We start from the raw sequence: 143,714 nt of genomic DNA, 5'->3' as shown, positions 1-143,714 counted from the left end.
AACATCGTGCTGTCTAAAGATCCTTTGTAGTTTTTCAGACAGTCGAGACACATAAGGAATGGAGACACCGTTCCTTCTCAGTTCAGTTACACTTTTGTCCTGTTTTTTGGCTCTTTTAACTTTGTTGAGAGCCCAAGTAGGATAACCACAGGCTGAGAGTGCATTCTGGACATGCCTTTCCTCTTTCTTCTTACCCTCTGAGCCTGTGGGCACTTCTTTGGCTCTGTGCTGTAGTGTCCGGATTACACCCAGCTTGTGCTGTAGTGGATGGTGTGAGTCAAAGAGCAGGTATTGATCCGTATGTGTTGGTTTCCTGTACACTTCTATCTGGAGCTTTCCGTCCTCTCCTCTGAGAGTAGAACAATCAAGAAAGGCCAAGCGGTTCTCTTTTGCATCCTCACGCGTGAACTTGATATACGTGGACCCCAACATCAAGTTCACGCGTGAGGATGCAAAAGAGAACCGCTCAGGCAGATTCCTTCCTGAGGGCAGGGCTTATGTAACTCAGAGTAGTTTAAATTTCCAGTTCCCGTCCAATTTTTTCACAATTGAGAATGACTTCCGGATGGGAGCCAAAACGTCTTGATTCTGAAAACAGTGTCCAGATGACTACGACTGAAACCTTTTCTACGATTTCTGAGGTGATAAAAACATGATTGGACAAGCTTAGTGATATGTTGCTCAAAACAAATTGCTATCAAACAGGACACCAAGATTTCTTGCAACAGGCTTGATATGTTGTGACAGGTAGCCAGTAGATGGCAGTATTTGTTTAGTGATATGTTGGGGCCCAATAACAAGGATTTCAGTTTTACTTGAGTTGAGCGGAAGAAAATGTATTGACATCCAATTTTTTATGTCAGACAGGCAGTCCTGCAGAGAACTCAGCGTACTAAGGTCAGTGGGCTTGACTGGGAGGTACAGCTGAGTGTCATCCGCATAACAATGAAATGAAATACCATGTCTGCGGATGACAACACCCAAGGGGAGCATGTATAAGGAGAACAGTAATGGTCCCCGAATTGAACCTTGAGGCACACCGTAGTTGATATGGGAAAAGGATGACCTGTAGTTATTAATGATGACACAGAATTTCCTATTGGACAAATATGATGATAACCAGTCTAGTGCAGTGCCAGATATGCCCACCCAGTGCCTCAGTCTATCTAAAAGAATGCCATGATCAATAGTGTCAAAGGCAGCACTTAAGTCCAGCAGCACAAGAGTTGAACACATGCCTGCGTCTGCATTCATTAAAAGGTCATTGGTGACTTTGAGAAAGGCTGTCTCAGTGCTGTGGGGCTGACGAAATCCAGATTGGAACTTTTCAAAGGTATTATTGTTTTCCACAGCAGCGAGAAGCTGCTTAGATACAAGTTTTTCGAGAATCTTGGAAATAAAAGGCAGTTTGGAGATTGGGCGATAGTTATCCACGAGGGTAGGATCTAGCCCAGGTTTTTTTAGGACTTGCTGGACACAGGCTGTTTTAAAGTAATTTGGGACGCAGCCAGTAGACCGCGAGCTGTTAAAAATGAGCAAATAGGGTGCAATACAATCCATAACTTCCAATAAAAACCTAGTTGGGATTTTGTCCAGAGGGCTAGAGGATATTCTCATAAAAGACGTCATGTCTGTTAGTTCAGGCAGATAACAGCAGAAAAATTGCTCAAAGAATCCCTGAGCGGGTGATCCACATCTAAAAAGGCAGGATTGGGGGTGATATCAGATCTTATTAACTCCACCTTCCCAGCAAAGTGCAAAAGAAACTTTTCACAATCAGCATCACAATCAGCAGTGGCACAAGCAGAGGCTGGGTTAACTAACTGATCCACAGTCTTAAATAGGAATCTGGGATTGTGCTGATGGGCAGAAATAAGTGCAGAGAAATGACATGTTCTTGCATCCTTCACCATCCTATTATAAGGGAGTAATAACTCTTTCATAGCCACGAAGTGGACTGGTGACCAGATTTCTTCCATCTGCGTTCTGCTATTCTACATTTCCTTTTACAGCTTCGAATACTGTTATTTAACCAAGGCTGTTTTCTAATCTTTGGGTTTGGTCTATTTTTCAGAGGAGCTATGAGATCTAAGGTTGCAGAACACAGGTAGTTAAAAGAATCAACCAAGTAGTTGATGTGGGAGGAATCGGGAAACACATTGCCAGGAGAATTGAACAGTGTACAGAATTTTGAGACACTATGCTCATGAAGGGCACATGTGTACTCAGTAATTCAGTACTAGCAGCCTGTAATTCACAGTTAAAAACAATGCATAGATGATGAAGATGGTATTCTCAGACCCAGAATAAAGACTAGGTCTAAGGTGTGGCCACGGGAATGAGTTTGGCTAGACACATGTTGAAAGTTAAAAGTGATATTTTAAAAATCAGCAGCAAGGGCATTAGAAGAGTCATCAACATGAATATTAAAATCACCACAAGGAACAATTCTGTCATAATTTAAAACTGGATAAAAATTCAGGGAGTTCCAACAAGAAGGGAACAGCTGGTTTAGGGGGGCGATAAAAAATAGTTATGTCACCCCTGGGCCGGGGGACAGTGTAGGAGAGCCGGCAACCCAAATCACTCTTCCGACCTCCATGAGTGGGCAGTCACGTCGGCAGTGTCCGGGCTGCCCACACCTCCAGCACTCCTGCCCCAGCATTCGAGGAGCCCCCTGCAGGTCGTGAGCAGCGCCTGTAGCAGCTGGACCCTGGGAGGGAGAGAGAGAAGAGAGAGGGTTAGAGCGTGGTATGGGGCTGGGACGTGCAGGTGGCACTTGCAGCGGCCCAATGCCCCTTCTCCGCGGTGCTGCTGTTGGCCAGGCAGCCTCCAGGGGGCGGTCCTGCGGTGTTTGGCTTCGGGGGTGTACCACAAGGTAATCCTCCGCCTGTGTGACCGGTAGGGAGCCCCTCTGCGAATTGCTCCCTAATGATTGCGTCCATCAGCCGCCCCTCCTCAGAGGATTCTCCCAGCTGCAGCCACCTTGTCACCGCATCCCTCAGTTGCTGTGCGTGGATGAAAGGGCAATCAGCGGGCCCCAGCCTCATGCTCCGGAACCGCCGGCGGTGATCTTCACTGGAAAATCCCAGCCGATCCAGCACGGCCCTCCTCACGTCAGGGAAGTTCCGACGCGCGGCGGCCGGGAGTCCGAGCGGCGCTGTCTGCACTTCCCCAGAGAGCAGTGGCAGCAGCTGCTGCTGGCCATCTACATGCCACTGCCGTCGCCTCGAACATTTCAAGGAATGACTGGGGATCATCTGCCGCCAACATCTTGTGGAGGGTGACGCCGGAGAGGGAGAGTGGTGGGGATGGCGGTAGTGCGGCACCCGGCCGGGACACCAGGCTTGCTAGCAGCTGGGTCTGCTTATCTGCCTGTTGCTGCATCCTTTCCAGCTGCTGCCTATTCACCGCCGTCTGCTTCTGGTGCATCACTGCGATTTCGCCCAGCATCTGGGCCAGTATCGCCACCAGCTGCATCTGCTGCGGATCCATCATCCGTCTACCCCAGAAGCCAAGTTACGTTGGGCGCCAGTTGTAGCCGAATCGTGCTACCGTGAGTTCCCTTGGCCCTGAGACACATGCTTAGACCACGTTTTCAGTTTATTCTTGCTTTATTTCTTTTCTCCACACAATCTTTCCCTCTGCATCCGCCGTTCCACCGACTGCCTCTGCTTCTTCCTCCCTTGTGTCTTAACGAGAGCATAATTAGTTAACCCGGTTCAGCTGTGCCAATTATCTCTCCTTGATGCTGCTCTCCTGAGCAACTCCACCACCTCTACTCTGCAGCTGACAGCTACCCATACCTACCTCCACAACTGCCTAAAGGACGCATATATAAGGTGAATAGAATTGGATTCATCGTTAACATGTACAAACTGAGATCGATCTGATAGATAGGATTTAAACCAGCTTAGTGCAGTTCCTTTAATGCCAATTAAATGTTTCAGTCTCTGTAATAGGATGTGATCGACAATGGTGTTGAATGCAGCACTAAGATCTAACGAGACAAGTACAGAGACAAGTCCATTGTCTGATGTCATTAGAAGGTTATTTGTAATTTTCACCAGTGCTGTCTCTGTGCTGTGATGCACTCTAAGCCCTGACTGAAAATCCTCAATTAAACTATTGTTATTTAGAAAGTCACACAACTGATTGGCGACTGCTTTCTCAAGGATCTTAGAGAGAAAGATAAGGTTAGATATAGGTCTATAGTTGACTAAAACCCCTGGATCAAGAGTGGGCTTTTTAAAAAGAGGTTTAATTACAGCTACTTTAAAAGACTGTTGGACATGGCCTGTTAATAAAGACAGATCGATCATATCTAGCAATGAAGTGCCATGGGTAAAACTTCTTTAAACAGCCTAGTTGGGATGGGGTCTAAGAGACAAGTTGATGGCTTAGAAATCATTGAAGTTAGTTGAAGGTCGATGGGAGAAAGCAGTCTAAATATATATCAGGTTTTACAGTTGTTTCTAAGGTTCCTCTCTTTAAGGATAAATTGTTGCCAGTTGAGGGTAGGACGTGATGAATTTTGTCTCCAATAATTTATAATTAAAAATAAATAATTAAAATTTTATCATTAAAGAAGCTCATGAAGTCAATACTACTGAGGGCTGTAGGAATACATGGCTCAACAGAGCTGTGACTCTCTGTCAGCCTGGCTTAATGATGGCGTCTCCCCAAGGGCAACCCAAAGGTGCCCCTGAAATAACTAACTGTAGTGGCGCTGTGTGTCACAGTCTGTCTTGTTCTTTCCCCGTCACTCTGCACTCCCTCACCTGATTATTAATTCCCAGCACCTGTCACCCATAGCACACCTGCACATAATCAGCCACTCTACTCCCTATATAACACAGCTCCTCACCTCAGTCAGTGTCCGGTCTCGTTCATGGTGAAGGACAGAACGTTAGTTCCCCTGTAGCCTAAGAACAATTTGGACTCACCTCGCCTAAACCTAACTATTCCTTGCAACCGCTCTTCAGTACCTCTTCCCTGGCTCCATCGTGTTCCTGTCTTCCTTGTGGTTCACTCCAGCTCCAGTCTCCGTGTTTCTTCAGTCTCCCGTGAGTGTTCACACCAGCTCCAGTCTCCGTGTATCTCCAGTCTCCCGTGAGACTTCCACTCCATCCCCTGGGTTCGTGTGTCTCTCGTCTTCTGTGGGAGTTACGTCAGTCTCCTGGCTCGAGTCGAGCTTCTCGTCTGGACTTCCCACTCCGCTCCAGATCTCCGTCTACTCCAGACTTAAGAACAGTAGCTTTTCCACCATACCCAATCCATGTTGTTTGTGTATAAATAAAGCACTCACGATTCTCCTTGTGTCTCCGGCCTGATCTGTCCGTAACACTGTGGGGGTTAGAAACGCACACCACAGTCTTCTTTTTTCTCAAACTTACTGACCAACCACTGACAAACTTAGTACAATTTCATGCAAAGCCCATGTATAAATCAAAACTCAAGTTAGACCTCATGTCGCTCACGTTACCTTTTTTACTTTAAACTTATTAATTTATATAATATTGATTTGAGCATCCACTCAGAGGTTTGTATGACACATTCGTTCTGAGTAATGCTCTCAGAGGGATCAGCCAGGATATTGTCCCCAGACACTGAACCCTGACCTTATTCAGGCCTTAAATGCTTTCAGCCGAATTGGAGAAATTAGTTTTTTATGATCTCATCAAACACAAACATTGTAAGGCAAAATAAAAGAAATGTTGCATTTACCAGTTGTTTTATTTAGATCCTGTTTCTGATGCCATGAAGCTCAGTCTTAAGCAGAAGTATTTACTGAAGCTGGGCTGAGGAGAATGGCAAAAGCAATACATAGTGAGGACATAATGTAGTGACGCATGTGGCAGGGCATCCAGGCCATCAGCAACTACAAACCTAGAAACTCCACCCCTGTAGCCATAGATGTCTCCTTCCTGAGAGACAATAAGGAAACTGCCACCAAGCTCACACCCTCAGCTGACCACTCGACCATCACACTCACCTCCACAGATGTCTACACTGCACTGAGCCAGATCAACGTGCACAAAACTGCTGGACCAGATGGCATCCCCGGTCACGTACTCAAGGCATGTGCAAAGCAGTTCACTGGGGTCTTTACGGATATGTTTAACCTGTCCCTCACCCAAGCAGCTGTGCCAGCATGCTTTAAATCCACCACCATTGTGCCAGTGCCGAAACACTCTAGTCCCACGTGCCTGAACGACTACCGCCCTGTAGCACTCACACCCATTGTTATGAAGTGCTATGAGTGGCTGGGCCTGGCACACCTAAAGGACTTCCTATGATAATTTGATAAGTCCCTCCCAGATTGATCATCTTATTGATGATGCTGCAGGCTCACTGCAAAAGTCGCCCAACTCTATTGCTCAGGCACAATGCAAAACCCTCCAATGTGGCTGAATTACAACAATTCTGCAAAGATGAGTGGGCCAAAATTCCTCCACAGTGCTGTAAAAGACTCATTGCAGGTTATCGCAAAAGCTTGATTGCAGTTGTTGCTGCTAAGGGTGGCCCAACCACTTATTAGGTTAAGGGGCAATCACTTTTTCCACACAGGGCCATGTTGGTTTGGATTTTGTTTTCCCTTAGTAATAACAACCTTCATTTAAAAACTGCATTTTGTGTTTACTTGTGTTATCTTTGACTAATATTTAAATTTGTTTGATCTGAAACATTTAGGTGTGACAAACATGCAAAAAAAATAAGAAATCAGGAAGGGGGCAAACACTTTTGCACACCACTGTAGTTGCTCTAGTTGACATGCTGACGTGCTGCGGCAAGCGTATTGTGTCATTTCTGGTCACCGGTGTTTGTGTTTTACTACTAGAGTATTTCTGCTGCTCTAGCACATCACAGTTAATTTTGTTCAATAATAATTGTTCATTATAGTGATTAACTATCCGCTATAATCTTGCATTGGTTCTGCTCAAGCACTGCTAGCTCTCTCCTTCTTTTAATGACTTTCTCGCTAATCCCACAGTTTACACACTATTCAGTTTTGCTAGCTACCGTTTTTTAGCTTATGAGCTAGCAATAGCTTCTCTCTCTCCCTCTCCCTCTCCTGCTCGGTGTGTCATATGTTTAGCTATTCCTCTGCCTCCTTTAGGGATAATGGTACATGTAATAAATGTAGTTTATTTGTAGCATTGGAGGCGAGGCTTAGTGAATTGGAAACGCGGTTCCACAACATGGGAACTCAGTCATTAGCTGCTGTAGTTAGCAAGCCCCCAGTAGCCGGTGCGGACCAACCAGAGGTAGCTCCTGTTCCCGAGCAGCCGGGAAACCAGGGAGGCTGGGTGACTGTCTGAAGGAAGCATAGCCCTAAGCAGAAGCCCACGGTTCACCACCAACCTGTTTACGTTCCTAACAAGTTCTCCCCACCCAGCGACACACCCGCTGAGAAACCAACTCTGATTATTGGCAGCTCCATTTTGAGTTTTACAATAAGATTGTTATTCACATCGGCGGTAATGACTCCCGATTACGCCAATCGGAGGTCACTAAATTTAATGTTGAGTGTGTACATATGCAAAGACAATGTCGGACTCCATAGTTTTCTCTGGGCCCCTGCCAAACCTGACCAGTGATGACATGTTTAGCCGCATGTCTACATTCTACATTCCGCCACTGGCTGTCAAGGTGGTGTCCAGCAAACGATATAGGCTTTGTAGATAATTGGCAGACTTTTTGGGGAAGACCTGGTCTGATTAGTAGAGACGGCATTCATCCCACTTTGGATGGAGCAGCTCTCATATCCAGAAATCTGCCCGAGTTTATTAGTAGACCAAAACCATGACAACTCAGAGTTGAGACCAGGAGGCAGAATTGCAGTCCTACACGCGTCTCTGCGCTTCCAGAGCAGTTACCCAACCAAAACTCCTTAGTGAGGGTGTCTGCCCCCCGACCACTTAAATTAATAAAATCTAAAGTTAACAGAAGAGGAGTTATACATAAAAACCTAAACAAAAACCCTGAAATAGCACAACAAAATAGGAGAATTAAATGTGGACTCTTAAACATCAGATCTCTGTCATCTAAAGCTGTACTAGTGAACGATTTAATATCAGAGTATCATCGTAGAAAAGGTTTCAGTCGTAGTCATCTGGACACTGTTTTCAGAATCAAGACGTTTCGGCTCCCATCCGGAAGTCATTCTCAATTGTGAAAAAATTGGACGGGAACTGGAAATTTAAGCTAATCTGAGTTACATAAGCCCTGCCCTCAGGAGGGAATCTGCCTGAGTATCTGTTAATAGCTAGTTTCACCTGAAACTGACCTAATAGTTTCAAGATGGCCCAGTAATCAGTAATCAGGCCTATTGTTCTCTGGCTGCATCTACTTCATCACTGTTAAGTGCCTGATTAGCATGTGATTGGCGTGACCAAGGTGATAATACACTCTGATAGACTTTGGGCAGATTAAATCTCAGACCACCATTTCTGTTCAAAGAGGGTTCTCTTTCTTCACAAAAATGGCTTCCTTGACGCCCGTTCAAACCAACTCTTCTCTCTACTAAGAATCTTCACCTCGCTGTCTTCAAATGTGTGGTTTGTAGCTTTTAAATGCAAATGCACGCGCTCTGTAATCCTGAGTTAGCGTGTCGTCTGTGCTGATAAAGTCTTTTGTGAAGTGGCTGTTTGGTTTCGCCTATGTACCGTTCTTTGCAGTTTTCCTCACTGCACTGAATGGAGTAGACAACATTGCTCTGTTTCTGTGTGGGTAACTTGTCCTTAGGGTGAACGAGTTTCTGTCTTAAAGTGTTGCCTGGTTTAAAGAAGACAGGAACATCGTGCTGTCTAAAGATCCTTTGTAGTTTTTCAGACAGTCCAGATACATAAGGAATGGAGACACCGTTCCTTCTCAGTTCAGTTACACTTTTGTCCTGTTTTTTGGCTCTTTTAACTTTGTTGAGAGCCCAAGTAGGATAACCACAGGCTGAGAGTGCATTCTGGACATGCCTTTCCTCTTTCTTCTTACCCTCTGAGCCTGTGGGCACTTCTTTGGCTCTGTGCTGTAGTGTCCGGATTACACCCAGCTTGTGCTGTAGTGGATGGTGTGAGTCAAAGAGCAGGTATTGATCCGTATGTGTTGGTTTCCTGTACACTTCTATCTGGAGCTTTCCGTCCTCTCCTCTGAGAGTAGAACAATCAAGAAAGGCCAAGCGGTTCTCTTTTGCATCCTCACGCGTGAACTTGATGTTGGGGTCCACCGTATTGATATGCTCTGAGAACGCTTCCAAGTCTTGTTTCTTGATTTTCACAAAGGTGTCATCCACGTAACGGTACCAATGACTTGGTGGTGTGCCCGGAAACGAGGATAATGCCTTCTTCTCAAACTGTTCCATGTACAGGTTGGCCACAATGGGAGAGACCGGAGAGCCCATAGCACAGCCGTGAATCTGTCTGTAGAAGTGTCCCCGGAATTGGAAGTAGGTTGTGTTGAGACAGATGTCTAATAGTTTACATATGTGTTCAGGTGTAAGCTTGGTCCTTTGCTGCAAGGTGGAGTCCTCCTGCAGTCTTCTCATCACCGCTATCACTGCTTCTGAGGTTGGGATGCAAGTGAACAAGGACACTACATCATAAGAAACCATAACGTCATCTGGGTCCAACTGGAGATGTTTCACTTTGTCCACAAATTTCTGTGTTTTTTCCACATGATGTACTGTGTTCCCCACCAACGGAGCCAAGATTGTAGTCAAATGTTTGGCTATGTTGTATGTGATGGAATCTTTGCTGCACACGATGGGTCTGAGTGGAACATTCTCTTTGTGAATTTTGGGAAGGCCATAGATGCAGGGAATGGCTTCCCCAGGGTATAGTCTGTAGTACAGAGGCCTGTCTATCACCTCCTCCTTCTCAAGCTTCTGTAGACAGTCTATAACCTTCTTCTTTTAGCCATTGAGAGTATCATATTGACTTATTTTGTCTTACTGAAACCTGGCTGGGTCATGAAGAATATGTTAGCCTAAATGAATCCACTGCGCCCAGTCATATTAAAACTCATATTCCTCGAGGTACTGGCCGTTTTTTATCTGAATTCTCAGAGTTTTTATCAAGTTTAGTCCTTAAAACAGATAAAGTAGTTATTGTAGGTGATTTCAATATTCATGTTGTTGCCTTAGTACTGCGTTTATCTCATTATTAGATTCAATTGGCTTTTGTCAGAGTGTACATGAAGCCACTCACTGTTTTAACCACACCCTGGACCTTGTTCTGGTATATGGCATTGAAATTGAACATTTAATAGTCTTTACACAGAATGCTTATTTATCAGACCATTATTTAATAACTTTTGAACTGCTGGACTACACGCCATTAGGCAAAAATTCTTACTCTAGATGTCTTTCTGATTTTGCTGTGGCTAGATTCAAGGAAGCGATCCCATATGCATTTAATTCAATGTTATATCTCAATATAACAGAGGACTCCTATATTGATTTCAGCCCCTCCCAAATTGACCATCTAGTTGATAGTGCTGCAGGTTCACTGCAAATTGATTCTTGATTCTATCGCTCCTCTAAAAAAGAAGATAATAAAACAAAGAAGGTTAGCTCCGTGGTATAACCCCCAAACCCGCAAATTAAAGCAAACATCACGTAAACTTGAAAGGAAATGGCGTTCCAACAATCTGGAAGAATCCCGTGTAGGCTGGCAAGATAGTCTTAAAACATATAGGAAGGCCCTCCGTAATGCCAGAGCAGCTTACTACTCATCATTAATAGAGGAAAATAAGAACAACCCCAGGTTTCTTTTCAGCACTGTAGCCAGGCTGACAGAGAGTCACAGCTCTATTGAACCATGTATTCCTATAGCTCTCAGTAGCAACGACTTCATGAGCTTCTTTAATGATAAAATTTTAACTATTAGTGAAAAAATTCATCAAGTCCTGCTTTCAACCGGTGCCGTCTTCAAACACAGGAGCCTTGGAAATAGCTAGAGCCTGATGTGTGTTTTGGCTGCTTTGCTCCTGTCAACCTTCTTCAGCTGACTTTGACGATTAATTTATCTAAGCCATCAACCTGTCTCTTAGACCCCATTCCAACTAGGCTGCTTCAAGATGTTTTACCCTTAATTAGCACTTCTTTACTGGATATGATCAATCTGTCTTTATTAACAGGCTATGTACCACAATCCTTTTAAAGTAGCTGTTTTAGCCAACTATAGACCTATATCTAACCTTCCCTTTCTTTCTAAGATCCTTGAGAAAGCAGTCGCCAATCAGTTGTGTGACTTTGTAAATAACAATAGTTTATTTGAGGATTTTCAGTCAGGGTTTAGAGTGCATCATAGCACAGAGACAGCACTGGTGAAAATTGCAAATTACCTTTTAATTTCATTAGACAATGGACTTGTCTCTGTACTTGTCTTGTTAGATCTTAGTGCAACTTTCTGATGTTAAACTCTGACAAAACTGAAGTTATTGTATTGTACTTGGTCCCAAACACCTCCGAGACAAATTATCTAAAGATATAGTTACTCTAGATGGCATTGCCCTGGCCTCCAGCAGCACCGTAAGGAACCTCAGAGTTATCTCTGATCAGGATTTATCCTTTAATTCCCACATGAAACAAACTTCAAGGACTGCCTTCTTTCACCTACACAACATTGCAAAATCAGGTACATCCTGTCTCAAAATGATGCCGAAAAATTAGTGCATGCATTTGTTACTTCTAGGCTGGACTACTGAAATTCCTTATTGTCCAACTGCTCGAATAAGTCCCTTAAGACTCTCCAGTTGATCCAGAATGCTGCGGCACGTGTACTGACAAGAACTAGGAAAAGAGATCGTATCTCTCCAATATTAGCTTCTCTGCACTTGCTCCCTGTAAAATTTTGAATAGAATTTAAAATCCTTCTCCTCACCTACAAAACTCTTATTGGTCAGGCACCATCATATCTTAAAGATCTCATAATACCATATTATCTGACTAGAACACTGCGCTCCCAGAATGCAGGGTTATTTGTGGTTCCTAGAGTCTCCAAAATAGAATGGTAGCCAGAGCCTTCAGTTATCAAGCTCCTCTCCTGTGGAATCAGATCCCAGTTTGGGTTCGGGAGGCAGACACCATCTCCACATTTAAGAGTAGGCTTAAGACTTTCCTCTTTGATAAAGCTTATAGTTAGGGCTGGCTTGGGTGAGCCCTGAACCATCCCTTAGTTGTGCTGCTATAGGCCTAGACTGCCAGGAGACTTCCCATGATGCACCTCTTTCCTCTCTCCTTCTCCATCTGTATGCATTTTTATCCCATTACTGGTATGTTACTAACTCGACATCTTCACTCTCCTGTAGTTCTGTGCTTTCTCGTTTCTCTCCTCTCTCCTTCTGTCGCTTTCAGCAGGTATTTCTGCCTTCGGAGCTGCAGAGTCTGGATCTGTGGTTGTGGGCCACCTGCTGCCGCCGTGTTCCTGCTCAACAACTGCCTACTACAGTTGTTGTTATTGGCTATTGGTTACTGATCCTGACATTATTATTCCTTTAGCTGTCATTCCTATTATTTCTAATTTATTATTATTAACACTATAATTACTATTCTACTATAAAAAAAAATAATTCTACGTGGTCTTTGCATTGTGCCCCCCCCCCCTCAAAACCTCTCTTTCTCTGGCACGAGAAAGAGAGGTGGGCAGCCATCTTCACGGCAGTGGCGGACAGCTGCCCATCATTGAGTCTGGTTCTGTCCAAGGTTTCTGCCTGTTAAAAGGAAGTTTTTTCTTGTCACTGTCGCCAAATGCTTGCTCATGGTGGGATTTGTTGGGTCTCTGTAATTAATATTAAGGAGTACGGTCTAGACCTGCTCTATAGGAAAAGCGCAATCAGATAACTTCTGTATTGAATTGTTATGATGTTTGGCCTCGCTGGGATAATATACTCCAGACTTTTGATTTGGACTTGGTCCAATTTGGTCTAGATGTGAAAAAAGCTGTGAAATCATCCTTTCTTCATTTTCCAAAATGCAATAAAGGTTTTCCAAATTTGAAAGTGGGTTTCAGACAGTGTTAAGGCTTTACCTAAAATGTCTAACACGCTTTCACAACAGTACGAGGTGCAAAAAAACAGAGGATCGGTTGCTCAGCATTGTAAGTTAAGTTTCCCTTAAGTTTCCCCTTAATTGTTGAATTGGAAGCTGCGAATCAGAAGCTAACTTCATGAGAGTCATCATCTCTCCTCCCCGCTAAATTTTTGCATCTGTCTTCTCACCCAGGTTCAGTGTTTGTAGACACCTTCATATATTCATATATTAGGCTGCATATTATCACAGTTTTAAGTTCTGAGGCACTTTGTCCAAACTGAAACATTGTTTTCTTTTCCCAGCGTCCACCTGTCTGATGAGGAATCAATTACTGTAAATCCTATAATGGCGGGCCAGCCTCTTTCCCTCAACTACAAGCATGAGGAACAATTACCGTAATTCTATAATGGCGGCCAGGTTTGTGCAACGTGCAGTTTGAGGTACTTTGAAATGCAGTGGAGGAGAGGCACTAAGTAGTATAAGATAGAAATACTCAAGCAGAAAGGAACATTGTATTTTACTCACTGCATTTATTTGTTAGAAACCGGTAGGCTACTAGTTATTCAGATTAATAATACAAATGTTATCAACAAATAAAACATGAGGTATAATTAATATAATATAATAATAGATTGCCGGCAGTATATGGGGTGGGCTCCACCTTTACCTGCGACAACATTGAAGTGATGAGCACATTAATGCATCAATAGTTCTAATCTATATATCATCCTGAAATGGACATTTTGTATGACGAGTGCTTTAATTTTTGGTACTTTTGATGCCGCATTGGGGCTGGTCTTCATTTGAGACCCAGCTTCTATTTTATACCGGCTTTATTTTTAGAAATGGGTAGTCAAGACACGCCTAGAGCCCTAGGTATCTCACTCGAGTCCTCCCACGGAAGGGTTCCTCCCAGCTATCAGTGTCATAACAAAGTGCTCTCCTCTGCTGGAAACATCATAAATCAGTCATCAACCAGTCAAGGTCATTACAGACCTCATCATGCTAGTCACGGTCATTGACCTCATTCAGCAGTCTGATCATTGCTGACCTCATCACTAAACATCACAAATCACAAACAACAGTTGCAACAGTTGGCATAACTTTCTCTATGATGAGCTGGTGGATTCTTCTGACACAAGTTCTCAAAAATGCATCCTTCCGTAGCTTTTGGGGGGGCACTACGGCCATTTTTTCCTAGTCACTACAATCCATCCTCAAGCATCTGAATGTGATGGTGCTGGCACTGTAATGTGACTTGCACAGATTCTCTGATACATAATGCATATAACTGGTGGCGGTGTCTTGGTTACATGGCTTTTCATCACGGTATCTATTCAGATCATCGCCGGCAATATTACACGATTCTGGTTATGACAGGCCTATGCCCCAGAAAAAAGCCCCTATGTGATGCTGACCGACTGATGCTGAAACCTGATGTTTACTGTATAAGACAGCTGAAACAGTTTCATCTATCAATCAGTTTGACCACAGGAAGAAGAAAACCATGCCATAACAAAATGGATGCAGTAGCACAAGGTCAGTCCCCTGTATGATTCTGTGGCTTACGAAGTGTCATCAGACTACGCCTAAAGGCAACAGTTTTCATTGCAATCATTTCAAGTTTATTAACACTATCATACAAAGTTATGAGCTTGCACTTTTTCTCTCCAACTGTCTCCTGTAGAAGAATTGTAATGGTGAATTTCTTGAGCAGCCAATTTCAGCTCTGAGTTGAAAATGAAAGGAACTCCAGAATTTCACTTTATTAATGCGTGGTTTCATTGACAGAGTTGCACATACATGTAAAATATGAAGAGATATAAAAGAGGTAGGAAACCAATTTCAGAGTTCATTGCCATAAAATCAAGAGGTGGATGTGGAACTGAAGAGACCAAATACCACAAAAATGAAGCCAGTTTGATGGTGTCTCCAACTCCATCAACACCCATAATCATCAACTACAACTATATTTAGTGAGTATCATTGGTTACATTTAGACAAAAACAATAAAAATTACATGCAATAAGATACCTTCTGTTATGAATTGGCACTATATAAATAAAATTGAATTGAATATTCAACCTAGTGTGAACCACAGTTCATCTCACCATTGCTACATGTAAGAAACATCAGATCTAGGACACAAAGGTTAAAAAAAACAAAAAACCCACAGACCTTATTTTGCTGTTCATGTGACAATCTACCCAGACACAAAGATTGAGGAGAAAAGAGACCAAAGTCACATTTACATTGAGAGATGAAAAGGCACTCACTGTGTTTTTATGTGAACTGCTGACAAGAAAGCAGTCCAGAACTTGTTTGTCCCAGTTTAAGGTGTGACTCAAAAAAATCCAGTTGTGATTTTGTGATATATGGCTGGGACACAGGTATCAAAGGCTCTGAAAGGATAATGAGTGATATGTTTTTTGCTGTAATAGTAAGGAGGCTTCAGGTCACCCTGAAAGGCAGTCAAAGTGGTTCTTCTGGTAGCATTCTTATGGTTTAGTTCGCATTTACAACAATCAGAATTCCGACCAAATCCAGGTCATTTGAATGGAATTATCACTATCAGAAGATTCGGGGGGGTGGCGAGTTCAATTTGACATTGACACACAAATTCATACCATCGACCAATACAAACTGTCTCGACGGTCCTATGAAGAGGCATAGATTCCAAAAATGAGGTAGCTATTGTTTTAGCAATTCTGTTTCATACAGGTCTTCTCATAACAAAATATGTCATGATTAGAGTTCTGCTGATACCCGGGCTGTACCTGACTCTTTAAGACCTGACCCAGCTGAACCCAACTTAACCAAGTTTGAGACCCCAACCTGACTCCAGACCCAGGGGATTACGAACCGCGCAAAGCGGGAAACCTCAGGGGCACCAGAAGTTAGATTGAAGTTGTCAGTTGGATTGTGATTTGTCAGTAGTGACTATGCACCACTGAAGCACAACATCACCTGACATACTAAGGACCTTAAGGTGGGTCCTGTGTTATCTGGGGCCTGTACTTGTACAGGTGCCAAAATAGAGTCGTATAAAAAGGTTTTAAAGACATTTGTGTCTGTGAAGATTCTCAGTCATCCAGGTCAAGGTATATCTAGAAGCACTAAGTCAAAGGCAAATGGACAGCAAACCTGGGGTCTAGTAGTAGCCTATTCTAGGATTGTTGTCTGGGGCCCCAGGCAAAATATAATTAAGATGTCATGTGTATTCGACAGTGTGCTTTTTGTACAGTATAGCACAGAGAGTGGTCAGCAGGGGCCCTCAGCTCATTTTTGCCCCTGGGCCCCATCACAGATTGATCCGTCTGTGCCCGGGTCTATATTTTCCCAACAACAAAAATCCACTCACTTGACTCATACTCTTTCACTGTAGCTAGTGGTTGATTGGATGGTACAGAGCTTGACAATTTGTCTGTCTATCACAGGCTATGAACGTCAAACATGTTCAAGGTGATATTGTGCAGTATGTCAGAAGATCAATCTCTACACTGCACATGGTCTGTGGGATTTTTTAGTTGTTGTCACAACAAGGTCATAATGTTTCCAGGATGTAGAGGCCTATCCCAATTCACTGGAGATTATAAGAAGCTTACCAGCAATTCAAAGCATTAGCTATAAAGAAATTTGTTACTAAATTACATCATAAAATAAGCAAACCTGACATACAGCAACATGACAGCAAGGACCCGGGATTGTGGGTAGCAGAACTCTCGTCATGATACAGGAGTGAGTGAATGGTGTTACTGTGTGTTCTTTGTGTTGCGTGTGCTTCTGGTAGTGCCTATAATTGCAATGACCACTTTCTGGTGAGACCAGGCCCCGAAGGTGTGTTAGCTCAAGTAGAAAGAGTTTCAGCTAAATATTCTGATGTATCACAAAGCTCTATAACTCCACTTCAGGAATTTATGGAGACAACAAGAGAAAAAAATAAGAGGTAGCGGTAGATAATGGCTGGAGCTGCTGCTAAATTTGAAATCACTCTTACACACATATACACAGTCAGTGTCGGCTGTTAGCTAGCTACAAACTTCTGTCAGGTCCATTGGCTGTTTATATACAGGCTGCAAAAAAAAAACAAAAAAAACACTTTACCGGTCAAATTGGTTGCAATAAATGAGACAAACATTTCTCATCAAAAACGTCTGTTAACTGTGGCTGGCGCTCTGGTTTGTTTCCTTTCGTTGCTCCTAGACTCTGACTTTTGAGTAAGTAAGTCCTTTTTCTCGATTCCTTGATTTTCCTGCCACATTACATCAGAAGTCAGCACTCACTAATCAAAATTAGAAAAAAGGAATCAAAGAAAAAGACACAAACAGGGCTGGAGTCAATGAAAATGTAGATAGAAACCACAATTATATGCTAACAATATCTCTTCAACTTTTGGTAAACTGAACCCAGCCCTGTTTTTAAGATTTACTCATCGGATGTTGATATTACTTTTCTAACACTTCAAGAAAACACCTCCTTTCTTTGTCTCATCACCTCTAGAAATTTAATCCTCAAATAACTGACTCCTACATGCTGACTGCAAAAACACAGCTGGCTGAGCCAGTAGATTTTATACCGGAGATAAAGATTGCTCATTTAGCCTGATAACACATTATTGTCAGTCAGATAGGGGATTAAATACTGATCAAGGCAAGGAACCAAAGAACAGAATCTACTGTCCAAATGCAGTTCATTGCTTCCACCTGCGCCACTATGCATTCCTGATTTGAATGCTTTGAGAGAGGAATGCAACATGGTCACAGAGGGGCACTGTAACATCAAAGTGAGGAAGGACTGGGAGTGAGCTTTTTCAGGAGTCAGCATCCCTACAGGAAGTTGGTGGAGTTTTTCGCTCCGTTGATATGGAACTGGTAGGCACCATCAGAGGAGCTGAGAACGTTGCTGGAGGAGGGGGACACAGGAGCCACAGGAGAGGATGCAGCTTCAGCCTGGGAGGTGAAAATAGAACAGCATTTTTATTAGATAAGTCACAGTAGAGATAGAGACAGAAAATGGTGAGGGAGAGAGAGAGGGCCATGCAACAAAGGTCCCTAAGTGGAATTGAACCAGGGACTTCACAGTATATGGTATGCATATTAAGCACTAGACCACCAGATGCCCCTCTTTTTTGCTCTTTAATCAAAGACTAAGCTAGAATGTTCCTGCCCTGAAGCCATTTTTCTGGAAGCTCTCTCCAGAAAGAATTTCAAACACATGCATTGTGCTGAGCCAATGAGGAAAACAGTTAGTTCCTTCACATAGGCAGCACAACAATTTCAGTTAGCCTTTATGAACTGTGATCATCTGACAGCAGAAATAGAATTGATATACTGTATATTAGCGACAGTTAACTAAGTTCTCTGCATCATTCTGACACTCCATGATTGCTTATTTAGTGTTTCACAATGGAAGACTCTGTCAGAGAGCTAATCTGCTAGCATGTTTACTGCCAGCTTACCACTGCGCTGGGCAAGTTGTTATTACAATGTTATTTGATTGACCACAGCGACTGTGGGTTTGACTGTGTTGTTTTATGAGTAGGAATTGATTTTTGAAAATGCCGTTTATTGTATTTTTACCATAGAGACATTGAGCTGTGCCCTCTTCATTATCTGATATTTCTCTAGACATTGCGAATAGAATTGGAGGTCTTTTGCTGGGCGACAGACCCCCCCACCCTGAAAGAAGTTAAAATTTTACAATAATAAAACTGTAATCAGAAATTTTTAGAGCTTCCCCCTAAATGTAAATGCTGATGATTCGAATCATCAGTTGAGAAGGCCCCAAGATTGATCTCACTTTGTAAGTCAAATCACTGCACTTTTTTAAAATCTGCGTCACTGTACACAGCAACGAAGGATAACAACATGACAGGCTGTAAACTTATGACAGGTATGAAGGGGCGAGCCCATTTAGAATTTTGTAAGTCATCAGAAGCTCCTTAAAGCCTGATCTGACAAGGATAGGGAGCCAGTGAAGGGAAGCTAAAATTGGTGTGACGTGATCAAATTTTCTGTTTTTTGTTAAAACTCTAGCTGCAGTATTCTGAACCATTTGAAGACTTTTAGCACTGGCACATGGCCTGACAACAAAGCGTTGCAATAATCAAGTCTGGATGAAACAAAGGCATGAATTAGGATCTCTGCATTAGTCAAGGACAGAAGACCTATTTTAGATGAATGTTGCGTAGGTGGAAAAAGGCGATCTTGGTGATTTCTTTAATGTGCTGATCAAACATAACACCAAGATTCTTGGCTGTCAAACTCTAAGAAATCATGCAGTTGTTGAGAGTTACTGTTATTTGATCAAAATGTCGAGCAGGGCCAATGACCAGCATCTCAGTTTTATCAGAATTTAGGAGCAGGAAATTACGTGACATCCAGGCCTCCAGCAGGCCTCTAATTTAGTAATTTGGGAATGATCATCTGCCTTTACAGGCTCATACAGCTGAGTATCATCAGCGTAGCAGTGGAAATCAATTCCATGACTGAGTATAATTTGGCCAAGAGGTAAAATATAAATAGAGGAAAGCAGAGGGCCAAATACTCAACATGATTAAGTTGCTTAGGTACAGGTACAATCACATGTGAATGTGAATGTGCACTCAGAAAACTGGTGCCACAGTTTGTGTCTGTGTGTTGAAATGCCCCTAGCACACCACACGCTCGATCCTTTTTCACTGACACACATACATGCGCAAGCTTGTGATTCTTCAAACATAACATGCAAATGCATGCATGCACGTGTAACTGAAAATTTCAAATTAGTAGGTTAGTGGTCTGTTTCCTACACAGGGTGTCATGGTTTGGGGTTTTTTGTTAGTTATTTCCTGTTATATTTTGTAACAGTTCTTCCTCATGTGTCTGATATAACTTCACATCCTGCCTTTGTGTGTTTTCCCTCCTGTTTTGATTGTTTGCCCCACCCTGATTAGTTTCACCAGTTATCTCCTCTCACTAGAGTGTTTAGTTCGTGGGTTTCCCAGTGTGACTGGTGTATTTTATTTGTATTTGTGTGGATTCTGGGACAGATTTTGTTTTGGTTTTCTGTTTGCACTGTTTCCTGCATTTGGGTCCACCTGCTCCGCTCTTCCTAACACAGGATGTTTATTACTAATTTATTCTAAAAGCTGTCTGATTTCAGATCAAGATATCTTTCACAAACTACTGCATTGGTAGCTAACTCTTTTCACCCCCCATAGTGTAAGTGTACGTCTACCTGTGGTGTGGCAGTCAGCTGGGGGTCAGCAGGTGAGGAAACCATATTCTCCATCTTGACAGGTTCACTGGCGGCTACTGGTGGAGGACAGCTATACATGACTGGCGCTGGAGCATAGCCCTACACACACACACACACACACACACACACACACACACACACACACACACTTTTTATTTCATGAAGACAAAGCTCTAGGAATGACATGATGTGTTTACAGTGTACTGGCTGGTTACCTGCTGAATGACTTTATGTAGCTGTGCACAAGAGCAAAACACATTTGTATGTGACCTGACTTCATCTCTCAGATTTTTCTTGATCACATGTTCCACCATTTATCATGTAGTAACAGAGCCTGCCAGCTCATTTCAACACAAAGCTGCATTACGTATTTATAAATCTGATTCTATACAAGTGGAAAAAACTGAGCATGAGGACTGGGTTTTTGCTGCATCACATCTGGCTGACATTGTCCCCTTGGTTTACTTCCTGCCTCCTGCTGTGGAAAGAAGGCCTGAATCCTTTAACAAAATTCTCAAGGGAACAATGAGGGGATGCAAATTAGTCAAAATTAAAGATTGTGAATATTGCCACAAAATGACTGTTAAAATCTGAAGCTCATTTTGAAAGACACCAGTATGCAGCCACATAATCATTACAAAACAGTAATATTGATCAGAAAAAAAGGTGTCTGACATAATTAGCTTTTTGGCGCAACACTGATGCAGCACTGCAGATCAAGTTGAAAATAATAGATTCACTTATGTCATTCAATATTACATTACATACATTACAATTACTAAAGTCAATTTGTGCACACTGTCAACATTTATGGTCCATTACTTAATAAAAGGCTAGAGTATGTTTCAGAAATTGAGGTTTGTAAATTCCTACAGTTAAGAGTCAGAACAATAGTTTCTTCTGTCAGTACTATGTGGGTCAGTCAGCTCTTTGTCAGGGAACGCAGACAGTTTTCAAAGCTTTAAGTCTTCCCCTGACCTGAAGCAGCTGAAAAGTCAAAGGTCAAATACTGAAATGACTAGTTTCCCTTGGGATTAATAATGCCGATAAATAAAGTTTTATCTTATATTATCTTCCTTTCAGGAATTCCTGTCAGTTAAAGAGATGGATTGTACCATTGGAGCTACAGGTCCTGGGGGGTACTGGCCTGGTGGTGGACCGTTCCATTGTGGAGGCTGGGCAGAAGCTGGACCAGAAGGAGGGTAGGCAAGGTTATGGGGTGGATAGGCTGGGTTAAAACCCTGCAGAGGGAGACAATCAGGAGTAAGATCAGTAAACAATGAGGGAGGAAGCAGGAAAACAGGAAACCTGCAAAGTCAAGGAAAACACAAAGTAGGTTACTAGCTAAAAAAAAAATCAGCCTTGAATGAAAACTGACTCCAACTAACATCTTTGGATCCAGTGTTGTAAGAGCATGTTAGTCTGAGTTAATCAAGTTTATCCATATTTAAAAAAGCAGGCTTGTAGTGTGATACTAACTGGGGAGGGTGGAGGGCCATTCCACTGTCCTGGGCCAGTGGTCGAAGGGGGAGGATGGACTGTAGGACCCTATACAGGAACACACATACACACACAGACATGTACACAAGAAAAAACACTTGTCTTAGATTAGCATTACACAATCCATTCACCAATAATTCTCCATGCATTAAAAAAATCCAGTGAATACATGTGATAAATTGCATAATGATCGTGTAAATGTGTGTTATGTAATGTCTTATGTACCATGCTAGGGTCGAGGCCATGGTAGTACACCTGCAATCACAGAAAAACAGTTACATTCTTTAATTTAGTAAGTAAACATCAAATTAATACCAGATTCACTTTGAGACATTAATATTAACACTCATACTGTCAGTTATATAAAGACATGTTTGTGAAGTAAGAACAACCATGAATACATAAAAAGTGATCAGTATTAGTATAATCTCACTGCTCCTGGTTGTCCAGGAGTGTTGTAGGTAGGACAAGGTCCAACAGGACCACTGTGAGGATGATGGACTGCATCTGGGGTAGTCTGGAGAGAGAGAGAGAGAGAGGCAGATGATGAGGCAATTCACTGTTTTGGGGCTGCAACTAATAATTATTTTCATTATTAATTATCTGTTGATTATTTATAGAAGTCTACAGCTGCTGGCTGACTGTGTACACCTATGTTTCACAGTGAAATATGGTATGGTATTTGTCCATTTTACCATAATTTAGTGCTTGGTGGAATTATGGTTAATACCTATATTGTTTTGGGGGTAAAGTAATTAATTTAGTACACAGATGCCAAACAAGCAAGAAAACGTGTTTATAAGGGCTGACATTTCAGTCACCTAACACATGTAAAATGATTATTATGTGAATGTAGATTATATACAGTGTTGATATTTGGTGTCTAGGCTCTGACCTCATCACTACCCACAACAAAGAACCAAGCTCAGCAAAGCAGGGAGTGCAGATAATAACTTCCTCCCTAGGGGAAGATAGACTCAGAGCCTACAGGCAGGGCTGGGCCGGATTATTCATATATGGCATCGGGCGGCAGCCTATTTGCTGTGCTGGGGGGGCACCAAATGAATGATTAAGCCAAGACTATTAAAATATTTGTCATATTTTCTATATATGTTATTTACTGGAAGACATCAGTATGTCGTTTAGATTGGAGGCAGTCAACCAGGATAGCTTAGAGCATATATCTACGCATAACATAAAATCATTAGCATCAAAGCAACACTGTCATGTAACATAATCTATCAATATTATCTAGCAAAGCTTAACATCATGAACCACATTGTCACGGATATGCCAGGCTCCACCGTCTGTTAATCAACGGAATTCCTGAATTCCTAGCAACGGCGTCCTGTGGCTCTATCCATTGGCGCTAGACAAGCAGCCCACAGGGCCAAATCCATACCAGGGCACCCGTCTGGCTCGAGGTGGTCCACGCAGTCACCAGATTGCACTCCGGTCTGCCAATCATCAGCCTACACCCCGACCTGCCAGTCTTCAGCCTACTAACCAGCTACTCGCTTGCACCACTGCCCAACTGTTCGCCTGCACCGCTACCCAGCTGCTCGCCTATACTGCCGCCCAGCAGCTTGCCTGCACCGCCACCCAGCAGCTCACCCGCTCCATCGCCCAGCGAGTTCCAGTTCCTGCATCGTGGAGGCCTCCAGTTCCAGTGCCGTGGTGGGCTCCAGTTCCAGCGCCGCAGCAGCCATCGCTCCCTGCTGGATCGCAGCAGCCATCGCTCCCTGCTGAACCGCAGCAGCTCTCCGTTCCCGGACTCCCTACCGGACAGCCACAGCACTCCATTACCGGACTCCCTGCTGGACCGCAGCAGCTCTCCATTCCCGGACTCCCTGCCGGACTGCAGCAGTACCCTGCTCCCGGACTCCCTGCTGGATCGCAGCAGCACCAATCCCTAGCTGCCACTGGATCGCAACCACCTCCCTTTCTGGTTGCATCCATCCGAGGCTCCCAACTCCACACCTGTCCAGACCCTGGGTCGTCCGTCCGAGGCTCCCAACTCCACACCTGTCCAGGCCCTGGGTCATCCGCCCGGATCAACCTGCTCCCCGTGGAGGAGGACAACCACCACGTCAGCGGGGGTTTTCGGCCGTGGAGGGGGGGGGCCCAGTCTTCCCTCCAACGGACTTCCCCATCTCCATACCTGCACACCTGTCTTTTCTGGCTGTAACCAAATAAATACCCATCTGTCTCCACATCAGTGTCTCCTGCCTGTCTGTCCGTAACACACATGGCCCTCAGTTTCAGCCACAGAGAGTGGAGCAGCGGCAGGTCCCTCATCATCTCCAAATGTTACTGAGGACAAGAGGAAGGTGAGCTCACATAGTGGCAACTAAAAGCTATTCCAAGGATGGATCAAGAGAGGAAGGGGGCCATAGAGACTGCTTATGTATAGGGCCCAGAATTTTGTGCTACACTTGTGCCTACAGGTGGATGCTGGGTGGAGAAGCGCCTTTTCAAATGCTAAATGAACATTTTTCAGGACATGCCATAAAACCGCAACATTGCCGATTTGACTCCAGCCAGCAACTTTTGTTGCATGTCATGCCCCCCCACCCCCCCTTCCTGTCTGCCTCTTCACCTCACTCTGTCCAATAAAGGTGAAAAAATGCCCCAAAAATATATTTAAAAAAACCCAAAACAAATCCATTTAAATCATGTTTTATATTTACATTTACAGCTTCAGTTTGTACCTTTACACTTTTACCAAAAACCCATGGAACATTCACTGGGAAATGTGACATCACTGTGAAAATAACATTTACATTATTAATGCAACAAGTTTATGAAAAAATAATGTAAAAAAAAAAATTCTTCAGATGTCAGTTAATACAAGATGGCGCTCCCGTCCTGCCGTCTCCGGTTAAACTGCGCTCTGCTCTTGTTTTCTTTGCACTACTCACTGACTTTTTTGCATCAACATCAACTCAGTGCTGGCTTACAGGAACATGGAGGAGTACAAGAAAGCGTCCTATGACCTGCAGAGAGCGGTGAAGGAGGCTAAGAGGCGATATAGGAACAAAGTGGAGTCCCAATTCAAACAATCGGATGCCAGAAGCATGTGACAGGGACTAAGGACATTAACAAACTACAAAGGGAAACCCCCCTCAAGGTGAGCGCTGATGCTTCGAGGCTAACGACGCTAGCGCTAGCCTACAGGCCCATGCAACAGAAGTGAGTGCCCCAGACATAGAGGATAGAGTGGTCACAGTCTCGGAGCACGACGTGAATAGGGCTTTCAAGAGGAACACCCGGAAGGCAGCAGGACCGGACAGCAGGACCGGACAGCAGGGCCGGACGCGTACTCAAGGCCTGCACATTGTCCCTGTGCCTAAAATCGCTCGACCAGCCTGCCTGAATGACTACCGTCCAGTGGTGCTCACCTCTGTGGTCATGAAATCATTCGAGCGGCCAAATCACCGAGGACCTGACATGGTCTGTCCATATAAACATCCTGGTCAAAAAGGCACAGCAACGCCTTTATCACCTCTGACTGCTGCAGAAATTCAGGATGCCCCCACAGACACTTAAGATATTCTACACCTGTACCGTGGAGAGTATATTGCCAGGTAACATCACCGCCTGGTATGGCAGCAGCACCTAGCAGGACCGCAAGGCCCTGCAGACAGTGGTACAGACAGCTGAACGTACGACGGGGGGTGCACTCCCCAGCCTACAAGACATTTACACCAGGCGGTGCAGGACCAAGGCTGTAAGAATCATAAAGGATTCGAGCCATCCAAACAAGGGAAGTGCTACTGTAGTCACAGTGCCAAAACTCAAGAGGAGCTACTTCCCTCAAGCCACCTGAATCCTGAACAAGGACACTGCCATGGCTCCTGATAGACTACACCTTTGATGTTCCCTTTTGACAATACCTCCACCCTTCCCCTGCATCCCTTTAATATTTGCACCATATTTGTACATTCTGCACAAATGTATCTATCTATTTATCGATCTATCTTTTGTTTTTACACAATTTTATTAATCTATCTTTTGTTGTATATATTACATTTTGTCTATCTACTGTTGAATATATTGCATTTTTGATATTTTTCTGTTATATATATTGCATTTGTGCTATTTTGTTATTTATGTCGAGCACAATACCAGATGGGGCAACAAAGCATTTTGCAGCACAAGGTAGAGATATGTTGAGTATGTGACAATGAAACTTGAAACTTGAGATGGAGTCGTACTTTTCTGTGCCTGTTAGTACCTGTAGCGTTGCTGCAGTGGTGGCTTTCTTCTTGAAAATCTTCTTCCGACAGCAGCAGCAAATCCCAGCAGGGATTCCCAGCAGTAAGAGCAGAGCCATGAGAGGATTTCCTTCTGAATATTCATGATAGTCTGCAGTGGAAAAAAGAGGGACAAAAAGGGAGAAAAAACAGAATCGCCATTAAAATAATGATTCTGTCAAGTGTGATTAGGATTGTACCTGTGACATTGCAGTTATAGGATATTCTTGTAACCCATAAGCCAAAATTAGTAGACAATATCAATAATGTTCCATGTTTTAGCCTATTGACTATAAACTGTGCATTAGAAGGTATCACAAGTCCAGAAATTTCTAGTAACCTGAAAATTACCCATGACTATCTTACCTGAACCAGATATGTGAAAACACACTCACAAGCCGAAACTGACTAGGTACAGTGGGTTTTTATTCTCATATTTCTTTTGTAATTTACGTTCTGTACGGTCTCTGTCCACTTTGGACAGAGCCGCTCTCATTTCTAGGAATCTGACCAAGTTTATTAGTGGACCATGACAACCTAGAGTTGAGACCAAGAGTCAGAGTTGCAGTCCTACACGCTTCTCTGTGCTTCCAGAGCAGTTACCCACCAAAAACTCCTTAGTGACGGTGTCTGCCCTCCGACCACTTAAATTAATAAAATCAAAAATTAACAGAAGAGGAGTTATACATAAAAACCTACAATTTTTTTACCACAGCTGAAATAGCACAACAAAACAGGAGAATTAAATGTGGACTCTTAAACATCAGATCTCTGTCATCTAAGGCGGCAATCAGACAGAGCACGCTTTTTGCAGTGAGATACGTCCAATTGTTTTCTATAGGCAGTAAGTGTTTTGCACACTGCTATGCACCTTGGGCGCTTTGCGTTTTTATTGGAGCGCTCTGAACATAAAGCTGTACTAGTGAACAAATTCATATCAAAGTATCATATTGACTTATAATAACAATAATAATAATACAACTTTATTTATAGAGCACTTATCAAAACAAAGTACAAAGTGCTTCACACACTTTATTTTGTCTTACTGAAACCTGGCTGGGTGATGATGAATATGTTTAAAGTTTATAGTCTAAATTAATCCACTCCGCTAGTCATATTGATACTCACATTCCATTCCCACTATAATTACATTATTACTATTTTAAAAATTTTAGGTAGCATTTGCATTGTGCCTCCCTCCAAAACCTCTCTCTCTCTCTCTCTCTAAACCTCTCTCTCTAAACCTCTTGCTCTCCATCTCTCTCTCTCGCTCGAAACCTCTCCCTCTCTCTCTCTCTTTCTAAACCTCTCCCTCTCTCTCTCCATCTCTTGCTCTCTATCTCTCCCTCCATCTGTCTCTCTCTCTCTCTAGGAAAAGGGCAATGAGATAACTTCTGTTATGAATTGGCGCTATGTAAATAAAATTGAATTAAATTGAATTGAAATTCTTCAAGGCACCGGCCGAGGAGGTGGAGTTGCAGCCATCTTCGACTCAAGCCTATTAATCAACCCTAAACCTAAACTAAATTATAACTCATTCGAAAGCCTTGTTCTTAGTCTTTCACACCCAAACTGGAAAACACTACAGCTAATTCTATTTGTTATTGTGTACCATGCTCCTGGTCCTTATTCTGAATTTTTATCTGAATTATCAGAGATTTTATCAAGTTTAGTCCTTAAAAAAGATAAAGTAATTACAGTTTTTCTCAATTGCTAAAATACAATTTCTGAAACCTTGCTCCATTTTCTGAAACCATTAAACACAAAACCTCATCTTCAAGCACTATTTACAAAACTTCTGACTCCTCTCGCAAAATGAAACTTTCGCCTCAAAACAGTTTTACCTGTGTTCAAAATCAAGCACTGCTCGCAAATCATAAACAAAGTGATCAAAATGATTTACACTATCTGTCACAGCCTCTCATGTCCTCACCAGCCCATAATCACCAACACCTGCTCCTAATTACACTCCTGCCCTTAATCAGCCCCAATCACACCCAGGATAAAATCACTCCACTCTCCACACTCAGGGTCCAACCTCGTTTGTGGATAGGACTCCATGCACCATACCGTTCCCCGTGTGTCTCTCCAGTCCTCCGTGTCATCGCCAGTCCTCAGTTGCTTCTCCATTCCTCCTTGGTCTCTCCGGTCTCCTGTGGCTTCCCTCCGGTAACTTCCCCAGATTCACTCTACCTATCTCCACACTCTCCACTGCTGGCTGTCATCATCAATAAAGACATTCCCTTCCATCTCGGTGTCCTCTGCCTCTCGGTGGCTCAGCCTTCGCCGTCCGTCTCCAGCCCGGAGGTCCATCAGCCAGAGTCCCCAGGCTCAGCCCCGGCCTCCAGCCCGGAGGTCCGCCAGTCGCCTGAATCCCCAGGCTCAGCCCCGGCCTCCAGCCCGGAGGTCCGCCAGTCGCCTGAATCCCCAGGCTCAGCCCCGGCTCCCAGCCCGGAGGTCCGCCAGTCGCCTGAATCCCCAGGCTCAGCCCCGGCTCCCAGCCCGGAGGTCCGCCAGTCGCCTGAATCCCCAGGCTCAGCCCCGGCTCCCAGCCCGGAGGTCCGCCAGTCGCCTGAATCCCCAGGCTCAGCCCCGGCTCCCAGCCCGGAGGTCAGCAGTCAGCCAGTCTCCGCTCCGGCTTCCAGCCCGGAGGTCAGCAGTCAGCCAGTCTCCGCTCCGCCAGAGTCTGCGACGATCTCCCCCCGTCTCCAAGCTCTGGGTCGTCCACCCGGCGAGACCGGACTCCGGTCAGCGTGCTCCCTGGGTTACGGGCCACCGCGTCGGGGGGGTTTCGGCCCTCGGGAGCTGGCCGTGGAGGGGGGGGTACTGTCACAGCACTGCTCGCAAATCATAAACAAAGTGATCAAAATGATTTACACTATCTGTCACAGCCTGTCATGTCCTCACCAGCCCATAATCACCCACACCTGCTCCTAATTACACTCCTGCCCTTAATCAGCCCCAATCACACCCAGGATAAAATCACTCCACTCTCCACACTCAGGGTCCAACCTCGTTTGTGGATAGGACTCCATGCACCATACCGTTCCTGTGTCTCTCCAGTTCCCCGTGTGTTCTCCAGTCCTCAGTGGCTTCTCCATTCCTCCTTGGTCTCTCCGGTCTCCTGTGGCTTCCCTCCGGTAACTTCCCCAGATTCACTCTACCTATCTCCACACTCTCCACTGCTGGCTGTCATCATCAATAAAGACATTCCCTTCCATCTCGGTGTCCTCTGCCTGTTAGTGTCACGCACTATCAAGCAGTCAGTAAACAATACACCAAAAAACCGAAAACACATTGTTCAAAACATAGTTCTCAGGGAGAAGTACATTTTTAATCTCAAAACAAATGTAATATTTCTCCATCATTGTCTTTTGATGAACGAAAACATGTTCTATCATAGTAGCTCAAAATTGATCAGAAATTACTACTCTGCTTTGCTCTTTGCAATTTTTTTTTGTTCTTCCTCCTCCTCTTCCTCCTCGTCGCCCACCTCGCACACACACACTCGTCCTGTCACATTGTTTCTTCTATCCATTCTCAGACTTTCTCCTTCCCACCTTCAACAACCAGTTTGCTCTCTGAACTGGCTTATATTGGCTGTGTCACATCATTTGAAACAGGTTACGACAATTTTGAGTGGTTGTGTTCAATCAGTGACATGTGTTCTCTATTTGAATTTCATTGTTGCCACTTGTGTTTACCAGTATGGATGACATGTGCATTAGAGTGCAGAATGTGTTTAGAGTTTTGCTGAAAAGTCTAAATGAGATCTGCAAATTGTGTTTTACCATGTGAAATGGTTTAAGGTATTGACAACAGACTGCACGATCAGCTAAATGAGGTCAGGCAACTGAGAACTTTGTTCAGCCAATGGGTTTGTGTTTTAGCAATTGAGAAACTGTATTGTAGGTAATTTCAATATCCATGTGGACGTTGAAAATGATAGCCTTAGTACTGCATTTATCTCATTAATAGATTTGATTGGCTTCTCTAAGAGTGTACATAAACCCATTCACTGTTTTAACCACCCCCTCGACCTTGTTTTGGCATATGGCATTGAAAATGAACAATTTATAGTTTTTCTACAGAATCCTTCTTTATCGGTCTTACAGTACATGTAATGTGTCAACAGAGGACTCCTATGATAATGTAAGTCCCTCCCAGATTGATCATCTAGTTGATAGTGCTGCAGGCTCACTGCAAATGACACTCAACTCTATTGCCCCTCTAAAAAAGAGGTTAGCTCCATGGTATAACCCCCAAACCTGCAAATTAAAGCAAGCATTACAAAAACTTGAAAGAAAATGGCGTTCCACCAATCTGGAAGAATCTCATTTAGTCTGGCAATATAGTCTTAAAACATACAGGAAGGCCCTCCGTAATGCCAGAGCAGCTTACTACTCATCATTAATAGATGAAAATAAAAACAACCCCAGGTTTCTTTTCAGCACTGTTGCCAGGCTGACAGAATCGCAGCTCCATTGAGCCATGTATTCCTATAGCCCTCAGTAGTAACGACTTCATGAGCTTTTTTAATGATAAACTTTTAATTATTAGAGACAAAATTCATCACGTCCTGCCTTCAACTGGTACCAATTTATCTTCAAACACAGGAACCTTAAAAACAGCTGTAAAACCTGATATATATTTAGACTGCTTTTCTCCTATCAGCGTTCTCCAACTAACTTCAATGATTAATTCATCTAAGCCATCAACTTGTCTCCCCATCCCAACTAGGCTGCTTATAGAAGTTTTACCCTTAGTTAGCACTTCTTTACTAGAAATGATCAATCTGCTTTATTAACAGGCTATGTACCACAGTCTTTTAAAGTAGCTGTAATTAAACCTATTCTTAAAAAGCCCACTCTACACTCTCCAGGGGTTTTAGCCAACTATAGACCTATATATAACGTTCCCTTTCTCTCTAAGATCCTTGAGAAAGCAGTCGCCAATCAGTTGAGTGACTTTCTACATAACAATAGTTTATTTGAGGATTTTCAGTCAGATTTAGAGTGCATCATAGCACAGAGACAGCACTGGTGAAAATTGCAAATGACCTTCTAATTGCATCAGACTGGAAGATTTAATTGGCATTAAAGGAACCGCACTAAGCTGGTTTAAATCCTATCTATCAGATCGATCTCAGTTTGTACATGTTAACGGTGAGTCCTCCATGCACACCAAAGTTAGTCACGGAGTTTTGCAAGGTTCTGTGCTTGGACCAATTCTATTCACCTTATATATGCTTCCATTAGGCAATATTATTAGGAAACACTCCATAAACGTTCACTGTTATGCAGATGATACCCAATTATATCTATCAATCAAGCCAGATGAAACTAAGTTAGCTAAACAAAAACCTGGATGAACTGTAATTTTCTGATGTTAAACTCTGACAAAACTGAAGTTATTGTACTTGGCCCCAAACACCTCCGAGACACATTATCTAAAGATATAGGTACTCTAGATGGCATTGCCCTGGCCTCCAGCAGCACTGTAAGGAACCTCAGAGTTATCTTTGATCAGGATATGTGATTTAACTCCCACATAAAACAAATTTCAAGGACCGCCTTTTTTCACTCCCAAGTCTCAAGTTTGTGATGTTGTCCTAAGTTTTAATCTGTTTGCTAAGGCCACCAGGCACTAAGTGCAGCTTTTCTCTTGCTGCTTTGGGACCTATTAAAAGAAGCTCATTTCCTCATTTAGCTTTAAAAAGTTTTTTACCCACCCATGTGTTAATGTCAGTGAGACAGGCAATGAGACCATGCAGTGTACTGGGGCCATTTGGCATGACAGAGATGTACAATTGTGTATTATCAGCATAAAAATGGTAGTTGGCATGATGATGGTTAATTATGTTTCCAAGTGGGAGCTTATATAATGAAAACAAAATTGGGCCGAGAATGCTTCCTCAAGGAATACCATATTCAATTCCACAAGTCTCTGATATATAAGCACCCAGGCTGAAAAAAAGACTGTCTACCAGTTAAATAAGACTGAAACCAAGCTAATTTCCCAATTCTGTCAATTAAAATTTTGTGGTTGATTGTGTCGAATGCTGCACTGAGGCCTAAGAGAAGAAGGACAGACACATTGTTTGCATCCACAATTCTCAGATCATTTACAACTTTCAGTAGGGCAGTCTCTCTGCTATAGTTTGCTCAATAACCAGATTGGAGTTTTTCTAAAATGCCATTGTTGTTTAGATGAACAAGATTTTCTTTATGTTTACCAAGGAAAGGTAGATTATAAATTGGTCTGTAAGCCACCGTGGGGAACCATCAAGCAGCCAAATCCACAGCTGTTCAGTTACAATCTCATCGCCCCAATCGAGTAAGAGTGGCCACTTGTAAAGGAGAATTGTGCATCTCCTATTTCTTCCTGAACTTCCACTTGTTCACCCGTTAGTTCCCAAAGCAGGAGAGTTCACAACAGCGGAGCTCAACTAAATTACATGCCTCATTCAGAGCTGTCATCCCTGGTCCCATGCACAGGTACCCAAATTATATCATCTCATCAAAATCTCCAAACGGACAGTGGTCAGCCTCCAGAGAGCTTTGAGTTTCTATCACTGCTGATACATATAAAAAAAACAATTATCTGATCTTCTCACCATTTCCTGTAGATCACAATCACTTATCCAAAATCAAACCACAAACCTCAACCTGTGCATGACGTTACGTATTTGGCCATTCTCCCCTCATTCAATACCAGCAATGGGCTGCCAGTTAACCCATTTAATTATTCTCTTCTCATTTGGCAACCTCATGCTGTTTCCATTACCAGCACTAGGTTTCCAGTTGGCATATGGCTATTCTCCCCCCACTTCAGAAACGTCCTTCTTTTTCCGTTAACTGCACCAGGTGGCTGATTACTTATTCAGATATTTTTGCCTCACTTCAGTAACGTTCTACCGTTACTTACACTAGGTTGGCAGTTACTCATTTGGCTATTCTTCCCTCACCTCAGTAACTTCCTGCCGTTTTCACTAGTGATACTGGTTGCCATTCGGCTGTTCTCAATCAACTCCTATACCCCAATATCCTCCGGCCACCCACGTCGCAATGCCTATCCCTAGTTCCGTTGCTCCCCTTACCTCCCACCAACTTCCCAGTCAGTCTTAGAGCCCCAGAATCCCAGCCTAAATGCAGCCAGTTTTGGGGGTTTATAAGGCAGAAAATGGCTCCTTTGGTATCCATCTCACCATCACCATACCTTATTAAGAGTGCCTTGTTTTCTTGCAAAACAAGCAAGTAAACCAGATCAGCAATCTACTTTGCTTCAAACTGAACTCACATGCAACCCTTACAAGCTTTCGGCATATTTCATACAATTCAAAATTCGCAAGGTGCCTCCCCTTCTGACCCTCTGATCGGGACACAGTCCGACCGCACGGACACCAATTCTACCACGGCGACCTGTCAATCAGGATAGAGGCATAGCAATGCAAATCCATGGCACTTCAGTACATTTAAACAGCCGTCAAGTTGTTTTGGTTGTTGTCGTGTTTTCATCTTAGAACTTTGACCCTTTTACAGTGTGTTTTCAGTTCATAAAAATTTCTTGTTCAGCGTTTGGTTTCAAGATGTTTTGGCTTCACTTTTGGGGAGCTGCCATGTCATCCATCTTTATATATAGTCTATGTATGAAATGGTATACACTTCCTGTCTCCTAAGTGGGTGTGGTCGCCTCTCCTCAGTTAAATAATAACAATAATAGTATTATTAAGAAAAGAAACACAAGTTTTATTTCAGGTTTAACTTTTAATTCATGGTTTCACATATAAGTCCCTTTTAAATGTCTGTTTATCCGGTTGGAAGGCGACATCAGCAGCACTGCAGTGAAACCAGACCAGAGTGTGTTGCTGAGACAGAGACGGGTCTTGATCAAAGTCAATTTTCTCCTGATTTGTCTATCTGAAAAATGACATTTTAGTGTCAGAACATTTGGAAGATATGTGGCTTGTGAAAAATAGGTTCAATATTTACTTTGATGACTATGAGGCGAAAGAATCGGTCATATTCTGTGTTTACGTTCACTCCCATTGGAATGAATAGACTCAGGACCTGCAGCTAAACCGTCTCTGGCGTTAGCGTTTAGCAGACACTTGGTATAGCCAATCGGAGGCAGAAAAGGGGAGGGTCTACAGATGACTCTTCTTCCAGTACAGACTGTAGTTCCGTCAGCTCATGTGAGAGAATCTTGCCACCTGCTGGTGTAGCTTCTAAATGCACCTCACATTGCAGATTCCTTTTTACAGATCTTCTGCGGTACGAATTGGACAAAATTCCACAAAGAAATAGGAATGAAGTTAAAAATGTCACGTGGCCCACCTGACAGGAAGCAATCTAAAAATGTGAAAAACCCACTTCACATGCAAAAATGGATCCACAAATGCGTAAATATCACTTTACATGTATTTGTTGTGGTGAAACTATTTACATATATAATTTTTATGTGAAATTAAAATATATTTTTACAGAGTAAGTTACGTGTATTTGTAAATCGCTCTGTATTTTTGTGGATATGACTTTACACAACACAAATAAAACAATACATGTTTGTGAATAGTGAAATATTTGTGTCCAATAAAAACTTCCATATTTGTGGAAGCTAATGGGATTCCACATAAAGAATAAATAAAGATATCTATATGGGGACCCACCTATCAGGTCCATTCTGGTAACAGACACCACTCGGTCCCTGTGGTCTCTCAGGGTGTAATGTCCCTCATCACTGTAGTTGACATTCCTGATCTCGATGTTCAAGGAGTGGGTCTGAACCCGGTTCCAGTAATCCGGAAGGTCCTGGGACACCAGAGCACCATCACGCACCTGAGGGAGACAAACTGCTGTCAGACAGTCAGGATCACCAGCTGCACTTCCATCTGAATCACAGGGAATTTGTTACAAAGTTTTAAAATGTTACAAAAAAACTAAATGGCATCCATGAGGTGTCCAACAACTATAAAACTTTCAAGAAGTAATTATTGTTCTGGAAATTATTATTCCAGAGGGTCAGCTAACGCACCTCAACAATTACCTTTGACACACACAACCACAACGGATGACTCAGCATCATAATTTATTAAACAAATGCATTTCCATTTTGGTTTGGCACTTGATTTCGTTAGTGATCAAAAAATAAATTCCACTTCCTGCAGGCAAGCAAAAATCCCCATCCCACTCAGCTGTTCTACTTAGATTTATACAAATACCTAAATACTAACATTTGTGATTCCAGTACACAGAAATACTGAAAGATGAAAACTGAAACAAATTTAACCCCCTACTTCTGCACCTTTAACAATCACAAATACTGAATCCCTCTATCCCTCTTATTTTTATCCAAACCATCCTTCCATCTATCATCTATTCACACATCTTCCATCCACCTGTTGATCCACCCATCATCTATTCCCCCATCTATTCATCAATCTATCCATCTCACCAGTGTAACGTTGGCAGCCTCCCCAGAGAAGGAGAGGACAGTGTCGGCCAGGTCAATGCCCTCCAATAAGATGTAAAGACTCTCTCCTGCTACACACTTCACATAGTTATGTCTGGCTGGAAGAGAGAGGAGAAGAAGAAGAAAGCAACTGAGAGATGGAGAAAGAAAGTCACATTGTATAGAGTTTTATTTGTGCCTCTATCCTGAGCGCGCAATGGGATATTTTGAGCACAGAAAAAGCGTTTTTCAAGCACATAAATTATATTCTGTAGAGATTATTACCACACAAAGAATAATTCACTTTGAGCAAACAAATCTATTCTGTGCTCAATGATAGTGTGTTTCCACACAAGTGCACAATAATAACCTCACTCACTCAATTTTACTCATATGACCTCAAACTCTCTGCTCTGTTCACTCTCAGGTTTGCCTGATGCTCAGCCTGACAGAGTGTTAATTCAGTTTAATTCAGTTTAATTTATATAGTGCCAGTTCATAACAGAAGTTATCTCATTGCACTTTTCCTATAGAGCAGGTCTAGACCGCACTCTTTATAATATTATTTACAGAGACCCAACAAATCCCACCATGTTGTTTCATGATTTGAGTTAGCCTAATAATCATATCAGCAACAGTTGTTAAGTGAATATAGAAATTGAAATATAGAAATTGGTTTAGCAAGAAAATCAAACAAAAGAACCAAAAGTTATTAGCAACCATGGCTAATACAACCCTCTGCTAACTCACGTGTGACGGCCACTTTGACAGTGGAGATCTCTTTATTCCAGAAGTCTCTCTGGATGTACGTCCCCTGGTCCTCATAAGTCACCTGACAAAAACACACAGACCACATAAATATACTGTGAAGATCTAGAATATCTGGCCACACTATGACCAGGTGTTTTGCTGAACTCCAAAGCACCACCACTGCCTTAATCCAACAATTAATTGTATTTCCAGAAAATTATGACTTTAAACAAGTGACTTGGTTACCTTGTCGATATACCAGCGTCGGTCGCTGCCTGTGCCAGACACCCTGCCTTTGGTCATCCTGTAGAAAACAAAACAATAGCCACATTGAAATACATCAACTGCAACAACTCTGGAAGCAACTCACAGCTTCCCTCCATGACTGTCCTGTCCACAACCAGAACATTGGATGTCCCTGAGTGTTTCTGACCTGAGTCTGCCCTTCTCCCAGTACAGAAAGGTCTTGCTGGGATCATCAGCTGGAGTGAACTCCAGCTTCTCCGTACTCTTGGGCAGGAAGATCTTTAGCTGACGACCATGGGTCAAACGCTCATGGAGGTCATGGACCGCATAGGACTCTGAGACAAAGGCAGGAGGAGAAGGAAAATGAGGCAGAATGTCCACTACTAACATCATTTTAAATACAATTGGGGAAAAATTAGGAAAACGTTCCATTCCAATTGTGGTATGCATATAGTTTGTCCTCCAGGTTTGTACTTCATAATTATGAGATGCCACGATGTGCATCTATCAAATAGTTTATAGAAAAATTAGACAATCCTGGTGAAAACTGACTTTTCTTATTCTACCAGTGGTCAAACACTACATAGTGACTTTAATAGACCTTTTTCATGACAGACATTTTTGACTTGTCATAGCAAGAGAAGCACAGGTGTAATTAATAATGAAGGCACCATTCAATTTAAACATAGTAACATAATATCACCCTATCACCATAAACAATGAGCTGAAACTCACTATAAAGCTCCATAAAGCAGAGGGGCTACAGATTCAGCTGATAATTCATTGTAGGTTTAGTCACTATGAGCATCCCCTTTCACATTGTTTTTGCATTGTCATTCGATACATTGTTATTGCAAATTCTCATAGCTCCTCACATTTCTACTTCCATCACTGACTCTTCCTGGTGTCAAACTTTTTTCTCGCTTTCTACAACATCTGCACATGGCAACTACAGTATGTTTAAAGTTAGGGAAATATTGTGGTTATGGCAAATAAACTATGGTTATGGTATGGTTAGGGTTAGGCAACTGAAACACTTGGTTAAGGTTAGGGAAAGGTCATGGTTACAGTTAATAAAAAGATGAATTTGAACTGTAATGGGACCTGAAATGCGGCCTCCTGCATGAAAGTCAGACTCGCTACATGCCCATCCACAACCCCAACATAAACACCCTTACATCTGCCTCACTACATATAGGGCACACTGCTTCCTGCATTAGCACTGAAAGTTGGCATTGGACATAAATCATGGGCTGCCGAATCGTCCAAAATGGACGTAATTCCTAGGATACTGGCCTGATTTGAGAATACACCAATAGGTCTCTGTGAGAGTATGGGCAGGAACTCACAATGATGAATGAAAAAGGTCTTTAATCTGATAAAACAGTTTGTGGTATCTGCATTTGGCAGATGCTTTTGTCCAAAGCGACATACAAATGAGGTTTAATCCAAACCGGAGTAGATCAAGGAGAAGCCTTCGACAATAAGTTCCTCAACACTCAATTTCATGTTCCACCTGACAAGGCTTGCAGGTGCACGAAAGTGCCTGTTTTGTATTTTTGGAAAAAGAGCTAGAGAAGGATAGAGAGACAGAGACAGAGAGAAAGAGCATATTAGGTGAGTAAGTACTCACAGAAGAGGTAGGTCTTCAAGCGAATTTTGAAGCTAGAATGCAAGAGTTGTTAGGATACAATGTTGTTGAATTTGTTATTATTATTGTTTTGTAACATTTCGGGATGCAATTTCTTATATGTGTTGGGACTTTGTCTTAAATTCTAGCAGATATCTCAAGTCAGTGCCTCACACTTTCTCAGTGTAACAGCCAACCAGAAGGGTTCAAAGAAGGAAAAAAAAGTCCATTAAATCATAGTAGAAGCAATGGATAACTTGTAATGTGTAAAGAATGCAAATGAACCTGTTTGGTTTTATTCTGATTATGTAACTTTGCAAAACTAACAATCTGGCAGCCACTTGTGTATAGGTCTAAAACTGGGCAGAACTCCCAAGTATGCCACAAATTCGTATAACTACATTCCGCACATTCCTACCATCACTGTCCATGTTCATAAGTGCGGTTCAGTAGCTGAGTCTGACCTTTGACTTTCCTGTGTACCTTCATTTAATCTAGGTCACCTTAAAGTACAGTAATGTTTGTTGCTCCTGTCTAGAACACAAGTGCTAAACAGATGTTAGAGATCACACTTTTCATAGACAGCCTATAGGGTGTGGAAGTGTTGGAGAAATGAGAATGAAATACTCACCCACACTAAGAGAAGCACCCAGCAGGATCACAACACTCCACATCATCTGCACACAAGATACAGAAGAGATTTCATTCAAAAAGTGCTGAGATGGTGTAAAGTGCTTTACATCACATCCACTCTGCCTCCGAAGCCGCAGCAGGCCAATGAGGACACGTGCTAGGGCACACTTGACAATGAAATTTACTGCGGCATCCTATAGTAGTAAATACCTCAACTTTGTCTACGTATCATGTTCTCGCTTACTTTTTAGGTTTTTAGCATAACCATTTTCTATTTATCTCTGAGTCCGGAAAAGAGGCTACTCGATTCTTTTATCATCAGCACTTCCGCCATGTACTCTCCTTGTCCAGTACTCTGGTCACTCCTTCAGAATCTCCCGCAATGGCATCCCCTCAATACAAATCATGTGGTCATCGGTCCTCTCAAGCATATCACTGCTACATTCGTTCAGATCTCAAAGATCTCAAGTAACTGGAGGCCTTTGGGGCTCCGTCGTACCCGGGTGCTACGGCGGAATCCCCACCAAAGCTTCCCCACAATGCAGCAACAGAACGAAGAAGTACAAGATTTCAAGCTTCGCTCATAATCTTTCATTTTCATTAATAAATCATTTAAACGCATCTGTTGATGGCGTGGTCCTTGCTAGTGCACCTGCTTTTAAAAGTGTTCAGTGTAGAGGCCCTACTTATAGATGGGCTCAAGACAGTGGAAACAAATTCATCATGGCCAAAATCAATATGTCCCTACCAGAGATGGTAGGGACATAAAAAAGGCTATTGATGATATCAATATATTTCATAAGGCAGCTATTAAATCTAACCGTATAAAACAAATATAGAAGCCTGTTAAGAAGCAAAACACAGACAAAAGGTTTGTTCAAGAATGCAAGACCATCAGAAAAGACTTGCAAATGAAAAAATTCGCCAACCAAACAACCCAGCCATATGCATTAGGTAAAATGAAATTTTACACAAATTAGGAACAAAAAACTAAATTATATGCACAAGAAACTTGAAGATATTGAAAATACCATTAATTAAACTTAATTATGGGATATGTGGAACAACTTCAACACAAAGCAACAACAAGCACTACCCATCCAAAATGGTGACATATGGAGAGCACATTTTGAAAATCTGTACAAAGACATACTAATAAATCTAATTAGTTCAGATCAATCTGTTATAAAAGAAAACATTACAAGAAACAACTAAAAAGACAACCAAAACCCCCTTGATTTCCCAATTACTTGGGAAGAATTGATCACAAAGACAAAGTCTCTCCAGCCAAGAGAAGCTTGTGGTCCAGACAGCATTAAAAACAAAATGCTCAAATGCAGCACCCCAGAGATGCAGGAAGCAGTGTTGAAGTTGTTCAATATCGTACTACAGTCAGGATGTTTTCCCGACATCTGGTGCAAAGGGCTCATTTCCCCCATTCATAAGAGTGGGGACAAATCAGACCCTGATAACCACCGTGGCATCTGTGTCAGTAGTTGTCTAGATAAACTATTCTGTAGTATTCTAAATAAAAGAATACTAGATTTCCTTGAAGAACACTCCATCTTGAGTAAAAATCAATTTGGCCTCCTTCTTAAAACACAGCACCACCGACCATGTATACACCCTTCACACTTTAATTAACAAACATGTACACCAACCAAAAAACGGTAAGATATTCGCTTGTTTTATTGACTTCAAGAAAGCTTCTGACTCTATTTGGCACGATGGGCTCTATTACAGACTTTTACATTGTGGTACAGGGGGCAAAATATATGATCCGGTTAAATCAATGTATTTGGAAAATAGATGTGCTGTAAAAATTGGAGACAAACAAACTAAATCCTTCACCCAGAGAAGAGGTGTTCATCAGGGCTGCAACTTAAGCCCGACTTTATTTAATGTGTATATTAATGAACTTGGAGTTGTCATAGTTTTGGGGTTTTGTCCTGTTTCCTGTTAAATTTTGTAGTCTTCTCCTCTCCTCATGTGTCTTGTGGTTTTACTTCCTGTCTGTTTGCTTTCCCTCCAGTTTAGATTGTTGGCCCCGCCTTGATTAATTGCATCTCGTTGTGTCTCGTTGTCTCCCCTACTTAAGTGTATTTAGTCCGGGTTTTTCCTTTGTTCAGTGTCAGTTCGTTGTCTTAATCATTTTGCATCAGCAGTGGTATGTGGTTTAAATGCCAGGTGTCCCAGCCTTGTATCCTGTGCTTCTCCTAAGTCTCTTGGATTTATTTCTGCGTTTGCTTGGACCTCACCTGGACATTTGGATTTTGTTTATTGCCTGCTCCTTGTCTGATTTGTTTGCTTGTCTTGGACTGCCTTCCTGATTTGGACCTCTGCCTGCCTGACTACCCATGTAAGCCTTTCCTGCAATAAATTAATGAACTGCATCTGCTCTGCCTCTAGTCTGCATTTGGGTCCTATTCCTTGTGTTCCCTGCTCACTTCCGTAACATCCACTATGACAGCTATACAGTTGGATCAGTGTGCTGCTCATGGCCTCTCCCTCCTAGATAGAGGTGATGCCTCTGTTTTACACTGTTATAACCTTGTTCTACTGTCTCCTACTGAACAAGGACTACAGCAATAACTACACACAGTAGAAAACTTCATATTTACTGCCAGAACTGGGCCCTGGCAGTAAATATGAAGAAAACTAATGTCATGATTTTTCAAAAATGCCCCAGATGCCAGGAGAACAAATGCTAGTTTACCGTTAATAATCATATCATTGAACACAGTATGAGTTATACCTCCCTTGGTATAAACATAACAGCATCAGGGAGTTTCAACATGGCAGTGAATTATAATTTTCAAATTCCAATTAAAATTTGGCTTAAAATATTTGATAGTGTCATCCAGCCCATTGCGCTATATGGTAGTGAAGTCTGGGGTCCACTCAGTCCTCATAGCTATACCTGTTGGGACAAACATCCAACAGAATCTTTACATGCAGAATTCTGCAGATACATTTTACACGTAAAAACACCAACAAAAGCATGTAGAGCAGAATTAGGCCCCCCAAGACCCCCTCCATCCCAAAGCCCTCCAAACCCAAGAGCTGAGCCCAGAAAAGAGTCTCCTATGTCAGTTGGTGCTGAGACTAACTGCCCCCCCTCAGACACACTCTGACCAGTCTCACAACAGCACTGCTTTTCAAACACCAAACAGAGTAAACCGAATTATAACGGAATATAAAGAAACCTATTTGGAACATTGGAAAGAAGAAACTAAAAGCCAAAGTAGATTAGAATGTTATCTGGCCCTAAAAAGAGATTATGAATTGGCAGAATATCTCTCTACTGTCAGAGATAGAAATTAGAGATAGATCCTGACCAAGTACAGGCTCAGTAACCACAAACTGGCATTCGAAAAGGAAGACACAAAAAATCCTGGCAACAAAAGAAAGCAGAATATGTGGTCACTGTTTGAAAGGTGATGTTGAGACAGAGATGCACTTCCTCCTACAATGTACAACATTCAGTGAAATGAGGAACATTTACTTTAACAAGTTCAACTCTGTAATCTCAGATTTCAAAGAGCTAAATGAGCTCTCAAAATTAAAAATACTCCTAGGAGAAGACGGTGTAGTCCCTCCTACACCTACACCTAGTCCTAGGTGTAGTCCTAGGAGAAGTGGACAGGGCATATCTTGCTGCCCAATACATATCAACATGCCACAACCTGAGGCACAGTGAATAGCCCATATTATATAGTTTACTTATTTTGTATTTGTAATCATCATCTAACTGCAATTCTACATTTATTACTATTTTATTATTATCTTACTAATCTGTATATATTAGCACATTTCTTCTGAAATGAATTGAGAGAAGGAGGGTGGGGGAGAGGGAAGCACCGGCAGTCTAGGCATAGCAGCATAATTAAGCGATGGTTCTGGACTCACCCAAGCCAGCCCTAATTTTAAGCTTTGTCAAAGAGGAAAATCTACTCTTAAATGTGGAGATGTTGTCTCCCAAACCCAAATTGGGACCTGATTCCACAGGAAAGGAGCTTGATACCTGAAGGCTCTGGCTCCCATTCTACTTTTGGACATTCTAGGAACCACAAGTAACCCAACATTCTGGGAGCACAGTGTTCTAATGGCGTAATAATGTATTATGAGCTCTTTAAGATATGATGGTGCCTGACCATTAAGAGCTTTGCAGGTGAGGAGAAGGATTTTAAATTCTATTCTGGATTTTACAGGGAGTCAGTGCAAAGAAGCTAATATTGGAGAAATATTATCTCTTTTCCTAGTTCTTGTCAGTACATGTGCCGCAGCATTCTGGATCAACTGGAGAGTCATAAGAGACTTATTCGGGCAGCCTGATAATAAGGAATTGCAATAGTCCAGCCTAGAAGTAACAAATGCATGCACTAGTTTTTCTGCATCATTTTGGGACGGGATGTGCCTGATTTTTGCAATGTTACGTAGGTGAAAGAAGGCCGTCCTTGAAGTTTGTTTCATGTGGGAGTTAAAGGATATATCTTGATCAAAGATAACTCTGAGGTTCCTTATAGTGGTGCTGGAGGCCAGGGCAATGCCATCTAAAGTAACTATATCTTTAGATTCTTCAAATTAAGACGGTGTAGTCCCTCATTCGTCCAGGAGTGTTTTGATTCTGAAAACAGTGTCCAGATGACTACGACTGAAACCTTTTCTACGATATATCTTTAGATAATGCGTTCTGGAGAAGTTTGGGACCAAGTACAATAACTTCAGTTTTGTCAGAGTTTAACATCAGAAAACTGCAGGTCATCCAGGTTTTTATGTGCTTAAGGCATGCTTGAATTTTAGCTAACTGGTTAGTTTAATCTGGCCTGAATGATAGATATAATTGGGTATCATCCGCATAACAATGAAAGTTTATGGAGTGCTTTCTAATAATATTGGCTAAAGGAAGCATATACAGTATGAGGTGAACAGAACTGGTCCAAGCACAGAACCTTGTGGAACTCCGTGACTAACTTTGGCGTGCACGAAGAACTCACCGTTAACATGTACAAACTGAGATTGATCTGATAGATAGGATTTAAACCAGCTTAGTGCAGTTCCTTTAATACCAACTGAATGTTCCAGTCTCTATAATAGAATGTGATTGTCAATGGTGTCAAATGCAGCACTAAGATCTAACAAGACAAGTACAGAGTCCAATGTCTGATGCAATTAAAAGGTCAATTGTAATTTTCACCAGTGATGTCTCTGTGCTATGATGCACTCTAAATCCTGACTGAAAATCCTCAAATAAACTATTGTTATTTAGAAAGTCACACAACTGATTGGCGACTGCTTACTCGAGGATCTTAGAGAGAAAGGGAAGGTTAGATGTAGTTCTATAGTTGGCTAAAACCCCTGGATCAAGAGAGGGCAGAAGATATTTAATTACAGCTACTTTAAAGGACTGTGGCACATAGCCTTTTAATAAAGACAGATTGATCATATCCAGTAGCAAAGTGCTAACTAAGGGTAAAACATCTTTAAGCAGCCTAGTTGGAATGGAGTCTAAGAGACAGGTTGATGGCTTACATGAATTAATCACTGAAGTTAGTTGAAGAAGGTTGATAGGAGAAAAGCAGTTAAGCAGTTAAGATGGGGATAATGTACAGTTTTGAATCATCTGCATAATTATGGTAATTTAGTTTGTGTTTCTGTAAAACATGTACAAGTGGGAGTTTCTGTTTATATGCAGATCATACACAACTTTTATAAGTGCTATTTCTGTGGTATGATGAGATCAAAAACCAGATTGATAAATGTCTAAAAGGCTGTTTGATGTTAGATAGTTATTAAACTAAAAATAAACTGTTTTTTCAAGTAGTTTGCTGAGGAATGGGGAAAGTTGGAAATGGGCCTATAGTTAGCAATAACTGTTGCATCAAGGTTGCTCTTCTTCAGGAGAGGTTTAATGACATCTGTTTTAAGTGCTGCAGGAATTATACCTGACTGAAGAGAGCAGTTAATAATTTCTAATACCTCATGCGCTAAGCAGTTAAAAACAGTTTTAAAAATGTGGTGGGGAGAGGATCCAAGCAGCAGGTGGAGGAGCTGAGCTGCCCAATAATATTGTCTAGGCAAGGTGGGACATAGCACCAGTAATATTCTTGGAGATCTGGAGGGTAGCTTCATTTCAAGAGCTTGAGGCACTAAAGTTCTGTCTGACGGCTATAAAATGGACAGCACCTCTGATGGGGTTGTAGATGGTGGATTAATAAGTTGATCAACAGTAGAGAAGAACACTTTGTACACAGTATCATCTATATACTGTGTATCAGCACTGCTGTTATAAAGAGATGACACACAATTGTATTGTATTTGTGTATTCACAAAATGTCTGACTCCTCCTTTGAAGCTGCATGAAACAATATTTGGCCACTAGGGGGCAGAACAACTCCACCACAAGTTGACAGACACACAGCCCTGACATTTTCTCACCTTATGAATGCTTATGAGACAGCTACTGTGCAAACAATTGCTTATTCACGCATAACAGACACAGAGCAACATTTTCAACACGTCCTCACACCTAAACGACAGAATGGGTCAATTAACTCCCAAAACGACATACGACCGTACCCCAAAACTGCAACAGATGTGACGTTAAACATGTGGTTGGTGACGTGATGTAAGTGACGTGACATAAGTCACGCAATTTTGGTTTCACATGGGATACGAACTCCTTTCTCCTGGGTGAAAGTCCAGTGTTTGTTTGACCAATCCATCCACCCCAACCACCTCCATATGCAGTCTGCACTAGTCATAATTACTACGGCCACTATAGGACACCGCCTAATAATAAATGTAAATATGGGTCATAATAAGCTACTTGCACAGATGACCTATACGGCCATTTTCAGGTGAGGACGAGCTGAACATTTCATGACATGGTGTTTCTGTCCACCTGCTGAATGTAAAGGTGTGTTCAGACAGAACACAAAGTGAATTTAAGAAGCGGGGTGACTGCAAGGAAAGTCTATACAAAGACGCGGGTGGAGGTGAACAGTTTTCCCAAAGTTCTCCCGAGGCAGTGTGAATTGAGGACGCCTTCACTTCAGTTGAAAAAAATGTATCTCAGTTTTATGGCTCCAATTCATGAACATACATAGACAATTGGAAAAAGAGAGCCTTAAGGCAAATAACTGAAAGAGCTGTGGTTCCTGGTGAGTTCACAATCCACACACAGTTGGTGCATAGGGAGGGCTATCTATGTTTCCAGGATCCTATGGTCCCCAGCTCAATATCTTCTTAATATGACACATTAAGAAGACCTTTCAAAGGGTTTTATGTTTTTCCCTGGGTCAAGTGTTCATTGTGTATATCCCTGGGTCAATATGTTGAAATCGCCCACCTACAGATGTTATACTCCTACGCCCTCAAATTTGCGGGCAAGACAAAAAAACAAATGTCAACCTTATGATGGCAGTACAGGAAAATCAGAAATACAGAATCAGAAATACTTTATTGATCCCCGAAGGGAAACTCTTTGTTACAGCTGCTCGCCTTTACGTCAGTGCACACAGTATAATACAGGTCAGAAAATAAATTAAGTACCAGGTGGGTATAAATATAAAATAAAATAAGTGTGAAGTACCAAGTGGGTTTACCGGTTGATGATGATAATACGGTATAATAATACAATGTAATAATATAAGAAATAAGTAGTAGTGCATGTACTGTCGAGTTAAGTGTAGCTTATTGAGATTATTATGAGACGGTGGATATTGCACAGCAGTAACGGAGGTATGAATAATACCAATATCAATAAATAGGAAAAACTAAATATTGCACAGGAGTATTAAACAGAATATTGCACAATTATTCCAAGTATGGCAGAGATGTAATGATCAATGACCAGTTTAGTGACTTAAGGTCATACACACTAACACTTAGAGGGAGGAGTTAAAGAGTTTGATGGCCACAGGCAGGAATCACTTCCTGTGGCGCTCTGTGGTGCTTTTTGGGGGGGATGAGTCTTGACCAGCGCGTCATGGAGTGGGTGGGAGACACTGTCCAAGATGGCATGTAGTTTGGCCAGCATCCTCCTGTCTGACACCACCGCCAGAGAGTCCAGCTCCACCCCCACAATGTCACTGGCCTTACGGATCAGTTTGTTGAGTCTGTTGGCGTCCGCTACCCTCAACCTGCTGCCCCAGCATGCAACAGCATACAGGATAGCACTGGCCACCACAGACTCATAAAACATATGATGTTAAACACATAGATGTTGAAGGACCTCACCCTCCTCAGAAGATAGAGGCGGCTCTGGCCCTTCCTGTAAACAGCTTGAGTGTTCTTAGCCCAGTCCAGTTTATTGTCCATGTGTACTCCAAGGTACTTGTACTCCTCAACAATGTCCACACTTACCCCCTGGATGGAAACCGGGGTCACTGGTTCCTTGGCCCTTTGTAGGTCTACCACCAGCTCCTTAGACTTTGTCGCATTGAGCTGCAGATGGTTCTGCTCACACCATCAGACAAAGTTCCCCACCACAGCCCTGTACTCAGACTCATCACCAGCGCTGATACTTCCCACCCCAGTAGAGTCATCAGAAAACTTCTGAGTCCTTGCAGGACTCTGTGTGGTAACTGAAGTCCGTGGTGTAGATGGTGAAGAGGAAGGGAGAGAGGACAGTCCCCTGAGGGGCCCCAGTGTTGCTGACCACGCTGTCTGACACACAGTGCTGCAGGCGCACGTGCTGTGGTCTGCCAGTCAGGTAGTCCACAATCCAGGACCCAAGGGGGGCATCCACCTGCATCGCTGCCAGCTTCTCCCCCAGCAGGGCAGGCCAGATAGTGTTGAAAGCACTGGAGAAGTCAAAAAACATGATCCTCACCGTGCTTGCCGGCTTGTCCAGGGGGGTGTGGATGCGGTTAAGCAGGAAGATGATGGCATCCTCAACTTCCAGCCGGGACTGGTAGGCGAACTGAAGGGGGTCTAGGAGGGGTCTGACCATGGGCCGCAGCTGTTCCAGCACTAGTCTCTCCGGGGTCTTCATTATGTGGGAGGTCAGTGCCACCGGTCTGTAGTCCTTAGAGCCACTGGGACGCGGCGTATTCGGCACAGGAACGAGGCAAGATGTCTTCCACAGAACAGGGACCCTTTGAAGACTCAGGCTCAGCTTAGGTCACTTTTGTCTGCACCCCTCTCTCTTCCCTCGCCGCTTCATTCCACCTCTGCATCCTCGGTGTGTCCTCCTCCAGATCTCAGTGGGGACATCGGTTGTCCTGGACGCCATGCCGCTCGGCTTTAGCGCGATCAGCTGTTCCCTGGTGTAAACAATGCGGCCAAACAGCTGATCTGCAGCGGTGCCCTGACCTAGGAGCAGAAGAAGAAGTTCCACGGCGAAAAAAAGTACCAAAACACTTTCTACTCGCATTTTCGTAAAGAGCGTAGTTTAAACTATACTTACACACAAGTTACTCAAGTTTGGAAGAAAAAGGAAAGCTAAAAGTTGGAAAAAGTAAGACAAAAAGTCAGGGGATCACCAAAGTCATGAGGATACATCCTCTGGGAAAAATGAATGTCTGTATAACATTTCATGGCAATCCATCCAATAGTTGTTAAGATATTTTATTCTGTACCAAAGTGGTGGACTGACTGACAGACCGTCATTGCCCCACCGCTAGCATGGCTAAAAAGTACAAATTAATGGGGCTTTAAAGTTATACTCCACCTAAATTCTACTGTATCTTTTGAACAACCCTGTAGATTTAAAATGTACTGTAGCTTGGAAATATTGGTAGTTTTGCCCTTCATAGCATACCTGCCAACAGTCCCATTTTTCCCGGGTTCCTCCCATATTTCAAGGCCACTGTTGTAGTTTGTCAAGCAGGGGAACCAGGAAACAGGAATATGACCCAAAATGCAGACACCGAGGCAGAGCATGTGCAGTTAAAATGATTTTATGAAAACACAAAAAGGCTTACACAGATTTCAGGAAGGCAGAGGTCGAAATCAGGGAAGCAGTCCAAAAAAGGCAAACAAATCCGACAGGGAGCAGGCAAAGAACAAAATCCAAAATCCTGGCAAGGTTCCAGAGAAACAGAAGACAAATCCAACAGAACACACAGGTAACAATGGCCAGGATGCTTGACATAAGAATGACGAACTGACACAGAACAAAGGAAGCACACACACTTAAATACACTCAGGTGAAGGGAGACAACGAGACACAGGTGAAAACGATCAGGGCGGCGCAAACAATCAAAACTGGCTGGAAAGACAAGCTAAGACAGGAAGCAAAACTACAAGACACATGAGAGAAGGAGAATATTTCTAAATAAAACAGGAAACTGTGGTGGAAACTCATAGTTAATAGTTAATACTTTTTATGTTTTATGTTCACAATATTATCATTATAATATCAACTTTGTTCATGTGCAATGATATTCTTGGTTTTGTGTGATACAGCATATGATGACCTTGCACCTTGAAAAAAAGAGCACTGTGTCTTAGAGGCTTGGTTGGTGAAGTTAAGCAAGCCATGAGGCTGACATTCCGAAGTTTGGACTCATCAAGCAAGCCTTGGGGATAACATTGCGAAGTCTAGACAAAAAGACAGTGTTTGTGCTCTTAGTTTGAATGTGACACACAGAACAAGGCTGGCCACGCCATGACATCAAAAAAGATAATCAGAAGATCAAGAGGTATGCGTTCAGGATCTGCTGTAATTGGTGCATGCAGTTATAACCCTCTATGACAAGATGCAAATACTGAATTGTATGCTTGTGTGATTTCAGTAGCTTCGCAAATCAATTCAGGTCGTTAATGATTTCAATAAATGTCTTGAACTCTGATGACTTTGCCTCTGAACTTTTGATTTCAACCACAAAACAAATATAAACCATGACAGGCATCTCCTGGTGCCCTCCCGTGTTGTTATATATCCCGGGAAACTCCCATAATTTGCACAGACCTCAGACGTTATTATAAATACACACATCCAAGTTTTGGATGTTTGTCTGACATCACCTAAGTTGCCAGATCGTCTATGAAACACAATCTACACACACAATCCACACACTACATACACTGCAACCTGCAACCCACATCCCGATCCAAGGGGTGTGTGTTAGCTATTGTCAAAATGTCAGGACAGGACAGAGTGAGCAGATCGTGCTCTATACTCATTTTTGCTGAATATTTGCATATACTGACTTCTAACGCTGTGTTTAGACATACTCTGGTATATTCAGTACCTCAGGTCAGGCAGTGAGGTCCTTACATGAGTCCATGTTTCAGATATGAGGGGGGGGTTACTTACCAAAGTTATCCAGATAACTCCACCCTCGAGACGCACATTGTCAGCTCAGTATCTCAGTATGCTGTTAGTTCTGTCAGTACCTTATTATGTGGTGTACTAAACATGCAGCCTCAAGGGGCTGTCCCATTTCAATACTACATACAAACTAGTTTTTAGATGTTTTCCAAGATCTCTCTGATGCTGTTTCAGGAAGAAGCTGTTGTTTTATGTTTTGCAGCTGTGAGCAGCTCCTCCATTTTTTATGTGCATTGTTACATTGTGGGACAAGTGTCCATCAACTGCACACTCAAAAATCAAGATTTTTTAGTGTGTATACTGACAGTTTTGAATATACTTAATTTTGTCACTTTTCCACACATTATATAGTCAAAACCTACAATTAGAATGTTGTCTGGAATTAGGACAAAGTATTAATCATCATGAAAACAAACTGTACATACTTGTTTTTCACATTGTATTCTGTGTTTTTTTCATACTGCTACTAGTGAGAAAGTCAGTGAAACCTCCTTATCACACTGCAAACCACTCAAACTCCACCTCTTCTCTGACAGGTCACCGATAAACTACTGTGTTCAAACATTCACACGCGACACTCAGAGAAGTGATAAGAGAACCTGTGTGAATTGCTGTGGAAAAAAAGCTTCAGGAGACACTGTCTGCTCATCTACTCTTTTCACTATTGTGATTCATGTAGCTATTTGGACTGGCAGACCACGGCACGTGCGCCTGCAGCACTGTGTGTCGGACAGCGTGGTCAGCAACACTGGGGCCCCTCAGGGGACTGTCCTCTCTCCCTTCCTCTTCACCATCTACACCACGGACTTCAGCTACCACACAGAGTCCCGCCACCTTCAGAAGTTTTCTGATGACTCTACTGGGGTGGGAAGTATCAGCGGTGGTGATGAGTCTGAGTACAGGGCTGTGGTGGGGAAGTTTGTCTCATGGTGTGAGCAGAACCATCTGCAGCTCAATGCGACAAAGTCTAAGGAGCTGGTTGTAGACCAGGCACCAGTGACCCCGGTTTCCATCCAGGGGGTCAGTGTGGACATTGTAGAGGAGTACAAGTACCTTGGAGTACACATGGACAATAAACTGGACTGGGCTAAGAACACTCAAGCTGTTTACAGGAAGGGCCAGAGCCGCCTCTATCTTCTGAGGAGGGTGAGGTCCTTCAACATCTGCCGGACAATGCTGAAGATGTTTTATGAGTCTGTGGTGGCCAGTGCTATCCTGTATGCCGTTGCATGCTGGGGCAGCAGGTTGAGGGTAGCGGATGCTAACAGACTCAACAAACTGATACGTAAGGCCAGTGACATTGTGGGGGTGGAGCTGGACTCTCTGGCGGTGGTGTCAGAGAGGAGGATGCTGGGTAAACTACATGCCATCTTGGACAGTGTCTTCCACCCGCTCCATGACGCGCTGGTCAAACAAAGGAGTACCTTCAGCGGAAGACTCATCCCCCCACAATGCACCACAGAGCGCTAAGCACTAAGTGTTAGTGTGTATGACCTTAAGTCACTAAACTGGACACTGATCATTACATCTCTGCCATGCTTGACATAATTGTGCATTATTCTCTGTTTAATACTCCGTTGCAATATACTGTTTTCAGTTTCATTTATTGATATTTATTCATACCTCTATTACTGCTGTGCAATATCCACCATCTCATAATCATCTTAATAAGTTACACTTAACTTGACAGTACATGCACTATTACTTATATTTACATTGTATTATTATACCGTACATACTTATCATCAACCGGTAAATCCACTTTGTACTTAATTTATCTTGCCTGTATTATAGTGTATTATATTTTGATTTGCTTAGTGCTTCTATTCCTGTGTGCACTGACGTGACAGTGAGCAGCTGTAACAAAAGAGTTTCCCCTCGGGGATCAATAAAGCATTTCTGATTTCTGATTGATCGTAACGGCTGTTGACTTGCAGATTGGTGTAAGTCAATTGTTTAATTCATCCAGTGCAGTAAGTCAAGTACATATAATGACTCTCTTCCTCTGCAATCACTCTAGATAACTGAGGAAGCTATAGTATAGTGTACGTCTGTTTTAAATATGATCTAAAGACAAGTTACTAAACCAAACACAGTAGCACTTTGTTAAAAGCCTGGTAGTTTCAAACACAGATACATAAAGACCAGGCTGAGTATTGTTTGTCATTTTCTGATACCGCTGCCATTGTGACATTTGACTTTCAGTACCAATACCAAAACTCCACACCTTCATTCCGCTACCCTCCTTTAATAACTCATTACAAAAGATAGTTTCTGATCACTGCACCTGCTTTTGAAATTGCTTCTCTGGAAGGTTACCTTCATTCACAGCAGACCATTGATGTTTTTAATGTCAAAGCAATACCTGGCCTCATTTTACCTCAAATAAAAATGATTCCAATAAGTCCCACTACATCAGGAATACAGACTTTAAATGTGTAAAAAAGAAAGCAATGAAGCTCTAGCAAAAGTTCAGTTAGGAAGACTAGACTTCGGCATGCTTAGGCTGTAGTTATTTCGCATACCATCCTGCCATTCACTCCTCCCATGCTGTCATTATCAGCTGGTCACATCTATCCAATAGCACAGCGACACACCTTTATTGTTAACCTGTCATTCAATTCAATTTTCAATTGTATTTATATAGCGCCAGTCATTGCACTTTTTCTACAGAGCAGGTCTAGACCGAACTCTTTATGATATTATTTACAGAGACCCAACAAATCCCACCATGAGCAAGCATTTGGTGACAGCGGCAAGGAAAAACTTCCTTTAAGAGGCAGAAACCTGGACAGAACCAGACTCTGGGGGGGCGGCCATCCACGCTGCTGTGTTAGGTTTTGGGGGGGGGGGGGAGTGAGAGAGAGAGAGAGAGAGAGAGAGAGGTTTTGGGGGAGGGGTGCTCAGTGGGCAGTCAGGCTTTAAATATCATTTGATACATATTGTGCTGTATTATTATTTGCAACCTCTAAATGAAGTTGACATTATGAATAAAAGCAAACGTTATGAAAGGCTATGAATTACAGACAGACTTCTATCAGTAAACGTTTGGACAGATGTAATGACATATTATCTAAGTGGTGAATATCTGGGACTACCCTGCATCACCTGCTGAGAGGCAATTACGGCTTAATGCGTCTCTAACAAATGTAATGTTAATGAGCGAGCCGACCGGAGCAGCGAGCAGCACTTTCAGCGTCTGGTCGAATCCGAAAACACACTGCTAATCTATTAGAAACTATATACATTGAGATCATATATGATATAAATAAATAAAATGCCATGCTTGCCTCTCTGCCCCCTCTCCCTCCTGTTCTCCTGGGGTGATCTCCCCACAGGCCTGTGTGTTTCGGGAGTGTTTTTAAATAGACCCTTTCAGACGCAACGCGACCACGGCACCGCTGCGCCCTGAAACCCACTCCAGTGGCTTCCGCCGCGACACGAGGCTTTTCGCTGCGCCGAGCAAAGCGCTCCACGCCGCACAGCGTGCCGCGGCGAGCGCAGCGCAAATCGAGTTGTGTGGCCTTTTCCTGCCTACCATGTAGCGCGCGCTCGGCGGGAGAACTTCATAGGTTTGGGTTATGGTTTAGGTTATGGAGGGATGTGAGATATTAGATTGTTTTATCGGTGCGCGCGGCCACACCTCCAGGTCACATCGTCACAGAAGCACCTTAAAGCGCTCTACACGGTTGGCTGTACCTGAATGCCTCGCTCCTTTGTTTGAGTGTTTATCTGACATACCATCGGGTCTCACAGGGAGGGGACACCGCAGCCCCCCTCTCAGGGCTGGGCCCCGTGAGGCTTTCAATGCTGTCGAAAATATCAGCAGTAAGGGGAAACCAGCCCCCGAGGACAGGCAGACAGACAGACAGACATGCAGGACGGCGTCTCCGCACAGTGTACATGCGGCTCAACAAACATCACCATACCGAGAAAAATATCGGAGTCTCTACATTGTCTCCGATGCTGTTCAGCTTGTTTTATGAATGCTGTGAATCGTGTGGTATTTCTGATCCCGCTGGAGTAATTCGCTTCTATATTCTTTGTTAGGAGTCCTCCCAGTCACATGTGCACTAGTAGCCATTGGAATGCACCAGCAGAGCTGCTGGTTTAAAACGAAATAAGCACATATGTCCGAATGTGAGTCCAACCGACGTTTCGGAACATAATGTGTGTCTGTCGAATTCAGCGTGCAGCGAAACGAGGGGGGGCCGGCGTTCACTAACCTGACCGCAGCCTCCGGCCTGACTCACGGCCCTTCGAGTGCAGATAGTCCGTCTCTTCAGAGGTCAGCCCGCCTGCGTCCAGCCGAGCCTCGCAGATGGAGTGGAGATGGGTGGAGGGTGGTGCTGCCTTCAGGATACTGTCGGAAATCTCACCCAAGTACAAGAAGGAAAATCACACCGTAAAACTCATTGATGTGATAGAACCTGCAGGCTTAACACTAAGAGAGCATCGCTTTCACAATACTGTCATCACCTATTGATTTAGATTTCTTATTATTGCAAAAATGGCACTTTGTAAGATAAGATCATCTTTATTGATCCCACACCGGGGAAATTCACTAGTTACATCAGCTCAGAGTCCAAAGTAGAGGAAAGGAGTGTTTGAGTGATACATAAAAATATAAATAAGATAAAAATAATACAGTATATGACCATGACTGGATAATTGCACACATAATTGTAATACACATGGTGTGTAGCATTATACTATAAATATTGCCCTGTAAATTAGATAATTTGAGAGATTGGATTGCACCCTAAAGGTCACGGTGAGAAGTTTTGCAGGACTACTCTTGCATTCCCTCGCAATGTTTTGTTACCTCGCAATACTTTTCTTCTTCCATTCCTTCAGAGCCATGTGTCTATTTCTGCTCAGCTGCTCCCAGCGCAGCGCCCCAGTATATCAGCTCAATGAATTTTACTTTGAACCAGGCATTAAGTATGCTGATATATATAAACTTAAACGACTTCTTAGATTGAGAGGTCTCTCCAGAAGAAAGCAGTACAATGATCTGCAGGATGCTGTCGGTTTCATTCGTGAACAGTTACTGTACAAGTAACAAGTCCAGAGGGCAGTCCAGGACAGAGCTAGCCCTCTTAACCAGTTTATTGAGTCTTTTTCTGTCCCTCTCCTTACGTCCACCTCCCCAGCAGGCCACTATGTAGAAGATTGCAGATGCCTTCAATCTGCCTCTATCTAGGCATGGGATGATATGAAAATTTCATGTCACGGGTATCCTGGCCAAAATCATGATAATATCCCGATAATCATCAAAATATGCTCAAAACTCTTAAAATGGCACTATCCTTTTTAGTGAAAATCAAACAAGCTTAAATAAGGTCATCGTAAATCATAAGGTCCCCCTGCATCAATAAAGGATAAATAAATAAAAACTAGCAACATTGTGTGAGTCTGTTCTTTCTTACATGATCATTCCAGCGTTCAGGCTTTGTTTTTCACTTCTCTATCATGATGTCAAATGGTACACACAACAGTTTCATCAGTTGCATCAGTATATGTAATTTACCCCTGGCTTAAGAAATGCAGGAATTATCCTTTAACAAAAGTAAAGTCCAACTGGCATTGGGCTTTTTAAGTCATTTGTGAGGATATTCACAATTATTCCCATAATGGAAATTTACCGCGATCAACTAATCTTGAGTGTTTTTCATCCCAATCGTGATAAAATCGTATATCGTCCCATCCCTAGCTCACACCATTCAACAAAGTCCTTGATGACCTCCCTGTATTCCTGTTCATTCCCTTCTGATACACATCCAACGATGGCTGTATCATCAGAAAACCTCTAGAGGTGACAGCTGCCATGTTTTATCTGAGGGCCGATGTGTACAGGGTGAACAGAAAAGGAGAGAGCACCGCACCCTGTGGGGCCCTCGTGCTGCAAACCACAAGCATCAGTCATGAAGCCTCACATACTGTGGTCTGTTGGTGAGGTAGTCTGTGGTCCACGCAGCCAGGTGGCAGGCTACTCCTGCTCCTTTAGCTTCCCCCTGAGCAGTTATGGCTGTATTGTATTGAAGGCACTAGAAAAGTCAAAAAACATGACTCTCACTGAAAAAGACTGTAAACTCGAAACATGTAATAAATAAATAAAACTTTATTTATAGAGCACTTATCAAAACAAAGTACAAAGTGCTTCACAACAAGAGAAATAAAATACCACAGTGAATGACGAGATATAAAGAAATAAAATACACAAAAGCAATAAAATAAACAGCCAGTTCAGGTAAAATCAGGATCTGCTTTCAGATAAAAATGTGTTTTGAGACGAGACTTAAATAAAGACACTGACTCAGACAACCTCATTTTTTCAGGCAAGTTGTTCCAGAGCCTCGGGGCCCTGATGGCAAAAGCTCTGTCCCCCTTAGTTTTCATCCTGGACTCAGGAACAGACAGGAGACCCCTGCCCGAAGATCTCAGACTACGTGAAGGTTCATAAGGGATTACAAGGTCTAAAATATAGTCTGGGGCCATGAAGAGCCTTAAAAATAATCAACAAGATCTTAAAATCAGTCCTGAAACAAACAGGGAACCGATGTAAAGAGGCTGAACCAGGTGTGATGTGGTCGAACCTCTTGGTCCTGGTTAACAGCCGAGCAGCTGAGTCCTGTACAGTCTGCAGTTGTGTCAACGTTATTTGATTAAGACAAGTGAACAGGCTGTTACAATAATCAAGGCATGAGGAGATAAAAGCATGTACAACAGTTTCTGCATCACTAAGATTTAAAATAGATCGTATTTTTGCAATATTTCTGAGGTGATAGAAACATGATTGGACAAGCTTAGTGATATGTTGCTCAAAACATAAATTGCTATCAAACAGGACACCAAGATTTATTGCAACAGGCTTGATATGTTGTGACAGGTTACCAGTAGATGGCAGTATTTGTTTAGTGATGTGTTGGGGCCCAGTAACAAGGATTTCAGTTTTATTTGAGTTGAGCGGAAGAAAATGTATCGACATCCAGTTTTTTATGTCAGACAGGCAGTCCTGCAGAGAACTGAGGTCAGTGGGAAACATGTGGTGTATATTAGATCATTATTGCCTGATTAGGTAAGATAACTGGACCATAGAGCCTATAAATGGTGTGGGGGATCTTTGCAGTACCGTAGGTCGATGACTGCATCATCCACCCCAATGCCTGGTTGGTAAGCAAATTGCAGGGGGGTCCAGCTTTGAGCTCACCAGGGGTCGGAGGTGGTTGAGTATGATCCTCTCCGTGGTCTTCATCAGGTGAGAAGTTAAGGTTACCACACGAATGTTGTCACACGAATTCCAGTGTGATACATGTGGAACAGGTGTTGCATCATAAAATGATGTCCACCATCATTTTAACAGGTCAGTAGTGATACCAGCAGCTGCAGTAGTAAAATATATCCAGAGGCAGGTGTAGGGGTTCAGGTGAGGTTTTATGGTACATTTTGGCTGGAATATCATGATGTTGCCTGTGCCAAGCGTAATAATGGTTATAGATACATTCAGTTTTAAATAGGTGACCACCAGGGCCAGATTAACACAGTGTGGTGCCCTGGGGTGACCACACCTGAAGTGCCCCCTCCTCCCACTTTACACATAAAAAAGTGAATGAGTAGAAAGACCATAGATTTACATGAACTTATAGCTAAAGTACAGGCTCAACACCAAAACACCTTACACAATAGATAGACATGAGCCTACGAATGCCATACTAGCCCTTACACTAATGCTCACATCTGAATGCAACTTACATCCCAACACTTCATGCTAAATAGTTATTTCCATCATAAATGGCCTGTATGAGGTCTACAAAACCATTACACAGTTTGTCTAAAAAAATCCTCACACCCATATACCAAATAAGGCAAGCCCAATAATGACACAAGCAACCATTTCAACAGCTGAATGATCATAGAGGGCCAGGTGAGGTGATGTGAAAGTATAGGGCATAGCACATTGAGACAATGTTTATTGCAATGTTTAGGCTTTTAGAAATTATGGTTGTTTTGTTGTTCTGTTGTTTTCAGAAGCAGAAATTAAAGGAATGAAAACAGAATAGTGATTTGATTTTCATTTCAAAATCCACAAACGGATGGCCTTTTTTTGTTAACCTGGTCAGAAACAGCAGATACATCATTTATGTCCGAAAGAACTTGATTTTCCTTTTCACCTTTGTAAAACAGAAAATAAAATACTTAACTAATGTAGGCTATGAACCATAGCACTCAGGAATAGGAAGGTGTACTTATTCCATACAGGAGGGTGGATTAGTAAAATGGTCTTTGAACATATTTTCTATGCCTCACTCCAGGTCTTTCAGCACCAAGGATGCTGTGACATCAGCGGTTACCCCGCTGTTTCTCATTTGTTGATTTCTTTTTCTGAGAAGAAAATAGAATGACCAAATCATACAGACTTTAAAAGCATCACTAACCAACCAGTTAAAAGAGAAACTTCCACAAATATCAAATCGACCACAGAGTCACATATTTACCCAGAAATAATGGTAAATAAGCCTGCCCGTAATTAAACCCTCAAAGTCCATTCCCTTGACTAGTTCGGATTCAATGGCCAGCAGGGAGAGCTGCTGACTGCTCCCTCGCTCCTGCACCTGATTCCCACCTTGGCTCACATTAGCTACTGCATCTGCCTGAGTCGTATTGGTTTTCTTTATACAAATATATTGTATCAGTGGGTTCATTTTGTACCTGTTCGCATCTCTTCCAGTAATTAATATATATAGAAAATATGACAAATATTTTCTAAGTCTAGTCGTTGTTTTAATAACTTGGTGGATATGGATAATCTGGGTGCCACACCAAATGAAAACCATCCCCAGTGCATCCACTGGCTGCCAGCAGGAAACCCTACAGAGGGACATTAGTATTATTTTAAAAAAAATTTAAAACCACACAAAATTAGCATTAAAACCTAGTGGATAATAATCTGCACTTGACTGGAATTAATACATCAATGTAAAAGAATTTCAATTTTATATGCTCTCTGGCTTACTCACATATTTCTCAATAAATACCAGAAGTCCAGACAACCCAGGCATCCATAGGATTGTGTGTCCTCTAGGAACAGCTCAGGGCTCGTCACTATACAAACAAAAACAGCAATCAGTCAACCAGTATTTAGTATAAACAATCTTTCAATCAACTTCGCCAGGATTCTCAGCTACTCTGTTCAGTTTAGGCAGTTTCACTTATCTGAGAAGATAATTTTTCTCAGCTTTCCTAGAAATACCAGCAGTAGTCAATAAAATGACTTTTTGCAGAATCAAAAATTAGACCTCAAAACTATAACTTACGGCACTTTAAATGACCACAACTGTATATTTGGGGACTGTGTTAAATCAGCTTTCCTAAGAGAAATAAAAAAGATGTAAATTCACTATCTCACATATCACATATGTGACTTTAAAACAACATTCCCCTTATGATGTATCTCTGTGTGTGACTGATACAAAGAGGCCTGTTAGCACCAGATTAACAGGAACATTTTCTCAAAAAACACATTACTGTTGAAGTAATTGGTCAATGCCACAAATGTAGGATTCCCGGAGAGGGAAGCACAATGCAAATATCACCTAGAATTTTAAAATAGTAATAATATAATGGTAGTGGTAATATTAATAATAATAAATTAATAATAATAGGAATGACAGTCATAGGAATAATAATGACAACAATAGTAACAGAGCCAATAACAACTGTATTAGCCGAGCAGGAACACAGGGGCAGCAGGTGGCCCACAACCTACAAAGCTTAATGGTCAGGCACCATTGTATCTTAAAGAGCTCATAATACCATATTATCTGACTAGAACACTGCGCTCCCAGGATGCAGGGTTACTTGTGATTCCTAGAGTCTCCAAAAGTAGACCGGGAGCCAGAGCCTTCAGGTATCAAGCTCCTCTCCTGTGGAACTAGGTCCCAGTTTGGGTTTGGGAGGCAGACACCATCTCTACATTTAAGAGTAGGCTTAAGACTTTCCTCTTTGACAAAGCTTATAATTAGGGCTGGCTTGGGTGAGACCTGAACCATCCCTTGCTTATGCTGCTATAGGCCTAGACTGCTGGGAAACTTCCCATGATGCACCTCTTTCCTCTCTCCTCCTCTCCCTCTCCATCTGTATGTATTTTTATCCCATTACTGCATGTTACTAACTCGACATCTTCTCTCCTGTAGTTCTGTGCTTTCTCGTTTCTCTCTTCTCTCCTTCTGTCGCTTTCAGCAGGTATTTCTGCCTCCGGAGCTGCAGAGTCTGGATCTGTGGTTGTGGGCCACTTGCTGCCCCCGTGTTCCTGCTCAACAACTGCTACTACAGTAGTTACTGATGCTGACATTATTCTTCCTATAGCTGTCATTCCTATTTTTACTAATTTATTAATATTAACACTATAATTACTATTCTACTATAAAAAAAAATAATAATTCTACGTGGTCTTTGCATTGTGCCTCCCAACCCCCACTCTCTCTCTCTTTCTCTCTCTCAAAACCTAACATGGCAGCGGCAGATGGCCATCCATCATTGAGTCTGGTTCTGTCCAAGGTTTCTGCCTGTTAAAAAGAAGGTTTTCCTTGCCACTGTCGACAAATGCTTGCTCATGGTGGGATTTGTTGGGTCTCTGTAATTAATATTATAAAGAGTTCGGTCTAGACCTGCTCTATAGGAAAAGCGCAATGAGATAACTTCTGTTATGAATTGGCGCTATATAAATAAAATTTAATTGAATTGAACTTGAATTGAATTGATTGATACTGTGAGACCTTGGTGACTTTGGATTATTTAGATGCTCTGGGAGGCCATCTATTCATATTTTCATCTGAGACAACATTGAAGTGTCCTCTTACATGCCCACAAGAGTCGAGATACTTAGTTAATTGATGTATAATTCGCTCCTCTAAACTGTCAATTAAAATGAAATCTGTACAATTAAAAATGATCAAACCTGGAGTTATATCTATAGATATTAATTTACCAGTGTAATAAATAGGACAAGTAATTAAAGACAACCTAGATAGCAGAAGTTGTTAATTCAACATTGAGTTATGGTCAGAAAGGTTGGTATATGGTTGAGGTTTAAAAATCTACTTTAAATAAACATTTTTACAGCAGTCACAGTTAAATGTTGAAAAAATTTGATTGAATCAACATTGTATTTGAGTCTTGTTTTCAACACTGAAATACTAACATTTAATCAATATTGTCTCAATGTGCCTACTGCCAACTTTCCCACTAAAATATTTTAAACTAAACGGACTTCTTTACTTCTTCAACTTGGTTTTAGATGACAAAGAAAACTAAATCATCTTAATGTCGTGTTTGTTGGGTCTCTGTAAATAATATTATAAAGAGTACAGTCTAGACCTGCTCTTTAGGAAAAGTGCAATGAGATAACTTCTGTTATGAATTGGCGCTATATAAATAAAACTTAATCGCACTTGGCGATAGTGGCAAGGAAAAAATTTTAACAGACAGAAACCTTGGGCAGAACCAGACGCAATGGTGGGCGGCCATCCACCGTTGCCATGTTGGGTTAAGAGAGAGAGAGAGAAAGAGAGAGGAAGATGCAGAGAGAGAGAGAAGGGGGGTGGGGGAGAGGGAAGCACAATGCAAATTGCACATAGAATTTTAAAATAGTAATAATGTAATGGTAGTGGTAATATTAATATAAATAAAGTAATAATGTAGAGAAGGTTTCAGTCGTAGTCATCTGGACACTGTTCTCAGAATCAAGATGTTTTCGGCTCCCATCCGACAACCACAATTGAGAATGACTTCCGAAAAGGAGCCGAAACATCTTGATTCTGAGAACAGTGTCCAGATGACTACGACTGAAACCTTCTCTACGATAGAACATTATTACACTCATAAAGTAATAATAATAGGAATGATAGTCATAGGAATAATAATGATAATAAGAGTAACAAAGGCAATAACAACAACTGTAGTAGCAGTTGTCGAGCAGGAACACAGGGGCAGCAAGTGGCCCACAATCACAGATCCAGACCCTGCAGCTCCGGAGGCAGAAATACCTGCTGAAAGTGACAGAAGGAGAGAGGAGAGAAACTAGAAAGCACAGAACGACAGGAGAGAAGATGTCGAGTTAGTAACATGTAGTAATGGAATAAAAATGTATACAGATGGAGAGGAGGAGAGAGGAAAGAGGCGCATCATGGGAAGTCTCCCAGCAGTCTAGGCCTATAGCAGCATAACTAAGGGATGGTTCAAGGTTCACCCAAGCCAGCCCTAACTATAAGCTTTATCAAAGAGGAAAGTCTTAAGCCTACTCTTAAATGTGGAGATGGTGTTTGCCTCCCGCGCCCAAACTGGGATCTGATTCCACAGGAGAGGAGCTTGATAACTGAAGGCTCTGGCTCCCATTCTACTTTTGGAGACTCTAGGAACCACAAGTAACCCTGCAACCTGGGAGCGCAGTGTTCTAGTCGGATAATATGGTATTATGAGATCTTTAACATACGATCGTGCCAGACCATTAAGAGCTTTGCAGGTGAGGAGAAGGATTTTAAATTCTATTCTGGATTTTACAGGGAGCCAGTGCAGAGAAGCTAATATATACGTGCTGCAGCATTCTGGATCAACTGGAGAGTCTGATAAGCAATGCTACGTAGGTGAACGAAGACAGTCCTTGAAGTTTGTTTCATGTGGGAGTTAAAGGATAAATCCTGATCAAAGATAATTCTGAGATTTCTTACAGTGGTGCTGGAGGCCAGGGCAATGCCATCTAGAGCAACTATACCTTTAGATAATATGTCTCGGAGGTGTTTGGGGCAAAGTACAATAACATTAATAAGTTTTGTCAGAAAATTGCAGGTCATCCAGGTTTTTATGTCCTTAAGGCATTCTTGAAGTTTAGCTAACTGGTTAGTTTCATCTGGCTTGATCGATAGATATAATTGGGTATCATCCGTATAACAATGAAAGTTTATGGAGTGTTTCCTAATTGCCTAAAGGAAGCATATATAAGGTGAATAGAATCGGTCCAAGCACAGAACCTTTTGGAACTCTGTGACTAACTTTGGTGTGCATGGAGGACTCACTGTTAACATGTAAAAACTGAGATCAATCTGATAGATAGGATTTAAACAAGCTTAGTGTGGTTTCTTTAATGCCAATTGAATGTTCCAGTCTCTATAACAGGATGTGGTGGTCCATGGTGTCGAATGCAGCACTAAGATCTAACAAGACAAGTACAAAGACAAGTCCATTGTCTGATGCAATTAGGTAATTTGTAATTTTCACCAGTGCTGTCTCTGTGCTATGATGCACTCTAAACCCTGACTGAAAATCCTCAAATAAACTATTATTTAGAAAGTCACACAACTGATTGGCGACTGCTTTCTCAAGGATCTTAGAGAGAAAGGGGAAGGTTAGATATAGGTCTATAGTTGGCTAAAACCCGTGGATCTAGAGTGGGCTTTTCAAGTTACTTTAAAGGATTGTGGTACATAACCTGTTAATAGAGACAGATTGATCAAAGACACTGACTCAGACAACCTAATGTCTTTGGGCAAGTTGTTCCAGAGCCTCGGAGCCCTGATGGCAAAAGCTCTGTCCCCCTTAGTTTTCATCCTGGACTCAGGAACAGACAGGAGACCCCTGCCTAAAGATCTCAAACTACGTGAAGGTTCATAAGGGATTACAAGATCTAAAATATAGTCTGGAGCCAGACCATGAAGAGCCTTAAAAGTAATCAATAAAATCTTAAAATCCAAACAAACAGGGAGCCAATTAAAGAGGCTAAACAGGTGTGATGTGATGGTACCTCTTGGTCCTGGGTAAATACCTGGCAGCTGAGTTCTGTACAGTATGCAGTTGTTTCAAAGTTTTTTGATTAAGACAAGTGAACAGACTGTTACAATAATCAAGGCGTGAGGAGATAAAAGCATGCACAACAGTTTTTGTATCACTAAGATTTAAAATAGGTTGGATTTTTGCAATGTTTCTGTGGTGATAAAAACATGATTGGACAAGCTTAGTGATATGTTGCTCAAAACATAAATTGCTACCAAACAGGACACCAAGATTTCTTGCAACAGGCTTAATATGTTGTGACAGGTAGCCAGTAGATGGCAGTATTTGTTTAGTGGGATGTTGGGGCCCAATAACAAGGATTTCAGTTTGACTTGAGTTGAGCTGAAGAAAATTTATCAACATCCAATTTTTTATGTCAGACAGGCAGTCCTGCAGAGAACTCAGCGTACTAAGGTCAGTGGGCTTGATAGGGAGGTACAACTGTGTGTCATCCGCATAACAATGAAATGAAATACCATGTCTGCGGATGACATCACCCAAGGGGAGCATGTATAAGGAGAACAGTATTAGTCCCTGAATTGAACCTTGAGGCACACCGTAGTTGATATGGGAATAGTATGACATGTAGTTATTAATGGTGACACAGAATTTCCTATTGGACAAATGTGATGATAACCAGTCTAGTGCAGTGCCAGATATGCCCACTCAGTGCCTCAGTCTATCTAAAAGAATGCCATGATCAATAGTGTCAAAGGCAGCACTTAAGTCCAGCAGCACAAGAACTGAGCACATGCCTGCGTCTGAATTCATTAAAAGGTCATTAGTGACTTTGAGAAGGGTTGTCTCAGTGCTGTGGTGCTGACGAAAGCCAGATTGGAACTTTTCAAAGGTATTATTGTTTTCCACAGCAGCGAGAAGCTGTTTAGATACAAGTTTTTCGAGAATCTTGGAAATAAAAAAGCAGTTTGGAGATTGGACGATAGTGGTCCAGGAGGGTGGGATCAGGCCCAGGTTTATTTAGGACTGGCTGGACACAAGCAGTTTTAAAGTAATCTGGGACACAGCCACTAGACAGTTTAAAAAATAATAATTAGCAAATGAGATGAAATACAATCCATAACTTCCAATAAAAACCTAGTTGGGATTTTGTCCAGAGGGCTGGAAGATATTCTCGTAAGAGACATGATTTCTGTTAGTTCAGGCAAAGAAACAGCAGAAATATTGCTCAAAGAATCCCTCAGTGGGTGATCCACATCTAAAAAGGCAGGATTGGGGGTGATACCAGATCTTATTAACTCCACCTTTCCAGCAAAGTGCAAAAGAAACTTTTCACAATCAGCATCACAATCAGCAGGGGCACAAGGAGAGGCTGGGTTAACTAACTGATCCACAGTCTTAAATAGAAATCTGGGGTTGAGCTGATGGGCACAAATAAGTGCAGAGAAATGACATCCTAACCTGTATGCTGTTGCATGCTGGGGCAGCAGGTTGAGGGTAGCGGACGCTAACAGGCTCAACAAACTGATCCGTAAGGCCAGTGACATTGTGGGGGTGGAGTTGGACTCTCTGGCGGTGGTGTCAGACAGGAGGATGCTGGCCAAACTACATGCCATCTTGGACAGTGTCTCCCACCCACTCCATGACGTGCTGGTCAAACAAAGGAGTAACTTCAGTGAAAGACTCATCGCCACAAAAAGCACCACAGAGCGCCACAGGAAGTCATTCCTGTCTGTGGCCATCAAACTCTTTAACTCCTCCCTCTAAGTGTCAGTCTATATGGCCTTAAGTTGATAAGCTGGACATTGGATCATTAACATCACTGTAATATTTGAAATAATTGTGCATTATTCTCTGTTTAATATTCCGGTGCAATATACTCTGTTTTCAGTTTAATTTATTGATATTTATTCATACCTCCATTACTGCTGTGCAATATCCACCGTCTCATAATAATCATAATAAGCTACACTTCACAGTACATGCACTACTACTTATTACTTATATTATTACATTGTATTATTATACCGTACATACTTATCATCAACCGGTAAGCCACTTTGTACTTTACACTTATTTTAATTTTATACTTATACCCACTTGGTACTTAATTTATCTTACCTGTATTATAGTGTATGAGATTTTTTGCTCAGTACTTTTATTCCTGGGTGCACTGACGTGATAGTGAGCAGCTGTAACAAAAGAGTTTCCCCTCTGGGATCAATAAAGTATTTCTGATTCTGATGTTCTTGCATCCTTCACCCTCCTATTATAAAGTAATAGCTCTTTCATAGGAGACCAGATTTCTTCCATCTGCGTTCTGCTATTCTACATTTCCTTTTACAGCTTTGAATACTGTCATTTAATCATGGCTGTTTTCTAGTCTTTGGGTTTGGTCTATTTTTCAGAGGAGCTATGAGATCTAAAGTTGAAGAACGCAGGTAGTTAAAAGAATCAACCAAGTTGTTGGTGTTGGAGGAATCAGGAAACACATTGACAGGAGAATTGAACAGTGTACAGAATTTTGAGGCACTATGCTGATTAAGGGCACGTGTGTAATCAGAGTGGGATAAGACAGTACAAGCAGCCTGTAATTCACAGTTAAAAACAATACATAGGTGATCAGAAACAAACATGTCCCTGATTTCCACAGATGGTATTCTCAGACTAGGTCTAAAGTGTGGCCACGGGAATGAGTTTGGCCACACCCATGTTGTTGAAAGTTAAGAGTTAGTGATGTTTAAAAAATCAGCAGCAAGGGCATTAGAAGAGTCATCAACATGAATATTAAAATCACCACAAAGGACAGGAGTGGACCACCAAGTTTAAACATGAGCACTTCAAAGGCAGAAAAATCATTGCAAGCTATGAGGTTACATTGTAAATGCTTCCTATAGACAGTAACAAGGCCACCACGACAACAATCCCTAGGACGGCTAAAGCAGTCATAATCTGGAGGGCACAATTCAGCAGACTGAGTGTTATCACCAGGACGTAGCCAGGATTCTATTAAAAACATGAAATCAAAATCAGTAGAAGAGATAAAATCATTTTAAATAAACGTTTTGTTATAGATGGATCTTACATTGAGAAGAGCCAGAAGTCCGGGGAGCTTTTTGAGGATGTCGGGGGTCGTAGGTCTGGGAAAGCAGTGTGTGACCGCATTAACGAAACGGATATTCCTTACTATGGGGCGGTGTAGTCCCTCATTCCTTACTATGGAATCTCCAACAATCAGCGTAGTTGGGGGGATGAGAGGAGGCAGAGTCGATGATTGTGGAGACCGCCGAGTTCCATCAGCTGTCCCTGGGATAGCCGGGGACTGATGCGGTGAGGGGGCGGCGTCCTTCTTAGCAGAGGTGTTCTCTGCTGTCTCTGGACGAATGAGACCTCCATAGCTTCTCCTGATCACGGCCTCTTTCAGTAACTTGTGGTGAGACGAGGAGGAAGCCTTGACGGCTGGAAAATACGAGCATCCCTCCAGTGGAGGAAAGTCCTGCGTATGCAGGATGTCAAACCTGTTGACCAGCGGGAGGTCCCGATGTGAAGGAGGAGGAGGTTTGCACGCTTTGCACCCTGTCTGTCCTTGCAGGCTACAGCCCAGTGCTCCGGGTGACGTGGAGTCGAACTCACCAGAGCCTTCTCACCACCCCCGCCGACGTATGACTGTGCATCCACTGGGGCTCGGCAAGGAGTAGAAATGGCCATTGCTTTGGGCTTTGCACCCATGAGGATCCACAGATCCTCAGGCTTGGCTGAAACAGCTTCATGCTTCAGGGCACCAGTGATGATGTAGCCAAGCCACGGAAGAGTGGAATCATTGTCCAGTGCTGGAGTGGAGCAGTCAGGGGAGTGAGATGGGATGGTCACATTGCAGTTGCCGCAGCCAGAGGAGCTGAGGACAGCGAGGTGTTTTGCCTGTGCTGAAGTAACAGTGGAGAACTCCAAGATGAGCTTGTCTTTTTCTCCAGACAAGCGATACTTTTCTTCAGCTTTGAGACGGTAAGGTGACAAGATCCACGCTCAGCCATCACGCTTGCATTTAGTCTGTAAAAGTGCTTAAAATCCACAATATAGTCCATAAAAGTGCTAAAAGCTTAAAATCCTTAATAAAAGCAACCTGCTAGCCTAGCCGCCAGGCTAAAAACAAACCTAGCTGAGCTAACAGCAGTGGAGGCAGTCCTGTAAACCACGTCGAGTTGACAGCCAGTTTAAATCACTTAAGATCCATACATCTGATGACTGAAAACCTTTACCAAGTTTAAAACATATAGGTAAAACAGTGTAGCGTAGAAACTTGGCTTAAAAACTCGATAAAATGTCAATTTATGATGGTTTGAGATGAAGCCTCTGGCAGGCACACAAAACTCCAACGCATGCGCACAAATGACTGCAGAGAATTCTACCTACTGGATTGTAACAGCTTCACAGTGTAAACTATTCACAGTGTCCACCCAAAGTGATCCCATGCCATGGTCCATTCTATAACCCAGACCCAATTGACTGAGTTGGTGCAACTCCTTCCCTCAATGTAACATCTAGATCCTCTCCAGATATGTCCACAACATTCAAGAACCTTCTTGCAACGTCCAGCACCATATTAATCCTTTCCCACTTCCCCTTTATTTCAGCCACACAATTTATAACCATAGCAAAAAATGCCAGAAATAGTTTCTTGTCCATACTGATACAGATCGGCGCTGCAGAGTCTGGATCTGTGGTTGTGGGCCACTTGCTGCCCCTGTGTTCCTGCTCGACAACTGCTACTACAGTTGTTGTTATTGGCTCTGTTACTAATACTGACCTTATTTTTCCTATAGCTGTCATTGCTGTCATTACTAATTTATTAATATTAACACTACAATTACTATTCTACTATTTAAAAAAATAATAATAATTCTACGCGGCATTTGCATTGTGCTTCCCTCTCTCTCTCTCTCTCTCTCTCTCTCTCTCAAAACCTAACATGGCAGTGGCGGATGGCCAAGGTTTCAGCCTTTTAAAGGAAGTTTTTTCTTGCCACTGTCGACAAATGCTTGCTCATGGTGGGATTTGTAGGGTCTCTGTAATTAGTGCTATAAAGAGTACGGTCTAGACCTGCTCTATAGGAAAAGTGCAATGAGATAACTTCTGTTATGAATTGGCGCTATATAAAAAAAAATTAATTTAATGGAACTGAAACAATGTTAGCTGGAAGCTGGGTCCATGGAGGCAGTTCACACCTACATGTGAATACCTGGAGGATTGTGGGAGACTGAGTTCAATGGCTGTCCTTTCTTTGTTTACAGAACATGCAGAGCATGCAGTCTCCTAATAAAAGTTCAGTTAAAGTCCCACAAATGAATGAATTCAAATGGTGGAGTGCAGTGGTCCCAACAAGGGCTTCTCCTACATATGGCCATCTTTGGTGAATCATAAAGTTCTATTGTGAGATTCAGTGTTTGGTGGGTGGTCAGGGTTTGTAATCTAACACAGTATGGTCTAGTGAAGTACAGTAACAAGAATGCAACAAATACAATATTTTCTCTATTCACATAACTTGATTGGCTGCTATCTGATTAGTTCAAACTAGATCTATTTTCAGAAAAAAAGAGTTGATTTGCACCATAATAAGCTAGTAATATCAATAATAAGACACAGACTGATCCACAATGGAATCAAGTCAGCTCTACTGTTTCAGGTATTTTCAGCCTCTCCTCCATCTTGGAAATCAATGATGATGTAACCTCGACAAGATCTCCATAGCTATCGCTCAAAGGCTGGGACTTTCCATGGATGGACCACCCCAGCTAAGAAACTTTAAGGTGGAGAAACAAAGTGCAATTTTCTACAATATTTAGAGAGTTAGAATGTTTTAATCTTCCTCAGTTTCAGACTAAGCACTCTTTAGTACCCTGCGATATTGACTGACATGGATCAGCTGACTCCTCAGACTGTGCGTGTTCTTTGACACCTGGGAATGCAAGACAAAGTCAAGGACCAGGAATAGAGATGAAGACAAGGGCAAGGAACAGGAACAGGAACAGGAACATAGACATAGACAAGGGCAAGCACCAGGACCAGGACATAGAAGAGGAACAAAGACCATGTAAAGGTAACATGAAAAGAAACAGAAACAAGGGCAAGAACAAGAGCAGCAACAAAGACAAGGGCAGGAACAGCAACAGAAACAAGGACAGGAGCAAAGACAAAGACATGAACAAAAACCATGGATAGAAATGTGGACAAAAACAAGAATAGGGACAGAAACAGGGTCAGAAATAAAGACAGGAACAAAGAGAAGTACAGAATAAGGATAAGGACAAGGACAGGACCAGCAACTTCTGAAATATTAAATGAAAACACAAAATAGAAAAACAAAATCCTCATATACTGTATATATATATCGTATTTTGTGTTTATACAGTCTTTACACACCTCTCTTAATTCTCTGGCCAGTCGTTCACTTCACTTCACTTTCTTCACAACCAGCTACCTGGAGAGCTGACGGGGCAGGACTTGGAACAGTCAGTGGCTAAATCAGAGGAGGAAACAATATTCTCTGGGTAACAGAGAAGAAGGCTCTGAGAGGAAGTTTAGAGGAATGAGAAGAGAACAAAATGAGGACAAGCAAGGGAGAAGTGACAAAACGTGAATGGCGAGGGCAAGGAAGAGAGTGGCTAAAATGTACTTTAATCAGCATTATGAAGTGATTAGTTTAGTTTTTTTATTTGCACACATATACAACAGAATAAAACTGATAATAGAAATAAAACAGATGTAATAGGTGAGGCCAAGAAGCCACAGGCTTATACAACGGACTTCCCCTCAACGTAAGACGAAAAAAAAACTAAACTAGGAAATCCAACATGATTTAGCAAAATACAAAGAAGATACATGTGTAAGAAACACACACAATTAACAGAAGAATTCACCAAATCAACAGATAATAATCATGTGACTGTTTTCTGCATAGACGACACATGATTAAAGACTTGTTGTTGTGTTGCACTTAATGTTCTACATGTCAGTTTTACGCAACAGGTTGAATCCATGACAAGTTGTGTGGTTATTGAAAAACAACGTATGACACATTGGCCTTATTCAGTGGATTCACCTATATCATAGCAACTTACAAGTGATTTAAATATAACTATTGTATATTCATATGTTGGGACACAAATGTAAATGTTGGGTTGTCTTTACCCTAGTCAACTTTGGAATAAACAATACTAAAGAAGCTTTTAGACTGTGTAACAACAATGATAGTGTTATTGCATATCACACTCTGAGAGACGGTCTAATAAAATCTTGGTTGCAATCTGTGTCATATCAATTTAAGGTGTGTCAGGCTGTGCAATGAATGAGTGATGAACCGCAAGAAATAAAGTAGTCTGGGTTAGCTCTATAAATGCTTGCCTACTAGCTGCTGTTGCTAACTGGAATATGTGTCATCAGAATCAGAAATACTTTATTGATCCCCGAGGGGAAACTCTTTTGCTACAGCAGCTCACTATCATGTCAGTGCACACAGGAATAGAAGTACTAAATATATATATATATAAAAACTTTGTCCTTCACCCTCCGCGGGTGGTCTCATCCTTCGAGCTCGGGTCCTCTACCAGAGGCCTGGGAGCTTGAGGGTTCTGTTCAGTATCTTTGCTGTTCCCAGTACTGCACTCTTCTGGACTGAGATGTCTGGTGTTCTTCCAGGGATCTGCTGTAGCCACTCCTCCAGTTTGGGGGTCACTGCCCCGAGTGCTCCGATGACCACGGGCACCACTGTTGCCTTCACCTTCCAGGCCTTCTCCAGCTCTTCTTTGAGCCCTTGGTACTTCTCTAGTTTCTCATGTTCCTTTTTCCTGATGTTGCCATCACTTGGTATCGCCACGTCAACCACAACGGCTTTCCTCCTATATATATATATATATATATATATATATATATATATATATATATATATATATATATATATATATAATACACTATAATAGTACCAAAGTACCAAATGGGTATAAGTATAAAGTAAAATGAGTGTGAAGTACAAAGTGGGTTTACCGGTTGATGATAATACAGTATAAAGTAATAGTGCATGAACTGCCAAGTTAAGTGTAGCTTATTTATAATGAGACGGAGGATATTGCACAGCAGTCATGTACTGTAAGCTAGCCAGAGCTAACAGATGTCTATCAAAGTGTGACTTGTGGATAAAAAAAAGTTTTGTAAAAGCATGGATGAGTGCCATATACAAGTATTTTTACTGGTTTCCAAGAAGTGGCTTTATTTTCAAATACTGAAAATGTCCATGTATAAACTATCAATGAGTTTGTAAATGGGAAACACTTCTATTTACAATGCTGTTATCCAGCTAACTGATTAGTTCTGGTTTTCCAGACAGGCTACAGGTTATCCTGTCAAAAAGTTAGGTTTTTGACAATACAAAGGTATATCTTCCACAAAGTTTAATTTAAAATTTTTAAGAAATATCTTGGCCCCCGGCCTCTCATTTGTTCCAGTTCATCACAGCGCTTTTCGACAAGTCGTATTATATTATATATGTATATTACCGTATATTGTAGTATAAACCTGGATTAGGTTTGGCTCATATCTGGTGGACAACAGTAAAACAAAAGTAGTTTTTTTAAGTGGCCATGATCTGGCAAGTCAGTTTAAACTGCCTGTAGACTACAACCGAATGACAAGGCTTTTAGACAGATGCAGCCCAAAGATTCTTGCTATCTGCGCTGTGTATTGTTGTACCTTTAACTTCTGTTCATTCAAATGATAAGGAGTTATATAAAAGATGATCTGGAAAGAGTGAATGTTTACCATCAAGTTACCATTAAATAATCATGTCACTATCTGTATTTTGAGGAAAATGCAATTATAAATTAGTTCATTACAATAATCAGTCAAAATAGCATAATGACAGTTTTATTGAAATTTGACTCAAACATGTACTGATTACATCTTTTCATATGCCTGCTTTTTTTCTATCGCACAACATGGTAAATACTTTAGAATTTTCTAGCATGCTGAAAATACTGTTACTGCATAAAAATAACGCTTTATTTTTGTAATACCATCCCCATTCAAAAAGCTTTATTTAAATACATCAAGTAATAAGACATTATTACTAAATTATATTTTTTGTTACTCTTTGTCCAGTTCTATTTGCATGTTATAGACTAATAGTAAAACCTAAAGGCTATGTGCAGCGTTGTAGCTGGCCGTGGGAGGGGTGAGGGGGGAGAGAGGTTTATTGTACTGACTGTTGTCCTAATCCGTTCTTAGAGGATAGAGGCTTAGTGGGACCTCAGGTTAGGTTGACCACAAATATTGCTTCAGAGAGGGACATCCGCACAACCAAGACCTTCTCTTCATGTACAGTTTAGATTCATTCCTTACTCTAACTCGCCTTCATGTTTGTGGATCTTTCTCAGGCTCTGAAAACTCTTTTCCAGTCAAATCTTCTGGATTAATTGAAGGAGCTAATCGTTTCCACTGGGCTAATTTGGAAGCCATTTTAATAGCTGTTGTAGGCTAGAGAAAGCATTGTTGTTGTCTTTTTTAGCTATCTATCTATTTTTTTATTCAAATTTCTATTTGAACCACAAACTTCTGAAGATGAAGGACCGACTGGCGCAGCTGAAGGAGGTAGGCAGTATTCTGTTAGTTGAGTAAGTTATTTGTCATATTTACCCTGTGGAGCACCTGCTGTTGGCACAGGCCCTAATGTCTGCTACTAGCCTGCAATATGAATTTACTTATTTCACATATGGGTGCAGGCTACTTCACCCATATGTGAAAATATGTGAGGAGGCACTGTTGCTCAGTCTGGATAAGTTGAATGTTTCTAATGACAGTTAAAGATCAGCTTGCTACCATTCCACATTTATGCCATTTATATCACCAAACAATAGCATATTTCAGTGAATATGAAAACTACACTCAAACTTTCTTATTAATATAATTTATTTGTAAATATTTTATAAGAAGTAGGCCTATACAGGGGCATATGACTGGGGGGTCAAGGGTATTAAGTATGGGGGGCCCTCATGTGAGGAGGGCCCACAAAGGTACTAGAATGAACAACCGTGGATGCAGGGAGGGGCCCATAGAGAATGCCTATGTACAGGGTCCAGAATTTTGTGTTACGCCCCTAGGCCTATAGTCCTAAAGCCTGCGTCATCCATAATGTTCAGTAAAAGCTTGTTATATTATGTAAGGCTAAGCAGTTCGATTAGATGAATTCACTGTTTAGTTTCAGGCATGCAGAGGGAAGGCAGTCGCACGTGTGCAAGCAACGCATTCATTTAACCTGCAGTTGGTCTCACATGACAGCGGCAGGCACACATAGCTTTTGGTGGAAATTTGGGGGGAAAACAGCAATTCATTATGAAGAGGTGAACATGTCTTACATTATCCCAAAGATATAAAGTGTTCAAAGCTTGGAACCAGAATATAGCTTCAGGGCTCCTTTTTTAAAATAAAATGTTGTTTTTTGCTGCATTTTGTATATTTTAAATATATTGGAAGTACTGGAGTATATTAAAAGTTGTGTAGTTACTCTGGCTTGCTCTTCGTCTTCAGCTTCAGTATCGACCCCCTTTTGAATTTGTTTGTGTGTGTGTTTAACAGAAAAGTGATGCCGGAGGCGATGACATTGAGGTTCCTGTGGAGAACGAGGCTTTTATGGATGATTTCTTTGCTCAGGTATTCTATTTGTGTCTGTCTGTCTATTCCTCACATTTATAAATGAAAATGTATTTCTTGCTTATTGACCTGTGTGTGTGTGTGTGTGTGTATGTGTGTGTCTTTCAGATTGAAGATATCCGCATCAGCATTGACAAGATTGACGAGAGCGTCACAGAAATAAAAAAACTCTACTCCACCATTTTGTCGGCCCCCACATCTGACCAGAGTAACTGCCTCTGACACAAACACACACACACTTACTCAATATTTCTAATAGTCTTTCTGTTGCTTCTGGCTGTTTATAATCTCCTTCTGCTCTCACTCTCTCTTTCAGAAACACAAGATGACGTTGAAGCCCTCACCAATGAGATCAAGAAGTCGGCCAACAACGCAAGAAACAAACTTAAGAGTCAGTATTGGTTCTTTTTACTTTCCTTTCAGGCTCAGGTTTGTTTGTTTTTGTCCAATGACAGAAACTATTTCCCAATTAAAACAGGATAAAGTGGGTACAAACAATGGATGGAAGAGTTTTTCGAGTGTTATTGAAGTCTGAGTAGTCCACAAAGGAAATTTCCCTCAGCTCCTTTACATTGTGGTGGTGGCAGGGGTTTCAGAGACAGATATCTGAAACCCCCTGCAGGGTGAGGTACCACTTGGGCTTGATACTTCATGCTGACAAACATGTCTTATATGAGAAGCATTTTGAAACTCACTTTAGCTCAACTCTTCCCACTGTGGCCAAGTGCTTGCTCATGGTGGGATTTGTTGGGTCTCTGTAAATAATATTATAAAGAGTTCGGTCTAGACTCTGCTCTGTAGGAAAAGTGCAGTGAGATAACTTCTGTTATGAACTGGCGCTGTATAAATAAAACTGAATTAAACTGAATTGAACTGCTCCCATGTTTGAGTAGATATATAGACCGTAATTATACTCCAGTGTTGTTTCAAAAAAGGTCAGATTTCTGTTATGTTGTGTTTACATGTGCACAGTAACAACAGCTGTGGCTTAGTGGCAGAGTGGGTCGTCCACCAATCGGAAGGTCGGTGGTTCGATCCCGGCTCAGTCCACATGTCCAAGTGTGTCCCTCGGGCTGTATATCACACTGTATACACATAATGTATACGTAGTGTGTGAAGCTTTGAGTGGTCAGAAGTGACAGAAGTACAGTCCATTTACCCGTGTGTGTGTGTGTGCATCAGGTATTGAGCGCCAGCTTGAGTCAAACACAGATGAGAGGGCCTCAGCCGACCTCAGGATACGCAAATCGCAGGTCAGACAACATTAAATTAAGTTTGCTTGACCCACCTTGTATACAGTATACAGCTTCTCAACCCTTCTACTCTCTGATGCCCCCTGAATGCCCCCTGAATAATTAATGTAGTAAACTACATTAAACTAAATAAAATGTTAGTCCGTCTGGGACACACCAGACGGACTGAGGTCAGAGGTCAGTGGTCAGTGCAAAATGTTTGTCCATGTGAGGACTTGACCTAAACTGGGAATTTTGTTTGTGAATTACACAAAAGAACAAATGATTTATTGATTATGATGTTTCATTGTTTCACTTTCTCAAGTCAGTTAACAGCACCTGCGTTTTCATTTCCCCCAGCATGCTATCCTGGCCAAGAAGTTTGTTGAGGTGATGACAAAATACAATGAGGCTCAAGTTGACTTCAGAGATAAGAGCAAAGGACGAATCGCCCGGCAGCTGGAGATCAGTGAGTTGATTGTCAAAAGGATATGATCACTTACAGCAAACCTTGATATGGACACATTTTGTGGTGTCGAGTTGAGTGGAAATACTTTATCATTTTGGACATGGCATTAGGAGCCATCTGAGGCTTCATCATCACTTTTCAAATTGCATGAACACATTTAGATTTTCCAACTACTTTCCACATGTCACAGTCATACAGTGTCACGTGTGCTGCTATAACTCCTTCAGACGTCTTCTGATTACACATTATGACACATTTCATTTTTGTTGTTGTCAAGTGTAATGCTATTATATCACCACTGCAGTTTGTTAACATGACAATGGCACCCACTACCCACTTTCGACAGCTCATAGTTTGGAACAAGAGCCTTAACCACTTTTGACATGTCATAGTATGTAGTTGTCAGGTATGATAAAACCAATTCTCACCTGTTTTCAAGTGATAAACACACTTTTGATGAATCATCTGGGGATTTACGTCAGGCTGAAGTACCTTTAAGATACAGCTCATTAGGGCTTAACATGGTACTGGCAGCTACATGAGTCTACTGATCACTTTTCAATCATAGTCTATTGAAAGTGAGTGTTAGATGGGTGTTACAGACACTAAAGGCACCCTGCCTTTTCATTGTAAACAGACAGTTTCGTTTAACCTGCAGTCAGTGTACAGCGTGTCAGTTCCTGACATTTTCTCATCATGACTGCAAGATGCCAAAAAAGATGTCAGTCTGCCTCTACCACCTGTATTTATTTTAGACACTTGTGTAACCGTCCTTTCTGTTCATCACAGCGGGGAAAGCAACGACTGACGAGGAACTGGAAGAGATGCTGGAGGGAGGCAACTCAGCCGTCTTCACTGCCGGGGTAAGGCTGGCAGTGTGTGGGTCTGTATATGTAAATGCATGCACACGAAAATAACACAACGCACCTGAAAAGATGAGTCAACTAATCAAAATGAATGGGCAACTTTTGATAATCACTTAATCATTTTAGTCATTTTCAAGCAAAAAGACCATCATTTAATGGTTACAGCTTCACCAGGGGGTTTTCTTTTCCTTGTCTTGCATGACATTAAACTGAATAAGTGTTGCTCAGATAAAACAAGACATTTGAAGATGTCCCCCCAACTCTGAGAAATTGTGATGGACATTTCTCACTATTTTCTGACAATTTATAGACCAAACGATTAGTTAAGAATATAATAGGCAGATTATTTGACAATAAACACAACTACAAAATAATGCAATCCTATGCGCTATTGGTGCAATAAATACCACCCATAATAAGACGGTGTAGTCCCTCATTCGTCCAGCAGTGTTCCATCGTAGAAAAGGTTTCAGTCGTAGTCATCTGGACGCTGTTTTCAGAATCAAGACGTTTCGGCTCCCATCTGGAAGTCATTCTCAATTGTGAAAATGGTCTGAGAACTCAGAAAAAAGCTACTCCGTGTTGCTTAAGCCCCGCCCTCAGGGAGGAACCTTCCTGTGGGCAGCTTAAATTTCTGAGTTCCAGGTCCATTTTTCACAATTGAGAATGACTTCTGGATGGGAGCCGAAACGTCTTGATTCTGAAAACAGCGTCTGAAACTACGACTGAAACCTTTTCTACGATGGAACCCCCATAATGTTTAGTTACGACTGTGTCACACAGGTAGATTCTGATCTGTGGTCATTTGTGGTGTTGTTGTGTTGGACTGTATAATGCAAAGTGTACATTATACATTATATGTACATATGGTACTTAATATGCGGTTGAATGAGCAACTCTCTGGCACAGGTTCAACAAGTCCACCTGCTGAACTTGCACAGAGTAGTAAGACACTTCATTCCTGCCTGTTTGCGTACATTTCCACAACTGCGACTTGTTCTCTGATTATCTGCTTCTGATCTTTTATTTATCTTTTTGAAGTATTCTGTTTCTTCCACTCATCTCATTTTGTCTGTCTGTCCTTCTCCCCCACCCCAGATCATGGACTCGAAGATCAACCAGCAGGCCCTGAATGAGATCGAGGCTCGTCACAAAGACATCATGAGGCTGGAAAGCAGCATCAAAGAGCTCCATGACATGTTTGTCGATATCGCCATGCTGGTTGAGAACCAGGTGCACACACACAATAATGACACACATCGGAGATTCAAATTTACAGTTTTGAAATTGCAATGTATGAAGAATATCATTTGAATGAAGATTTCAAGACAATTCTCTCACTATAATGAAACTGGGCATTAATAATAGGGCTGCATTAACATATGTACGACACTTGGTGCATTGTTTTACACCTGTATTGTAGCCATATGGGCTTTCCAAAGTTTCTGTTACAACAGCAGCTGATCCCAGAGCTGTGCAGGAGAACTGATCTAATAATCAGTGAATGTTTGTCAGGCTGCTGTGGAAGCTTCCAGCTCTGTCAGTCCTTCACGCTGCACGTTTCCGATTATAAAACTGCTCAGATGCAGGTGATCACAAGCAGCAGATGTCCACCTACACAGCACGACACATTCACACTTCCTGTGAACACAGGAATTTCAAAGACAAAACAAAGGAGTTGGAGCACTTCCTTGTTGCTGAAATGCATCAGGTCAATATCACGTACTGTACAGTATGTGTGCCACTTGTTATCTGTCTGTCTTTGTGTGTTCTCTTCTCTCGCATTATTCCATCTTGTCCTGCCCTCCTCTAGGGGGGCATGATTGACAGAATCGAGAGCAACATGGACCAATCGGTGGGCTTTGTAGAGAGGGCAGTGGCCGACACCAAAAAGGCAGCTAAATTCCAGCAGGAGGCGCGCAGGGTAAGTTGAGCCTGCTTCAGCAGTAACATGGACGTAGTTGCAGGTTTTCTGTAGTCTTTTGTTTCCTCTCATCGCTCTTTTCATATAACATGACTGCATTTACTGAATGATGCACTGGACTTAGTTGTCTTTCATTTAACCAAACATAAAAATGACAACAAAAACCCATGATCAAGCCAGGAGTTGCATACAAAGTAGCTGAGACTACAGAATGACTTATGTGTAGGAGGCCACTTTGAAATTGTTCCTTTTGTTGGCTTTGGTAGAATGAATATCCCCACACTGAAGTACAGCAGTCTTTTCCTGTTTTTCGCACTGGTTTTGGACGCAGTTCTCACCCACTACGGTCTCACGTTGTTACCTAGTCCAGTTAGACGTTTTGTTTTCGGGCCTGTATCTTCCCATCCTACCAGCTGCTTGTATGAGGAGCAGACCGGGAGTAAAAACCGAAACAGTAAGCACTGCAATATCTAATATATAATAATTTTCTCATTCACAAACACGCCTCTCAGCCACTGTCCGTGGTGTGTGTTTCTCAAACCAACTTTGGCCAAGCATAATCATTGTGGATTTTGCCATTTTATACACAAAGAGTGAAGTGATATTACCGACATTAGTTAGTAACATTGTGCAAGACTTTGAATTTCCATCAGAAATGTTATATTTGATATTATACGGCTTTAAAGAAGAGCACGGCCTCTTGTAGTTCAGTTCAGTTGTATTTCTGAAAAAAAGGGAGGAAGATCACCTGAATTGTTTTCATGTAGAGCCACATTACTTTTTACAGTCCGCCTTCTACTGCAGTACAGACCGAACCAGACTGTCACACATAGCAGAATACAGAACGTTCGGTGGGCTCTGGTTAAATCCTAGCTCAAGCTTGGTGTTGGCTGCGACCCCCTCCTCAACTTGTTCTTGACTCAGTCGTGGATTTGTCTTGAATGATTGTAACTCCAAAGTTGTAGAGGAGGGTAATGTAACACTATCTTCCTTTTCTGTCTCTGTATCCTTGTCCCTCCTGTTCTCCAGAAACAAATGATGATCTTCTGCTGCTGTGTGATTTTGGTCGTGATCCTCGGTTCATTTGTCTACAGCTTCATTAAGTAGAAAGCCTGAATGAGGCCAGCCACCAGCTGAGTCCACACAGCACAGGATGAGGAGAGACCTGCTCTCAGATGGTCACAAAATATGGCCTGGGCTCACTTCACTGTCTTTGCAACCAATCAAAATAGAAATGAGGCTGCAAATATTTGCATTCCTTCTGAGTTATTTCTGAATATGTTATGAAAACTTTCTTAACCCTCTCAGGGTGATCCACATTTACATTCCGTTTCAGTGCAGTGTCTGGTTAATTAAAGTTATATCTAAATGCAGCTTTGAAGAATATCCACCCTCCTGAAAGGTCTGAGAAGAGATCTTAATATGACTCCCAGGCATTTAGATCGAATGTGTCGGCTCCGCTTGACTTGGATAGTCCGTTTCTAGAGTATTTGTAACGTGTCAGCTGTTTGACAAATAAAGGTTTGGTTAGGCTCAAACAACATCTAGTATCTTCATGTATTGTCACATATACTCTATTGCTAATCTGTCAAACATCTACAGACACCAGCGACACAGCTGAAATGTTACAAATACTCTGTAAGCTATCTGTAGGTGACTATCCAAGGCAAGTGTTGGCGCAGTTCATCTGACTTCCATCAGCATTCGCAGACAGCTGCCGAACTCATGGGCAGCCATGTGATGTCAGGGTTCAACAGAGCAGGATTCCAACCAAATATCAGACAAAATATTACAGCCCCACCACAAAAGGCCCTCAGAATGTCCATAGTTGAACCAACAACAACCTGAACAGTGTAGGCTTCACAGATGCGAGCTGTCATATTGGGTTGCATTAGATTTAGTTGTACCTAATGAAGTGACATTTCAGTCTCCTTGACGAACTTCAGGATGAAGGGTCAAGAAAATGTTTCATACACACTGAGCAGTCATTTACGCCTTTCATCTTTGGCTCTGACCTCAGTAAATGTACTGTTGCAGTATGTGTATGAATGTGTATGGTATTAGGTGCAGTTTTTGTCAATTAATGCTGGAGTATATGAGTAGGACGTTCCAGGAGTGTTGATTTTAGATCAGCTAAATCTGCAGAGAGGACGAGTTGACCAGATGGTGGCACTAGATGAAAGGTCGAGGGATCACCAAAATATTTACACTTGATTGTGTAGGGGCCATGAATAACCGCAGCAAACGTCATCTCAATCTTTGTCCACTTTTTCTATGTAAAAAAAAGATTTCTTCATTTGTAGGCTCTGTGTATTCCAGTCTCCTTTTCACTTCCTTACAAAGCTGTCAAACCTGAAAGAAGTGAGCTTCAAGAGTTTTACTGGCCCATGATCTGCGGTCTCAGATGATTGAAACAGTTAAAAGACACTGGTAAGTTGTCAGGATCTGCCTTCACAAATAAACTGAAACGGTGAAAAATAATAATAAAATCAAAACAAAGTACAAAGTGCTTCACAACAAGAGAAATAAAACACCATGAAATGAATGAGAAAGGAATGTTGTCATATCCAAGAAACAACTGAGAAGGAGTTATAAATGAGGAAGAATGCATAGCAATGGTTGTTAACATTTGAATGAAGTGAAAGCGGGCCGACCTCAGACAGATCTCCTGTGACTGCATGACTACCACACTGCCCATCATCAGTCAGTATCCTGAGCATTGAGACGGCTGTCTCCGTACATGTGTCTGTTATTTGTGTTTTGATGTGGAAACCACACTACTGTCTCAATACTTATGCTATCGACTGCATCTAATGATACAACTCCTAACATGTTGTGGATCAGCACCTGCTATGACTGGGCCTTTATTCAAATCAGCTTTCAGTGTAATGATGGAAGGAAGTGACTTTCCTGAAAGAAAGCACAGACTGGAGTTTTGATGTTGATGACTGATATTAGACGCTGTATGACCTAAGAATAGAAGGAGTTAGATTAGAAATGGAAAGAAACACTGCCCCGCTGTATGTGATTACACTGACACTGCCTTGGGGGTGTTTTACTGCTTCAGGTCTTTGGTGTTTGTGTATTCATTACAAAGCTTGCTTTCATTTTTAATATGTCTATGTGTGTTTCCCCCTCCTTTTTTGAAGGACTACAGCTGTATTTCCAAAGCAGTTGTTCTTGTTTCATGCCATGGTTTGACTCTGGTTGGTCTTTGACATTTGCATCCTTCCTCTTCGCTCTAGATCCACTGCAGGTGTGGGCTGACAGTAACACTGCAGCCTACTCTTAATCCATATTTGGATTTTATCTTTTGCAATTTTAGTCTGCTTGAGACTAAAATTGGTCACTGGCTCATGCATAGACCAGCAAAAGAAAATGTCACTTTGCTTCAAATTGTCACATCTTTATCTTACCCCATGAAGAGCTGGTTGTTGAAATATTGTGCAGATTTATTTTTGGGAACAATACAAGCAGTGGTGTTTTTTCATACTCATCTAAGTGTCAAGCTACAACAGGAGCAGCTGCCAAAAATACCCTGTGGCTGTTATACTGTCTGTCCAGCCCTGTCTTCACTGGCTGCTGCCATCGACAGCACCTTGAATAATAACAGACTGATGTCAAACTCTTTTCATTAGGAATTGAGCAGCAATCGAATGAGCAGCAAATGTCTGTCCCAACAGTGAGATACATCTGACATCTGGGTGACTGGGACTTTCCACTTCTAATCTGGTTTGTTCATTTTACCTGTAAATATGTTTTTTGACTTGAATGCAGAGTCACTGTTGTGGGTGTCCACATGACAGCAGGAGGACCCCACTTTCTTAGCCAGGGTTTCCAGAAGGCTGAATGTAAATTTAAAAAATCGTAATAACCTTAATAGTTCAATCTAATAATGATTTTTTTAAATTAAAATCTTGGGTCTGAAGTGTGGAGGCAGGTTGGAAATTAGGCAAGACTAATGGTCAACCATGGCTCAGTCAGCACTGGCCATTCTGTTCACCTTTATTAAATTAGCTTGTGTGACACTTGGATAACGTAGTGTGATTTTGTGTGTCCTTCAGTTTCTGCGTACACTATTTAAGGTCTGTTGCTTTGTAGCAGTTTTTAAGGGACATTATTCTATTGTAAAAAAAAAAAAGAAAAAAAGACGTCTTTTGTAATTTTGTCCCCTGTTGACGAAAATAAAGTCCAACTGTTATTTATTTTGCTTATAAGGGATTATTTACATTTTGTTTCAATCGTGGTTCGCGTCACAGTTTGGCACGTTCCTCTCGCTCGCCGTATTCTAGCTGTACGTGTTTTGAAAGACAAGTCACTGCCACCAATCACAGGAGGATTGCAACATTTTCCAACCAATCGACAGTAGTTTGCTCAAAGTACACTTCCATTTATGGACCTGCATGCACTTCCTCGTTGAGGTGGAGGCTACAAAACGTGTCCCTCCGATGCGAGCCTTTGGGAGTGCAAACACAGGACACAGGAGACGTCACACATCTCGGATAACTGAAGGCGTCTGTAAGTGGACGGACCTGTGTGAATATGGGGGTAAGCATTGTAAAACAAGTTATTTTTTAGGTAGTTCGGATTATGTATGAGTGATGACTAGTTATATTGGGTAATGGGGCGGTGGTTAGTGCGTTGTATCATCGCGTGATTGGCTACTTCTCTTGACTGATCGTGTGTTGTCCATTAGTTAACGTTATTGGGATATATTAACCAATGAGGCATAAGGTCGTTTTCGAATTGTGCCGTTATTGGTTGCTTGCAAGCTCCTTTATATGTTTATTGGTTATTCTTGTCCAATCACAGTTTACAAGTCTCCCACGTGAATGACACTGCTGTAGTCAAATGAATGCTTTACCGTCCTATCTGTGATTGGTCCAATGTACGTTTGTGGGCGGGATATGGTGACGTTTTGTGATGGGATGGAAAATGGCGGCTGTTAAGGAGACCGCATTAACTTTATACCATATTAGTAATAAAAGCTGCAACCATGTACGCCCTATTCTTGCAGTGTATTAGAATGTTGTCATTTTAATACGACTTAAGGTCATGTAGAGTTTTTTTTCTATCGGTATAAGCAGGACGCCTTCCAAAAAGCTAACATTAACGTTAGCTGGACACGACTTGGAATGGTGAAGGCAAGGAACAAAGCTCGAGTATTCAGTCAGTCTTGATTTTATGATAATGATAATTGTATCATCACTTCCATTCAGCGTAGTAACGTTACTGTAATTAGCCTATTTAAATGAGTCGGGTTCCAACTTAAACTTCCCATATCCAGCCGACGTTGGTTCACCAGACCTGTGTGCAGTCAGTGAGTTGGAGCGTCAGGCAAGAAACTGTTAACGTCAGATGAGTTTTGGAGCTTTTCAAAGACAACAAATGTCTTATTGACATCTCAGTTAGCTAACGTTAGCCAGGAGACTGATAAGGAAGTTAGTCACTTTTCTGTGGCACGCTGCGCCTTCCAGCTGTTTGTTTACTATGCAGTGGAGCCAAGCGGCGCTCCGCTAACGTTACAGCTGACGGTGGCTCTCTGATGGCTCGAACACTCTGCAGCGCTAAATACGTGGATTTGTTTGGACAAAGCTCGGTTTTCCAGTGATAATGGACGATTCCAAGCCACGGTACAGCAAAAGGCTGGTAAGTGTTACAGTGGATTATTTTTTCACTATCAACACTGCTTTCATCGGTTAATTCAACAACCAAGGTAAGGTGTGTGCTGTGCGCATTCACCTACACGCTGTCTATAGATGTGTCAGTTAACCATGGCAAGATATGAAAACAGCGACAAGGCCTGGTGGAAAGAAATGCCACATTTCCCACAAAGTTAACCCGTGACAAAGTATCTGGTTTTAGACAATACAGTGCAGCCTTCATTTGAAGCTGTGGCTTTTCTGTACCCAGTAGGACAGAACTTACAATGTGTGAAATATGAACTGTGATTTGATTAACTGTCACATGATGAACCTAGAGAAAGGCATGGGGGGACAGTGTAATGTGCTGGACACTTCTAGTGCCGCCCAGACCGATATATATCTGCTGATATTAGCAGATATGTCAGTATTAGCGTGTATGCAGACAAACGACAAGAAATTCAAATACAGAAATGCCAAAGAAGTTTTGTTGCAGGGTCACCATCCTGTAGTTTGTCCACCAGAGAGTAGTGCAATTGTAATATCTATTATTAAAACAAAATTAATATTGGCTAATGTATATCATTGCATTTTTTTTAACTCTCAAAAATATCGGTATTAGCCTGAAAAGTCTATCGCTGTTTCCCTTGTGAATGCAAGTGGAGGAGGAGTTGGAAAGACAAATGGCCGGGAGTGAGGAGAAGGTTGAGGCAGCGGGGGCTAACCTGTCTGATCCACTGAAACATGTTCGCTACTAAGGAGCTGTGGGCGCAAAAGACCAGGGAAGGTCCACAGACAGACGGAGGCAGGGCTACAAAAATGTTGTTGCGAAGGACAAAAGGAAACCTAATGATCGTCATCACTCACCATATCTCCTTAAATGACAAAAGGGGCCGGTGGGATGGCGAAAAGGGCTGAGGTTCTGGTCGTGGATGGAAAAATGTATGAGGAGAAGAAGAAAGGAAAGAAGCAGCAGACTGTTGTTCTGTCATTTTTGTTCTTCCAGTTTGACTGGAAGTTAGTGGAGCTAATAGTTGATAAATCATATTACAATTACAGTGTGTTTTTTGAGCTGTGAGATGGTCATTGCATCTGCAGAGGTGGTGTGTGTCTGTGTGTGTGTGTGTACCAGTGTAATGCCTGCACACTGAACAACAGATAAAGAAATGGCCTGCGATGCCCCATTCAGTATGAGTTTGTTACATTATTACATTACATATTTTGCAAATTCAGTGATGTAGTTTTTCTGTAACTTGGTTTGTTGGAATTGTGAAGTGCGGCATGCCATTAGATTCTTGTTATGCAATACATAGGCTAGTACAACTGGTAATTGATTGCTCAGTGTATATTGCAAATTTAGGTTTCTGTATGTTGGAAATGGTATTTAACATTCTGAGAAACTGTCTTTCAGGCTTCTCATTTTTATCCAGCATTGATCAGTTTCACCAGCTTAAATGATCTGTTGTGCTGGCAGTTTTTATCAGTTGTAGGTAATGAAATCCATGAATAGGACATACTACAAAATGAAAGTCTTGGCTGTTAGCAGTAAAGAGAAGGGGATTCAAACACACCTTTTGATTTAGGGAATTAGATTGTTGAGGTATTCTGCTCGCTTGGGAATTGTTCCAAAATGTGACTGGGTGTAGGGTATCTTCAGGTCTTCAAGTCTAAAGCATTTAGTTTCCTCAAAAAACGCCTTTAAAAGTCTTAAATTTAATTTACAAAAGTCTTCAGTAGACATTCTCCACCTCTAAACTAAAAGTGGGGTTGCTGTGGCGGGTGGCGGGGGTTGCTGTGGTGGGGGTTGCTGTGGCGGGTGGCGGGGTTGTGCTGCAGGAGGCTGTTCAGTCCTTTTTTGGGGAGTTTCAGTCGGCCCCATCAGACCTGTAGCAAACACGGTCACTACTGCAGCTACAGTAGCTCGGACGCTCATCAGCTCAGATTTTAGCTTAACACTTGAATGAACTTAAATCAGTGAATCACTTTTAACTGGTTAATCCGTCCATCAGTGTTCTGCCTCTTATCAGGGTCCAGGTTCCATTAATTGAATTGATTATATCATGAGGACTTGTTGTTGTATACAGCTGGGAAGGACTGACAGAAATGTGATGTAGTAGTAATAATAATAATAATAATAATAATAGCTAAATGATCATACTTTCATTCTTTGGACAGTATGACAGTGAAACAGGTATTAAATTCATCCTTTGTGGTATTAAAAACCCTGCAGAAAGCCTGTGGGTAACAGATACAGCTGTCCATGTTTTGCAGTGGTTAGACAGGCCTTTGTATTGGATCGCAGTACATTGTGAAGTGTGAATAATGTTTTATCCACCTCTGCACCTTGATCTGGTCATCAAGGCATCACTCCAGACGGTGCTTGATTTGTCAGGACAGAATGAACGTAAAATACATTAGTTCCCTAACACACTTTAAATGTTTGACATCATTTAATCTTGATAGTAGAAACTGACTGGCACAAGTACACAAGGGCACATATGAGTGTAATAAGAAAAGTCTGTATTAAGATAAGCCTATTGCATGGGTGAACGCAGACACCGGGGAAGAGGTGGGAGAGCTTATGGATCACAGGCCGGTTGGGGGCTCAGCCTGGGATTATTCCTGTCACCTGTCATGACCACCATGAATTAGTGCCAGTGTTTGAAAGCAGTGTTAAGATATTTTGTCTGCTAGTCAGTTTGAAGGGAAGATCATTTAATAATGTTAAAAAAGAAGTCTACCTTCTGACAGTTGTACCTGGTGTGTTTTTCATCCGTCTTTGTGTTCCGGTTTTGTCTCCACTGAGGCTATTTTCCACTCTGGCCCTTTTCAACTTTTGCACAGTCCTAGTTGAACATGCATGCTGTTGTTATTTAATATACAGTGAATATTTAGAAATGAATGGTGTCTAAATGTGTTGAGGTACTCCTGGTAAGGAAGACTGTCCAGTTTAGTGTAAAATCCACCTTAATCTCTTCATTTTGCAGCCTGTAGTTTGTAGACACATCTGTTGTTTTGGGAATCGGTTTAATTGACAGTTTTGGTTCTGGTCCTGGCTCTATTATTTGACCATTTGTCCTTTTCTGTCACCTATCTTTACCATGCTTCTTTTTTATATTTTCCCCCATCCACCCTTCCTTCCCCCTCCCTAGCGGGCCGGTACCCGTCGACGATACCATGACGACGGCATCTCCGATGAGGAGATTGATGGAAGGAGGATGTTTGACCTGGAGGAGAAAGTCAACAGTCAGAGGTTCAGCTCTGACCGGGTCATTCGCATGGAGGGAAGAGGTAGGCGAGCACAGTGAGGTTTCCATTGCTTGTATGTGGAAACCTGGTTCTCAGGTTAGAAAAGTGAAGTGGAAAAGTCCAATTAACGTTAGGAGAAGAGTTTTCGGCTGGACTGCAGCAAAGCGGCAGCCAGCCCTATAAACGCAAAAGTGTTGTCCTTGATTGAGAGATGACGTTTCCCCATCGGGCGTTGCTCTTTCAGAACGAATAGGTGCGAACACGCCTGAACTACGTCCTCAGGAGGCTTTTACAGTGAGGCGCGTATTACTAAGTGTCATTTGAGTCTGTGTATCATCTATTCATGTATTACCACAAAACTGTTATTTTGCTTTGTACTCTTTGTCTGCTGTGCACAGTCTGATCTGCAGCGTGCACTGACCTCGCGGAGCGCACAGATTCAAAGGAAAAGTTTGTAAAATAATATTTCATTCTTTATGTGTTTAAGCATGGGAGTTTAGACATCCTGTGATGCACTATGAAAGATATAAGAGGAAAAAATAATGCTCTTGTTCCCCTAATTGACTTTGATTTGACATGCTCAGGTCGTACAGCGGCATCTAGTGGCCACGGTCGTCAAAGGAGCTTCATTTGTAATTTAATACCTGTAAGATACTTACTGCATGACTTGGTGAGAGATCTTTCCCAAACATAGCCAGCTTTTGGTGGATCACTTCTCTTTGTGACACCCACACAGGGACGGAAGTCAGTCAGAGCCGGGGGGTGCTGAGAGAAAGTCACTCTATATGATGATGTCATGCTAAAGGCTGCACGCCGTTAATGGTTTTTGCATTTATTTGAATGGTGAGGATCATTTGTATCTAATAGTTATTAAAACCATTTTACATCAATTTTAGAACATTTACACTACACCAGACCTCAAACTTGAACACCAACATACTGTGTGTCAAAGCACTGAAGTCAAGCATGGAACCTGCAAGGAGACGATGAGGGAGTGAGACAGCGCGTGCACGTTGGGTACAGTTGCTGCTGTGAAGCTAACAGCCAGAGGACGAGACGGTTTCCCAGAGCAGCACAGCAGCTCCAGACAGCGACGCTCACAACTCTCCTGCTGCTACAGCTAACATCACAACAGCAGCACAGCTTGGCTAACTAGAAAGTCAGCGGAATGAAAAATATCACTGGGAGCACTACAGGAAATTGCAGATGAACATTTAATATCCAGGAACTCAATTTATAGACACTACCACTGACTATCCGCGTAACAATTTGGCCACAATGTAGCACACTGACCATACTCGCTCCAGCCACATACTAGGTTTCCTCCTAGTCTTGTTGTTAATAAAGCTGTGACGGAGTTGAACACAAACAGTTGCCTGATGACAACAGTAGACATTAATACTGATTGACATGGCTGCTTCTTGCCTCCCCATGGCTGACACACAGATGACCATGTCAGAAGTTTTAAATGTGCCACGTAGCATCATATCTGGCTGTCTGTCCCAACCACCAGTTTCAGCCAGGAATCAGGAATGTTGAAAAATGACTTTGGAACAGTTCTGTCACATTTTGTTCGTATTTCTTAGACTTGACGTATGAGTTCATCCAGAGAGGCGGCCTGAGGGACCCAATCATCGTTGAGAAGCCTGATGGACTGGGAATCAAGTAGGCATCCTCTTTATTTATCTCTTCATCCTTTCTTCTCATACATCTACCTACTTCAGTCTTTTTTTTTATCAAGTCTTTTGTTAACTTGCTTGTTCTTTCTTTTCCATGGGGGGGCTGACATGATTTGATATTTAAACCAAACAACGTGAATAACCTCTTGTTCTGTAGGATGCCCGATCCTGACTTCAGTGTCAATGATGTCAAGATGTTTGTTGGTAAGACTGCAGACATTAAGTTTTCTTCCTTCAATTAATTAGATGCTACTACAAGTCTCAGGTTTAGTCCTGGCTAGGGATGGGTATCGTTTGAATTTGATTGCAATTCTGCTTATCAATTCTGCTTATCAATTCTGCTTATCAATTCTGCCTATCGATTCCCAGTTTGAATTCCAATATGGTGTATAAAAAAAAAAAGAGAGCTCAACTGTTTAGATAACAAAAATATCTTTTTGCCTTTGCTCTGTCTTGCACTCAGTCTATTAAAGCTTTTACTTTCGTAGTTTCATTAAAATAAGTAAATTCAAAGTCTTTACATTCACAAAGTAAATGCATACAATAAAAACGTATGATTCAATTTTATTATATAGCAACAATTCATAACAGAAGTCCACAGTACATACATTTTCTCGTGGATGCTGCGGTATTTGACACTCCTCAGTCTTCTTCATCTTGTCACGGCTCGGGATCCGTGGCTCTGGAGGTGCTAGCGCTGGCCGACGACGCACTCGGGCTAGCGGCAAGACATCAAACACTGAACATTCTTTCAGATCGACATCATGCTGCCTTAAATGTTTGGTCAAATTTGATGTGCAAACTGACTTCCCACATGCATTGCACTTTGCCTTGTTGTTTTGTTTTTTAATAGTGAAGCCACAGTTTGGAGTGCTTACCGCGCTCCATCTTTCACTGCTGTTTAGCCATGCGTGCTCGTATCTAAACGAATCGACACGTTGATGTGCCGTAGACAGGTCCTGGCAGATATGTAGTCTTTGTTTGCAATAACAAAGGGTTATCGCGTTCATGAACCGATAAGCAGAACCCAAATTCAGATTTTGAACGGTTACCCGGTTCTTGGCCTTTTAGATTTGGTTTTAATTTGGAACTGGTTTTTGGTTCCCAACCTTAGTCCTGGCAGCAGCTGTATGTCCTGTCAGAATGTCCCTGAATAAGACATTTATGAGAGTTAATCATAATTATGAATCATTTAGTCTATAAAATATGAAAGGATTCAAATTGCTTATTTTTTCTGACTCAGTCAATAAATCCAAAACCATAAAGTATTCAATTTACAATGATATGACAATAAGTACATCTTCACATTCAGGAATCTGGAGTCAGCTAATGTTTTTCTAATTTTACTTGATAAATTACTAAAGGACAATTTACTGTCAATCAACAGATCACTTAATTAACATTTGTTCTCCCTAAAGGTAAGGCAAGACCAATGCCACAAATAGGTTATTTCATCCCCAAAAAAGTCCTAATTGGGCTAAACTACTTGGAAACTGACCCGTGGCCACCTTTTGTAATTTAGGAGAGAGTTGTTGCTTTTGATGTACTTATTTTTATGTATTAAATTGTCCTTACATCGACTCTATGTACTGATGTATAAACTATGGCCTTTAACTGTGTCTTCTCAGCTGCTGTTTTGGGATTTCTTTGGCATGCTGTGACTAATCATTGCCCAAAAAAACCACTCTCAGGTAGCAGACGTATGATAGATGTGATGGACGTGAGCACTCAGAAGGGGACAGAAATGTCCATGGCCCAGTGGACACGTTACTACGAGACCCCTCCATCTCAGAGAGAGAAGCTTTATAATGTCATCAGCCTGGAGTTTAGCCACACCAAGCTGGAGAATCTGGTCAGGAGACCTGCCACAGTACGTACACACACTTCATGAAGGGCTCGTGTTTGTGTGGATTATACATTTTATACATAACCCATGCAAACAGAAGCATTTTAGCAGCTACAGTAACTCTGTCTATGCCAGTGTATTCTCAAAATAGTAGTTTGAAATGAAAACATTTGAACTGAAAGTGTAATTCGTATGTTGTGTTACCTCAGAGAAACAGTAAATTAAGCTTCTTTCTTTCTGCGTGTGTGTGTAGGTAGATCTAATAGACTGGGTGGACAACATGTGGCCTCGTCACCTGAAAGAGAGACAGAGAGACTCAACCAACTCCATCAATGACATGCAGTACCCCAAAGTACAGAAGTAAGCCCCTCATGCTCACTTTTCTCTGGAGACAAATCTATAGAAGATGTGGCTGGAAAAATGACTTGATTCAGTATTTCATCTAATTAATTAATCTTAAAACAAACAAATGAATGGATTGACTTTACATTTGAATGTAAACGCTGCTGATGTTTGCGTGACTCTGCAGATACTGTCTGATGAGTGTCGAGGGCTGCTACACAGACTTTCACATTGATTTTGGAGGGACCTCAGTGTGGTACCACATACTGAGAGGAAGCAAGGTAGGGCCGGAGGGGATTAAGCCTCATAAGCTGTTCTTATGTGCTGTAGAACTCCAATAAATGTCTTAAATGATTTCTGTTCCACTCCGAAAACTACAAAGTGACATCATGTTGTTGACCGGTGCAGAGAGCGGAGTCTGTTTTGAATTGCAGTTTGTGTTTTCAGGTGTTCTGGCTGATCCCTCCCACCCCTCAGAATCTGGAGCTGTATGAGAACTGGGTGCTGTCGGGGAAACAGGGAGACGTTTTCCTTGGAGACCGAGCATCTGACTGCCAGAGGATTGAACTGAAGCAGGGCTGCACCTTCATCATACCCTCAGGTATACATTTAACTCTCACATGTATGCTGAAGGATTTCAGTGATGTGACAAAAATATTAGTGTGTGTGTTATACTCAGGTTGGATCCATGCCGTCTACACCCCTGTGGACTCTATGGTGTTTGGAGGAAACTTCTTGCACAGCTTCAACATCCCTATGCAACTTAACATCTGTAATATAGAAGACAGAACGCGGGTAGGTGCAAACACGCTCTCCTATAAGCTGTAAATGACAGGAAGTGATGGATTTTGTACTGATTAAGTGCCTTCTTCACCTCCACCGCAGGTTCCAGTGAAGTTTCGTTACCCCTTCTACTACGAGATGTGCTGGTACGTGTTGGAGCGCTACGTCTTCAGCCTGACCAAGACCTCCTATCTCACACCAGAGTTTCAGAAACACTCGCTGGGCATTGGTATGAACACAGGCAAACATAGGGGCTAGTATGTATGGAGAGAACATTTTCATGATGGGTTTTTGGTTTAGATTGTGTAACTAATTCCTTGTGTCAGGTCTGAAGAAGCCATCTGGCTCAGATCCAGCCAGTGAACAGGTGAAGGAGGAGGAGGAGGGTGGTGGTGATAGTGATGAAGAGGGTTCAGAGCAGCAGTCTGACAAGCCTACAGTTAAAGTTCACCTGACTCCCCTTGAGCTGGAGGGAATGTGGAACCTGCTGGGTAAACTGGAGGCTCTGCCCTCCAACAAGAAGTGTGTCCCAGCAGGGATACACAACGCCCCGGCACTCATTACACACATCAAGGTATGACTCGTGAGTGTTATTTTGCTGCTGCTGGTGTAATACAACACTTTTCTTCTTGATATTTAATGCTGTAATCTGCTTTCTCTCCCACCACTCTTGTCTCTGCTGTCCTGCAGGCACTACTGAAGGAACATGCCAATGACAATCCCAAACTGTCCTACACAGGAAAACCCATCGTCAAGTGGCCAAAGAGAGTAAGGGTCTTCTCTTTAGACACCCAGCACATGAGTACATGAATAGTAATGATGATAATGGTATATCTAGAAGTGCTAAGTCAAAGGCAACTCGACTTGCTTTATCTTTATCTAAAATAATCCATGACCTGCATGACTGAAAATCTTGAAAACCTAAGTCTGTAAACCACTTCTCAGGGCTTAAATTAAGTAAGACTTGGAAGAAATGTTTATTAATGTTAGTATTGAATTGTCAAATGTTTGCTTTTTGATCGGGGGGGGGGGGAGATGACTTTTGTTTCCTTTTGAATGTAAAAGAAATGAGTGTGCTCACGAGGAACAGTCTATACTGTATTATCAGCCAATACCATCTGAGAAAATACATGTCGCAACCAGTATTGGTGTGAAAATGCCATTTTTCAGCTTGCAGTGAAGTTCTATCATTTAGCAAATATACTCCTTATTTGGACCCAGTGTTCGTAACAAATATTGGATGTTGTACTTGTGTTTATTGTATTTTTCCTCCTGTCAGCTCAGCCATTCTTTACTTTTCTGCTCTCTCCACCAGCCCTCGTGGTACCAGCCTCCTCCTCCACCACCTCCTCCTCGTCCTAAATTGGCCTCCACTCCTGTCATCCCACGACCACAGAAACCTGCCTCCTCCATGTCTGTGCTGAGACGGCGCAGGGTCAGGTAACAAAGCCTGTGTGTGTGTGTGTGTGTGTGTGTGTGTGTGTGTGTGTGTGTGAGAGAAACACATTTTGCCACTTCAATTAAAGATGGGCTTCAATGTTTTAGTCACTCTAACTGGGTTTCAGTTATGTTTGTATTAGGCCTACCTCAGTTTACCTCAACAAATTCCAGTTCTTTGGAGCCAACACCAATTATATACCGTTATAATTCACGTAATTATGCAAGTGTATGATTTAGCTGTCTTCGGTGATCATCCATTTGCTGTTATGTTTTCCTTCTCTGCAGGTGTAAACGCTGTGAAGCCTGTATGAGACCAGAGTGTGGAGACTGTAACTTCTGCAGAGACATGAAGAAGTTTGGAGGACCAGGGAAGCTCAAGCAGACCTGTGTGCTACGACAGTGTCTCTCTGTAAGTAACTCTTATTTATTTATTTATTTATTTATTTATTTATTTATGTTGGATATGTTTGTTCTGTAACTTGTCCTGTCCCCTCCAGCCGGGCCTTCCTCTGTCTGCAGTGTGTGAGATCTGCAAGGAGCCCAATCAGGAGGAAACTGGAGACCCCTCCCTCACTCTGATGGAATGTTCCAACTGTGCGCAGATAGTTCATCCTGCCTGCCTCATGGTAATCCACACACATTTGGGCTGTGTCTGAAATTAGTCCCTATTTTATATATAGTGCACTATATTTACCGCCATTTTATTTGAGTGTCTGAATGAGTGTAACATTTATGCTTGTACAGTGCCCTCAAAAATTGAAACTGAAAAAGTTCTACTCCATTCAGTCTTCTGTCGCGCTGTTATCGCAGACGTGTGGACGAACCGCAGACGCTCGACTGTCCCGCTGTTATCGCAGACGTGTGGACGAACCGCAGACGCTCGACTGTCCCGCTGTTATCGCAGAGCGTGTGGGCGAACCGCAGACGCCGACTGTCGCGCTGTTATCGCAGACGTGTGGACGAACCGCAGACGCTCGACTGTCCCGCTGTTATCGCAGACGTGTGGACGAACCGCAGACGCTCGACTGTCGCGCTGTTATCGCAGACGTGTGGACGAACCGCAGACGCTCGACTGTCCCGCTGTTATCGCAGACGTGTGGACGAACCGCAGACGCTCGACTGTCGCGCTGTTATCGCAGACGTGTGGACGAACCGCAGACGCTCGACTGTCCCGCTGTTATCGCAGACGTGTGGGCGAACCGCAGACGCCGACTGTCGCGCTGTTATCGCAGAGCGTGTGGACGAACCGCAGACGCCGACTGTCCCGCTGTTATCGCAGACGTGTGGGCGAACCGCAGACGCCGACTGTCCCGCTGTTATCGCAGAGACGTGTGGACGAACCGCAGACGCTCGACTGTCGCGCTGTTATCGCAGACGTGTGGACGAACCGCAGACGCTCGACTGTCGCGCTGTTATCGCAGACGTGTGGACGAACCGCAGACGCTCGACTGTCGCGCTGTTATCGCAGACGTGTGGACGAACCGCAGACGCTCGACTGTCGCGCTGTTATCGCAGACGTGTGGACGAACCGCAGACGCTGCATTGATTTGGACCATTCTTGCCCTGTGGAGTTTTCTTGTAAACAAACAAACAAACGTTATGTTTACATTCAGTATCACTTACCAAAATCATTGTGTGTATCCTTCAGGTCTAACAAAGCTGTTCAATGTATTTCCTTTCCCATAAAACAATATAAAATATTTAAAAGTATTTTAAATCCAGCATTGTTTCCATCCATGTTTACTTTCTAGCAGTCTTCTTCTTCCCTGCCTTTGTTTGTGCATTGCTGCGTATCTTGGTGCATTACAGCCACCTGTTGATCAGTGGAGTAGTGTGAAACCATTGTCAGCAATGTGGAACGCGTCACCCACACACGTGGGTGCATGTGTGTCCTCTTCGCGTGCACACAATAAATAGAGACGCACTCATAGAAAACCAGCTCCCTGTCGCCATTACAGGTCAGAACCTCCAATCTGTCTCTTGTGAGTCCCCCAACTTTATGGAAGTGCAATACTAAATTACTGGAGTATTGTTTTACAGTAACATACATGCATAGGTACTGCATGTATAGGTCACATTACACTGACACCAGGTGTGAATGCACTCGGTGTCTCAGAAACAATAGTGACCTAGTATAAATAAGGTTTTAGTCTTGCTGGTGTTTACCGTTTTACTTCCCCTCTTTTCTTCCGCTATTTCATCTATCCTTTTTCTAATAATATGTCTGCTTTTGTCTCTACAGGTTCAGGGTGAAGGAGTGGTGAATAAAGACCTGCCCAGTTGTTGGGAATGTCCAAAGTGTGTCCAGGGGATCACTGACCCAGAGGTACACAATGTCTTAAAACACACACACACACACACACACACACACACACACACACACACACACACAGGGTTTCCTACTTCTTGTATGTACATATATATTGAATACACTGCTGCACACACACTTCTGAGTCTCTTTGCTCTGTCTTGCACTCAGTCTATTAACCTGGCATTCACACACACTTGGTTGCAGTGTGTCAAAGCTAATGGGTATTGTGTGTCTCCTGTCTGTTTTGGTTTCATTATTTATTAAAATTTTTTTGTTTTGTTATTTGGTTGCTTTATGTTCTGTTTGTTTTAAAAAAACTTAATTTAACTCCGTCAGTCATCAGGCAGCGATGAATCGATGGCTGCCGGCCACCAGCAGCACATCCGTCCCCGCGGCCCCCTGGTCCTCAGGCTGGGCCCCGGACCCTCTGCTACCATAGGGGGTCCTGTGGGCTCCCAGCAGGATGGGGAGGTGCTCCGCTGTGGTTTCTTCCCTCCTCCTCCTCTTCTTCCTTCCTGCTCTTCCTCCTCCTCAGCGTCACTTCTATTGGTGGCGGCCCCTCTGCCTTCTCAGCCAATCAGCTCGAGACTGGTGAGAGGTGCCGCCTACTCTGCGTACATCCACCCGTCTGTCGCATGCACCCCACCCCTTTTTTCCTCTCCATCTTTTCCAAGAGAACAGACACAACTCTTGATGTAAATGTTACTACTGAAATGATCTTGTTTCTGACAGAGAGACTTCTGTTTTCGTAGTTCATACAAGAGTCGTGCCTCTTCTCTCAGGCTGTTAGCTGTTTTTCAGATCGGATTCTGTGCTGTTTTCCCTTCTCCATACTTTCTAAATGATTTTTCTCATGGCTCATCTTAATGGACTTTGTGTAGCCTGGTTTTAACAAAACCACCCTTTACTCTAGATTTGGGGTTGCACTCAGAACTTGAAGAGTTGAATTGCTGAAAAGAAAAATGAAAGCAGTAAGTTGTCTATGGACACAGCATATATGCTGTAAAGCTTTGTGCAGACTTTTATAGTCAGTTTGGTCGCTTTAAAGGGGCAATATTATTTGGCCAGAATTTTATTTTAAAACATTAAAAAAAAAAAAATGAACTAACCTTATCAACAAAATGTGAAGTAGTAACAGTTCTGATGTCATGTCAATGATGTATTGTGTTGCAGAGATAGCTACTGAAATTAGCATGCTAACCTGCTAGCCCCGGCCCGTCCTGTGTTATAATACCACTTGTGCCTCGAGAGGCGATAGTCCCATAGAATAGTTCCGGTATTTCCAGCTGGGAGATATGTGCGAGCGGCAAGTTCGCTACGTTACACAAGGCTCTCTTAGCTTTTTAGTCTAATAAATAACAAAATAAACTCTCAAAATGTCAAGTATGGAAATATTTTTACACCTATTTTCTTTATAAAACAGAAAAATCCAACCGTACACCTTCTGAATTCACGTTTCTCTCTTTCACCGAACTATTACTTCGTAAAAGATACTTCACACTCCACAGAAACAAAATAAAACTCACCCAAACCGTCTTGGTCAGTCTTTAAACTGTTCCTACAATCACCAACTCTGGTTTGGTCGAAATCAATCCTTAATCCACCAAGTTACATGTGAAAAATATTCTGGCTGTACACGCTGTTGTTGCTCTCCCGCTTGACTCCTCTCCTGAAGCCGCCATGTCTCCGTCATCCCCGGCCTCGGTACTGTATTCCCTGTCGTCAAACTGGCCTCCATCGGTCTCGGAGACTGTGTTCGGTCCCGGTCTGGCCGTGTTCACTGGGAGGCTGCTGATCCCAGTTCTGTTGCCCGCTCACCCGGCTCCGATTCTGGTGCCCATTCCGGACTCAGTCAGTTAATGGGACTGCTAAGTTAGCTGCACGGCTAACTGAGCTAACTAGCTAACGGCAGTTAGCAGCAGTTATGACCTGGTATGTGATATGCTGCTCTATTTTTTTATTTATTTTTTTTTTTTGAGTATGAATTTGACAGATGGAGAGTCTCAATTCTTACATATTGCCCCTTTTTTAAATAAGTTGATTTCAGTACCTTTTTATAAATGTATTAGGTTTGCTCTTGAGAATGTAAATGTTATCAGTGCGCTACTGGACACCTCAGGCTTCACTTCTTCAGTTTCAAAAAGGATATTAGAGAAGCTGATGTCGTTCAAGGTGGCCCTCTTCACTCGACTTTCAGCTTAAATCCCTGAATGGCTTTTGAGAGACTGTACACTGTCCTGGTTTTTCCATCACTGCAGTAACTGACTTTCAGTTGTAAACAGAGAAAGGGTGTTTGGATTGCACTTCTCCTCCAAAGAGCCTCATTCTGTTGGCCCGCTGTTCCCAATGCAAAATGGAGAAAAAGGGTAGAAGGATTTCTTGTCCTTGGGTTGCACCTGAGTCAGTCATAAATATTAAAATATAGATATTAAAGGCTTTTCTCTGACTACAACCAAGCAAAATCTAATAGTAACAACCTCATCACTGTTGTACCAAATGCTTGTTTCAGATGTCAAAGACACATCACTCCCAGTCTTGTCACACACAAACAACGTGTTGAAATATCAATGACAGAAATTATAGGAATATTCTTTCCATTGTGACATTGTAGTTCTGTATGTTCAAAATTTCAAAAAGCTACTTTTGTTTCAGGGTCCATCTTGTTATTTCTAAGGCAAAAGTGGCAAGGAAAAACGTCCTTTTAAGAGGCAGAAACCTCGAGCAGAACCAGACTTAAGGTTGTATCGACACGACAGCAGTGGATGGCCGCCCACCTTTAACTAGATTTAATGTTATCGTAGAAAAGGTTTCAGTCGTAGTCGTCTGGACGCTGTTTTCAGAATCAAGGCGTTTCGGCTCCCATCCGGAAGTCATTCTCAATTGTGAAAAACTGGGACGGGAACTAGAAATGTAAGCTACTCTGTGTTACATAAGCCCCGCCCTCATGAAGGAGTCTACCTGAGTATCTGTTGATTAGCTAGTTTCACCTGAAACTGACCTAATAGTTTCCAAGATGGAAACAATTAGGTCAGAAAACAGTGTCCAGATGACTATGACTAAAACCTTTTCTACGATAGAACACTCCTGGACGAATGAGGGACGAATGAGGGACTACACTGTCCATATTTAATGTTGACGTAACTATACTTTGAGTGTGAGTAGATAATAGCAAGAGCTTCAGTTCTGGGTAAACTCTTCCTTTAATGAGTCACAACTAGTCACAAGTCTTTTGCCGTGGCTTTCAGTAGAGACTTGCATGTGTTCCATGATTTGCCTTAAGAGGCTTTTCTATCGACTATAGGCTTTAGCTATTGACATCAACACAATATAATGACAGCTTCTGTCCAAAAAATATAATCAGCCTTCAATAACTTTTATTAATGCAAAGCCAAACTGTCAGAAGAATCACAAATATAGTATATAATAAAGCTGCTTTCCCCCTGTGTCCACACACGCATCGGTGGCAGTAGGCTTTTTTCAAAGATTTATTTTTTCTGATGTAGACATTTTTTCCTTTTCCTCCAGCAGTCTAAAGGAGACAAAGGTGAAGGCCTTCCAATGGTGAGTGTTTATTGTGGGATGTCTATTTTAACATGTTGAGTTTATTTCTGAATACACTTTTAACAACTTTCTTTTTGTCTGTTTTTCTCCATATCTCTCATCCCTCACACTGTCCTCATTTTCATTCTGTGTCTCCTTCCTTTTATCGTTTTATTATTATTCTTCCCTTCCTTCTTTCCCTGCATGTCCAGAAGCGGAAATCCTCCTCTCTGCTTGATGCTCGTATGGCTAAGATTTACCGACGACAGAGACACAGCCACGATGGAGACGACTCTGCCAGTGACGATGATGATGAAGGTTTGTCTGTAGCACCTTTTCACTGCCTGCTGCCCGCCAGTACTTTTGTTTTGGATTAATCACAAAAAACGGAATAAAAGGTTTCTCAAAATAAAAAAATAGTTGAATTTCAGTTTGACATCCAGATATCTTTTGTTGGGATTGTGATCCCTTTATTCTGACCTGATCGTCTGTCCCATCCATCCGTCCGTCTATGCAGCCACTCAGAGGAGAAAGATGGCGCTCCATGCCCGAGGGGGGAGACACTCTTCCAGGAGGGGGTTTGGTGCCAACAGGAGAGGCCTGCTGAGAGGAGGCTCGGCCCACAGAGGTAGCAGAGGAGGAGTCGTGACTCCCGGCTCCTCCTCCGTCCTCAAGCTAAAGCGAGGGATGAGCATGAGGGAGGGTGCGCGGAGAGGACGAGGGGTGAGGCTGCGGGGAGGCTCCAGAATGCAGCGAAGAGGTGACGAGTCTGAGGAGTCAGACGATGATGATGACGACGAAGAAGAAGAAGAAGAGGAAGAGGAAGACAGTGAAGACGGAGGCAAAGAACGACAGCATCATCGACGTAGGAGGAGGCGCAGGACTGATGATGAAGATGAAGATGAGGACAGTGAGGGGCAGGAGTTTGACCCTGAAGAGGAGGAGATGGACACGCTGGAAGATGAGGAGGAGGAGGAGGAGGAGGAGGAGGAAGGGTGCTGGGATTCAGATCCAGAACCCCCGGTCCTCCTGGTGTCTGATCTGAATGATGACCTGCTGAGTGGCTCCTACCTGACGGTCACTCTACAGCGGCCCCACAAAACCAAGAGACAATCTGGTAAAACTTCAAATCCCAACAGTTACAGTGTAATCAATTTAAATTTGGTCAAATAAAAACATCTAAAGTAAATAGTATAGTATATATTCATGTTCCATAACTGAACTGTAAAGTAAAAATGAACGAGTTAAACTCCAACTGAGACATGTTGTTGCTGCTCAGGCTCCATAGTTCCAAAGCTAGAAGCAGCCATGGGTCCGAGGACCTCTGCAGTGGGTGCTGGTGGTCAGCAGGGCTTCATCCAGAGAAAGACTGCTCTGTCCAAACCTTCACGACTCAAGAGTGCCGAGACCACAGCTGACAGCGTAGCCCCGAGAGGGCCTGGCAGGTAGAGCTCGACACGTTCAAATTCAGTTGAATACACCACCACCACTCCTGCTACCGCCACTCATGATATAAAATCTTGTTATTTAAAATGAAGCCTAGTGCCGGTTAAGACACCGTGGATTATTTGGACATAACATGACTATTTTCAATGTCAATAAAAAATGTTCATCAAAGTAAATGTGTATGGGAGCCAACAAACAGCCCAATCACAGCAAGAGTTGGAAGGATTACATTATGTGGGTAATGTTAATTGTTACACCTTCTATGTAAGATGAAAACTATAATTTGTTAAAAGTATTAGTATTGTTTGGCGGTGTATCACTGTGCAGAAATTACAGGTTCAATATGTATTTTCAGTACAAGTATAGGTAATGAGTCAGCCGGGTGTGTGGGCGGGACCTCAATACCGCGGCTCCAACCCCGATCACTACTGCGCAGACTCCAAATAACGTCACCGCAAGATGGCTGCTCCCGTATCCGGATATTTTGGCTTTCCCTCACCTCTCCCTCACCCCCTCCCCTACCTCTCCGTCACCTGGTCTAGGGATTGAATTACTGCTAAGCCTGATGGCTATTCCAGCTACTAACAAGGCTATACTATGAGAAATGCCTTCAGTTGCCAATCGACAACAAAACGATGCAGGCCGTACCCGGCTAACTTTCTGCCGACACTCCACTTGTTCCCTGCGGCGCTGCACGCTGGACTGAGTGGTTGGGTCGGCTCCGTCAGGACCGCTCCGGCCCTCTTCTGGTTTTTTACCAGCTGTGCACTAAGCTCAGTTGGCTTTAGTTCATTTAGGTTGTGTCCACATCTCTACTCTTGCACTCTCTCCTCCGTCCGCCCTCATATTACAGAAGACCCGCCCTCTTGAGAATGGCAACCAATCAAAAATGTCACATGACAACCTGTGGCCATGACAGTATTAGTATTGTGTGATGTCAGGCCGTTGTGTGATTCCTCAGACATGGAGTTACCAACTTGCATTTAACAATGTTGACAGAGTTTTTGTCCAATCCATTGCCTGAACCCTCTTAAACTAGTACTCCTAGTTAATCATCGGTATGGTGAACAAAGCCAGAGCAGTTTAGACTGACAACAGCTTTCTGTTCCAGAAATGCTGTGACGCAGACTGTATTGTCTTCATAGGAAACTGTACTGAACATCTTGTACCAAACAACACGTGCACTGTTATGCGATTTGGCTAATAATTAAATGCTAATGCTAATGTCTTTTGGAAATGTGTGTGTGTGTGTGTGTGGTATGTATGCATGTGACATCATTAACCCAAACACCATTTGATATGTTTGATCTCGTAGGCCGCGTCTGCGGGGTAACCATGGCGACAGAGGCACTAGAGATCGCTCTGCGTCGTCTTCAGAGGAAGAGGAAGCTGCTGCTCCTCGTGCGCCCTTCTCCCTGTCTCCTCCGTCCCTGTTGTCTCTGCCGTCCTTTAAGGACGTGGGCAACGAGGGCGGGGGGGAGAAGGAGGTGTGGGTGTCTGTGTTCAGATACTTGAACAGAGCCGAGCTGCTGGCCTGCATGACCGTCTGTAAGGCCTGGTACAAGTGGTACGTCACACACTTTTATTCTACAAACTAAACCCTTTGGGTTTAAGTCTTGGAGTTGGCCTCGTCCTTAACTGGAGAACAAGAAGCAGAGCTCTGACACAGCTTGTGAATAACCCGACCGCGTCTCACTGTCCTGTTCAGGAGCTGCGACAAGCGTCTGTGGAGCCACGTGGACGTGAGTCGGTGCAGCCCGCTCACTAACCAGGCCCTGGCAGGCATCATCAAACGCCAGCCCAGCTCTCTGGACCTCTCCTGGACCCCCCTGGCCAAGAGACAGCTCAACTGTCTGCTCACCAGGCTCCCAGGTACTGACAGGCACACACAGATTCCCCTGTCCCTACATGTCTCATTGCACCACCTCTGTCTGCCTTTCTCTGTGTGTCTTCAGGTCTGAGGGAGTTGAGGGTGACTGGTCTGTCCTGGTCGTGTTTGTCAGCGCTGGTCTCTCCCATTCTGCCCTGCCTGCGGCTGCTGGACCTGCGCTGGTGTGAAGGCCTTAAAGACGCCCAGATTAAAGAGATCATCACCCCGCCTGGTCAGTAGCAGCAGAAATGAGCGGGCTCAGAGCTCGTTTGTGTACTTGGGGCTCTGTTTTGGTGAACTTGGTCGATCAATCAATCAAACTTTGGTTCAGCTTCGGTTGTTGGAAGGTGCTATAGAAATACAGTGCTGTACAACATTAAAAACAAGATAAAAAATAATAATGATAATAATAACAGTACAAACAGGTCAGCAGAGCACATGACAACATTAAGATAAAGAGAAGTGTCGCAGGGCCACTAAGCTATTCTAAATAAGTGGGTTTTAAGTTTGGCTTTGAACAAAGGCAGCTCAGTGATGACCGTAAGTCAGCGGGCAGAGAGTTCAGAGTTTCGGACCGGCCACTGCAAAAGAACGGTCGCCCCACTGCTTGCCCCGGGACCGGGGGACCTCCAGCAAATCGTAGAGCTCTGCCGGGTCGCTGAGGGCTCAAGATCTCACACAGATGGGAAGGTGCGAGGCCGCTGACTGCATTAAAAACAAATGTCAAAATTTTAAAATGAACTGAACTGGACAGGGAGCCAGTGCAGGGAGTACAGGACGGGCGCGATGTGCTCGTGTTTCCGACTGTTAGAGAGCAGGCGGGCCGCAGCGTTCTGCACAAGCTGCAAACGGTGAAGACCGGCTCGGTTAACTCCCACAGAGAGCGCATTACCGGAGTCTGTGCGGGAACTAACAAAGCGTGGAGAGCTTCCTCCGGGTCACAGCGGCTGGACAAGGGTTTAACCTTCGCTGGGAGGCGCAGCTGAAAGAAGCTCGCCCCGACCACAGAATCCGTTTGCTCATCAAATGTTGACTGCCCCAAATTTTTCACAACGTGGTTAAAATGGGGGTCAACGCAACAGGGGACTTTGACTTGAGGGGGGGTGATGATGCCCATCCAGCAGCGTACTGCAAGCTTGGCGCCAAGAATGAGTTTGTCCCCTCCTCCTCTCCTGTCCTCCTCCCCTCCTGCCCTCCTGCCCTCGTCCCCTCCTGTCCTCCTCCCCTCCTGCCCTCCTGCCCTCGTCCCCTCCTGTCCTCCTGCCGTCCTGTCCTCGTCCCCTCGTCCCCTCCTGTCCTCCTGCCGTCCTGTCCTCCTCCCCTCCTGCCCTCGTCCCCTCCTGTCCTCCTGCCGTCCTGTCCTCGTCCCCTCCTGTCCTCCTGCCGTCCTGTCCTCCTCCCCTCCTGTTCTCCTGCCCTCGTCCCCTCCTGTCCTCCTGCCGTCCTGTCCTCCTCCCCTCCTGCCCTCGTCCCCTCCTGTCCTCCTGCCGCCCTGTCCTCGTCCCCTCCTGTCCTCCTGCCGCCCTGTCCTCCTCCCCTCCTGTTCTCCTGCCCTCGTCCCTCCTGTCCTCCTGCCGTCCCTGTCCTCCTCCCCTCCTGTCCTCGTCCCCTCCTGCTCTCCTGCCCTCCTCCCCTCCTGCCCTCGTCCCCTCCTGTCCTCCTGCTGTCCTGTCCTCGTCCCCTCCTGTTCTCCTGCCCTCGTCCCCTCCTGTTCTCCTGCCCTCGTCCCCTCCTGTCCTCCTGCTGTCCTGTCCTCGTCCCCTCCTGTTCTCCTGCCCTCGTCCCCTCCTGTCCTCCTGCCGTCCTGTCCTCGTCCCCTCCTGTCCTCCTGCCGTCCTGTCCTCCTGCCGTCCTGTCCTCCTGCTGTTTAGATTACATTAGTCTTTGTTCTGTCTTGCTGGCATTAATAATCTGAGGGATTCTTACCATCCATGACACTTGTCTGTACTGAAGGCCTTTCTGTTACTGTGGCGACGGTCTTTCCAGCAGCAGACCGTTAACCCAGAAACCCCCGGCCACATCAAACTGGATTATTCTGCTGGAAATCAACAGGCGTGTTGGAGACTGACTCACTGAAAAGCATTCACACAGTTCAAAATCAAGTAAAGCTGCTCTCAGCGTCTCCATCCAAAACACCGGGTAACCGGGGAAACGGCTGCACGCATCATCGTGTTTTTAAAGCCATTTTAATTACAGTCCAGGTAGAGGTGTGGCTGTGGTGTTAACAATGCGTCCCAAGGATCCCGTTTATGTTGCAGCATAAAGATGATGATAAAGAGTTGGTGTGGCTGGGGATGCAATATTACATGTGATGACAACAGCAACAACAGAAAAGACTGTTATGTAACATATTGACTGTATTGTATTCAGACCCTTACTCACTCAATAACAAAAATGGAAAAACCAAAGAAAAACAATTTGGTTTCAGATTGTCAGCAGTTATTTTTGCAAGTAGTCAAATCGAACTGAATTAAACTTCAAAAAGAATTTCAGAAATAATTAAAATACTATATGTGGGGGGAAAAAAAAACCTAGACCGCATATTAAATTCCACTTTCATTTTATTTCTGGCACTATGGGGGAATTTAACTGCAGGGGCCTGTTGCATGGATTATTGCGATGACAAATAAAACTACTATTAAGCACAGAAACAGAAGGCTCTTCAACAGCAATAAGTCTCGTCTGAGGAAAACTGTCCCAGCGCTCAGTGCGTCGGGACGGGGGGAGCCCCGGAGTTTAAAGGGGGTGAAAGTAGTGAACGTGACTGGCCGTGACTGTCGCAGCCTCTACCGCGCCAGCCTGTATGATAATGTGCTCTTTCTGACCTCAGCACGTATCTAAGCTCGCCTGGCCACGGAAATAGCAAAAGTGCGTCGGCATCATGACGTGGCGTGCACGGCACACTCGACTGCGCTCTGCGCGTCGCCGCTGGCGTCACTAAAATGACGCTCAAGTGACCATTTTCTTAAACTTCCGTCTGTCCCTGTAGGTTCAGAGTCGTCTCGCAGCAGACTGAGGAACGTGGTGACGCTGCGTCTGTCCGGTCTGGACGTCGGCGAGTCCACCCTGAGGCTGCTGCAGCGCCACATGCCCCAGCTGGAGAGGCTGGACCTGGCTCACTGCAAGGACATAACGGACTCGTCCATCGCCCTGCTGGCAGCAGCCGGGACTCACACCCGCAACAACCTCACTGAACTCACACTGGCAGGTGGGCTTTCAGCTAGCTGCTTCTTTGGCAGAAGTTTAGTTTCTAATGACATTAGTAGGGATGCCCCGGCCTTTAACATTGGGTATCTGCCGAGACCGAGTCCGGCCCGATACTCGTACTTGCACAGCAGCAGACGATATCTGGCACTTTGAAATAACAGGTATGCTGACTGTGGCCCACCTTATTTTTCACAAGCTACTTGATCCAAATAGTGAAGGGCCTGATTCAAAACTATGAAGTTGATCAGCTTAAATGATTGATCTGATAAGAATGAAAGATTAATTGGAGAAGGCGACTCCTGAAAGTCACGTGAAGCGATCCGCTGTTTGTTGTTGGAACTATAGAAACACTCTACTTGCGATTGTACAGTGCCAAGTTTCACTTTGGATGAGAGCACTTCCTGACGTCTGTCTGTCTGTCTGTCTGTCTGTCTGTCTGTCTGTCTGTCTGTCCAGGATGTAGTGAGCTGACAGACGGCTGTCTGTCCTACCTGAAGCGTCTCTCCTCCCTGACTCTGCTGGACCTCAGAGGCTGTAAGAGCATCAGCAGACGAGCCTGTGACGCCTTCATCTCTGACCTGTCCCACGTCGCCCTCTACTGTATGATGGAGGAGAAACTCATCCAGCGCATGGACTAACGCAAACACCTTGGTACAGCACACACTGTTCCATGGTCGAGAATAAATCCTTTCAGTTTTAGTTTTACATGCTCAGCCTCTTGTGTGTCTTGTTCTTCAGGTTTGGAGTCAGCTGTTAGAAACATTAAACCCGACTGAACTGGCAGTTCAAAGGAAACGCTCCAGAGCTCCTAAAATCAGTCTTCTGATATAATGTGTAAATAAAGACCTCGTTGGAGATGTGGGAGGGTGTAGCAGTTTGCCTCTTGTCTGTGTGCTAAGCTAGGCTTGGCAAATACTTGAACTTGATATTGATATCAATCTTCTCATCTTTCCAAAACGTCAGAATCTGTCTTTAAAAAGTCTTGAATCACTGACTTAATTGACCCCAAAGATGTTGGTGATGTCTGGAAGGTTCCATCTCTTCGGTTCTTCCGTCTGCAACAGATTTAATCAGAAGTCTGGTTAAACATGAGACCACCTTTCCTGCATACAGACTGACGCTGCGTGGACGAGAACTGAACCTACGTCTGTTCACTAAACTTGAACAAAGTGGGTGTTCCGTGTATATATGTTAGAAAAAATGGACAATATCAATTGTCTGAGTGAATCTTAACCTGGATTAAAAAGTGTGAAAACTTAATAAAATGTGAATTGTTGAACTTTCTATTTGAAAGTCTTATTTGATTGCCACATACAGAGATATGAAGTATTATATACTGTGGTCATCTGTAATTTCAATAAAATCCCCACATATTCAATATGGACTACAAAATAAGGCACAGGAGACCTTGATTCGAGTGTGCTGCTGCATCAGATGAACGGCGGGTTGGAGGGTCTGGAGCACACCGTCCTTCGCTGGTCCGGCCTTCGCTGGTCCAGCCTGGCTGCTTTCAGACGCGTGGAAAAACCGGCGCGGCCTGGCGGTAAAGTCCAGCACTTTGCGTTTGCCAGACACGTCACTTTTCTCAGGAGGATTTGTGGAAAGGTGTATGAAAGAATGGGGGGGAAAAAAGATTATAATAAATAAAAAAAGCATCTCGTAAGCTGAGCAGGGCGGTCCCGGTTTACGTTGAGGGAGAAACCTGCTGGGAAAACCACACAGCTGACAGTTCAGAGCACTTCCTCGCTCACTGGGGTTCTGCTGGGCAGGATGTCGAACCGTCTAAACCAAAACCAGTTTAAAGAGAAAATGAGACGGAGACAGACGGCTGCATCTCCGAGGCATTACTTTTTCCTCTGGATAACCTTTTCTTTTATTTCACACTGTGCCATGAATGCATTCACTCTGATGGTGTTAAACACAGCAGACCCCTGCACCAATGAAAAGGCCCAATCCTTAACTGGACTGATGATGTCACAGTTTCATCCAGTCATTTCAAAGTCAACACTCAGCATCGCCATGAAACCTGTTAATGCAGCGCACACCTTAACACTGGCACTGCACAAACGCTTCTTTGTCTTGTTCACAGTGGGAATGAATTTGGTGTTAGGTGAGTGTACAGGAGCTGTTAACAGCACTGCACTCTGACATGTTCCAACAATGTCTGCATGCAGGAGAGTGATTTGGATGGTTTAGTTGCTATTATTTAAAAATCCTTACAAAGACACAGATGTTCCAATCTCAACTTTTATTACAAACCAAAAACGCGTTTACATGTACGAAGAAACGCCAGTGTGTGTGTGTACAGTGTGTGCGAGTCATCAGTCTGTGTGTGTATGTGTGTGTACAGTGTGTGCTGAAACTGGCTGGGTGTGTGTTCCCGTCTGTCTAATAGCTCTTGGTGGTCTCGTATGAATCTGGGAAAGGGAGGCTGATGTGTCCACTCCCAACCACCAGAGGCAGGATTCCAGCGTTGGGAACCACGTTCCAGGACAGCGTCAGAGTGATGTTCTTATTGGCCCTGGAGACGAGACAGAAAGTCACATTACATAACAGATGTACAAAGTGTAAAAATGAGCACTTCAGATTTTATGATGATATTCACAAGCTTTAAAAGGGCACTCCGCCAATTCAACTCATGAAGTTCAGTTTAGTCGTCATGAGGAGTACGCCTCTGAAAACAGTATAATGTCAAGACTGGGAAAATAACTCTGATGATGTCATAGTGATGTCATCAGGGTTATCTCAGCTTGGGCTGAGTTAAGTCTGTGCTACAAACTGAAAGATGTGGGCATTTATCAGGCAGGGAGGCTCTAATAAGATGCTATTGAGTTGAATTATGGGAAATGTAGGACCCAGTATTTCTGGAGATTGGTCTAGCCTGGAAACCAGACCAATCTGCCGAGCTCATGTTTCATTTTCTCTGGCAGATGCGTCCGGCCCGTCTCCCATTCAGACAGATATCCACCCGTCCTGGATTTGGTCAGGCCAATCACAGCCATTTATCTAATATGGGGCGGGTTTGATACGATGACTGACAGAGGAGGTTACCAGTTCAGATTTGAAAAGTCACAAGTCACACGTTTTGCTGCTCTGACTGGTTGATATTGCGCAAGGCACCAGGCTCACGAAAATCTGATCAAACTATCAAACTAGGCAGTGCTGATCAAATATGAATCAAGATTCTGCTACTGCATGTTTCCCGCCTCAAATGTTTTGAGAAACACCTTTTATTGTACTGTTTAGCAGTAATTTGAGAAAGTTTGTGACCAGGCTGCCTTTTTTTTTTCTGCTGTTGAAAACGGACCAAGCACCGCCACAACTTGCATGTGTCACTCAACATATTTCTTTGCTCTGATTGGTTGTAATACACATTTGCGAATTAGTCTGGTGATGCCAGGCTACGACTAAGCCTAAGCCATCCGTCAGTTCAAATACTTCCTTTTATTAAACTTCAGATCACAGGTCATCCTCACCCTGTCTAAGTTTGTCTATTCTATCTGGAAGAAGCTACATCGCTATACAAAAGAATCCGCTGCACAGGCTGCGTGGATGCCAATTTGGGATTTGCACAATTTGTACAGGTGGACGACTGACAAAGTTAGTGATTTCTATAATGATAAATGGTTTAAATCATTCGCAGATTTTAACTCAGATCTCCCCAATCAACTGCCATGGCTGAGGAACAGGAGGGCATTACTGCTTTTAGGAACCAGGCTAAGAACCACCCAAGGCCTCCTACTGAGAGAGATATCTCAATTTAAGCACACAAACTATCACAGAAGGCCCTGGTGAAATAACATCTGCTCTCCAGGCTTTGAAGAGTTTGGACCATGGATCGAAGCTGCAGTACAAGCGGTAATGAATGGAACGATCCAGAAGGCTCCACTGGTGTCGCTGTACCTGTACTGTGAATAAGAGGGCTCACCTACATGTAGGTGAAGGTTTTTGGTTGATGCATTCGAGAAAATGAGTGTGTTCTGACAAAAACGTATAAGGGGGGTTCTGTTTAGACCCAATCCGCAGCATCAAGTTGCCGTCTATGGCTTTTGCCAATGAGATGATTTTCTGTAAGTGGAGAGGTAGCGTGGCTCCGCCCATTCAAGACTGGACTGACTGAGAGAACGGTTACATACGTCTTCTGACTGGCTTTAACTTTCTTTGGTCCAATTCATTTAGTGTGTGGACTGCTGGGGCCTTTGTGTTTACTGTTGGCTTTGTGTGTGTTGTAAGATCTGGCGTGGACTCTGCTCTGATGTGAACTATGTTTGCCTGCTTTGAAAAATAGCACACGTTGTGTTTTGCACGGACGCTCCAGTACTCTTCAGAGACACGGCCACAGACATGAGGACACATGATGACACATTCAAGTCTGTGTGCTCACAATGTAATTCAGGTGGTGGATCCCGCGCAGGTACATGAGCGGGAGCAGTGGTGCGACAAGTCTTCAGATCCTTCACTTTAGTAAACGAGTTTAAACAACAGAATGTACATAATCCGATAACGTGATTCAGCGATTTCACGCTGCTTATTGTGTACTTTAACTTTTGATACTTTCTTACTAATAACATGTAAGGAGCATTTTCATGTTGTAGCTGGTGGAGGTGGCGCTAGTATATTTATAGTATTTTTATATACTGTCGGGAAGTTTAATCCTAAACAATGTATGGTTTCATACACTCCTGATAGGTTGTCTGTGTAAAATGTGTCAAAACTTCATCTGAAAGGTAATTAGCAACTAAGAAAGTGTGAAGTAAACAGTACCATATTTCTCTCTAAAACAGAGTGAAGTACAGGTGTAAAATAGCAGAAAATGGAAATACTCAAAAGTACAAGTACCTCCAAAAAGGTACTTTTTATTCACGGAGCCAAAAGATTGGTGAATCTTATTTTATCCAGCACCAATGTCATGAGAAATATCCAAACCTAATGGGCACATTGCCATGAAATGTACTGTGAAAGCTGTACTGTGTGTGTGTGTGTGTGTGTGTGTGTGTGTGTGTGTGTGTGTGTGTGTGTCTAACCTGAGTCCGTTCCCGTCATCAAAGAAGAAGTATTTGGACTTCATGTCTCTGAGGTTCAGTTTGGTGTTTTCACCTCGAAGGACGATCTTATCCCACAGCACCACTTGGTTCAGAGACTGACACACACACACACACACACACACACACACACACACACACACACACACACACAATGTCCATTGATCAACAGAAAAACTGTAATGAGACAGTAAGCTCATTTTCATCCGTTATCCGTGGACAATGTTAAAGGGAACCTAAAATGCGTATTCCTCCTCTCACCTGTACAGCTGTTCATCATCTGGATAGTTTGGGTGTGAGCTGCAGAGCTTTGGAGATGTCTGCATGTTTGAATATAACGGGACTACGTGGCCCTCGGCTTGTGAAGCTCAGAGCGCCAAGAAAATAGGATTTTCTTTCTCCCGATAGTTCCCACATGAAACTGCGGACCCGGGTCAGGATCTCTGGAAACAGACGTGGCTGTTGAGTTTTTCAGATGTATTTTCTTGGCGCTCTGAGCACAGCCACGCTAAACATAAAATGACATTTGTTGTGATTATATGTATTTGTTAAATGAATACAATATATATTACGTATTGTATTCCATATATTGACATATCCACTCAGCGGCCGCTTTATTAAGCAGCAGTACAACAGCTCTGCCACATCTTGTACCGTTCCAAAGCTTGGAAGGGTCAGAAAGGTATGAGTTTATCTATGTTCAGTTTGGAAACAGCTCTCAACATAAAGCAGGCCGGTACAGCGCTGCAGGAAGAAGCCGCTCTGAAGGCTCAGCAAAAACGGACCATTACGAGCTCTGTAGGACACGAGACAGCTGCTGGACCTAATGTGTGTCTTACTACAACAGCATTGTAAATGCAGGGATTTTACACTGGACATTGTTGATTAATATTGAAGACATACATAGTTTTCCTATTCGTGGCAGACCCACATATACACCCCGCCACAAAACCAGGGACATGAACCAGTTTCAGGCCGTTTGCAGACAGAATGAAAGGATCGTTTCAACAGAAAGCTGGCTGCTGTCTGTGGGACAGAACTGCAGTATCACTGATCACATGCGGACCTGAAGAACACGACCTGCTCATAATTCCACTTCTTGATGAAAGACCAATAACGTGCCTGTGTGTGTGTGTGTGTGTGTGTGTGTGTACTATGACTTACATTGCTCTTTGTGGCGTACTCAGCAGACAGATAGAGAAACAGCTGTTTAACGTTCCAGTCAAAAATTGGCTGCAGATGTAGGAAAGGTTGAGGAACAATAAGAGAACAGACATTTACCCTGCTGGAACCCTGTCTTTTTACACCGTCTCTCACTACACAGGGACCACGTCAACACCATAGCAACAGAGCATAAACTCAGGGGTCAAACTGCTATTACAGAACACAGAGACGCCAGTCTGCTTTTTAGGGACGTCTGTAGAAACTGCTCACGGTGAGGTCTGTGGATTATCCTGATTCTGGAAAGATTTCATTAAATGCCACTTTTATGCTCTGATCACCAATAGCAAATTGTCATTCACCTCCATTGTATTGGGGTGGAGGCAGACATCTCTCAGATGAAACTTGTTTTTTGCCTAAATGTCCACAGGTTTTTTAACACACAGTAAATATCTGTGTATGAATGGATAGAGGAGAGTGTCAGTGATCCAGGAATAGAAGAAAGTCTTGGTACTGTCAAAAACTATATGGAGATAGTGCAACACGAAAAAGGTTTTTGTCACTCCTATTATTATTCTTTGTGTTACTTCTATTTGAAGGATAATTGTGCTGTTAAAGGTCCCGTGTGCAGGGTTTAGTGGCATCTAGCGGTGAAACTGCAACCATTTGAATCCCGCTCGCCTCACCCTCCCCTTCCAGGCGTGGAGGAGAAATTATGGTGGCCACGAAACTCGCAAACAGCCCTCTCTAGAGCCGGTGTTTGGTTTGTCCCCTTTGGGCTGCTGTAGAAACATGGCGGTGCAACATGGCGACCACCGTGGAAGGGGACCCGCTCCCTCTGTAGATATAAAGGGCTGATTCTAAAGGTAATGGCATTACACATACATTAACATACTTAGAAATATTATATTCAATTTCTGCCAACAGCTCCTCCTAAATGTTCCACACTGGAGCTTTAAGTTTCAGAACTACAGTTCCCATATTACTTTGGGGGATGTAAACAGGAAGTATAATGTTGCCATGGAGTCAGTGAGTTAGCTGTGAGCTATAACTGGAGTCCCGTGTTTCAACCTGTATGTGTTGACATGTAGTCAGACTGTCCCATCAGAGCAGCTGAACCAGCAGTCAGCAGCTCCTGTCTGCAGTGGACCCGTGGACGGACAGACAGCTGTCTCTGGATCACTGTGAGACTGAAGGAAACTTAGAAACAGCAGGATTCTCAGGCAGGTTCTGCAGCCGCTTTCTTCTCTGGTGTCTAAACTGGTTTCTGGAGGTTTATTCTGGACGGACGTCAGAGACGACGATGTCCTCTGGACGTGTGAGTTCAGATCTGACTGAGTTGTGACTGAGAAGGAGTGCAATACATGTTTGATGCAAACTGCATCAGTCTGTCTCTAAGCGTTTTAAAGTATCTTAATCAGCTCCGTGAGCTGTGTGGCACTGCTGCAGCGCCACCCGCTGGCCGTGTTGGTGAGCGGTCAAACCAGCAGCCAATACTAAGCTCACAGTTACGAATTCTTCTGTTGTCTCTGCACATAGGCCAGTATTGAAAACAATGAACGTCCAGACGTCTGAATAAACGCACAGGCACGAGCAGCACTGTGGCAGTCATGCTGGAGGCCTATATACGGTAGATCCTACGGATCTGTGGGATCACATAGACAGTGCTCTTATTAAAATGGATTCTCTCGACCCGGGGGGCCCTGTTGGGAGACAATACCTTTTACCATATTTCTGGCTTGATTCTTGAAAAGAAGAAAAGGAACCACAACAACTGTGCATTTCATGATCAGATGTCACTAAATAAGACTCACTCGAGATTAGAACCTGGCAAACAAGTGCGCAGCTGCCCGACAGAGCGGCTGACGCTGGCTGATGGCCACCGCACTGCACACCACAGCACGCGTACGTTCGAGTAGCAGTATTCTAAAGGATATCAGCTGAGAGGTCAAAGGTGATGAAACCCAGATCACTGCGCTCTCTGGGTCCTGTGAAGTCATCAACGTTCTTCCTGTAACACAGGGAGAGAGAAGGGAGCTGAAGGAAGAGATGTGACGGAGGAAACAGGAAGCCTAAAGTGTCAGCAAGAAGACTGAGGGTACAGAAGTGATGCGGAAGACATTTAACTGTGACTGGGGGGGAGGGTTTGGGCTATGCTAACATTGGTTCAGACTGCTATCAATATACACAGCAGCTTTGATTTATAGATTACAGATTGTCAGAGGACGGTTTGTTGAAATTCAATCACAGGCTGTGAGTTAAAGAAATTCTAAATGTCTACGAGCGTGTATGTGTATGTATACTTCGTAATGCAGTTATTAGCATGAATTTCATTCATCACAAGTTTATTTATGTTAAGATGATTTTATTGTTACTTGCATTTCCTACAAAAGCAAGAATCTAACTGTTAAATAAAAGCTTTTGTTTTACAATTAGCTGACCTGTTTCCATTCCTTTTTCTAACTGCGAACTTCAGTACTGAAGTGGAAGATTTTCTGACGCATTAAATTGTTTATTTAGTTGAATAGTTTAGTACGGCTGAGAGTTGTTGCAAAAGGTTTGATACAGATGCCAACACGATTTAAGCAAATGGGATATGGGATTTTGGATAAATGAACGTTTTTGGCTAAATGCAATGTAAAATGAATAATACAGTGATCTAATTCAGGACATGTGTCATCAAAGAGTATGTGAACTGTATAAGACTGTGACCTGCGTTCATTCATTCAGCTGTGAGCTGTTCAACAGAGCACTTCAACAACGTTCCTCACTACAAGCACTTCTGGCTTGTCTGCCTTCAGGCTCCATTCACAGTTCAAGACCTGTCAACCTGTACCAGTCCCAGTCCCAGTCAGTCTCTGTCCCAATCCCAGTCCCTGTCCCAGTCCCAGTCCCTGTCCCAGTCCCAGAACCAGAACCAGAGAGTTTCAAGCACAGGAAATATCAGTGTCAAGTTTGACAGAAGGCCCTGCAAGCTGTGTGTTCAGAACTGCCTCCCCGTTAGCGGCGTTAAAGCGTCAGTAACATGTTACACAGCTCACGCTGTAATGCAGTGCATACATAGCACACTGGGAAAGCACTGAATGCTAACAGCTGTTACACACGATGCTCGACAACGAATCTTACAGCATGACTTTCGAGACGTGGATGTCCACAGGAACTCTTCTGTCTTTGAAGGCTGTCGTGATGAAACAGCCGAAAGTTAAGGCCGCCATGACGCTCAGAGAGAAGGCGAACAAAGAGTTAGCTCTCGACAGAACCGTATTCATCTTTAAATAACAGCTACAACTACGGGAATGTTAAAAAATAACAGCAATTCAATAAGAGATGTATCGCATAGGTTGCACGCGGTAGCTAGCTACTGTGTACAAAAAATAGAATCAAGTTTTATTTGACTCACTTGTTACTTCCTGTTCATGCGTTTCAAAATAAAATTTTCACGTGTGTTTTGGATGTTGGGCCGTTCTTGTCATCGAAAGAAATATAGTAAGATAAAAGGGATGATTTTGTATATGAAAATACACTCTAGAATGTGATTTTAGTTGTGTACATTCAAGCAGCCCAAGAGAGAATCGCTACTTATCTGTGTAATTAATGTTTGCAACAGGCTGACAAAAAAAGTGCAACAGAATTCTCAAACAGAAATTTTGGACTAGCAACTCGAAAGAATCTCCTGTAATAAAAAATGTATTCAAGTCATTGCAGTTGTAGTCTTGTTCTTAAAGATTGTTTAATCTCCTCTGGGAAAGGCAAAATGGGTGTACTTCCGTTTCTGTTTGTATCGTCGTTAACTTGATGCAACAGCAAACAGGAACAGAAAAGAAATTGAAATGCGAGCGATGAGTAAGCGGAAGAGGCGTATGCTTTTTCCCATAACTTTATTCATAACAAATTCAAGAACAACATAACAGCAGACCGGCACATACGGGTACTTCGCAAAACGTCTTGGCCGCGCCCCTTTGGGGATGGAAAATTGTATATAAACACAACGCCGTTGATATATATATATATATATATATATATATATATATATATATATATATATATATATATATGTATATGGCTTACAGAGAAGCAACTAGTAGCTCAGTGTTCCAACATCCACAAGCGGCAACTGCTATCACAACTTGAGTTTGACGAGATACAACACAAATGCTACGGCAAGGGGGAGCCAGGACTACAGGTCAGAGGGGAGCCAGCGGCGGCTCCCCAACCGGAGATTGTGTATGAAGCCCCAACAAGTGCAATCACGCTGAACAAGGCTGCAATGGACCTGAAAGATAAGATCATGGCGAGAATGAATGCAAGGCAACCCCGACACCAGTTACAACGGCTAAGTGAAGTACCATCAGAAAGAGAAGATGTGAATGCAGCATTGAGTGCGATCCCTACCACAACCATCACTGAAACCAGTGAGCTGATATACGCCTCAGCAGTGATCCTCGAGATGCTTGGCTATAAGAGCAACTATGGGAGCCATGAGAAACAGTACCCACCATGGAAATGAAGGCTGGAGGCAAAAATCAAGGAGGCCCGGAGAGAAGTGAGCCAACTGATAGAGGCCGAGAGAGGTGCAATGAGAAAGCAAGCACCCAAGAAGTACAACCAGATGCCCATACCTGAAGCACTCGAAACTGCCAAACAAAGGCTCCAAGCCTTGGCCAGCCCCCTAGACACGAAAGCTCCTCACCATGCATGGAGGGTTCCATCCCAAATCCAGCACCCTGAGACTGTACGCTAGCCGTAAGGAAGGCGGCCGTGGACTAGTGAGTGTGAGAGAAACCATCCAGGATGAAACATCCAAGATCCACAAGCACATCAAGGATAAGGCCCCAACAGATGACATGCTCAGTGAATGTCTCAGACAATGGGGAACAGAGGAAGACGTGCTGGAGGAGGGACCATCATGGGAGGACAAACCCCTACATGGGATGTACCATCGGAACATAACTGAAGTGGCTGATATCAAGAAATCCTACCAATGGCTAGAGCGGGCCGGACTGAAGGACAGCACAGAGGCACTCACCATGGCTGCACAGGAGCAGGCCCTGAGCACCAGAGCAATAGAGGCCCAGATCTACCACACCAGACAAGACCCAAGGTGTAGGCTGTGCAAAGAGGCCCCTGAGACAATCAGAATCAGAATCAGAAAAACTTTATTCATCCCCGAAGGGAAACTCTTTGTTACAGCAGCTCGTCTTTGCATCAGTGCACACAGGAGAAAGCTACTACTACTAGCAAAAAATATAATACAATACACTATAAAAACACCATATAAACAGGTGCATATAAGTACAAGATAAAATAAGTGTGAAGTACCAAGTGGGTTTACCAGTTGATGATGACAATACAGTATAATAATACCATGCAATAATATAAGTAATAAGTAGTGGTGCATGTACTGTCGAGTTAAGTGTATCTTATTGAGATTATTAAGATACTGCACAGCAGTAATGTTGAAGATCAGGGAGGCTAAGGAGAAGTACAGGAGGAAGCTGGAGTGGAAACTCCAGCAGAACAACATGAGAGAGGTCTGGAGCGGCATGAAGACCATCACTGGCTTCAGACCGACTGGCAGCAGAGGAGTTGAAGGCAGCGTGGACAGGGCCAACAAACTTAATCTGTTCTTTAACAGATTCGACACACCAGCTCCTGCTCATCCCCCCTCTAACTCAGCTGCTGTCGGCCCTCAAGCTCCTCTGAGTACTCTGCTCCCCCTCCCCATCAGGCTAACGGCCCTCTTCACACTGACAACTCCCCCCCTCCCCTGCCTGTAACCTCTGCTGTGTGCCTGACTGCTGACCTTGCTGACATTGTGGGGGTGGAGCTGGACTCTCTGGCGGTGGTGTCAGAGAGGAGGATGCTCGCCAAACTACACGCCATCTTGGACAGTGTCTCCCACCCGCTCCATGACGTGCTGGTCAAACAAAGGAGCACCTTCAGCGGAAGACTCATCCCCCAAAAATGCACCACAGAGCGCCACAGGAAGTCATTCCTGCCTGTGGCCATCAAATGCTTCAGCTCCTCCCTCTAAGTGTCAGTCTATATGACCCTAAGTCATTAAACTGTGACATAATTGTGCAATACTTCCTGTGTTAATACTCCTGGGCAATATACTTAAATTCCCTATTTATTGATATTGATTTTTATTCATACCTCCATTACTGCTGTGCAATATCCTCTGTCTCATTATAAATAAGCTACACTTAACTTGGCAGTTCATGGAGTTCATAGTTATCTGGAAGGGCGAACCTCTGGGATGACTGTAGGTTCAAGTAAAAATACATGAATGCATGTCCATGAAATTCAGACTGAGGCTGCCATAGTTTGACCTACTTTAGGAAGCTCCAGTCTACATATACAGCAATTACTGCTTACGTTGCACTGCTATGTTGTGTGTGTGCTGGGGGGCAATAGCTACTACTTACCAAGCCTAGCTGAAAAAGCTGTTTAAAGTTAGACTGATATAGGACTGATACCGGTTCTTTGGTGTGTCTGGTCCAGTCAGTTAGTGGGGTGCACCACACCGGTGTGGAAACAATGGCCTGCTCTTGAGTGGGGCCAAGACCAAGGAGCTGGTAAAAAGAGAAAACAGACTCTGGTTGGAGGGATGTACTGTAAATGTGTCAGCATGCTAACAGACTGGACTGAAAGTGTAGCACTGAGGGAGGCTGTCCGCAGGAGGGGACAGAGAACACTCTACTTCTTGAGGCAGCTTAAGTCCTTTAATGTGTGCAGCAAGATATTGCAGATCTTTTGCCAGGCTGTTGTGGATAGTGCAGTATTCTTGGCTGCAGTCTGCTGGGGCAGAAGTATCAGAGCCTGAACAAACTGATCAGGAAGGCTGGCTCTGTGCTGGGGACATCTGTGGGGCCCAAAGAGTTGGTTGTGGAGAGGAGGATGCTGCACAAACCTCAATTAACATCTGTAGGCCAGTACACGGCTTTATATGCATCTATTCTGCTATCTTAACTCTGCCTGTGGGTATAAATATATCCAATGTACAGTCAATTGTCTTTTAATGTCCAGGGACAATCTGCATATAACGTTATCTAATTTGCACTACTAATGTACAGTATTGAACTGGGCGCCATCATTGTACAAGGTCTCTCTCTCTATCGCTACATTTCTGGGGGGAATGTGATTTAAATCTTTTGGAATGAATAGGCCACCTTTATATTGACACACAATATTGGCAAATTCAGTAAAACACTAAATGTATAAATGTAATGTGGAGTCTGATCAGAAGTCAGATTTGATGTGATTCAATGAACGATCCTATGTGGAACACAAAGAGTTAAGAGCAGACTCCACGTGGGGTTCTGTCTGCCAGGCTGTCAGCTAGCCGACAGCTCGCACTTAACTACATACACAGAGCTGATTGGTCCACTTCAAGGATAAATATAGGGTCTCTCGTCCACACGTGGGCGTGCACGTGAGATGGTCACGTGCGTTGATCATAACAACAACAAAGCCGTTCAGCCAATCAGATTGCTGCAGTCGCTCCCAGCCCTGACTCACCCCGCCCCCCTGTTGTGGCTCGCGCTCCTCTGCAGTCGGTGTTGAGCGGTAAGCGCGTGAGGTCCCTGAGAACATACCAGAGGTTCCGTCCGCTCCGGACATGTCCCGGAAAAGGGGCGCTGAGGCCGGACCGCTACCCGAACACGTCCCGGAGAGGAAGAAGGCCTGCTGGGGCATTCTGACCAGCCAAGGTCGGTACACTGCTGCGCTGTGGCAAAGGTAGAGATTTACTCCAGAAGGGGGTCAAACATGAAAATATAGGCGTGTAAAAAAGTGAAGATTTATTATTAGAAATAAAGTAACCGAATGAATAACGTTACATTTGATACAAGTTGTTGGTAGCTCTGTGGGCTGTAGGCAGCCTGATTCCGTCCTTGGCTTCCAGGTTTCCTTCCAAACTGAAAAAGTGAAAGAAATATCAACCCTCTACTACTACTAATAAAGTTATAATCATTTATTATTATAATATGAATTTGATTCAAATCTCACAATGGGGTCACTTCAGTATAATTGAGTTTAGACAGTTCAGTTCTGCAGTAAATAAGTAGCTGATCAGGAAGCTTCACATCCATCATTTTAGAAGTGGATAACAACGACAGTCATATGTGACTTTTGGGCAATATCAAACCATTCCATCAGTCTACATACTGTGCTTTCTGCCAGTGCTGTGGAGGCGCACAGCTCACATTATTCATGAGCAGTAGAGAAAAGGCGTGGGGGTGGGTAAAGAGTTAACTGGGAATGAGAAAAGAAGGAAAGTAGAGGACAGCGGAGAGCATGCTGCGGTGGAGCCCATTCCTGTATTATACTGGTGTATGAACTTGGCACATGGCAGTGTTCATTACAAGTAGAACTTCACGATTGAGCGTGTCATCCTTGCATCCTTCTCTTCTCAGGCTGTATAGTAGGAAGGGCGATATGACAGTACTGTGAGGCGATATAGAGATTTTACGGTTTATACTGATGTAACTGTCCCTTTAAAAGAGCACTCCGCAGATTTAGCATTGCACTCCTATAACATTGTCATCATGAGTAAACATTGACTCATGATGGACAGTTTAAAAAAAGGATCAAATCGATGCAGCAGGACCAGAGATTTCGTCTTTTTTACTTGTCAAAACCTGACACCTACATTACCCACAATCCAACTCGACTGCCGACAGCTGTGTGTGAGATTGTGGTGTGTTATGCTAGTAGCGGCTAATGTAGCCTGCAGCCTGCAGTAGAGAGGAGCAGCGGGCTGCAGAGGCCTGCTGAGCTCACTTCTTTCTGACTCCACACCAACACGTATAGTGACACCACTCGAGGACGTTTATCAGATTCACTCAGCTCCCTCTGAGACACCAAAGGCTTCATACTACTTGTTTCACATATGCACCACCTTTCATAGTTCACCTTTAAGATCTCTGATGGTATTAGTCCATTGTGGATAGTGAAATCAATGAGCAGGACTGCAGTGTTGGAAAAGTCAAATTACTCCTGAAGGTGGCCTGAAGGTTAAAGACCACGTGTTGTAACGCTGCTAGTTTCGAGTCCAGCTGGGGACCTTTGTGGCATGTTACTCCCTATCACGCTCCCTCATTTCCCGTTGTCTCTTTACTGTCAACTCTAATAAAGAGGTGAAATGCCCCAAAATGCTTAAAATCTCGTGACCTATCCACCAGTCAGTTTCTGAATAGATGTGGGAAAACATGCATGAGGCATGCATTGAGGAGTCTGGATCATTGTAAAGTATATCTCTTTGAGTTTACAGGTACACTCGCACAACACAAGCAGCCAGTTGGAGGGACATTAAGAATGTTGGGGTGCTGTTGGGCATTCATGAGGTTTGAGAGTTTTGATAGGTGGTGAGTAATGTCATCTAAACAGTACATGCATGTGAGGCTCAATCAATTCGTAATGGGCATTTTTTAGACTGTAGCCCAATAACAATATACCGGCACATGTTCTTTTTTTGGTCGCACTTTATTTTACGGTACACCAATAAGACGTAATAAGCCGTACTTTGTATCAAATTAGACCAAACACGGCTCGACAGTAACGGTTTCCAGGTTGCTATTGGCAACCATTTTGAAAAATTGTCAGCCAATTCTTGGCCTTTGGTTGCCATCAGTGGCAACCACTTTTTAACATAAAAAATAGGGACAGCAAACAACAAACATTCACCTCAAAATACATTAAATTGTAATATTTGTTGTAGGGCTGTGCGAATATCAATTAATGTGCAGATGCAATACGGTCATATTCGAGGGGTAGTGACGTTACTTCAGTCAGCCACGAAGTGTGTAGCTGAGCTCAGGCTGTAGTATAACAGTTAGTGAAAGGCTGCGTGCTGTGTTTGCTGCCACAGAAAAGAAGTAGAAAGTCCCTGTTTGTGTAACGTTACTACAGCGTCCTCTGCTCTTCACGGCAGAGCTCAGGTCCAGACTGTTAGCTAGTTAGCAGCTACGAGTCATTCTGGAGAAGAGAAAACGCGGTCAATCATGCTCGCCCTAGCACCGTTACACAAGCGGGGACTTTTTATTTCTTTTCTGTGGCAGCAAACACAACACGCAGCCGTCCAGTAACTGTTACACTGCTAAGACTCACGTTCACAACAAACCAGCTACACGCCGTCACACACAGGTTACCCACAAGGCCACCTTTGTTAAAGGGGAGGCTCGGCCGGTGACACACGTGCAGTTAGGCTGTGGGTGTGCTAACCAGAGGTGGAAGAAGTATTCAGGTCCATTACTTAAGCAAAGGTACTGACACCAACCCCACTGTGAAAACACTCCACTACGAGTAAGAGTACTGCATTCTAAACCTTACTAAGCTATGCAAGTCTTATAGTGAAAGTCGTCCAGCCTGGCAGCCACTTTCAGAGGTTAGTGTTGAGCCCTGCCAAAACTAGAAATAATATGTTCTTTATTAGACAGTTATACCCTAAATAAACACCATACACCTAAATTATGCTGTAGTTAGACCCAAAAGATATTAGACAGAAATGTCCTCACAGGCCATAAAAACATGGCTGCATGTCTGTAACTCACAGCAGGTTAGATGAGAATAAGAAGGCTTTGTTGGTAGCTAACAGCAGATTCAGATGAGCAGATAGGTTAGGTTAGTTTGTTAAGTTTGATCTCAACACACTCGATAAGCTGGCAGAAGCAGCCAGTCAGTTATTCAGCTACTTATTCAGCTAGCCAGTAAGCTAGCTAGTAGTTATTTTTAGTATTTGCAGTGTGTTGTCAGTGTTCAGTGGAGCTGCTTAGGTGATCTTCCGGTCTGATCAGCAGGCAGGCAGGAGGTGTGGAGGTCCTTTCAAAATGTCCTATATCTACCAGTGGCTGGATGTGCCCTGGGGAGACGGAGATATGGGTATGTGGTAGATAAGACTGTGTGTTTCTGTGGTGTATACTGAGGTGTAGTTACTGCTGCCACAGCTGTTGAGAAAGAGCTCGCTAGCACTAAATATAACCACAGGGAGCAGCGCTGAAGGCCTGCTGCAGATTGTGTTTTCATCAGATATTTTCCTTTAATTCAAAATGAGTGGGGCTATGACTAACAGTCGTTATCAGATTTTGAAATTTTTTTAAGTTAAAGCTACTACTGTATATGTACAATTGTATGTGATTCTCTCTGTTTTGCCTTTTTTTTTGGCTTATAGAAAAATAAGAAAATCAGTTCCGGGGGCGATCACTCGCTCATACATTTAAATATCTGATGCAGCAAAACGGTGGAAGGAAAAATATATTTGCTGAATCAGAAAGGAGAGGTTGGATCTATTTTCTTAAACTTGATGATGAAAGTATGCTTGCTCTATAGCAGTTAACTTTTTTGGGTACAATTCAGCTCATCCCGGTGACCCTGACTTCATAATCAGTACAGATCATGTAAGTCGTCTCCTGACAATCCATAACTGCTATGGAAAAGGTCACAAAAACGGTCCCAGCTTTTGCTGAGAGATCTTTAAATCTCTAAATGTTTTAAAAAAAAATTATAGTGTCAAAATGATTCTGACAGCATTAGTTTGTAGTAAAAGTAGACAATTCCAGTGAAAATCACTGCAGTATCCTTTGCATACCTGTCACATTGTCTTTTTAGATACTACCACCAGGAAAGCCCAAAATGTTCTAATCTCACACATTGAGAGAGAGAGAGAGAGAGAGAGAGAGAGAGAGAGAGAGAGAGAGAGAGAGAGAGAGAGAGAGAGAGAGAGAGGAGAGAGAGAAGAGAGAGATAGAGAGAGAGAGAGGCGAGAGAGAGAGAGGAGAGAGAGAAGAGAGAGATAGAGAGAGAGAGAGAAGAGAGAGATAGAGAGAGAGAGAGGCGAGAGAGAGGAGAGAGAGAGAGAAGAGAGAGAGAGAGGAGAGAGAGAAGAGAGAGAGAGAGGAGAGAGAGAAGAGAGAGATAGAGAGAGAGGCGAGAGAGAGAGAGAGAGAGAGAGAGAGAGAGAGAGAGAGAGAGAGAGAGAGAGAGATAGAGAGAGAGAGAGAGAGAGAGAGAGAGAGAGAGAGAGAGGAGAGAGAGAGAGGTTTAGAGAGAGGGAGGCACAATGCAAACACCACCTAGAATTTTGAAATGTAATTGTAGTGTTAATATTAATAAATTAATAATAATAGGAATGACAGCTATAGAAAGAATAATGTCAGCATTAGTAACAGAGTGAGTAACAACAACTGTAGTAGCAGTTGTCGAGCAGGAACACAGGGGCAGCAGGTGGCCCACATCCACAGATCCAGACTCTGCAGCTCCGGAGGTAGAAATACCTGCTGAAAGCGACAGAAGGAGAGAGGAGAGAAACGAGAAAGCACAGAACTACGGGAGAGAGAAGATGTCGAGTTAGTAACATGCAGTAATGGGATAAAAATGCATACAGATGGAGAGGGAGAGGAGGAGAGAGGAAAGTCTTAAACCTACTCTTAAATGTAACAAAACTGTTTGTCTGCTTTCTTGTCTGTGTGTGTGTGTGTGTGTGTCTCCAGGGTCCTGGGCAGATCGCTCCCCTCTCCATGAAGCAGCTTCTCAGGGTCGACTGCTTGCCCTGCGCACTCTGCTGGCCCAGGTACATACACACACACACACACACACACACACACACAGAACACTTTGGCAGAGTGACACAAGTTGAAGTACTGCCCCGTCACTTCGAGCATTATTAGTTTTTGCACTTTGACTGCTTGGACCAGAGCAATTTGCCCAGAGCATCTTCATTTAGTGCAGTGTGGAAACTGTTATCGTAGAAAAGGTTTCAGTCGTAGTCATCTGGACGCTGTTTTCAGAATCAAGACGTTTCGGCTCCCATCCGGAAGTCATTCTCAATTGTGAAAAAATGGGACGGGAACTAGAAATTTAAGCTACTCTGTGTTACATAAGCCCCGCCCTCAGGAAGGAGTCTACCTGAGTATCTGTTGATTAGCTAGTTTCACCTGAAACTGACCTAATAGTTTCCAAGATGGCCCAGTAATCAGTAATCAGGCCTATTGTTTTCTGGCTGCACCTCCCTCATCACTGTTAAGTGCCTGATTAGCATGTGATAGGCGTGACCAAGGTGATAATACACTGTGATAGACTTTGGGCAGATTGAATCTCAGACCACCATTTCTGTTCAAAGAGGGGTTCTCTTTTTTCACAAAAATGGCTTCCTTGACTCCCCGTTCAAACCAACTCTTCTCTCTACTAAGAATCTTCACCTCGCTGTCTTCAAATGTGTGGTTTGTAGCTTTTAGATGCAAATGCACGGCGCTCTGTAATCCTGAGTTAGAGTGTCGTCTGTGCTGATAAAGTCTTTTGTGAAGCGGCTGTTTGGTCTCGCCTATGTACCGTTCTTTGCAGTTTTCCTCACTGCACTGAATGGAGTAGACAACATTGCTCTGTTTCTGTGTGGGTAACTTGTCCTTAGGGTGAACGAGTTTCTGTCTTAAAGTGTTGCCTGGTTTAAAGAAGACAGGAACATCGTGCTGTCTAAAGATCCTTTGTAGTTTTTCAGACAGTCCAGACACATAAGGAATGGAGACACCGTTCCTTCTTGGTTCAGTTACACTTTTGTCCTGTTTTTTGGCTCTTTTAACTTTGTTGATAGCCCAAGTAGGATAACCACAGGCTGAGAGAGCATTCTGGACATGCCTCTCCTCTTTCTTCTTACCCTCTGAGCTGGTGGGCACTTCTTTGGCTCTGTGTTGTAATGTCCGGATTACACCCAGCTTGTGCTGTAATGGATGGTGTGAGTCAAAGAGCAGGTATTGATCCGTATGTGTTGGTTTCCTGTACACTTCTATCTGGAGCTTTCCGTCCTCTCCTCTGAGAGTAGAACAATCAAGAAAGACCAGGTGGTTCTCTTTGGCGTCCTCACGCGTGAACTTGATGTTGGGATCCACAGTATTGATATGCTCTGAGAACACTTCCAAGTCTTGTTTCTTGATTTTCACAAAGGTGTCATCCACTTAGCGGTGGAAACTGTTGTTGTATTGGGCTGTAAGCCTTGGCTCCACCTCAGAACCGTGGCGTCAGTTTAATTCAAGCAAACTGTGAAAGCCGTCTATATGGAAGCAAATTAAGGTCATTAATATTCTGAGCTTGTGAAATGTTCACAAATCATTTCACAGCCTGCAGTTGTACATCACCTTTTGTGTGCATGTGAAAAAAAGTTGCATGCACATATCTGAAAAAAAGTTTTGCAGCTGTAGAAATATTTTGTGTTTGTGTAATTAAAATATGTGCAGGAATATTTTCAACAGTGAGGTTTCACACAGTCTGAGAAACGGACACACAAATGTCCGATCTTTGTGTGCGACACTGAAGCTACGAGCTACGAGCATGAATTTCGGCCCCGTTTTAACGCCTGTGCTAACGAGCCAATCAGCACGTTTTCCACTGACCATCCAATCAGAGGAGGTCAAACTGTCCAATCGAGGGCCAAAGGTTCTAGCGCGTTGTGGTTACTTCGTCCATCTGTAGTAAGCTGGAGTCAACATGGAGCAGCCGAGGGAGACGGGTCCAGTTTGTTCTCACGTCTTTTCTGGTAAGTGGCAGTGAGCCTCTCCTAACTGAGAACGCTTTGAACGGTAGAAACACAGGTTTGGTGTTTGAAAATGACAGTAAAAGTGGTTTCTAACTCGTACAGAATTTAAACATGAACCGAAGGGCGAAATATTTGTGTAGCATAATTAAGCCCTTATTGTTGGTTAGCTGATATTAGCAACGATGCTATCGCTAGCATAGTCGCTAACGCTAACTTTAGCCAAGTAGACTGACAGAAGAACCACTAGTTAGCCAATGTTTGGCTAGCTTTAATCTTTATGCTGGATAGGCTGGAAGTGACAGTCTGGCTAGTCTGCTGTTGAATGTGTGTGTAGGCTACCTGGAAGTTATAAACCAAAGGCTACACACACTAAACTTTATCATGAACTAGATTTATTTAAGAGGGAGCTTGAATTAAACCTTGATTTACACATCACCTTTGCTCATACGATGCTGCTAATATTCAGCAGTAGTGATCCACCTGTGTAATGCAGGCACTACAGCTTTGTCTTAGGAGTTCATATATTTATTTGATATTTATTTTTTGACAGCCAGACGAGCTGTCAGAGCAGATTTAGCCATTAAACTTACTGCACTGTTTTGTTTGTAGGCCTGCTAGTTTGAACCTATACAGTCTGTGGTTTGAGCCCACTGTTAGCTTGCACACACACACACACACACACACACACACACACACACACAGACACAGACGACACTAACATGTTGGTTCCTCTCTCAGACCAACAGAACATCAGTCCAGCCCTGCGCTGTGGTCGGTAAGGAGAAATATTGGAACTGAAATTGACAACAGACTGCATAACTTGACTGTGGATGACTGTTTAGCATCCTTACACCTTCTCATTTAGTTTAAAATGCCACTCACACATGAGTTAAACTAGGTAATGCTTTATTTTATGTTCTGTGCTGTAGAGACTATTGCATATCCTCAAGTCCTAAGAGGCAATAAGAGAAGAGATTGAAGGGATGCAGTTTTGCCTTGTTGATACCAAAGTCAGTATTATCACACTTTTATTTAGACATTTGAACTTCCTGGAAAATTCCAAATCTTGAATGAGACTTTGATAATAAATAGCAATAATAATAATAACTTAAGGACTTGGGATTTAAATGAGCTGTGAGGTTGGTTTTCTCTCCATCACCCCCCTCACCCCCCTTCCACTCCTCCCGACCTCCTCCTTCCTGTCTCTAACTGCACACCGTCACTGTTGGTGACTCTGTGGCGACTCAGCAGTAAGTTCACACACATGAATGAAATGTTGAATTTCCACAGTGTGCCATGAAGACGTCTTATACACACTTAATAAAGTGGGAGTGAAACACGTTTCATGACTCCCGTGTGTTTCACATAAATCGAGCAACAACTGGAAATGCAGTATTATTAATGGGGGTATTTGGTGATTTTGATTTTACACTCGCGGCTTAGTTGGATTTCTTATATTGAAAAAACAATCTAATGTATGTTTCCCTTTTGTCCTACTTGTGTCCTGCTGTCCATCTGCTCTCCTCTATCACAGTGGCGCTCTGTCTTTGGAAGTTTGAAAACTTTGCTGAGTGTAAAGAAGTGTAAAAGTAATACCACTGCACACACTGGATTAATCCTCCCTGATTCACATTTTGTACCTAATCTATAAGCATTCACATTGTCTGAATCAATAAGTGTATATAAGTGCTTTGAATCTGTAAGTAATAGTAGCATTGACATAGTATATACATATATATAATATTCATCCTTTGTGATGTACCTTAAACTTTTGTTTGACCTTACATATCTGTAATATCCTCACAGGCTTGACAAAAATAAATTGAATAGTGTAGAAACATAAATGTGAACTCTTTTCTGTGTTAATCTACCATTCCTAAGTGCTTTTGATGACTAAAAGCATCTATCTTCTGATCCTGCTACGTTATCATTAATATTGTGTTCAGTATATTGGCTGTGCACAGTAAAACATTACATTTGTGGTTTTGGAGCACAACAACAACGCCAAGGAAGGAGGTCAGCAGGATGCATCATGGGTATCACAGGTATCATATGCTGGCATTAAAGAGAGGACTTCACATTGATGAACTTTAAGATCACAATAACTGTAATGTTGAAAGAAAATGAAAGAATATTATTTATATAATTTATTTGTCTTTTGTACAGAAAATCACATGAAATGCCCGCAGCCGTACTGTCCTTAATATTAACGTTACTTGTTCAAACACACAACAACAAACATTAGCCAACAGACTGCAGCTAGCTAACACATTAGCTAATATGCAAAGAAGTAACTCTGGGATGCACGCACAGCTGTCTTGATATCTCTCGTTAATCACGATGTAAAACTTTACTGGCATGTTCCTGCTAATCCCCCACCCCCCAATTTCACAAGCTCAGAATATTAATGACCCTATGAATACATGATTTGGGCCCGGGTCTGTTCCAGTCTGAGTCAGCTGGTGTTGAGTCGCCAGATAAAAACATATAGGGTGTGTTATGTAAATAGTCTAATCTGAAGTCTTCAGATCCAGTCGCTGCTGTCGTTCTCACAAAGCTTTTTAAAAAGATCCGAACAAAAAGCTTCTTACTCTCTGCATGTTTAACCCAGAACCCTACTGAACATCACATGCCGTGGTATTCAGGTAGGGATATAAGCTACACTAGAATAGGACTGGTAGCTCATTTATGGCACTATCAGCAGATAATGTCCCATTTGCAACTTCAGTCACAACACATAAGAAATGTTTCAAAATATGAACTCTAGTCACACACTGTCAATAGTTTTATCAAGATCCCTGTAAATGAATGTGTTAGCTTTTGTTTATGTTCCAGTCCAATGTCTAGTACTCTTTATTATGAGGATACCTTCTCACTGTAACTCACAATACATGCCTTTTTTTATTCCCTTTTTAAAAAATCTAAAAATAAAAACACTGCTTAACCGCCATCTCTTTTGTCTTTAATTTAATGGCTCATAGTAGCATAATCCTGAACTTCATGTATCCATATGTAAAGCTGGTGTCGCATCAGCTGGGCGGAGTTGATTTTTGTTATCAGTTATAAATTTGTCTTTCACTGCGTGAGAAAATGGACATGTGGCGTGAGAGCGTGTGAAAAGTGTCAGCGTGTGAGAATTGGATGTATTATTAGGTCTTATTATACATACATAGTTGGCAGCCCTGCATGGCGTCCATGTTTGTTTCGGTACAAGAACACGTGACAGTTGGTGTTCTCGTGGGATTTGCAGGGTCGTCTGCCGCCAGAGCTCCAGAGGTGACTGAGTAAATCCACCAGACAAAACAGTGAACCACTGCTCAGTCGTAAGGTTTATGCTCCTTCCTGACTGTCAAACACTAAATGCTCTGTGCAAGTTGGTAGAAACAATGTTTAGGTGTGGTTTGTCTGTTCTTTGAGGCTTTCAGCTAGTCTTCAGCATTGTCCCAGGCTTTATGCTAGTGATCCACAGTTCTGCATTATTATCTTCCATAATAACACGATTTTGAGGATGGCATCCCTTCCCAAACACCTGAAGAAATGATCCTGGGTCTGCTCTGCCAAAGTGTGAAAATGCCTTTTATGTATGCTTCAAACAGTCTATGTGACTTGATGTACACAAGGTCTGCAAGCACAGACATACTTTGCATAGCTTGGTATTCATACTTCCAACACAAAGACTGCCATGCATTTTAAACTCCACATCCCTCAACAAGAAAACACATTAACTAGTGGTTCCTGTCCCTATTTATTCAATCCAGTTTTCTTTATTTTAATGCTCTGTGTATTGGATGAATGAACATAAACTACTCAAGCAAAGTCAATACCATATGAACAGGAAGACCTTTTAAACATGAGGAGGAAAGGAAAAGAAAATTATAAATAGATGCATAAACTAACATACATACAGTACATAAAGAACGGAGACAACAAAATCGCAGTGGAATGTGTTTCTGATGCATATTTACAGTCTGGTCTGAAGGCTGAAACAGAAATGATCCATTTTGTCCAGTTACATAAATATTGTACACCAGGTCAATCCATTCATCAACACCAGGCATTTCTTAGTTAGAGATATCTTCCAAGCCACTGATAGTATTATTAAAAAATATTTATCCTTCTTCCTCTACTCAAGTTCCTACAGTTTAATAAGGTACACCATCAAAAGACGGTGTCCAGGATGCTGTGAATTTTAGTCCACAATGGAGCCACAGAGGCACAACTCCACAATATATGAAAATGATTCGCGCCTCTGTTCCCACAAGATCTCCAGCAGTCAGTCTGATTTGAATAAGACTTCTTTTGGGCAGAGGTACAGAAATAAGGAATAACATTCTTCCAGCTAAATTCTCTCAAAGGACAGCTTGTTGTTTTCCACCGTTGTCTATCTGCTCCCTCTTCTCTTGTGTGATGATCAGTTTGCCCTCTGTTTTCTGTTTTGTTCTAACGTGTGAGTGAATGTGTTTTTCTTTGTTGAGTTGTTGAAGGCTTGAGTATAATTTTGAAGTGACCTTTTTACAAGATCCATCCTCAAATGCTGTCGTAAATATTTGAAGCAGCTCATTTTCCACTGTTACATTTTTCACATTTATACCATAATATATTCTCTCATTTGGAAGTGTCTAAATGGTCTTGATTCTGCAAATTGAAATAGTCCTTAATGTCCTGGGCACTCCTTATTGTACCTTGACTTATGAGAGCGTAATGTGCTGTGAGCCCCCTGGAGGACCAACCTAAATCTTTTGTCATGCTTCCTAGATATAAATCATGGGTCATAGTTTAGCTGCCTTCTTCCATTTGAATTGAATTAGGTGTTTCATTCCACATCTGTAGTAAGCTAATAACCCATGGCTTATTGTTGGAGAGCGGGTTGGATAGTGAGGGGTCAATTTCTACCGCCGCTGCCGGTTGGGTTGAGGGGGGGGGGCACAATGCAAATTCCAAATAGAGATTTAAAACATTAGTAATGGTAATGGTAGTGGTAATAATATTAATATTAACAATATAATAGTAATAATAATAATAAGACTGATAACAACAACTGTAGCAGCAGTTGTCGAGCAGGAACACAGGGGCAGCAGGTGGCCCACAACCACAGATCCAGACTCTGCAGCTCCGGAGGCAGAAATACCTGCTGAAAGCAACAGAAGGAGAGAGGAGAGAAACGAGAAAGCACAGAACTACAGGAGAGAGAAGATGTTGAGTTAATAACATGCAGTAATGTGATAAAAATACATACAGAGGGAGAGGAAGAGAGGAAAGAGGTGCATCATGGGAAGTCTCCCGGCAGTCCTGCCCGCTCACCATTGAGTCTGGTTCTGTCCAGGTTTCTGCCTCTTAAAGGAAGTTTTTCCTTGCCACTGTCGCCAAATGCTTGCTCATGGTGGGATTTGTTGGGTCTCTATAGGAAAAGTGCAATGAGATAACTGTTGAATGAATTGGCGCTATATAAATCAAATTAAAAATTCATATCTGTTTTAATGTAATGTTTTATACACCAATGATAAAAACTGGTGTGTGTCACTGCTGTGTAAAATACTTTGAGTTAGCAAACACCAATTTGTACTGCTCTGAAAAACGTGTTAATATGATACAAACAATGTTACTGAGTTACAAAATGGGAACTTTTTAGCTTCTACCGTGGAACTTGACTTAAACATCATCAGTATAAAAACTGTGCAATGATTATGTTTGCTTGCTGTCAATGGTGTACATTAAGAACCAGTATTACATGAAGTTTGGCACGATGTTCTTCCCATACGTGAGCAGGAGACAAATTCATGTCCTAAAGACAGAAATCTGGGAATCTGGGAAATGTGCCAATACTCCAGTCACTATCATTTACTCAGAATTCATTCAAATCAGAAAGTCCGACTCTAACAACAACTGTAGTCATAATAATGTGTGCTTTCATTTTTAGGGATATCACTCCAACATTGTCACCATCGATCACGTGACCCCTCTCCATGAAGCCTGCCTGTCAGGACACGTAGCCTGTGTCAGAGCATTAATAAATGCTGGAGCTAATGTAAGTATTCTTATCACCACCATTATTATATGTTCACGGTGTGTTCACCCTAAAACACATTAGCACTGTCATTAAACAGCTGCTGCTGTTGTAGTGCTCACATCTGTGTGTGTGTCTAGGTGAATGCTGCTACCATCGATGGCGCCACTCCTCTGTACAACTGTTGTGCCTCTGGGAGTGTCAGCTGTATGGAACTGCTGCTGCAGAATGGAGCGCACACACACATGCCACACACACACTTCCCCTCAGCTCTGCACGAAGCCTGCAAGAGAGGTAAAGACACAGAACAGGAACCTTGTATGCCGTATATGACAGGGCTCATGTGTAGTTATAGTTGGATTAGTCTGTGTGTGTATCACCAGATTTTGGTGGAATTTGGCTGAATGACTCATCTCACTTCTGCACAGTGGCGTTTTCAAAATGAGGCACTGTTGCGGCACTGCTCAACAGGGGGAGTATAAGTTGGACTACAGTTACACTTCAATTCAAACGTATTACTTCAGCATTGAAAGTTTGTGAATGTTTCATCATTGTGTGTGATTGTGTGTGTGTGTATGTGTGTGTGTGTGTGTGTGCAGGTAATAGCCAGTGTGTAGAGTCCCTGCTGTCTCATGGAGAAGATCCAGACTATGAAGTGTCCCACCTGGGCTCTCCTCTGTACGTGAGCTGTCTACACCGACACACAGCCTGCTCAAAGACTCTGCTGCACAGAGGTGTGTATCATCTACTGCAGCGTGTAGCACACCTGTGTTTCCTCCTGTACTGGCAGCAGGCGTCCCCAGTTTTATATGAGCCACCTTTGTTTTGGTCTTTTTGGTCCAGAAAATTCGAAGCTTTAGCCAGTGTGCTCAAAGCTTTGCAAAGTTAATGCTGCAAAGTGGGCTGTGATTCCCAGCCTGCAGTACTAGCAACCCTTTCACATTAAAGGCTCTAGACATACTGTTTATTAATGCGACTTTGTTAGTCCAGATTACTGCATAGATTCCAGTGCTCTCGGCCAGTGGTTCCAGACTTTTTTGGATTAGAGGAAAAAGATTAGGAAATATCCCTGTAATCATCTCGAGACCCCTCAGGGCGTCCTGCCCACAAGGCTGGGAAGCGCTCCTCGAGGCTGTTCCTCTGTGAAGTGATGTTTCTCTCTGTCTATTCTTCTAAACTCTGTGCTGCAGCATAAAGGGTCAATTTCTACGGCACAGAGGTCAGATTGTGTGTGTAGTTCTCTATTCTATCGACACTGACTACATTTATATTTAATATCTTTTATTACATTTGCCTCTTGTCCTTGTCTTCTCTAGGAGCCAGTGTTAATGTAGGCAGAGGAGGGGACAGTCCTCTGCATGCAGCGGTCAGACAGGACAGTGCTGATCTGGTGTCAGTGTTACTGGACTATGGAGCTGATGTCAACATCAGAGACAGTAACAATCAGCGACCTGTGGAGCTAGCGCCTCCTGGTGGAAAAACACAACAGCTGCTACTGACATTTGAAGGTACTGCAGTATTCTCTACTGCGGTGATTCTTAATAATGATGCATGACAAGTGGAAACTCAAGCTGAGCTGTATCACATCAGTAAGAGGAAATCATTCTGTCTCTCTCTAGTTTCTCCGAGGAGTCTCTGCCAGTTGTGTCGTCTCCAGATCAGGAATTTGATTGGCCGATCCAGGCTGAAGCTGCTCCCCCTCCTTCCTCTCCCTTCCCTGCTCACTCACTATCTGGAGCACACGTAGGATGATAGGCGTGCCAAGCCCCTTAATAACCACATTTCATGTTAACATATCACCACGACTTCAGATGCATGGTTGAGTTTGGCTACTACAACATCATTACATCAAATTACCGTAGGATTTACTGTGCTGCACACTCTGGTACACAGTACATTGCCTTTGTGTTGCCATAATTGACACAGTCTCTGTTTATTTTACGTTTCCCTTTCAGACGATTGTCTGACCGAGAGTGACAGCTGATCCAGACTTTGAACTCATTTTGGCTTCATATGTTGGAAAAGCACAATATGTCACTTGAATTTATTTTCCATCAGCAAGTGCTGGCCTTCAAGTATCTGTATGTATATGTAAATACCAATAAACGATCCATGACAAGACCTCAGTGACCTGTCCAGCAGTCTCACAGCAGTGAGCAGTTGAGTGGGCGGCGGGTCTCCCCCGGGGGGGTCCAAACAGTTTCAGAGGAGGCTCGGTGAATGGAAGTGAAAAAATATTACAGTAGTTTTCAAAAGGAGATCACATAGAACAGTACGGAGCCCCCTGCGGGTCACGGTGAGAAGTTTTTCAGGACTACTCTTGCATTCCCTCGCAATGTTTTGTTACCTCGCAATACTTTGCTTCTTCCATTCCTTCAGAGCCATGTGTCTATTTCTGCTCAGCTGCTCCCAGCGCAGCGCCCCAGTATATCAGCTCAATGAATTTTACTTTGAACCAGGCATTAAAGGTCCCGTGTGCAGGGTTTAGTGGCATCTAGCGGTGAAACTGCAACCATTTGAATCCCGCTCGCCTCACCCTCCCCTTCCAGGCGTGGAGGAGAAATTATGGTGGCCACGAAACTCGCAAACAGCCCTCTCTAGAGCCGGTGTTTGGTTTGTCCCCTTTGGGCTGCTGTAGAAACATGGCGGTGCAACATGGCGACCACCGTGGAAGGGGACCCGCTCCCTCTGTAGATATAAAGGGCTGATTCTAAGCTAACGAAAACATGCTTATGAATATTATATTCCATTTCTGCCGACAGCTCCTCCTAAATGTTCCACACTGAAGCTTTAAGAATGCTGATATAGTGCTGCTGCTCAACAGGCCCGCACGGTTGTGTAATTAGTGCAAGTAAACTTAAACGACTTCTGAGATCGAGAGGTCTCTGCAGAAGAAAGCAGGACGCTGTCGGCTTCATCCGTCAACAGATACTGTCCTCTGGCCTGTGCTGGACCCACAGGGGTTCACTGAGGACGTGATGTCCCTTATTCATACGGCTCCGACCCAGAAGTGCGCTCATGTTCTGTCTGGTAACTTCTTTGCGATGGACATCATATAAAGGTGAGGAGTCCACTAACAATGCAGAATGCATTAACTTGAGAATCTCCACACTACCTTCCATTCCAAATAGACATACGGCTCAGAAGGACTGGAAAAGTATTTTGGACGGAACGCAAAAGTAGTCTTCAAATAAATTCTCGCTGTGACCTTTAGGGGCCTCCGTATTAACGTTAGTCTACTTTGTGTGGTATCATTAAAAATGCATTAACAACAAATGCATTAAACGCTGGGTGATGTTCGGTTGTTATGTTACATTTTCTATGTGGAACTTCACGGCACCAAAGATGAAATGACGACTTTGCGTGGGAACGCAAAAGTTGTCCTCAAATAGATTCTCGCTGTGACCCATAGGGGGCTCCGTAAGATCCAGAATTGTTACCCCCCCATTTCATAACTTCCCATCTTGTTCCCCAGTGCCTACATATGTAATGGTACGTACTGCACCGGTACACCGTTAGTACAGAAGTAAGTAATTATGCTGTACGTTGCGGCCTGTAATCTAAAGCATTACCAAAAGTTGATGACAGACAGACTTAGACAGACTTATTGTCCGTCAAGGAAAGGTACGGGGTCTCTTCTGCTTCATCTTCATCAGCGATCAACAACACGTACCGCAGCTATCCGAACATGCTCTGCAAACTACAGGCAGCCTGCAGGGGGATCTAACAGGACGGACATATTCTTCGAAGGCTGCTGGGACTGTCCGCCCCCGCTGCTGCCGCCTGATGTCGTCCACTTTCCAGGCGAGGCCACTTCATCTGCCACTGCCACATGTATATATTGCACGGCATCGTTTCATAATGCCACATTTAGTCGTTATATTCCAACGGTGGGGGCGTGGTTCCCACAGAGCCGTGAGACCGGACGCCGCCTCGGTAAAGCTGTCTCGCGGCTCTGTTCCGTTGGAATATAACGGATGGAAATAAATGCAGCATTATGAAATCAAAGTTCCATGAAAGAAATAAAAGTAGTCCTTTGAAAAACGTCCTTTTAAAAATAAAAACCTATTCATTTATTTCATAGGCATATTTCTGGATTTATTTAATCTCGACTAAAATGGCATTCCATACAAACAAGCCTTATGGTGTCCGGGCTCCATCGCCGCCACGTCACCGCGCGTCTTTTGTTTACCCACCACCACTCCCTCTGATTGGCTAGTACTCATTTCTTCCGTTGGTTAGGGATAGCCAATCAGAGGCAGAGTAGGGGCGGGACTTGGCGGAAAGCTGGTGGGGGAAAAAAACAGGTGCTCCACTGATCCGTCGCCATGAAATCGCCTGTATTCTTCATCAACATTGAAGGATTTTTTCACCAGGCGCTGGCGAGCGTAGACACGCTCTCCTCTGTTAGCTAAGTAAGGCAGTTCTGTCAGCTTTCACACCTCAAAATCTCAGACACTATCTGCACTGCCAGGCGTGCCCAGCGTGCCCCCACTCCAGCACCACGGCAAGCTGCAGGAGATGATATCCCTGAAGTCACAGCAACAGAGAGAACAGTGACGGTAGTAAAAATCTGGTGTTTTATTTGCTCATTCACCCACAGTTCAGCCCATATTAAATCTCTGCTATAAGTTAGATATTTACATCATTCAAGGCCCTTCACAAAATGCATCGTGATCGTCTTTACAAAGAAATCTATTTACATTGTACAAAACATTGCAAACACGATCATCCATACACCAAACCCTCTTCCCCTTCCACAAACTAACACAAAAAGCAGTCAGATTTGTCATTTCCCCCACCATAAGTTGTGTATTTCTCCCCAGCAACATTCCCCACCCCCACAGCCCCGCGGGTTTTGTTTCCCCTGATTTTCCATTTTCAGACCGGCAGTTACTAAGTCACAGTCAGCTGGTCAGCTCCTCAATTACGCATCAAGACTGTCACTAAGGCAGGCAGTTCACTGTTCTTAAACGTTTAAGTTCCTCTAAAGCATCAGTGTCTGTAGAAGTTCATGGAAAATTAATTCAAGCCAATGGAAAATCAACAGAAGTAAATGGCAACCAATCAAAGTTAAGAAGAGGACAAGTCATGCTATTGTGCATTTGAAAGCATATTCTCGCAGGGATGGGTTCAGACATGGCACTCCGGGAACGGACCTGGAGCTGGTTTAGAGAAACCAGGAGGACGAGCATCGTTCACATACAGTCCTGCTTATTGATTCGCCAGATTTAGCTGTTAGATTACTGTATTAGCTCCACGCTCAAAGTGGGGATTCTAAAAGTGCAAATGAAGAAGAAACTAAAGTAATTCAATATGTCAGTGTCCTTTTTAGGAAAGCGAGCTTTACATACATGTCACTGGTATCTGAGAGCGCCTCCACCTTTTGTCTGGCCCCAGAGGAAGGTGGATGTATTTTGGCCTAATGGCTCTTTAAGAAGCGGATGACCAATCAGGACTGAGCAGAAAAATGCTAAAAAAGCGCTGATTGTTTAGGTACAGAAAACAAGCCGGGACTTTAACATCAGCGTGACACCACGCTTTCAGATTCACAACTTTCAACAACGTTTCCATTCACTCCTCGTCTATTAAACTGATCTGGCTCACTGAGTGTTCTCTCTCCGATATGTCCAATAAATGCTTTGTTTTTGACATCCTATTTTAACGCACTCTTCCAGCCTGAAAGCCAGACAGAAGCAAGCGTTACGCCAGCCAGTGTTGGTAGCAACACTTCACCTGGTTAAACACACCGATGATGCGATTGAATCCTCCACCAATAAAAAGGACTCTTTGGTAAGTGAGCTAATCAACTGACTGAAAAGGTCTAATTAAAGCAGGACTGTTCAGTAGTTGGAGTTAATGCGATTCATTTCATAAATCAAATGTAGTGGTTTAGAAAAGGCCTGAGAGGCCACTTCAGTGTTCGTCCAACTGGTCATTCTGAGGACCCGTAGCTTCAGCCTCCTTCCCAACCAGTTCTTCTGCCATCTGGAGTGTCTGTGTCTGTACATCGCACCAGCCTCGACTTTGCCAAAGGCATATTTTGGCTGATACCGACAGATGTGGGTTGAAGCAGTTAATCGATACTCAGTATCTTTAAATTCGACCATGTGGACTCCGTCGTGCTGTAGGTGCACTGACATGGACTGGCTCATATCAAAAGCATTATTTTCTTTAAACGGACAGTATCAGCTTGATATTTCTGTAAACGTGTAGTATGGATGTATTTCTTGATGTGTGTTAATCGGCGTGTATGTCCTCAGTCTTCATACAGCCACGATGTTGTTCATCTCCCATTTCTGAGTGGTTTTACTGGTGTCACAGTCTGATATGAAGACTTTGTGGAGCAGGTCGGAGCGGTCCAGACACTTCCCTGTTAGGACAGCACAGATGAACATTACCATTAGGAACAGGAATATTTCACTTTCATTACAACTTCTCCCATACGGATCCCTGAAGTGAAGCTTATCCAGCGGGGGTGATGTATGTCTGAAAGCAGAGCGCCAAGGCTTGTTTCAAAATTCCACAGCAGCAGCACCCTCTGAAACATGGCGTCAATGTCATGTCATACTTCAAAAAGGGAAACAATCACGTGACCCTGTGACCACTGCGAGACGCCTGAAGCCGTTTACCGCTTCGCTTGGTTTTTTATATCACGATACAGTAATTGTTCTGTAAATTCAACAAGAACTGTATTTAGCATATACACAGAGACGAAGCGATGGCTCCTGCGGAGGAAACGGGGGCTGGACCAGGGACCCTCTGTGTGGGGAGCAGAAGTGTTCACCAGTTTGCACCACACTACTTCACAGCAGACTGTATCTAATGTCGAATACTGAAGTGCAGGTTATGTGCTGGTTTCATACGAAGCTTCGAGTAATGAGCCCGTTTCTTACAGACAGCCGTAATGCTTCAGACAGCTTCATTTTGTCATCACTGCCATGCAACAATAAAGCAGAGCAATTTGAAAATGTCGTTTACGTATAAAGCACTAGTGGTTTCGAACTGTACAACGTGCAGGTTCATTTAGGTCGCGCCGAGCCTCATTTAGTGTTTCAACTCGAGCCCATATGGGCCTGGAGTTTTGAGGCTTACACCAATACTGAAATTAACTAGTTTTTTCAAGATAAACAATACTTGTTTTCTAACAAAAACATTTCTGATGTGGATCCCTTAAAGTCGGTTATTAAATGGCTGTCACCAAGATACAGTATGTAGTGAGCCAGAAATTTTACAGGTGAGAAATAAACTTGTCAAAACCAAAAACAACAAGAAACCAAACGGTACACCACTCTGGTAATGAAATTAGAATCAAAAGCCGCTATAAACAACAACAACAACACAAATATAATAAACTTGAGAAAAGAAAAGTAGAACTTGAATGTAAAAATAGAAATCATAATAGTAAACAATACTAAATGTCCTCAAATATTTGACATTTCGGCTGACGTGGGTGTACCTGTGTCTAGTTTAAAGAGCTGAATGTCACACAGAATGGAAATCGTGCCGGAGCTGCCGGCTCTGTCTGATCGGACGTCCGTGTTCTCTAACTGTACAAACGGACGGAGTACTGCAGACCACACCGGCAGCAGGCTCATCATGTTAGAGTGAGTGCAGGCTGCTGTAGAATTTTGATAAAACTTCACTGAAATGACGGCGTCCTCATATTCCTTCCACTGTAACATGACGACTGTCAGCGAATCACTGTGTGAAAAATCCATCAAAACTGTTGTCTGTGTTAAAAACAGTGCAGATATTTACCTGTTGGCACATGAGTGAACCGATGGAGATCCTGCACACACAAACAGAGAGAGTGGTTGAATTCTTGTTCATCGTCTACTCTCAGCCTGTCCTGTTTTGATCAGAAGTGTGTGTCTCACCTTGAAGTACTTCCACTCAGTGTGCTGGTTCTGATCACAGTGTGTGACGATGACAGCTGAATTATCACCTCCTCTGGTCAGGCACTGGTCGTACTGCATCAGCTGGTTGGCTTCATTGATACGGAACAACTACACACACACACACACACTACTGTAGTCTGTGCTATGACCATTGGTTAGTTATCTGGTTCAGTGTAAAGTACTAGGTGCCCTGAGGCCATTAAAACCTGCATCTGGCAAAACTTGACCACAGGCTACAAACAGCTGGACATCTCTGCATTCTTTCCATTCTGAAACCCCATCAGGGGCTGTCCCAGAAAGCGGCTTTAGTGAAAACTCTGAGCCAGTTAACCCCGAGTTTAACGTTCCAGAAACAGATTTCACTTTAACGCTGGGTCAGTTACTGTGGTAACATCACCTCAGTGAGGCAGCTTTTCTCCGTCTACTCCCCTCCTGGCGAGCCTGGAGGAGCTGTCAGACATGCCGTTCATCTCCTCATTCAGTCAATATAAATATCGATATGCGTATCGAAGCACATTCGTTTGCAGAGGTTTCGTCCGCAGAGTGAGATCAAAATTTCGGTTGGATACCTAAGGACTCTCTTTACTAACGATACTGCTTCTATGATCTCTGCATTCAAATATTACACATCATGAATTCACCCTCAGCCCAGAATGAAATCTATACATTGCCTTTCTCTTTTGCAAGTGGAAGTGTGCTTTATAACACTGTGACAGGTTGTTAGAACAGTTCCCTTGTATTGAAACGTTTACTGCACATTACTGTGGTGATCTGAACAGAGCTACAGGAGATGAAGCACCACGCTACATGAGACAGTGTTTTCTTACCTGGTTGCCCCCCATCCTGTGGCACGGTCCTATTTCCACATTGCCTCCATTTGTGTGTCCCATACTGTCGATACAGTAACTTGTCTCAAATCCCCGAATCTACGTACATATGGACAGGATACACAAACACAATCTCATGGCACAGGATAATACACGAAATGGTTAAATCAAGGCGTCTAACAACCATGAAAGAAACAGTAACTGAACATGCTGTGTGTGTCTGTGTGTGTGCCTACCTCCCCCCATTCGACATTTTTAGGAGGCAGAGGGTAGTGCAGTGGAATGTCATAGGCTATTTCCTCCATGAACCACTTGAAGCTCTTGCATCGATGTTCCTCCCTGACGAAGATCAGCCAACAAACAAACAATTCATTTACAACCAGTGAACTTACAGTTTCACTGTGAGCTAATAATATATTCATTTCTTAACCAATTCTAAAAAGAAAGAAAGAATTGCATGAATGTTCAGCTTATTTCAAATGTTAAAAATCTTTAGTGTGTCTAAAGTTGACTTTAAGGCTAAAGACATCTTTTGAAATGCAGGGCAGAATAAAATATGAGCAGGAAAACTAAAGCAACTATAAATTCCCCTGCATGTGTGTCGAGGTCTCTTCTGAAACATCAAAAGTGACGGTTTGGGTGATCGGAGACTATCCTAATGCTTTAAAGAGCTCAAGTTTAGATACTCAGCGTCACTGCAGACATCATTAATAAGTGAGCGGTCTTCTCTTGCGGTACTTATAATGCAGAGATAGATCATTTCCTGATATGGTGCCTATACACTGCATAACAATTTTCCAAGTTCATTCCATGTCACAGTAGGCAAGATGGGTCTAATAAAGTCTTAGCGGTGTCAAACTACGACTTCTACTTTGAGGCATGTCAGGTTGTGAATCGTAGCGCTACAGTGTAAACAGATGCAAGCAGAGACGTCATCAAGGTGCCATCCATCTTCGCCACTCCTGTTTTGAAAATGTAGCAAAGCAAACTAACCTTGATCGTAGTGCGGACACTTGTATTCACTGAAAACACTCAAGGGGAGCAGAGTGCGGAGCCTCAGGCCATGGAAAAGTAAGTTTGAGGTAAACATGTTTTTAGCAGTAGCTATACGCTAGCTCACCAGTCTATTCTGTGTCATTTCATGCAATCTTCTGATTGGTTGGTTTGTAGACGTGGGTCGTGGCAGCAGTCACACACTGAAGATTTGGTGCTAACTTTTTACACTGCCGACCAAAAACAGCCTGTGTCCAAATTCTGACAAAGCTCTAAACCGGCTGTCTGGACTTTTCTTACAGTGGGATCTCCATGGTCAACTTTCGTCTGGGACAGCCTAAAAATCACAGTGTACAGGGGCCTTCGGGTGGGAAACTGGTGGTCAAATGAGAATTTCAGATGTGGAAAAGTGTGATCAAGTGAGACAAAAGAATAAAAGTAATCTATTAAAAATAAATACAAAGTATGCGTATTTTGTTGTATGTAGGTTATACCTGAAGCGTTTAAGCTCGCTGATGTCTCCGTAGGCTAGAGTGAGAGTTTCAGGACGACTGGCGTAGAAGTAGTCCTTATATTCATCCCACCATACCTCCACCACACGAACATAGTTCTGTCCACACAAATTGGTAGGTCACACCTCATAATATACAGCAAGTGTTGAGAAGAACAGACAACATGCAAACTGTTACTTTACAACTGGTCAGTGCTACACTGGCTCTAAAACTGCACCAATAAATGATGCGTACGCACGAACACCATGCATGTGCCACTTCCCACATGAACGGGCCTTTATGAAACCTCTCAGGCGTCAGACCTACTTCTCTATCAGTGAGGTGAGCGATGGAATGGAATAATAAAACTGTTTGTTTTGGTTGATAACCAGTTTCACTGATTGTGTGCATTACAGTCTACACACAGATCTGT

The 143,714-nt window shown here is 43.0% G+C and overlaps 6 protein-coding genes and 2 long non-coding RNA genes across 21 annotated transcripts in view; 4 read left to right on the top strand and 4 right to left on the bottom strand.

The window, feature by feature from the left end:
• Positions 1–14,778: 14,778 nt before the first annotated feature.
• On the bottom strand, positions 14,779–54,387 carry wu:fc21g02 (formin-A). The gene is made up of 13 exons (XM_044186087.1): positions 54,239–54,387; positions 36,656–36,803; positions 36,469–36,526; positions 36,223–36,304; positions 35,476–35,591; positions 34,691–34,859; positions 26,004–26,134; positions 22,200–22,283; positions 21,992–22,021; positions 21,746–21,814; positions 21,382–21,507; positions 20,246–20,365; positions 14,779–17,976 (listed from the first exon to the last, which is right to left on the bottom strand). The coding sequence occupies exons 3-13, from the start codon at positions 36,523–36,525 to the stop codon at positions 17,854–17,856; spliced, it is 1,107 nt and encodes a 368-aa protein (XP_044042022.1). The 5' UTR covers position 36,526; positions 36,656–36,803; positions 54,239–54,387; the 3' UTR covers positions 14,779–17,853.
• On the bottom strand, positions 48,025–50,834 carry LOC122871349. Its single transcript, XR_006376851.1, has 3 exons — positions 48,661–50,834; positions 48,144–48,178; positions 48,025–48,049 (listed from the first exon to the last, which is right to left on the bottom strand). It is a non-coding gene; the product is annotated as an uncharacterized LOC122871349 (long non-coding RNA).
• An 18,697-nt stretch (positions 54,388–73,084) lies between the features above and the next one.
• On the top strand, positions 73,085–83,188 carry zgc:165520 (uncharacterized protein LOC571872 homolog). Its single transcript, XM_044186015.1, has 10 exons — positions 73,085–73,433; positions 74,418–74,492; positions 74,601–74,700; positions 74,809–74,883; positions 75,675–75,745; positions 76,085–76,193; positions 76,983–77,056; positions 78,158–78,292; positions 78,873–78,983; positions 80,013–83,188. The coding sequence occupies exons 1-10, from the start codon at positions 73,404–73,406 to the stop codon at positions 80,088–80,090; spliced, it is 858 nt and encodes a 285-aa protein (XP_044041950.1). The 5' UTR covers positions 73,085–73,403; the 3' UTR covers positions 80,091–83,188.
• A 184-nt stretch (positions 83,189–83,372) lies between these two features.
• Positions 83,373–107,622, top strand: kdm2aa (lysine (K)-specific demethylase 2Aa). Of its 12 annotated transcripts, XM_044185462.1 has the most exons (27): positions 83,883–84,632; positions 87,778–87,916; positions 89,461–89,539; positions 89,711–89,757; positions 91,245–91,423; positions 91,653–91,759; positions 91,929–92,022; positions 92,189–92,342; positions 92,403–92,536; positions 92,627–92,753; positions 92,851–93,098; positions 93,215–93,292; positions 93,840–93,964; positions 94,250–94,373; positions 94,462–94,590; positions 96,207–96,290; positions 96,612–96,866; positions 99,801–99,836; positions 100,028–100,133; positions 100,333–100,932; positions 101,095–101,260; positions 102,577–102,828; positions 102,970–103,133; positions 103,217–103,363; positions 106,121–106,339; positions 106,795–106,989; positions 107,077–107,622. In XM_044185462.1, the coding sequence occupies exons 1-26, from the start codon at positions 84,597–84,599 to the stop codon at positions 106,974–106,976; spliced, it is 4,011 nt and encodes a 1,336-aa protein (XP_044041397.1). In that variant the 5' UTR covers positions 83,883–84,596; the 3' UTR covers positions 106,977–106,989; positions 107,077–107,622. The 12 variants fall into 12 exon arrangements, with proteins under 12 accessions (XP_044041437.1, XP_044041433.1, XP_044041470.1 ...); XM_044185502.1 differs by lacking the exon at positions 83,883–84,632 and adding an exon at positions 83,373–83,531 and having other exon boundaries at positions 92,421–92,536; positions 106,795–107,622; XM_044185498.1 differs by lacking the exon at positions 83,883–84,632 and adding an exon at positions 83,373–83,531 and having other exon boundaries at positions 106,795–107,622.
• Positions 107,623–108,571: 949 nt separating this feature from the next.
• Positions 108,572–115,931, bottom strand: spcs3 (signal peptidase complex subunit 3). The gene is made up of 5 exons (XM_044186255.1): positions 115,668–115,931; positions 114,479–114,552; positions 112,545–112,621; positions 111,363–111,478; positions 108,572–108,859 (listed from the first exon to the last, which is right to left on the bottom strand). The coding sequence occupies exons 1-5, from the start codon at positions 115,808–115,810 to the stop codon at positions 108,727–108,729; spliced, it is 543 nt and encodes a 180-aa protein (XP_044042190.1). The 5' UTR covers positions 115,811–115,931; the 3' UTR covers positions 108,572–108,726.
• Positions 115,932–120,068: 4,137 nt separating this feature from the next.
• Positions 120,069–135,190, top strand: LOC122871194 (ankyrin repeat and SOCS box protein 5-like). 2 transcript variants are annotated; one of them, XM_044185992.1, is made up of 7 exons: positions 120,069–120,253; positions 125,030–125,109; positions 132,983–133,090; positions 133,210–133,363; positions 133,669–133,803; positions 134,386–134,577; positions 134,689–135,190. In XM_044185992.1, exons 1-7 carry the CDS (start codon positions 120,163–120,165, stop codon positions 134,814–134,816), a joined length of 888 nt encoding a protein of 295 aa, XP_044041927.1. In that variant the 5' UTR covers positions 120,069–120,162; the 3' UTR covers positions 134,817–135,190. The 2 variants fall into 2 exon arrangements, with proteins under 2 accessions (XP_044041927.1, XP_044041937.1); XM_044186002.1 differs by lacking the exon at positions 120,069–120,253 and adding an exon at positions 123,337–123,422.
• Positions 126,368–129,833, top strand: LOC122871328. Its single transcript, XR_006376842.1, has 2 exons — positions 126,368–127,065; positions 127,804–129,833. It is a non-coding gene; the product is annotated as an uncharacterized LOC122871328 (long non-coding RNA).
• Positions 135,191–137,626: 2,436 nt separating the features above from the next.
• The window catches only part of galnt7 (UDP-N-acetyl-alpha-D-galactosamine: polypeptide N-acetylgalactosaminyltransferase 7), a 21,677-nt gene continuing 15,589 nt past the window's right edge, over positions 137,627–143,714 (bottom strand). For both annotated transcript variants that reach the window (XM_044185634.1, XM_044185642.1), the window contains exons 10-15: positions 143,285–143,400; positions 142,034–142,136; positions 141,798–141,896; positions 140,950–141,078; positions 140,831–140,861; positions 137,627–139,442 (exon numbers count right to left, since the gene is read on the bottom strand). In XM_044185634.1, coding sequence (XP_044041569.1) covers positions 139,336–139,442; positions 140,831–140,861; positions 140,950–141,078; positions 141,798–141,896; positions 142,034–142,136; positions 143,285–143,400 — 585 coding nt within the window. In that variant the 3' untranslated portion in view covers positions 137,627–139,335. The remainder of the gene's footprint in view (positions 139,443–140,830; positions 140,862–140,949; positions 141,079–141,797; positions 141,897–142,033; positions 142,137–143,284; positions 143,401–143,714) is intronic.

Source organism: Siniperca chuatsi, linkage group LG3, assembly GCF_020085105.1.
Source record: "Siniperca chuatsi isolate FFG_IHB_CAS linkage group LG3, ASM2008510v1, whole genome shotgun sequence".
Classification (NCBI taxonomy): domain Eukaryota; kingdom Metazoa; phylum Chordata; class Actinopteri; order Centrarchiformes; family Sinipercidae; genus Siniperca; species Siniperca chuatsi.
Note: the sequence above shows the minus strand (reverse complement) of the source record. Positions and strands in the feature narration are given on the sequence as shown.

Coding starts and splice junctions, on each gene's coding strand:
- wu:fc21g02 (XM_044186087.1), bottom strand. CDS start 36,525: ATGACCAAAGGCAGGGTGTCTGGCACAGGCAGCGACCGACGCTGGTAT. Junction 36,305..36,468: donor GACGCTGGTATATCGACAAG/GTAACCAAGTCA, acceptor TGTTTTTGTCAG/GTGACTTATGAGGACCAGGG. Junction 22,284..26,003: donor CCACTGCAGCAACGCTACAG/GTACTAACAGGC, acceptor CTCTCTCTCCAG/ACTACCCCAGATGCAGTCCA.
- zgc:165520 (XM_044186015.1), top strand. CDS start 73,404: ATGAAGGACCGACTGGCGCAGCTGAAGGAG. Junction 74,493..74,600: donor TGGATGATTTCTTTGCTCAG/GTATTCTATTTG, acceptor TGTGTCTTTCAG/ATTGAAGATATCCGCATCAG. Junction 77,057..78,157: donor CAGCCGTCTTCACTGCCGGG/GTAAGGCTGGCA, acceptor CCCCCACCCCAG/ATCATGGACTCGAAGATCAA.
- kdm2aa (XM_044185462.1), top strand. CDS start 84,597: ATGGACGATTCCAAGCCACGGTACAGCAAAAGGCTG. Junction 87,917..89,460: donor CATTCGCATGGAGGGAAGAG/GTAGGCGAGCAC, acceptor CGTATTTCTTAG/ACTTGACGTATGAGTTCATC. Junction 106,340..106,794: donor CACTGAACTCACACTGGCAG/GTGGGCTTTCAG, acceptor CTGTCTGTCCAG/GATGTAGTGAGCTGACAGAC.
- spcs3 (XM_044186255.1), bottom strand. CDS start 115,810: ATGAATACGGTTCTGTCGAGAGCTAACTCTTTGTTCGCCTTCTCTCTG. Junction 114,553..115,667: donor CACGTCTCGAAAGTCATGCT/GTAAGATTCGTT, acceptor CCTGTGTTACAG/GAAGAACGTTGATGACTTCA. Junction 111,479..112,544: donor AGTACGCCACAAAGAGCAAT/GTAAGTCATAGT, acceptor TGTGTGTGTCAG/TCTCTGAACCAAGTGGTGCT.
- LOC122871194 (XM_044185992.1), top strand. CDS start 120,163: ATGTCCCGGAAAAGGGGCGCTGAGGCCGGACCGCTACCCGAACACGTC. Junction 133,364..133,668: donor GCACGAAGCCTGCAAGAGAG/GTAAAGACACAG, acceptor GTGTGTGTGCAG/GTAATAGCCAGTGTGTAGAG. Junction 133,804..134,385: donor AAAGACTCTGCTGCACAGAG/GTGTGTATCATC, acceptor TGTCTTCTCTAG/GAGCCAGTGTTAATGTAGGC.